Source organism: Bos indicus x Bos taurus, chromosome 19 (genome assembly GCF_003369695.1).
Source record: "Bos indicus x Bos taurus breed Angus x Brahman F1 hybrid chromosome 19, Bos_hybrid_MaternalHap_v2.0, whole genome shotgun sequence".
NCBI classification, from domain to species: domain Eukaryota; kingdom Metazoa; phylum Chordata; class Mammalia; order Artiodactyla; family Bovidae; genus Bos; species Bos indicus x Bos taurus.
This window is the reverse complement of record NC_040094.1, coordinates 55,973,161-56,098,508: the sequence shown is the minus strand read 5'-3', so window position 1 is coordinate 56,098,508 and position 125,348 is coordinate 55,973,161. Positions and strand designations below refer to the sequence as shown.

Below are 125,348 nucleotides of genomic sequence, written 5' to 3'. Positions count from 1 at the left end.
AAAACCTAGGCTTTGGCTGTTTACACTGAGGCTTGCTTTCCTCTGGGAGTTAAGTTCTCAAAATACAAAAAAAAGTTGCCAATTAAAAAAATAAAGTGAGGACATAAGAGAAACTGAATCCTTGGTAGGAATGTAAAATGGTGCTGCCTTTATGGAAAACAGTAACGTAGTTCCTAAAAAAGTCAAACTAGAATCACCGTCTGATCCACCAATTTCATGTTTGGGTATGTACCCCAAAGGATTGAAAACAGACTTGAGGAGGTATTTGTACAGTTATGTAGCAGCATTGTTCACAACGGCCAAAAGGTGAAAACAACCCATGTCCATCAGTAGATGAATGGATAAACAGAGTGTGACCTATACATACAACAGTATGCTGCCTGCTGCTGCAATAGGGGGCTTCCCTGGTGACTCAGCAGTAAAAGAACGGCGACAAAAGGAGAAGGGGGCAGCAGAGGATGAGAAGGTTAGATAGCATCACCAACTCAATGAACTTGAGCAAACTTGGGGAGATACGATCTGCTGGAGGAGGGCTTGGCAACCCACACCAGGATTCTTGCCTGGGAAATCCCATGAACAGAAGAGCCTGGCGGGCTACAGTCCATAGGCTTGCAAAGAGCTGTCTGTACATGACTGAAGCTACAGCACGCACGCATTGGGAGATAGTGGGGGGAGCCAGGCGGCGGCAGTCCATGGGGTTGCAAAGACTCGAACATGACTTAGTGACTGAACAAGAACTGTAACAGGAGCAGAGCCGGTGCCCCAGAGGGTGGGGTCAGGGGTCCTGTTCAGTCAGCTTCGCCAGGGTCTCTGGGCCTTCCAGGCCCTCTGGTCTCAGGCTGGGCAAGTGTTCTGGGGGCCCAGGGAAAGGCTGAGGGCTGGGTCTCAAGAGCTCCAAGGCCCTTCTCATGGCCGCTTGCAGGCCAGGCCCAGGCCTTGAAGCAGCAGCGAAATCTTCCCCTCTCACCATCTCCTAATGGCAGCAGCTAGCTGTCTCCACGGGTCACAGTCCAAGGAGGCCCCAGCAACTGGAATATGTGGACACGGTCATTAAGGTAAGAGCTTCATGGAATTCCCTGCGGGGCCAGTGGTTAGGACTCAGCACATTCACTGTCGTGGCCCAGGTTCAATCCGTGGTTAGGGAACTAAATTGCTGTAAGCCTCAAGGTGTGGCAAAAAAAAAAAAAAAACACTAAAATTGTGCGGCCCTGCATGATATGTTTCAGGCGACCCCAGGACTACTTGTAAATTGGGAGATTTGCTAGCAGGAATCAGGGGTACTCTCAGGGTTTATTACAGTGACCTCGTAAGCCAGGTCATCAGGGACAAAGACCCTGTGGGGAGTCTAGAAGAATCCAGGTACAAGCTTTCTTAGGCTTTCTCTCTCCCTTCCCTGAAGGTCACCCAGAGCTTCCTCTTGCCCCTTTGCCCCTGCATCAAAGATGTAGCAGTATGTGCGATGTTTCTGACCAGGAAAGCCTGCTAGAGACGCACCCAAGGGTTTTACACGGGCTGGTTGCAGGCAGCCTCTGCCTGGCATTTGCCAGGATTTTAGACTTGAGGAGAGAAAGCAGGTGTTTGTTTAGCATAAACCACATTGTTCGGGACTTCCCGGGTGGCGCCGTAATAAAGACTCCATCTGTGATGCGGGAGACTTAGGTGGAATCTCTGGGTTGGGGAGATCTCCTGGAGGAAGAAATGGCAGCCCATTCCAGTATTCTTGCCTGGAGAATTCTGTTGACAGACGAACCTGGTGGTAGTCCATGGGGTTGCAAAGAGTCGGACACAACTGAGCGACTAACACTTTTCACATGTATAATTGAATAACTTTGCTATACAACAGAAACTCACGCAACATTGTAAATCAGCTATATTTCAAAAACATTTTTTTGATTAAAAAAGTTAATTAGGGACTTCCTTGGCGGTCCAGTGGTTAGGAATCCGTGCTCCCACTGCAGATAGCACAGGTTCCATCCCTGGTTGGGGAACTAAGACCCCTCAGGCTGCAAGGTGCAGCCAAAAAAAAAGTTAATGTCTAATTACATAATTAGCCAAGATGTCTCATTAACATAAATACTTGGGCTTGTTTCATTGGTACTTTTGGTTTGGTTTTCAGCAAGTAAAACATGGTTAAACAACTCCTTACAACTCAACTCATACTACTTAAGAAAAAAATTGTATTTTCTAGAAGATAAGGACACATAGTCCATGAAAATGGTCTGACTCTTGAAATTTTGTGTGATTCTTTTGGCTTGTTTCTTTATAAACTTTTTATTTTATTCAATTGTAAAAAGGTAGATTTCTCCCCCAGCCCCACTCCCATTGCTTTTGGAATCTTAGTTCCCTGACCAGGGATTGAACCTGGGCCCCAGTAGTGAAAGCCCTGAGTCCTAATCACTGAACCACCAGGGAATTCCTGACTTTATGTTATTTTCATTTTCAGTTTTTGTTCTTTTAAAGCAGACTTCATTTTTTTGAGCAATTTTGAATTCACAGCAACATGAAGGGAAAGGTTCAGAGATTTTTCTTATCAACGTGCCCCACCAAAGTGGTACATTTATTGCAATTAATGATCCTATATTGACACCTTGTCATCATCCAGAGTCCTTAGCTTCGGGACCTCCCTGGTGGTCCAGTGGCTAAGACTTCAGGCTCCCCATGCAGGGGGCCCAGTTCCATCTCTGGTCAGGGAACTAGATCCCACATGCGCCACTAAGACCTGGCACAGTGAAAAAATAAATATTTTTTTAAAGTCCTTAGTTTACATTAGGATTCACTTCAGTGTTGTACGTTCTGTGAGTTTAGACAAATGTATAATGACTAGTATCCCCCGTTATAGTATCCATCATATAGTGTAGTTTGACCGCCCTAAAATTCCTGAGTTCTTCCTGTTCTTCCCTCCCTCCCCCAGAAACCACTGACTTTTTTTTTTTTTTACTGTGTCTATAGTTTTGCCTTTTCCAGAATGTCATATAGTTGGAATCATACAGTATGTAACCTTTTCCAGATTGGCATCTTACATTTAGTAATACGTATTAAGTTTCCAACATGTCTTTTCATGGCTTGATAGCTCATTTCTTCTTAGCACTGAATACTATTCCATTGTCTGGATTGTTAAAAAACAAGACATCAAGCCCAAATAGAGTGGCTTATGGTAAGTTCCACGTCCCCAAACGGAGACTTAATTTCAGTTTCAGCTCTCCCAGAAATGGAATCTTAAACGAGTCAATCAGGAATTGCCTGACCAATACTAGTTAGGTAATCTGCCTGATATTGACCCCTGCCACCCGCTAAAGAAAAATAAGCTGTCAATAACCGATTTGCTTTTTGGCCTAGTATAACTTCCTTGTTCCTACTTCCTCTTTCTCTCTCTCTTTTTTTTTTGGCTGCGTTGTGCAGCTTGTGGGATCTTAGTTCCCTGACCAGGATCGAACCCGTGCCCTGTGCAGTGAAAATGTGGCATTCTAACCACTGGACCGCCAGGGAATGCCCAAGTCCTTCATTTTGTAAAGCTCCTCAGACCTCCTTTCTATCTGCTAGATTTGCATGCTGCCTGTTTCAAACCGGTGTTTGCTCAAACACTTAAAAATGTTTACATGCTTTGGTTTACCTTTTAACAGGATGTACACAGTTTATTCACTTACCAACTGAAGGACATCTTGGTTGCTTCAGGTTTTGACAAGAATAAAGCTACTCCAACCATGTGTGTGCAGGGTTTTGTGTGGACATACGTTTCAACTGTCTTGGACAAGCACCAGAAGAGCACAATTGCAGCATTGTATTATGGTAAAGAGGACGCTTAGTTTTGCAAGAAACTACCAAACCATCTTCCAAAGCAGTCGTACCGTTTGCCTTCGTCCCAGCAATGAATGAGAGGCTCCTCTTGCTCTGAATCCTCGCCAGCATTTGCTGCTGTCAGTGTTCCAGATTCTGGTCGCTTTCATAGGTGTGCAGTGGGATCTCACTGTTTTCAGTTGGGTCAACAAAAATGGCTTCCCTTGGTGCTCAGATAGTAAAGAATCTATCTGCAATGCAGGAGACCCCAGTCAGGAAGATCCCCTGGAGAAGGAGACAGCAACCCACTGTAGTATTCTTGCCTGGAGAATGCCATGAACAGAGGAACCTGCTGGGCTACAGTCCATGGGGTTGCAAAGAGTCAGATACAACTGCAAAGAGTCAGACACAAACTTTCACTTCTTCACTTTCAACAAAAATCAGTCCATAAGAAAGAAAATGGAAATGTTTATTCAAGCCAAATTTGAGGATTTTATAAAACCCGAGAGAGCATCTCAGAAAGCTCTGAGAATAGTTCTGCCCATTAGAAGTCAAGACACAGGTATATGAGTTCTTTTTTTTTTTCCAGACACAAAGGGCTGTAGTTCAAATGATGTATTAATGACAGCCTACACAATCCAGATCTGAGCATCATCAGATCATGGTGGCTTCCTGTGGCATTTTATAAGATAGAGAAGGAATGTTGTCTTCTAAGGAATTGCCTTGTTGATGCTAGGAGAGTGCTGCTCTTTTGAATTGAGCAAGTACTCCTGCTGCTGGGGGAGGCTTGGTTGATGCCCAATGCAGATGCACAATGCACAGGAGGGGGGAGAGAGGAGGTTCAAGGGCAGAGGAAATTTTTCATGTTTAAATTTTCCTGGTTCTGCCATAAAATATGAATTTTACTTTGCAGTTGCTTTTCCTTGATGACATAAAATGTGGAACATCTTTTTAGGTGCCTGTTTGCCACTTGTATATCTTCACTGGTGAGACGTCTGTTAAATTCCTGTTCTTTTTATATTTTGGATAGTAGTCCTTTATCAGATGTTGAGCTGCATGGTATATGGGATCTTAGTTACCTGACCAGGGATCAAACCTGTGGCCCCCTGCGTAGGAAGTGCAGAGTTTTATCCACTGGACTACCAGGGAAGTCCCTATCAGGTATATCTTTATATTTTCTCCCCGCTCATGGCTTATCTTCTCACTCTCTTGAGAGTTATTTCTTTTTGTTGGTCCACAATACACTAAATTTTAATTACTGGGAAGCACATTTTTGTTGATCTGGTAAGTCAAGAACCTATGTTTCACAGTGGCTTTCAAACTGAGATTGTTTTCAACTTTGTGCACAAATGGTCTGAAGATGCCATCACCTCTTCCCTGGTGCATTTGGTTGTGACTGGTTGGTTTCCTGAACTGCTATTAAATCTAGAAGGTTTGATGTATTTATCGTGAGTAGTTTTGCCCTAACTCTGTGTGAGCTGAGATGGATAATTTTAAGGAAAAACTGACTGCTGTTTTATAGACATCAGATCCACAAGAGGCTCATTTAGGTATTTCTTTCTAACTTCAATTCATTGGTCCTCCTTTCTTATTTTCTTCCCTAAATGTTGTCAAATATATCCCAATTCTTCAGTCTTCTTTGTTTATATTCTAAGTCTGTTTGACTTTTTAAAAAAAATGATTTTATTCTATTTCACATTTTAAAAAGGATCTTTGGGGATAATTGTCACATGAACTGAAAAGCAGTCTTTGGATGAGTCATCCCACAGACCCCGGGAGGGAAGAAGCAGATTTGTTTTTTCTCTACTTATTTTGTGTGGTTACCACTATTTGAACAAAAGAGGAGGTAGCAAATGTTTTCAGTTCACGTGCTGGGGAAGGAGATTATTGGTTAGATGGTGCTTTCAGAGGGAGCTGTGCCGGGGGTCTGGGTTTGATCTCGGCAAGGCAGCAAGACAAAAACTGTAAATGCAGGTACAAAGTTCATTACTAGAGATATAGCACAACAACATGCGGGAGAGCACACAGAAAAAGAGTTTGTTTAGTTAAGATAGAAGCAATGTAGAGATGGACACCCAGAGAGAAGGTGTGGGTGTCCCGCTTAGGGAGGAGGAGCACAGAAAAGTACCAGGCAAGTCATTTTTATAGGGCAGTTCTTCCAGGCCTTTGTTTACCTTTAGCCAATTATCTGGTTTATTTTTCCACACCTGACCTACCCTGGGGCCCATCCCTGGGTGCGCACACACCTATCAGCCAAGATGGTACCCTAAGTGAAGGCTGCTGGGAGGAGCAAGACTCATTATGGCCTGGCGTTATGTCCTGACTTTTGACCCACAAGGAGCCTTTCTGCACATGTGTAGTGTCTCCCTTCTTCCAAAAAGGGGGGAAGTGGAGATCCCTTAATCTTTTACTCAAACAGGGTTTTGCCCCCTCTTTGTCCTTACCACGGCCATTGTCACAAAAGGTGTGCAGGGTCTGGCTACTCACCGCTCAAAAGCCAATAAACAGGCCAGGCTGGTGGAAAGGAAAGTTAGCTTTATTTCAGACCCCGGCAACTGCAAGGGGCGGGGGCGTAGGGGGCAGCGGGGGGGCTGTAGGTGGACGTGTGTCCAAAGGCCAACTCCTCCTCACTGGCAACGAGTGGGGCAAGAGCGTGTCTGGACAGAAGGAGGGGTTACGTGTAGAAACAGCACAGTCAGCTCTGACAGTCACCTTCAAATTGGTCATCGGTGCTCTGACCAGAGTCATCTTGATTGTTTTAGGTACAGTTAATCTTCAGTTCCAGGGTCAGTTTGTTTTCCGTTACTTTGAGGCCAATTCTTGGAATTGTGGCAGTTGTATGTCACGGCTATAGCCTGGTCATCATATAGTTAACTTCTTCCGCCTGGTGAGGGTTTCACTATGAGACAGCTCGCAGGATATGGTTCAGAATAGTATCTATAACCCTTGAGAAGGCACTAAATCCCCTTGACGATGCATAATGACCACATTATTATTATTTGGTTTCCTTTGTTTCTGCACTTCTCAGTTCTCTGATTAAACTTATTCTTTGACTAAAGTTGTCCACAGACAAAAGGCAGACAAGAGACCTGTGGGGGTGGGGTGGGGGGTCAGGCACTGCACGGTCCCGCTCTGTTTCACTATTATCTTGACTGTTGCCACGACTATTACCTTAAGGTATTTACAAGCGACAAAGACTGGCTATCTACCCTGCTTCTGTTGTTATCTCCATTTCGGAGGGCAAAGGGAGGCTGATTGTGAATGCCTTAATGGGGGCCTATCTATCTCTTGTCCCAGGAAATGCAAACAGTTGTTAAGTATCCAGCCTGAAGCCCACGTCTTTGTGCCCCAAGAAAGAGAAACAGGAGGCCAGTTGTAAGTGTCTAACCTGGAGCCCACCGCTCTCCTGCCTCATACTGGGTCTCCTCCTGCAGGAACACCTGTAGCTACGCCTTGGGTGCCTGCTTCTGTGGGGAAATGCCTTGTTTTGTGTCCGAAACTTAAGACTGCAGGTCATCCCTGTGGCAGCAGCAAACTTCTGTTACCCGAAAACCAGGTTTATCTCTTGGTTGTTGAGCCAAAAGACACAAGCAAGCCAAACAGTAGGAGAAGGAAGGATTTATTGTTTGCAACAAGTAAGGAGAACACCAGGGATATTTCCTGAAGCTGTTTTTCTCTGAACAGCAAAATCTGCGAACCTTTCAGCTAAGGGTGCGTGCTATTCATGAAGGGGCTGGAGAATTCAGCCTAGAATTGGGGCAAAAGTCAACAGAGTCCAAGCTTTAGCTGATTGAAGTCACGAGGATCAGAAAAAGGTCAACATCATCATTGCTTAGATTCCTATCAGTCTGGGATCTGATCATATAGTTACCTTCCTCCGCCTGACCGGGGGCCTTAGGTCTTGCAGGATTCAAAGACGCATGTCAGATGGTGATGTATATCCCTTGAGGAGGAACTGGGACTCTGTTTTATGCTGAGCTATTGTTTCCTGACTGCTTTTCCTTTGTCCGTGCATTTCCTCGCTTCCCTAATTAGTAATTTCTTGAATTTGCTCTTTGGAATTCGAGGAGGCCCAGGAGACTAAAGCCTTTTTCTATAAACAAGAAAGGCCTTTGTACCCAGAAGGCCTCATCGGGTCCTGCTCCACTTCCCTTTCACTTAGTGACTGAAAAAAAAAAAAAAAGCACAACCTAAATTTTATTTTTCGTACAACCTAAAAATTGAGAATCATGTTTTATTTGGTGGACAAACCTAGTCAGTGTATTAAAAGGCAGCGATATCCGAAGATTTTAGAACTCTGCCAGGAATCCAGGGCAAAGGCCAGATAGATATATTTTTTATTATACCACAGTAATGCATCGTATTAATAGGATAAAGAACAAAGCTACATGACCATTCACATTGCAGAAAAAGCCCTTGACAAAACCCAACACCATTCATACTTAAAAACAAACAAAAAATAAACACCTCTCATTAAGGTAAGAATAGAGAACTTCGGTATAAATGGAGCATTTATGCACAAGCCCATAGCTAATACATTTGGTGTGAAAAAATGAATGTTCTTTTCCTCAGATCAGGAGAAAAAGAGAGGCAAAAATGTAGGGCTTCCCTGGTGACACAGTGGATAAGAATCCGCCTGCCAATGAAGGGGACACGGGTCGGATCCCTGACCCAAGAAGATCCCACATGCCTTGGAGCAACTAAGCCCTTGCAGCACAAGGACGGAGCTGCGTGCGGCGACAAGAGAGGCCACCACGATGAGAAGCCCACACGCTGCAACTAAGAGGAGCCCCCACTCGCCACAACCGGAGAAAGCCCGAGACAAGCAATAAAGACCTAGCAAAGTCATAAATAAACGAATAAACAAAAAGGCGAAGAATACACTTCTGCAGTAAGACCAAAAAAAAAGTCATCTAGATTGATGAAAAACGAAACTGTCAATCAGTGATGAGTTACTCTTGACTGTAAATACACACACACAAACCTACTAGAACTAATGCGTTACGCAGAGCCCAAGACACAAGCTCAACACCCAGAAATCGATTGTTTCTATATACTAATACTGCTGCTGCTAAGTCGCTTCAGTCGTGTCTGACTCTGTGTGACCCCATAGACGGCAGCCCACAAGGCTCCACCGTCCCTGGGATTCTCCAGGCAAGAACACTGGAGTGGGTTGCCATTTCCTTCTCCAATGCATGAAAGTGAAAAGTGAAAGTGAAGTCGCTCAGTCGTGTCCGACTCTTCGAAACCCCATGGACTGCAGCCTACCAGGCTCCTCCGTCCGTGGGATTTTCCAGGCAAGAGTACTGGAGTGGGGTGCCATTGCCTTCTCCATACTAATACTGAGCAATCTGCAAATAAAATTAATGCATTTCTCATCACAATAGGAATAAAATACTTAGTAATAAATTTAACCCCCAAATGCAATTTTTGTTTTCTGGAAACCACAAAGCGTTGCGGAGAAAAATTAAGGCTGTAAGTAACTGGAGCAAAGTTCCACAGTCATGGATTGGAAGACTCGATATTTTTAAGATGGCAGTTCTCACCTCATTGATGATAAATTCAATGCAATCTCTATCAAAATCCCAGCTAGATTTGTGTGTGTGTGTGTGTGTGTGTGTGTGTGAATCGACAAGTTGACTTTAAAATTTATAGAGAAATGCAAAGGACCTGGAATTGGCAAAACAGATTTTTGGAAAAGAAAAAGCTGGGACTTCCCCTGGTGGTCCACTCAGAAAAACTGCAGTTAGGGTTCAGGCCAGCTCAGCCAAGTTCAGGTGTGGGCCGCATGCTCTCCCTTGAATTCTGTGTGGGTCCGGGGCTGGAGCCACTTCTGTTGTCTGTGCTTTTTTGTTTTGGCCGTGCCTAGTTGCTCAGTCGCTCAGTCGTGTCCGACTCTGCGACCCCATGGACTGCAGCACGCCAGGCTGCCCTGTCCTTCGCCATCTCCTGGGGTTTGCTCAAACTCATATCCAACGAGTCGGTGATGCCATCCAACCATCTCATCCTCTGTCGTCCCCTTCTCCTCCTCCCTTCAATCTTTCCCAGCATCAGGGTCTTTTCCAATGAGCTAGCTCTTTTTCATCAGGTGTCCAAAGTGTTGGAACTTCAGCATCACTCCTTCCAATGAATATTCAGGGTTGATTTCCTTTAGGATGGACTGGTTGGATCTCCTTGCAGTCCAAGGGACTCTCAAGAGTCTTCTCCAGCACCACAGTTCAAAAGCATCAGTTCTTCGGTGGGATCTTATTTCCTGACCAGGGATTGAACCATGTCCCTTGCATTGGAAGCATGGAGTCTTAACCACAGGACTGCCAAGGAATTTCCATTTCTATGCCTCTGGGTGAAAATTATTATCCTCCTGCAGCCTTACCTCTAGAATAAGAATTCACATTTATGTGACCTAATTTTGCAGAGCTCTTTCAAGGACTTCTCTTTTTTAAATGTATTTATTTGCTTGAAAAAGTTTAAATTAATGTATACTTGATTCACAATGTCGTGTTAGTTTCTGCTGTATGGCTAAGTGATTTCGTTATACACATGCATGCATTCTTTTTCATAATCTTCTCCATTTTTTTATCAGTATATTGAATACAGTTCCCTGTGATATACAGTAGGATCTTGTTGCTCATTCATCCTGTATATAATATTTTGCATCTGCTAATCCCAAACTCCCAGTCCTTCCCTTCTCCACCCTCTTCTCTCTTGGCAACCACAAATCTGTTCTCTATATCTCTGAATCTGTTTCTATTTTGTAGATAAGTTCTTTTGTATCATTTTCTTAAATTCCACATGTAAGTGATATCGGTATGGTATTTGTCACTCTCTGTCTGACTTACTTCTCTTAGAACGATAATTTCTAAATCCATCAAGCACTTCTTCATGGAGACTCCCAAGAACTCAGCACAGAAGTTAGGAGAGAGGGGATCAGCATCTAATATTGTGACTCGGATCTGAATTCAGAGAGATGGAGGCTTGCCCAGGAGAGCAGGGAAGTGGCACAGCCAGCTCATAAAAGGCTTCTTACAACTGCACTCGGCCCCACGGCCTCTCAACAGAGCCTTTGCCCAGGTGCTCACTAAATTCTAGTTGGATTAACTAGAATTCTACAAGTTGAATTAAGAACGTATCTGGGACATCCCTGGTGGTCCAGTGGTTAAGGACTCTGTGCTTTCACTGCTGAGGGCCCAGGTTCAATCCCTCATTAGGAAACTAAGATCTCACAAGCTGCAAAGGCACAGAGCATCTTATTCAGTTATTTTGTTGTGGTGGGTCTTAGTTGCAGCATGTGAACTCTTAATTGCGGCATGTGGAATCTAGTTCCCTGACCAGGGATTGAACCTGGGCCCCCTGCTTTGGAAACTTGGAGTCTTAGCCACTGGACCACCCAGGAAGTTCCACAAAAGGTATCTCTTTTTCTTTGATCCGGTCTAAGAGAATTTAGTTACTGAACGCATCAGAGTGGCTTGTTGAATTGCTGCTTTATCAAGACGTGGGGAGTGTCCCATTATGCGGCCAGGGTTTATTGAAGTTCCAATGTTTGGGATATTTATTACCAGGTGAGAAGAGTAGGTTAGGAAGATTTCAGAAACCTCTAGGAGGGAGTAAATTGTTTAAATATCCCAAGTGCATCTGAAATTAAAGCACAGGGCTGAGATGCTCAAGCGGGTAGAGTGGCCTGCGGGTCCCAGCACTTGCTGACTCCAACTCGTTTGTCTTTCTCTCCAATATCCTGCTCCTCCGTGCAGATTTCTCACCACTTGTCTCTCTGTGTTATTGGAAATGGCAAAGCATCCACAGTTAAGCCGATTTAAACCCAGTCGAGCCTGCAAGCATTAACACTTATGCTCGAAAATGGGAAAAGTGACAGAGCCTGTTGCCGAAAGGTCTCACTGCACGCTTTACCAGTGTCGCCAGGGGGAAAGAGATGAAAAATGGCCTTGAGGGGACTGCAGAGTGAATTTCATTCCATGCAAAGAAAAATGAGATTTAAAATATTTTGAGGCAATAAAGTACCTTCAAGTGCCTGCACTGGGCAAATAAGCCAGACTCACAGGTGTTGGGAAAAATCAGAGGAGGGAGCAGGGTCTGTGCCAAGTTGGGGACTTCAGTGCCACAGAGGTTCACTGTGTCTTCCAGTTGTGGGGGGCCTCAGAGTCGCTGGGAGCCTTGACCTCGTGTGTCCCTGTCACCATGGTTTTCAGTCTCCTGGGTGATCTGAAAGCATGTCTTTTTTTTTATTATTATTTTTTCGATGTGGACCATCTTAAAAGTCTTTATTGAATTTGTTGCAATATTGCTTCTATTTTATGGTTTGGTTTTCTTGGCCGTGAGGCTTGGGGGATCTTAGCTCCCCAACTAGGGATCAACCCACACCCTCTGCCCTGGAAGGCGAAGTCTTAACCAGTGGACCACAGGGGAAGTCCCTAATAGACTTAATTTTTAAGAGCAGTCTTAGTTGATTGCAAAATTGCGTGGAAAGTACAGAGATTTCCCATATGCCTTCTGCCTCTACAGATGCACAGCCTTCCCCACTATCAGGATCTCTACCAGAGTGAGACATTTACGAACAAACTCCGACCTTATCCCCCAGAATCCACAGTTTACGCCAGGGGCCGCTCTTGGTGGCTCTGTGAGTTTGGACAAAGGTACCAGGGCATGCATCCAGTACTATCATATCATATAGAGCAGTTTTGCTGAAGTTTACTTTTTAATGCAGATTGCAGACCATGGGGAACACTTTTCATGTCAGGATCAGCTTGGTGCGATTTCCATGCAGCTTCACCCAGCATCTATAACTTTGGTCAGTTATCTATTTTTTAAAAAATATTGATTTGACTGTGCTGGGTCTTAGTTGTGGCGTTCAGGAACTTTAGGTTGCAGCATGCAAACTCTTAGTTGTGGCATGTAGAATCTAGTTCCCTGACCAGGGATCAAACCCCGGGCCCCCTGCATTGTGAGCACGGAGTCTTAGCCACTGGATCATCAGAGACGTCCCTGGTCAGCTGTCTAGTAAATGTACATTGTTTGTTCTGAGGCGGAACAAGTGAGAGACTTGCAGTAGGTCACTGTAAAATCCTCCCAGCTGTATGAAAAATGCTTAAGTCATGCTCACTTATTGAGATAAATTCAGCAACTACCAAGCACCCACTATGGTATGTGTGCTTGTGCTGAGTTGCTTCGATCATGTCCGACTGTTTTTGACCCTATGGACTGTAGCCCGCCAGACTGCTCTGTCCATGGGATTCTCCAGGCAAGAATACTGGAGTGGGTTGCCATGCCCTCCTCCAGGGAATCTTCCTGACCCAGGAATCAAACCTGCATCTCCTGTGTCTCCTGCATTGCAGGTAGATTCTTTACCTACTGAGCCACCAAAAAGCACCCCCGCCCCCGCCCCGCCCCCCACCTACAGTGTATTAATACACCAATACACTATGGTGTATTAAGGAGCAAAAGTCACAGTGCTGCCCTCCTAGAGTGCTCAGTCTACACAGCATCATTTAGAGATCGGGGCACGTGTTAACTACAGACAAGGGGTAAGCCAGGATTTGCCCATGGAATACAACAGAACTTTCTTATGAGAGGATGCACTTGGCTTGCAGGTCCTAGCAGGCCCTACAATAAACCAGTCCGGGCAGAACTCCAGATGCCAGACCATGGGGCAGATGTCCTCTTCCAAACTTCCTTCTGCCCTCCTGGGGTTGATGCTTGCCCCTACGGGTAGGAGAGTAAGAACGACAAAAGGGAAACCCAGGTTCTGGTTCCTGTTGGGGGTCTTTAGGCTGGCCACTGGCACTCCCAGACAGGGTTTTCTCATCTGATAAGGAGGGTTTGGACACAAGGGCCTCTGGGATTTCTATTTGCCAGGACAGATTCTTAAAAAAAAAAAACAAACCCACACAAAATGTATTTATTTATTTGGCTGCTCCAGGTCTTAGTTGCAGCATGCGGGATCTTAAGTTGCGGCAGGTGGCATCTAGTTCTGACCAGGGATTGAACCTAGCCCCCCTGCACTGGGAGTGCAGAGTCTTAGCCACTGGACCACCAGGGAAGTCCCTGCCAGTACAGATTCTGCTTGTCATGAAGATGGGGGCCCTATAAGACCAGGTCCACTTCAGTTTGTTTTCATGTCCTTTGTCAGCCAAATACCCCTAGTCCTTAGCTAGAGCTTCAGGTGAATTCCAAATGCTTGGTCAGAAGTTTCAGCCATGGCCCTGTGGCCCCCTAGTTCTTACTGCTTGCCACATTCATAAGTTCCAGGTGGAATGCATCTCTTTCCAGATAGGGAGTGTGCAGGAATTACTGTGCTGGTTTCAGTCTTGAAGGAAAGAAACCTCAAGGAGATTGTGCTCCTGTCCCCTCGTGCCCTGCAGAGGGCGTCCCGTTCTTGCAAATGCACCCTGGTGGTGGTTGCCTCTTTTCTGTGTGGCTGGAGACCAGACCCGGGATGTGAGAGGACTCGAACCGATGCCGTATAAACCTGGACTCAGCCCTTGAACGAAGCCCCTGCTGCACTGACTCTCCTCTTCGTGCACTTCTCCTCTGAGCCGCGAAGACATCCATCCTTGTCCTGTGGGCTATGCTTTGCATTCTGTGATATTCCTATTTAAGTCCCTGCATTTGCAAACGGTCCCTCTCGTTCATCTCCTCTTTCAAAGGCACTGAGAACTCCATTCATGGAAAATAGAAAAGTTTTCCAGTTATTACTCTTTTGAAAGTGGCTTTGCCTAAAAACATAACATACAAGCTCTAGGAGGAGAGATTCATTTGGCCCTGTTGCCCTTGACCTAAGAAGAAAACGCACAGGAAGACTGCGGAGTAACAATTAAAACCAATACATAAATTCATTTTTAACCAAGCTTTAGAATTCCTAGGAAGTACAGTAGAATAGGAATGTATATAGCCTTGGTGGTGGTGGTTTAGTTGCTAAATCATGTCCAACTCTTTGTGACCCCATGGACTGTAGTCCGCCGGGCTCCTCTCTCCATGGGATTTCCCAGGTAAGAATACTGGAGTGGGTTGCCATTTCTTTCTCCAGGGGATCTACCCCACCCAAGGATTGAACCCAGGTCTCCTGCATTGCAGACAGATTCTTGACTGACTGAGCTTCCATGGAAGCTGTATATGGGTTTAGAACCATTTATCCATAATATCGCTGCTGGCTGCTACAGGGAGGCTTGGGGTCTAAATGGTGGCGCAGAGAAGGGGCCCCAGTGCATCCTCACGGGACTTCCTTACTGTGCAGCAGTCACAGCTGGGGGTGCAGAGGGGAGGGCGGTCGCAGTGCCTTTCCCCAGTCCTCTGTGCTCTCTGTGGTCCCCTGTGCCTTTCTCCATGAGCACCGTACATACCCCTAGGCTGGCTCCAGGGGTCACTTTCCTAATAAGGTTACTTGCACAGGGTTCAAGAAGAGGACAGATATATTTTGGGGGACTGCCATTTGGAGAAGACTCTTGAGAGTCCCTTGGACTGCAAGGAGATCCAACCAGTCCATCCTAAAGGAGATCAGCCCTGGGTATTCTTTGGAAGGAATGATGCCAAAGCTGAAACTCCAGTACTTTGGTCACCTCATGCGAAGAATTGACTTATTGGAAAAGACTCTGATGCTGGGAGGGATTGGGGGCAGGAGGAGAAGGGGACGACAGAGGATGAGATGGCTGGATGGCATCACCAACTTGATGGACATGAGTTTGAGTGAACTCCGGGAGTTGGTGATGAACAGGGAAGCCTGGTGTGCTGCAATTCATGAGGTCACAAAGGGTCGGACATGACTGAGCGACTGAACTGAACTGAACTGAACTGAACCATTTGGAGAGTGTGCATTGGGGTGCAGCTGCAGCTGGGTTTCTGAGCTATCTTCCCTCCCAGGATCCTCTGAAAGGTGGACCACTTCTCTCACACCTGCAGGCTCCCTCTCCACCTACAGCCTCCTTCCTCACCTGGTAAACCACTCCCAGTCTTAAACACAAAACCAACCGAAGATCCTTTTCCTCAAGACCACTCTCCCTGGAACACCATCCATTTTCCTCCGCTCAGAAAGGCGGTCTGTGTCCCTGGTCTCCCACTGGGTTCTGCACCGTCTCAGTCTGGGCCTGCCTCCTGAGGGGCTCCCGTGACCATGACCTTCGCTGCTGGATGGAGCCCCTGGGATTCTCCATCTCTTCACCACATTTCCTGGGTTGGAGGCTTCCTTGCCCTCTGGCCGTGGAAGAGATTCCCACTGGGAATACGTGGACCACCAGGGGTCTGTACTGGGGAGAGTGGCTCTCAGCTTGACCCCTCTCCAGCTACCTGTCGATTTTGAGAAAGGTACCTCTTCTCTGACTTCCCTGGTGGCTCAGACGGTAAAGCATCTGTCTACAATTCAGGAGACCCAGGTTTGATCCCTGGGTCGGGAAGATCCCCTGGAGAAGGAAATGGCAATCCACTCCAGTACTATTGCCTGGAAAATCCCATGGACAGAGGAGCCTGGTAGGCTACAGTCCATGGGGTCGCAAAGAGTCAGACACGACTGAGCGACTTCACCTCTTCTCTGGTCCTTGGGGGCTTCGCGGGCTGTGGAGACTATCGGATTGTGGGGTTCAACATGTGTGCTGTGACTTTTATGGCTAGGGGGTCCTCCCAGGGAAGGGGAGCTGGACTTCCCTTTCCTCTCGACTCTGCTCTTTCGTTGACGTTTATCTGTTTGACTGCATCAGTTCTTCGTTGCAGCACTCAGATCTTTGTTGCTTCATATGGAATCTTTCACTGTGGCCCACAGACTCTGAGGCATGTGGGCATCTTAGTTCCTTGTGTCTCCTGCATTGCAAAGTAGATTCTTAACCCCTGAACCACCAGGGAAGTCCCTTCCGATTCTGCCTTGAGGATGAGACCAGAGGGTGGGGAACGAGGCCCCAGGTTCCCGAAGCCCTGGGGTCTTTTATTCAGCACAGCCTCACCCTTCCCGTGTGACTGAGGTTTCTTCCTGGGAATCTCCAGTGCTGGAGAACCAAGCCCCACGCCCACTGGAGGGCGGGCGCAGCTCTGCTGCTGAAATTCTACGCAGATTAATGAAAACAGGGGAAAGTGTTTCTCCTGAACTATTCTCCAGCTTTCAGAAAGCAAAACAATCAATGCAGGATCTTGTTATGGAATATCAGAGCCTCTTTCTGAGGGGTGGGCACATGCTCCAAGACAGGGGATTTTTTTTTTTTTTTTTCCTTTTGGCCAAACCCTAAGATCCCCCTGGTGGCTCAGATGTTAAAGAATCTGCCTGCCAGTTCAGGAGACATAGGTTCGATCCCTGGCTAGGGAAGATACCCTGGAGCAGGGAATGGTTATCCACTCCGGTATCCTTGCCTGGTAAATCCCATGGACAGAGGAACCTGGTGGGCTACAGTCTATGGGATCACAAAGAGTTGTACACAACTGAGCAGTTAACACTTTCACACTTACTGTCCTCTGACCAGGGGTCGAACCTGGGCCCCCGGCACGGGAAGCTCAGAGTCCTAACCACTGTCCACCAGGGAAGTCTCATCCTAGGGGTTTATTGTTGGGGAGAAGTGGGGCCCCGGATGGCTCTGATTGGCTTCATCTCAGGAAGCCTCAGGGATGCTCCCTGTCTCATCAGATGTGTGGAGTTAGTCCTTAACACCAGAAGAGAAGTGCCTTTCTGGGGCAGGTCTGTAGGGAAACGCCTTAGAAAGTTCCCTCCATGTGGAATGGACAGCCTCGTATTCTTTTTTTTTAAAGACAAGGGTCCTCCTCTAGGGCAGCTTCCCTCAGAAAGACCAAGGACAGAATCTGTATAACCCAATCTTGGACATCCCATCACTTCTGTGCTTTATTAGAAGCAGGTCCCCTGGTGCAGCCCACACTCCAGGGAAGGAGACCCCAGAGGACATGGAGGTGAGGATCACAGGGCCACCATGGAGGCTGCCTGCCTATGGGAATGTATATGTGTCTGGGGGCGTGTGAGTTTGGTTCTGCAGGAGCTATTAACACCCGCAGATTTATAGGTCAGGAGCGTTCTGGCTATCTGAAAGAGATAGGCCTGCTCGGTGGCCCATTAATTTATTTGACTTTATCATATTGTACACTTTGCCAACAACTTGTTTCTGCCTGCGATACAGCGTCCAGTTAAAATTCACAAATTGCAGATTTGTAAAATGGGAGGTTGCAGCATGGATAAGAAAATGCCAGCTCTGAAACATCAGATGAAGCGTTGTTTGCCAACCGTTGTAGGTTTCTAGATGGGAGCTCTGCCTGAAGGATGGGCAGGTGAGACTTCACCCCCAGGGCAACTAAGCCAGACCCTCATGAATGCAACCACAGGATGGTGCTCAGCCTGGAGACGTCAAGGTCCTAGACGGAGGGTTCTCTCCATTGCCAGTGCTGGTAAAAATGACTTGGCGAGGCTCAGCTCTGACCACAGGGGTCAACCCCCCTGAGCTGGCCTAACTGGGAAGGAAACTGGGGGAGGGTGAGCAGGAATAAGGCTACTGTCTTCCCTTTCCTGAACAAAGACATGTTTTAAAGCACCTTAGAATCCCAGGAATTTACAGGGCCCTCAGTCCCATTCTATTCAATTAAAGGGAGCCCTAGAATGACTGGGCTTCCCTGGTGGCTCAGATGGTAAAGAACTCACCTGCAATGCAGGAGATCCGGGTTCGATCCCTGGGTGGGAAGATCCCCTGGAGAAGGGATTGGCTACCCACTCTAGTATTCTTGCCTGGAGAATTCCATAGACAGAAGAGACTAGCAGGCTACAATCTACGGGGTTGCAAAGAGTTGGACATGAGTGAGAGACTAACACTTCCACTAGAATGCTGCTGCTGCTGCTGAGTCGCTTCAGTCGTGTCCGACTCTGTGCGACCCCATAGACCGCAGCCCACCAGGCTCCCCCGTCCCTGGGATTCTCCAGGCAAGAACACTGGAGTGGGTTGCCATTTCCTTCTCCAATGCATGAAAGTGAAAAGTGAAAGGGAAGTCGCTCAGTCGTGTCCGACTCTTAGCGACCCCATGGACTGCAGCCCACCAGGCTCCTCGTCCATGGGATTTTCCAGGCAAGAGTACTGGAGTGGGGTGCCATTGCCTTCACCAAAATGACGACTTTAAAAAATTGTTTATTTGGCTGCACCAGGTCTTAGTTGCGGCATGTGGGATCTAGTTCCCTGACCAGGGATCAAACCCACGCCCCCTGCCTTGGAAGTGCGGAGTCTTAACCAATGGGCTGCCAGGGAAGTCCCTACTTCTGCTTCTTTATCTTTTCCTCCTTCTCCCATGATCTATTGCCCCACTCCCCCTGGCTCTTCTGGGCATGTGATGTGGTAGAAAGTACATGGATGTGGGACAGGACAGACCCTTTGTGATTCTGGCCTCATGACTTGCCAGTGGTCAGACCTCAGTTTTCCCTTCTATAAAGTGAGGACAATATCGCCTATTTTGTGAAACTGTGTGAAAATTCAGTTATTTACACAAAGAGTCTGGCAGAATTACAGACGTGTGAAGTATCAAGCTTCCCCTCCCTTTTCCTACCCCCTAAAACAAAACAAAACAAAACCCTGAACTTCTCTTCTAATATTGAATGCTGATTGTTGATTTGGGCTTATTGTGGAGGAGCATTTCTTTCTTCTTTTTTTTCTAATTTTTAAATGCACTGTGTAGCATGTGGGTTCCTAGTTCCCCGACCAAGGATCAAACTTGTCTCCCCTGCAGTGGAAGCATGGTGTCTTAACCACTAGACTGCCAGGGAAGTCCCTGAAGGGGCATTTCTTTTGTGTGGAAAGTGAGGGACACAGGAAGGTTACGCGTGTGTGTGTGTGTGTGTGTGTGTTGGTGAGGCTGGGAGAGTGGCGCTAGGAGAAGGAAAGGACAGAGCGCTGCTCTGATTTGCATTTCATTCCAGGAATGTCTCCCTGCAAGTGACATGCTAGGGATACAGGACATTGATGAAATCCCCTCCCTGGAATAGCCCTAAGCAGCTTCCCTGGTCCCTTGTGCGGGCACAGTGGCAAAGGAGCCATACAGAGTGTTATGGACTGAGTGTTCCTGTCCCCACACTCACAAGTTGAAGCCTCAATGCCCCTGTGATGATAATGGGAGATGGGATCTTTTCAAAGTAATTAGGGTTAGACAAGGTCACGTGGATGGAGTCCCCATGATGTGATCAGTGTTCTTACAAGCAGAGACATCAGAGCTTGCTCCCTGTCTGTACCCTGTGAAGACACAGCAAGGAGGCGGCTGTCTATAAGCCAGGCAGAGAGCCCTCACCAGACCCCAACCGTGCTGGCACCCTGACCTCGGACTTCCAGCTGCTAGGTCTGTGAGACAATAGATTTCTGTTGTTTAAGCCCCCAAGTCTATGGTGTTTTGTTATGGCGACTGAGCAGAGAGCCTTCCAAATGGCCCCTCTGGGAGCTTCTGCCTTGCCCGGTGGCAGCTGCTATCAGTACTATTACATGGTATCATTTTCTGCTTGAGGCTGGGACCCTTGGATCGACGAGGATGCATCCTTCTTAGGGAGAGGTTGTTGTTCAGCAGAGGTAGGAGGTGAGGAGACACTATTGGGTCATAGTCCCTGACATTTGGTGTTGGTTTAGTCACTAAGTTGTGTCTGACTCTTGCAATCCCATGGGCTGTATAGGCCACTAGGCTCCTCTGTACACGGGATTCTCCAGGCAAAAATACTGGGATGAGTTGCCATTTCCTTCTCCAGGGGATCTTCCCAGACCAGGGATTGAACTCAGGTCCTCTGCGTTGCAGGCAATTCTTTACTGACTAAGCCACCAAGTCCTTTGGCGGCCTCCCAGGATTGGGAGAAAGGCACAAAAGTTGATTAAGACCCAGGGTGAGGTCAGATACAGGAGTCTTTGGGCACTGATTGGATTATGTTCTTTCAGTGGCCACCTGCAGGTTTTGTCCCTGTAGAGTCCTAAAGGCCTCTTGGGGGCTCAGTTACAGAGGATGGCCACTCATCTCGAGGAGAAGTCCTCCCAGCCTGGGGGTGCTGCCCTCATCATTGATCCCTGTGGCTTCAGCAAGGACCCCCAGAGAGTGGTCTGTCTGTCCAGGCTCTGGCCCTGCACCCCAGAGCACTGCCCAGCCCCTGTTATCCTAGGGCCTCAGAAGATCCAGGGGCCAGGCAGCCCCCCAGCCTGCTGAGCCCTGGGGGACATCAATCCCCACCCTCACACAGACACATCAGCACTGCACCTCCCTCAGAGATGTTCCCTTTGTTGCTAAACTTATTTCTGCCTTGTCTGTGTCCAATTATGCTTATTTTCTTCCACCACTTGCCTCTGCGCAGGGGCGGAGAAGGGAACAAAAAAGGGAAACTGATTTGCTCTCATTGTGTCCACAGAATGCACATTTTCTTTGTGAGACTGAAACGTCTGGGAGTCTGAGCTTTGAAAGCTCATCTTAAACGGTCTAATTGTCTGATCTCAGTCCTGGTTTGGCGTCTTGCGTTTGGCATCTCGTGGATTTGAATTGGGAGAGACAGTGGAGGGGGTGCTGGGGGATTGCCTAACGGGTGGATATTTTTAGCAAATCGAAGTTTGCTTTTCTGGGTCAATTCTTTCCTCTCTCATCACCACCTCCCAACCTGTGGCATCCGGTCTTGTCACTTCCCATTGCGTCTAGGACCTGGGGCGAGGCTGCCCCGGTGCTGTTCAGTTACAGGATGGATGGCACAAGTCTGACAGTGTCCCTGGAGAACCCAAACCAGGGGCTCTGCCCAGCCCTGTGCCCAGGGAAGAGGATGCATGTTGATTGAGTCCCTGTTTGTGCCAGAGACTAGGGGACAGGGGCTTCATATAAGTCAGCATTTCTCAAAGTGGGGTCCTCATGAAGCCTGTGAGTTTGTCTTTTTCCTTCTTTTATTTTGATTTATTTATTTATATTTTTGGCTTCCCCAGGTGTTCGTTGCTGGGTGCGGACTTTCTCGAGTTGCGGCAAGCAGGGGCTACTCTTTGTTGCCTCGCCTGGGCTTCTCATTGCAGTGGCTTCTCTTGTTGCGGAGCACAGGCTCTAGGCTCCTGGGCTTCTGTAGTTGCAGCGTGTGGGCTCTGTCCTTGTGGTTCCCGGGCTCTAGAGGACAGGCTCGATAGTTGTGGTGCATGGGCTTAGTTGCCCTGTAGCATGTGGGATCTTATTCCCCAAGCCAGGGATTGAACCTGCGACCCCTCCATTGGCAGGCAGATTCTTCACCACTGGACCACCAGGGAAGTCCTGGAGCTGGAATTCTTGAGCAGGAGAATTTGGCCGGTCACACGGATCGGGAATTGCTGCTCTTGCTTTGGCCTCATTGAGTCAAGTGGGCCCTCTCTGCTCCCTTATTGACGGGGCCCCACCCCACCCAGAGCATCCTTGGGAATACTTCCTGTTGGACCCGGGCGAGTGCCTGGATGGGTCCTTTGGTACCCTTAGGTTTCAAACAAATGCAAATGGAGGGCGCAAATGAAGCTGCTCCTGGGGAGAGGGGCTGAGGGCCCTCATGAGTAGCAGCTGGCGGCCAGCTGGCCCCTGTTAGGAGGGTGGCGGGGAGATTTGGGGTGAGCTCTGACCAGGGTGCAGCCAGGGCCTTCAGGATGGTCTCACCTTGACTCTTGCCCAGTGACTCAGTGGTAAAGAATACGTCTGCAATGCAGGAGACTCAGGAGACACAGATTCTATCCCTGGGTCGGGAAGATCCCTTGGAGGAGGGTATGGCAACCCATTCCAATATCCTTGGCTGGAAAATCCCATGAACCGAGGAACCTGGTGGGCTACAGTCCATGAGATCGCAGAGTCGGAGCCGACTGAAGCGACTGAACACGCACTTACACCTTGGCTCGGGTCTGTCCTGAGCTAAATGTGAGGACCTGGGCTGCTGTCGGCCCACTTCGCTGCCCCCTCCCCTTATTACAGAGCAGCAGCAGCAGCAAACCCACCTCCCTGGGAGCCTCAGCGAAGAACCACCCTAATTATGAGGTGAGAGAGCCTCAGCCCTGCCTTCAATATCTCTAATTATAGCTGAGGCTCCAAGGAGCATTCACACTAATCTGCTCAATGCACACACACTCCCCACCCCTCCCCCACCTCAGTTTCTAACTTTAACCCCTTTGCTTCTGGAGGTGGGGGGGTGGGGCAGTTTTCTGAGCGGGCACCTGTTGGGGACTGAATTGTGCCCCCCTCCCTGTGTTTACATGCTGAAACTGTAGCCTCCAGCACCTCAGGATGGGACTACTGGGAGACTGATCTTTACAGTGATTATATTATATTAAAATGAAGTCATGGGGACTTCCCTGATGGTCCAGTGGTTAGGGCTCCTCTAGTCCACTCCAGGTGGCATGGTTTCCATCCCTGGCCGGGGAACTAAGATTCTGCATGCTGTGTGGTGCAGCCAAAAAATTAAATAAAAATTTAAAAATGATAAAATAAGATGAGGTCATCAGGGTGGGCCCTAACCCACTATGACTGGCATCCTTTATAGGAAGAGGAACTGAGAACATAGATGGACACAGAGGGAAGACCCCCCCCCACTGGCCGAGGGTCCTGCTAGCCAAGGAGAGAGGCCTCAGAAGAAATCAGCTCTGCCCACACCTTGATTTCAAACTTCTAGCCTCCAGAATTGTGAAAAGATAAATATTGGTTAACACCTCACCCTGGGCTTCCCAGGTGGCTCAGTGGGTAAAGAATCTGCCTGCAGTGCAGGAGACACAGGAGATGCAGGTTCGATGCCTGGATTGAGATGATCCCCTGGAGGAGGGCACAGCAACCCACTCCAGTATTCTTGCCTGGAGAATCTCATGGACAGAGGAGCCTGGTGGGCTATGGCTGTCCACAGAGTCGTGAAGAGTTGGATATGCCCGAAGCTACTGAGCACGCATAGCACCCCACCCCACCCCGGCCTTTTGTTTTATAACAGCTCTGGGAGCCTGATCCAGGCCCTAGGAGGGGAGACAACCTTACAGCTAGTGAAGCAGGAAGGGCGTTCCTTCCGTCTGAGGAGGCTCCACAGAGATGTCAGGCTCCAGGCCCCGCCTGTGGTCAGCTGGTCACATAGAGCTGGGCCTTCTCCTCTGGCCTGGCCTCCCAGTCCAGTGACATTGGAGGGAGGGGCTCAGTTATGTATCTCGGTCGGTCTACGCATGCAGGTGTAACATGTGCTCATGAGGACACGTTCCATATACCTGCTCCTCTACGTGTTTGGTGTTGGGTGTGTACAGACGGGAAAGATGGATCAAGTATCAAGACTGAGTGTCAAGACTGAATCCCCCTCCTTCCCATGAAGCATGTAATGTATCCTTTCTTTCTTTTTTTTTTTTTTAAATCAACTTTATTGAAGTATCACCTGCAAAATTCAAATGCATGTTTTAGGTATATCAACAACATACTCACCTTGTCATCAACACTAGAATCAAGATATAGAGACTCCCCCCCCCCCCCCAGCCTTATAGAGGTGTAATTGTTGAATAAAATTTTGATATTTTTAAAGTGTGTGCATGCTAAGTTGCTTTAGTTGTGTCCAACTCTGTGCAACCCTATGGACTGTAGGCCGCCAGGCTCCTCTGTCCATGGGATTCTCCAGGCAAGAATACTGGAGTGGGTAGCCATGCCCTCCTGCATGGGATCTTCCAGATCCTGGGACTCTTGTGTCTCCTGCATCAGCGATGGTTCTTTACCACTAGTGCCACCTGGGAAGCCCTTTTATATGCTACTTCATGGTGATTTGATATACGTATGTGGCTCAGCTGGTAAAGAATCTGCCCTCAATGCAGGAGACCTGGGTTTGATCCCTGGGTTGGGAAGATCCCCTGGAGAAGGGAAAGGCTACTCACTCCAGTATTCTGGCTGGAGAATTCCATAGACTATGCAGTCCATAGAGTTGCAAAGAGTCGGACACGACTGAGCGACTTTCACTTCACTTCACATTGTGAAAGGCTTCCCACCATCGAATTAATTAGTGCATCCATCACCTTACATATTTAATTGTGTGTGTGAGAACACTTGAGTTTTACTTTCTTAGCAGATTTTAACTATACACCACAGTATTATCAGTTATTGTTGCTGTTTACTTGCTAAGTGTGTCCAGCTCTTTTGGGACCCCATGGACTGTAGCCTGCCAGACACCTCTGTCCATGGGATTTTCCAGGCAAGAATACTGGAGTGGGTTGCCATTGCCTTCTCCAGGGGATCTTCCCAACCCAGGGATCAAATCCATGTCTCCTGCATTGGCAGGTGGATTCTTTACCACTGATTATCAGCTCTAATCACAGTGTATTGTGAGATGCTCAGACTTACTGGCCTTCTTCATCTTGTAACTGGAAGTTTGTACTGTTTTTAGCAACCTCTCCCTGTTTTCCCCACCCCTCAGCCCCAGCGGCCACTCTTCCACTCTATTTTTATGAGTTCCTTTTTTTAAGGTTCTGCATATGAGTGATACTATGCAGTACTTGTTTTCTTTCTTTTTTAAAAGAAATATTTAATTATTTGGCTGGACTGAGGCTTAGTTGTGGCATATGGGATCTGATTCCCCGACCAGGGATCAAACTCCAGCCCCCTGTACTGGGAGCACAGGGTTTTAGCCACTGGACCAGCAGTCCCTTTGTGGTTTTCTGTCTGATGTCTTTCACCTAGCACAGTGCCCTCCGGGTTCATCCATGTTGTCACAAATGGCAGGATTTCCTTCTTTTTTGGATTGTTTTTTGGCCATACCGAGTGCCATGTGGGATCTTAATTCCCCGACAAGGGATAGAACCCAGGTCCTCGACAGTGAAAGTATAGAGTCCTAACCGACGGACCATCAGGAATTCCCAGGCTTTCTTTCTTTTTAAAGGCTGAATGATATTCCATTACATATGTATTATTTTCTCTATCCTTCATCTGTCAATGGACACTGAGATTGTTTCCCTGGCCTTGGCTATTGCAAATAAGGCTGCAATGGACATGGCAGTACAGATAATTCCTCCAGATAGTGATTTCATTTCCTTCATGTGTATCTCCAGAAGCGGAATTGCTGGATCCCATGGAAATTTTTACTTTTTCAAGGCACCCCCCGTGCCGTTTCCCATGTGCCTGCACCAGCTTACTTTCCCACCAACAGTGCACGGAAGCTCTTCCTCCACATCCTCACCGGCACTTAGCTCTCGCCTCGCCTTCCTTGCTTTCTTCAGTTTTCCTTTCGGCTGCACTGGTCTTCATTGCTGAGTGTGGGCTTTCTCTAGCTGCAGTGAGCGGGGCTGCTCTTCACTGCGGTGCGCGGGCGTCTCGTCATGGTGGCCTCTCGTTGCAGGGCATGGGCTCTAGGGCACGCGGGCTTCAGTGATTGTGGCTCATGGGCTTGGTTCCTCCGAGGCATGTAGAATCTTCCCAGACCAGGAATCGAGCCCGGGTCTCCAGCACTGGCAAGTGGGTTCTTAGCCACCGTACCACCAGGGAAGTCTGGCTGTTGATTTTTTGATGTTAGCCGTTCTAACAGGTTTCAGGTGGTATCTCACGGCGGTTTTGCTTGGCATTTCCCTGATGGTTAGTGATGTTGAGCTTCTTTTTGTGTCCCTGTTGCCCGTTGGTATGTCTTCTTTGGGAAAATGTCCATTTAGGTCCTTTGCTCATTGTTATTTTATTTCTTATTTTTATTTTTGGCCGAGCCATGGGGCACATGGGATCTTAGTTCCTTGACCAGGGATGGAATCCATGCCTCTTGCAGTGGAAGCATGGAGTTTAACTGCTGGACTGCCAGGGAAGTCCCCCTTTGCGCATTTTAAAATTGGATTATTTGATCTTAATTATGTTGAATTGGCTCATAGTGTGTTTCAGGTCTGCTATATCCTTCTAATTCTCTGTATATTCGTTCTATTAATTTTTGAGAGCTTGATACTGAAATTCCAACTGAAAAATCTTAATTTGTCTACTTGAAAAAATTGTAATATATGGTGGAACTATATGTAACCTTGTTCTGTATTTTCCAAATCTCCTGTAAATGTGTTATCATATTTTCACAGTTTAAAAAATAAAAGAAAAAAAATTTTTTTTTTTTTTTGCTATTGAGTTGTATGAGTTCCTTGTTTTTTTGGTTTTTAACTCCTTAGTGGATACATGGTTTGCAAATATATTCTCCTGTCTCAGAGGGTGCCTTTTCATGTTGTTGCTGATTTCCTTGGCTGTCTAGAAGTTGTTCTATATTTGTAGAAGCTTTTCAGATTGACATCACTCCGCTTGTTTATTTTCTCTTCTGTCCCTTTCGCTTTTGCAGCATGCTGTTTCTAGCAGGATGTCAGAATATCAATCAGTGTCGGGTCAGGGCAGGAGCCGCCGCACTCGGCTCGTGTTTCCTTGGGCATGGCCGTCCCGGGTCATCTGTTCTGTGATGTCAGAGACTGGGGCAGAGTGCTGTGGCGCCGATGGCTGGCTTCCGGCGCCTGCAGGTCTCTGGGCCTCTGAGTCATGCTGTTGCCCCCCCCACCCCCCCAGGTCCCAGTCATGCCCGCCGGCCACGCTCATTGTTAGAGACCTTCAAAAGGTCACTGCCAAGTCGTGATGTCCTAGATACATTGTGGGTCAAGATGAGAAGCAAGGTGAGTCTTCCCCTTGGGAGGGGCACAGCCCAGGGAAGCCACCCTCAGGAGGAGTCATGGGCGCTGGACTGTATTATGGGGAGGAGAGATGGGGGCTGGATGCGGACATGTGCTGTGCTGTGCTTAGCAGCTCAGTTGTGTTTGACTCTTTGCAACCCCATGGACTGTAACCTGCCAGGCTCCTCTGTCCATGGGATTCTCCAATACTGGAATGAGTTGCCACGCCCTCCTCCAGGGGGTCTTCTCGATCCGGGGATTGAACCCAAATCGCAGACAGAGTCTTTACCATTGAGCCATCAGAGAAGCCGGGATGTGGAGATAAGTCACCAGAAAGACGTCCTTTGGGACAGATTGGAATATGCAGGCCTGGAAAAGGGAAGGCCTGGAGACAGCGGCTGCGGTCAGGCCCCCAGGGCCTGGTGTGCCCACTTTACTGTGGGTGGGGAGCAGGATTTCTGCTCTGGGGCGCCCCCATCGTGACCATCCTGGGTGGATTATGCAGACTGTTTAGTCCTTGCCTGACTCCTGGGACGCTGGACAGTTCTCTGAGGGTCTGGCTGCCTACAAGGCCTCTCTGGGCATTGACCCATCTGGACACTGCAACCTTCACCCAAGCCAGCCCCGTGACTATTTTGCCAGAGGGGTTCTAAGTTTTTAGACAATTTGTTGCCAAGGGAACCCATCAATATTGCATAAACTGATTTCTGTTTTGGATGGAGACAGTTTTTATTGGATTTCCACTTAATCCCCATCTTTGTGGTTCCCCTGTGTCGGGGGTTCCAGAGATTGCCCCCACATTTAATGATTCACTAGAAGGACTCACAGGTCTTAACATAGAGTTGTACCCATGACCAAGGCTTATTACAGCAAAAGGACACACAACTGAATCAGCCAGGAGAAAAGACGCAGGTGGAGTCTGGAGAAATCCATGCACAGGCTTCTGATGGCCCCTTCCTCCTATAGGGGTGGGGGTGCAGACCATGCTCCTTCCCCAGCAATAAATGCAGTAATATGTGCGCAGTGTGTCTGCCCATTACAGACTGACCCCCTAGGGTTTTCACTGGGGAATGGTCACAGGGGTGTCCATGCTGAGCAACCATCAAAGTTTCAGAGTCCTCTGAGCATGGCAGATGGTCATCACAAACTACATCATTTGGACAAGCAGGGCGGACACAGTGAACCCGCCTTCTCAGCCAAGGAAGGAAGGGATGGTTCAAGTGCCAAGTGCCCAGAAGCTGGCTCAGACCAACTATTTTTTTTTTTAGAGTAAAATAAATGGGGTTTTTATTCACTCAGTTTTTTTTTTAATTGAAGTGTAGTTGATTTACGATGTTGTGTTAGTTTCAGGTATACAGCAAAGTGATCAGTTCACTCACATATAGCATACATAGAGTCATGAAAGTGAAAAGCGGAAGTGTTAGTCACTCAGTCCGACTCTTTGGGACCCCATGGACTGCCTGCCAGGCTCCTCCGTCCATGGGATTTCCCAGGCAAGAATACTGGAGTGGGTTGCCATTTCCTTCTCCAGAGGATCTTCCCAACCCAGGGAATGAACCTGAGTCTCCTTCTTATCAGGCAGATTCTTTACCACTGAGCCTCCTGGGAAGCCCCCGTCCCTGATGTGAGGATAAGGCTGAGACTAGACAGGTCACACCTGTGGGACAGGTGCCGACAGGTGGGGCTGAGTGCAGCTCAGGAGCAGGGCGGGATTCTCTGAGATGGCTCAACGTGTTCCTGGAAAGTCTCACAAAATGTCTCTGACTTCCATGATGTGAGGGAGAGAGACCAGGAGGGGGCGCACTTCCATGCCCACCCTGCCCCAGGGCAGCTGCAAGAAGGAACGAGCTGAGGGGATGGGGCCCCAAGGAAAGGTGGGGGCCGGGCCTCACATGTGTGCCCTCCAGGGTCCTGTGAGAGACTTCATGCAGAGGTGACAAGCTCCTCTTTCCTCAGTGTCAGCTCACTGGGCCACCGCTTTCTCGAGTATTCCAAACAAGACCCAATTCATTATCATCTTACACATTGATTTGTACATATTAAAAAAAGGGCCCTCAGCTCGGAGAATTGCTGGGCTCTGGGATGACTGATGGCTTTATTAGCTTGCTTCAGTTTTATATTTATCAAATTAAACCAGCAGCCAAGGGGCACTGGCTTAAGATTCTTTCTCAGCAGTTGGAGAAGAGAAGATGGGGGAAGAGACAAGGCTTATGACCCATATTTCAAGAGGAAAGTTTTAAGTACCTACAATAACAGGCTAGAGGCCCTCACAGGGACTTGGTGGGTCACAGGTCTGGGTCAAGGGCTGTCTTCACGCTGGGAATCCTGGGGCTCGGTCCCCATCCTCCACTTCTTCAGTGTTTGCCAATCAGAGCAGCATTTATTTGGTGTCTGGTCCACAGCTTGCTCTGTGCTGTGTCTACAAATATACAAGAGCCTGGAGGAACCAGTGGCCCGGGCTTGAAGACGAAATCTGGGTTCAAATCTTACTAGCTGTGTAGTTGGGAGCAAGCTGTTTATTTCATTTAAAAAATCGAGGTTTCAGTTCAGTTCCATTCAGTCGCTCAGTCGTATCCGACTCTTTGAGACCCCATGAATTGCAGCACACCAGGCCTCCCTGTATGATTCACGTCAAAATCACCCCTTTTGAGTATACGATCCAGAGGGTTTTTAGTATATCCGTAAGACTGCACAACTATGACCATTATCCAGTCTTAGATATTTTTATCACCCTACAAAGAAACCCCTACCCATCAGCAGCCACTCCCATTCCCCTCCCACAAGCCCACAGTAAGCATTAATCTGTGGCATGTGGGATCTTAGTTCCCTGACCGGGAATCAAACTTGAGCTCCCTGCACTGGAAGCCTGAAGTCTTAGCCACTGGATCTCCAGGGAAGTCCTTAATCTACTTTCTGTCTCTATAGATTTTTCTTATGTGACTGGCTTATTTTAACTTAGCTTAGTGTCCTCAAGGTCCAACTCCATTGTGGTGTGTGTCAGAACTTCCCTTTTAAGGCCAAATAATATTCCATGGTATGTATAGACCACATTTTGTTTATCCATTCATCCATTGATGGATGTTTGGGCTGCTTCTTTTAGCAATTGTGAATAACACTAGTCTTTGATATTCTACTTTCAATTCCTTGGGGTATATACCCAGAGATGGAATTGCTGGATCCTGTGGTGATTCTATTTTAATCTTTTGAGGATCATTCCTTCTTAAGGCTGAATAAATAGCATTTCATCACATGGATATGCCACAGTTTATCCATTCATCCATCAACAAGCAAGCTTGAGCTGTCCCCACTCCTTGGCTGTTCTGAATCGCACTGCTATGAAAGTTTGAGTACTGGCTTGTGGGTGTGGCTGTGTGCTCTTGTTTCTCTTGGGAATAGCCCTAGGAATGAAATGACTTCATCCTTTGAGTCTCGGTTGGTTTGTTCCTGAAATCGTAGTTGTGACCTTGCAGGCTTCATATAAATGGATGAGATATATACCTGGTGCAAGGTGGGTGCCCAAGAAATGGAAAATATTAATAAGACAGACAAGAGATCAGCACTTTCTGTGTATCAGGCCCCGTGAGAAGTTCTCAGGTGTAACCTTCACTTTATTTGTTGAACCATTTAAAAAATTGAAGTGTAGTTAACTTACAATGGTGTGATAGTTTCAAGTGTAAAACAAAGTGATTTAGTTATATAGACATACACATGTATGTATATACCAGTGAACCAGTGAAGCTGCTCAGTCGTGTCTCACTCTTTGCAACCCCATGGACTGTAGCCTACCAGGCTCCTCCATTCATGGAATTTTCCAGTCAAGAGTACTGGAGTGGGTTGCCATTTCCTTCTCAAGGGGATCTTCCCAATCCAGGGATCGAACCCAGGTCTCCCACATTATAGGCAGATGCTTTACCGTCTGAGCCACCAGGGAAGCCTGTATACATACGTATATACATGTACATGTACATATACATATATATATATTCTTTTTCAGATTCTTTTTCATTATAGATTATTATAAGATACTGAATACAGTTCCTTGTATTATATAGAACATGCAATTTTTTTTTAATTTTTAAGTTTTGGGCTGTGCTGGGTCTTCATTGCTGTGAGGGCTTTTTCTCTAGTGCAGAGTGGGGGCTACTCTTCGTTGCGGTGCGCGGGCTTCTCGTTGCAGAGAACAGACTCCAGAGGATGAACTTCAGTAGCGGCAGCTCTAGAGCACAGGCTCAATAGTTGTGGTGCACAGGCTTAGTTGCTCCATGGCTTGTGGGATCCTCCCGGACCCGGGATCAAACCCATGTCTCCTGCATTGGCAGGCAGATTCTTTATCACTGAACCACCAGGGAAGCCCAATAGGTGCAATTCTTACTGTAGAGATGAGGAAACTGAAGCTGAGGGTAACTTGCCCAGGATCACAGTTGGGCTGTGAATGCAGACTTGGAGCACAGGCCCCTCTAACTCCAGACTCACACTGTGAATGAGGGGGCAACTCGTGGGATCTTAGTTCCGTGACCAGGCATTGAACCTGGACTATGGTAGTGAAAGTACCAAGTCCTCACGACTGGACTGGACTGCCAAGGAATTCCCAGAACGAGGCAGCTGCGATCTGGGACTGAGCAGACCACCGCCCCCAACCTGCAGACTCTGCTGCCCTTTAGGTGCTCAGACTGCTCTTCAGGTGAGCAGACTCACTGCTTCCCTGAGCTGCCTGTCCCCTTGCGGGCCGGAGCCAGGCCATGCCCATGCTGTGTGCGTCAGTTCAGTCCAGTCGCTCAGTCGTGTCCGACTCTTTGCGACCCCATGAACTGCAGCACGCCAGGCCTCCCTGTCCATCACCAGCTCCCGGAGTTCACCCAAACTCATGTGCATCGAGTCGGTGATGCCATCCAGCCATGTCATCCTCTATCGTCCCCTTCTCCTCCTGCCCCCAACCCCTCCCAGCATCGGAGTCTTTTCCAATGAGTCAGCTCTTCGCATGAGGTGGCCAAAGTATTGGAGTTTCAGCCTCAGCATCAGTCCTTCCAATGAACACCCAGGACTGATCTCCTTCAGGAAGGACTGGTTGGATCTCCTTGCAGTCCAAGGGACTCTCAAGAGTCTTCTCCAACACCATAGTTCAAAAGCATCAATTCTTCGGTGCTCAGCTTTCTTTTCAGTCCAACTCTCACATCCATATATGACCACTGGAAAAACCATAGCCTTGACTAGATGGACCTTTTTTGGCAAAGTAATATCTCTGCTTTTTAATATGCTATCTAGGTTGGTCATAACTTTCCTTCCAAGGAGTAAGCGTCTTTTAATTTCATGGCTGCAGTCACCATCTGCAGTGATTTTGGAGCCCAAAAAAATAAAGTCTGACACTGTTTCCAGTGTTTCCCCATCTATTTCCCATGAAGTGGTGGGACCAGATGCCATGATCTTCGTTTTCTGAATATTGAGCTTTAAGCCAATTTTTTCACTCTCCTCTTTCACTTTCATCAAGAGGCTTTTTAGTTCCTCTTCACTTTCTGCCATAAGGGTGGTGTCATCTGCATATCTGAGACTATTGATATTTCTCCTGGCAATCTTGATTCCAGGTTGTGCATCTTTCAGCCCAGCGTTTCTCATGATGTACTCTGCATTATAAGTGTGCATGCTGCTGCTAAGTCGCTTCACTCGTGCCCGACTCTATGCGACCCCACAGATCGCAGCCCACCAGGCTCCCCTGTCCCTGGGATTCTCCAGGCAAGAACACTGGAGTGGGTTGCCATTTCCTTCTCCAATGCATGAAAGTGAAAAGTGAAAAGTGAAAGTGAAGTCGCTCAGTCGTGTCCGACTCTTCGAAACCCCATGGACTGCAGCCTACCAGGCTCCTCCGTCCATGGGATTTTCCAGGCAAGAGTACTGGAGTGGGTTGCCATTGCCTTCTCTGTAGCCAGGAATAGCACAGGGAGAGGGCTTCTCTGATGAAGAATTCCCTTACAATGCAGGAAACACAGGAGTGGAGGGTTCAATCCCTGGGTCGGGAAGATCCCCTGGAGGAGGGCATGGTAACCCACTCCAGTATTCTTGCCAGGAAAATCCCATGGACAGAGGAGCCTGGTGGGCTACAGTCTATGTGGTCGCAGAGAGTCAGACATGACTGAAGTCACTGAGCATGCATGCAGCACAGGGAGGCTGACCCTGGGGGTGATACTCAGAGTGAGTGGGGACTTGCACAGGGAAACCAGATGGGGAGGGAACTCTTTGGATGGCATGGGAGTGACTATTTCATGAAGGGAAGGGGGCCTGTAAAGTAAAAGTGGGGTACAGAAGGCAAAATGAGAGATGGCTCCAGCTGATCACATGTCAGGGTGGGCTTAGAAACTTCCCTGTCCCTGTACATATTCACTCATTCAAAATTTCTGTGCTGGATGTAGGGACTTTCCTGGCAGCCCAGTGAGTAGTTATGACTCCGAGCTTCCAACGCAGGGGACTTTGGTTAGATCTCTGGTCAGGGAACTAAGATCCCACTTGCTACACTTGGCCAAAACAAAAAACCCTTCTCTACTGGATGTAACTTGTATTAGATACTGTCCAGGACATTTGGGGCACATTGGTGAAACAAAGAGATAAAAAATCCTTCTCCCGGTTGGGAGGAGTGCATCGTTACCCTCCCGCATCTGCCGCCTCCTCACACCTCTCAGGGATCTAGAAAGGGTCACTGCTCTCCCACCACAAGCTGCGGCGTGGAGGCAGAAGCCGAGGAGGACTGATGAAGTGGGGAGGGAGTCACGAGGGGGCGTATACCCCTTGCCGCACTCCCAGGTGTTGAGAGGTCGTTGTCTCTCAAGGGGATGATCTCACGTGGGGTTGGATGCTAGGAGATCTTGCTAAAAGGGGACAGATTCCAAGCTGGTCTGAGACAGAACTTGAAATCCTCTGAGACATGAAATTCTGCATCAGCCTTGCCTGAGCAGAAACCAGAGAGAGGAGCCTTTGGGCAGTTGTTCTTTTGAGATGATCCAGGGGTGTTTGGGGAGCAGAAGGGGAAAACCGAGGCAGCTGGGTGGTTTTCTGTGTCAACAAGCAGCTCTCGGAGGTGGGGAGCTTTATTCCTGGGGGCTGCATTCTCTGAAGGATGCCTGCTCAAGTTAGTCTCCCAGGACCCTGGACCAGGGTTTTGAAAGCAATGAGTGAGCTGGGCTCTGAGGTCTGCCAGGCTTGAATTTGGAAGCTAGATCTGCAGTGAACCCTTGAGCAAGATACTTTACCTCTCTGAACTTCTGTTTCCCCATCAGTGAAGTGGAGTTTATGCATGGCGAGCATCAAGCTTTGCAGTATCTGGCAGTGGTGGCCCTTTTTAGACAGTATGTGGTTATAACAAATAGCCACACATGTAGTGACTGAAACCTACACAGATGTATCATTTTGCTGTTCTGGAGACTGAGTGTCCAAAATGCATCTCGTGGGGCTAAAGTCCAGGTGACAGCAGGGCTGTCTTCTTTCTGGAGGCTCTGGGGAGAATCCATTTCTTTGCCCTTTTCAGCTTCCAGAGGCTACATGCATTCTGTGGCTTGTGGCCTCTTTCTCCATCTTCAAAGTCATCAGTGTCTGGTCGAGTCTTTTTCATGCTGCCTCCTTCTAACATATTTAAGGACCCTTGTGATGACATTAGGCCTACCAGATAATCCAGGATGATCTCCTTATTTTAAGGATCCCTGATTTACAACCTTAATTCCACTTGCAACCTTGATCTCCTTTTGCCATGTAGCATAACACATTCACAGGTTCCTGGGATCTGGATATGGTCATCTTCAGAGACCATGATTCTACTCACCCCAGATAACTGCTCCCGTATTCCTACAGTGACCTGTGATGCATCTGGGGAACCTGTCCAGAAAGAAAAGGGGTCATTTTTTTTTTGGCTATGCCCCATGGCATGCAGGATCTTAGTTCTCTGACCAGGGATTGAATTTGTGCCCCCTGCAGGGAAATCTCAGAGTCTTAACCACTGACTGCCAAAGAAATCCCTTTTCTATTTTTTTTAAAGGGGTTATTTTTTTTTTAATTGCCCTACTAAAGAAGATTTAAATAAAAATAGCCATGTAGCCATGGTAACGGGCTTCCCTGGTGACTCAGATGGTAAAGAATCTGTCTGCAATGCAGGAGCCCTGGGTTCGATCCCTGGGTCAGGAGAAGGAAATGGCAACCCCCTTCAGTATTCTTGCCTGGAGAATCCCATGAACAGAGGAGCCTAGTGGGCTAGAGTCCATGGGGTTGCAAGGTGTTGGAAATGAATGACTAACATTTTCACTTTCACTTTCAGCCATGGTAACAAGATTTAGAATCCCTGAATTATTTCTAGGCACTACTAGGTGCTCAATAAATGGAATCTCACGATCAAGTTAAATGACAAGCTTGCCTTTGTCTCCAGTGCTGGGATGGGGTCCACTTGGGAGGGTCCCCTGTCTAGTCCATCCCAGGCTTCCTTGCCTGTCCATGCACACACACACACACACACACACACACACACACACATGCACAGACATAGATATAGCCGTGAACTTCCCTGAGGAATAAGAAAATAGAATAGCTGTGCTCCCGGCTCCCACAAGCTGTGAGGCAGAATGGCCTTCCGGCATAAATAAAAATAAACCCCAGACGCTGCTTTTCCATCGGAGGATTAACCTAAATGTTGTGAAACAGAAAGCATGAAATATGCATTGGAGCCACAGCTCTCCCCGCGCCTCGGCCACCCTGGCCGGCTCGCGGCTGCTTGTTCCTGCCTGGCAAGGCAGCTGATGATTTGTGCAGGGTGTCGGTAAACGTGTTATGACATTATTAATGCTCTGCTCCCCGGCAAAGGACAATGGCCTATTGCCTCTTAATGTGCTATCTGCAGCGGCAGTCGGAGCACATTAAATGGGGATTTCAGACACCACAAACCTTGCGTTTCTTTCTCTTCTCTTTCCACCCCAGGCCCCTGTGAGCTCCCAGAAGCCACCTGGAAGCCTTGAACAGGTGGGTATGTGGTCAAAGCTGTGATGTCTCTGGAGGCTCCAGGGGGGTCCATGATGGGCCAGGGAAGCCCCCAGGGAGCCCCTAGAGCCACTAGGACTCTTGTCCTTCCTGGGGCAGAACTGTGTCTTTGCTGGGGTTGGGGCCCTGGCCTCAGGGAAGCTGGACTGAGGGGTGGGCAGGGCTGGCAGGCTGCCTGCTCTGCCCTCAGGTGACATCTGCAGGGGGATGCTGACATCAGACCTCCGATGGATCCTATCGTTTTTGTACAATGTTCTAAAATGTTGGGCTTCCTTTGTGGCTCAGCTGGTAAAGAATCTGCCTGCAATGCGGGAGACCTGGGTTTGATCCCTGGGATAGGACGATCCCCTGGAGAAGGGTAAGGCTACCCACTCCAGTATTCTGGCCTGGAGAATTCCACAGACTGAATAGTCCTTTGGGCTCGCAAAGAGTTGGGCATGACTGAGTGACTTTCACTTTCATTTTCACCTAAAATATTGAGGAACTTCTCTGGTGGTCCAGAGGTTGACTTAGCACTTCCAAGACGGAGGCTGGGGTTTGATCCCTGGTTGGGGAACTAAGATCCAGCGTGCCTCTCAGTGTGGCAAAAACAAAAAAACAAAAACTAAAAATATTGATCTACATTTGTAAATGATGTGACTACACAAAAGAAGCCCAGGTTTCTAACCCCCTTGAAATAACGGCCCACAGTCACACAAAGCGATGGTGACACGTCCCTCCTTAGGGACTTCTGTTTTTCTGGTGGTCTCTAATCACTCCAGCCCCTTTCTATTAGGTCCCTGAGGTAGGCTGAACAGTACCCCCTTACCCAGCCCCCATTCATGTTCATCTGGAACCTGAGAAGATAGCCTTATTTGGAAATAAATTCTTTTCAGATGTAAATAGTTAAGATGGGGTCATTCGGGATTACTGTGAACCTGAACCCAATGACTGGGGACCTTCTGATAAGAGGAGAGGGCACAGACACAGAGACAAGGCCAGGCAGGTGCTACTGTCCGACTCATTGTGACCCCATGGACTGCAGCACACCAGGCTTCCCTGTCCATCACCATCTCCCAGAATTTGCTCAAACTCATGTCCACTGAGTCAGTGATGCCATCCAACCATCTCATCCTCTGTCATCCCCTTCAATATTTCCCAGCATCAGTCTTTTCCAATGAGTCAGCTCTTTGCATCAGGTGGCCAAATATTGGAGCTTCAGCTTCAGCATCAGTCCTTCCAATGAATATTCAGACTGATCTCCTTTAGAAGTGACTGGTTTGATCTCCTTGCTAGCCAAGGGACTCTCAAGAGTCTTCTCCAGCTTCACAGTTCAAAAGCATCAATTCTTCAGCTCTCAGTCTTCTTTAAGGTCCAACTCATATCCGTACATGACTACTGGAAAAACCATAGCTTTGACTAGATGGACCTTTGTCAGCAAAGTGATGTCTCTGCTCTTTAATGTGCTGTCTAGGTTTGTCAGAGATTTTCTTTCAAGGAGACAGACAAAGGCAGAGACTGGAGAGATGCAGTTATAGGCCAAGGATGCCAAGGACTCCTGGGTCCTGCCAGAAGCCAGCAGAGGGGCACGTGACAGTCTCTCTCAGGGCTTCTAGAAGGAACTGACTCTACCAACACCTGATTTAGGACTTCTGGCTTCCAGAACTGTCAGAGAATATATTTCTTTCTTTCTTTGGCCACACTGAACACCATTCAGGATCTTAGTTCCCTGACCAGGAATTGAACTTGGGCCTCCTGCAATGCAAGTGCCAAGTCTTGAACCAGTGGACCACAGGGGATTCCTGAGAATAAATATACATGCTTTGAAGCCCCTCAGTCTGTGGTAGACTATTACAGCATCCCTAGGAGACTACATAGCTTCCTTCCCTTCTTTGCATGGCCCTTGTTGTTCAGTCACTAAGTCGTGTCTGACTTTTTGTGACCCCATGGACTGCAGCACATCAGGCTTCCCTGTCCTTCACTATCTCCTGGAGTTTGCTCAAACTCATGTCTATTGAGTTGGTGATGCTATGTAACCATATCATCTTCTGTTGCCCCCTTCTCCTTTTTCCTTCTGTCTTTCCCAGCATCAGGGTCTTTTCCAATGAGTTGACTTTTCACATCAGGTGGTCAAAGTACTGGAGCTTCAGCTTCAGCGTCAGTCCTTCCAATGAATATTCAGGGTTGATTTCCTTTAGGATGGACTGGTTGGATCTCCTTGCTGTCTCCTTGCTGATTAGGGAACCTGTGCTCCCTGCAGTGGAAGTGTGGTGTCTTAACCACTGGACTGCCAGAGAAGGAGTCACACATTTATTTAGGAAGTGACCCCAGGAAAAAGGAGTGGGGGTGAGGCAGGGGAGGAAGGAAGGCACCATGGGGTACATGACAGAGCGGGTTACCACTTCGGGCAGCTGGAACTCAGGGAACCAATGTGGACTTACCTGAGAGGGGGAAGTGGGCATCTATTCCTTGAAGGCTGCTTCTGGGGCAGGAATTCCCTGGCACTTCCACCTAGCCCATGTTTAGGCATATTCCCATGGCCAGGAAGAAAGCCTCAGGCAGCACGGGATGTATTCTCAGCGATGTGCCTGCTGGCATGTAGAGCTGAACACCCGGGGAACAGCCCGAGGTACCAGTGGTGGCGGCTTCAGGTGGACAATAACAAGAAAAGTCATAGCCAACCGGTTGGGAGGGCTCTGAGGTGCCCGGTGACCCCTGTGTGGGGACTCACAAGTTTTCTCCGAAGGTCTGCAGCACGGTGGACAGCAAGCCGAGCCACATACACTGAGCTACGCTGCAGAGGCTGACAAAGGGCACGCAGACTCCGAAAGGAAGAGGCAACAGGGTGGTCTGGCTCCGTGTCCTTCACTGTCTGCCCCCAGCCTCCCTGCCTGGCTCGAGCCTGTAAAGGCAGTGGGTGCTTTCTCACAGCCCATCTTGAAGCCATGTCCAAGAGGGCAAGACCCAGGGTGGGAGGGTACCCTCCGTCACCTTCAGAAATCAGGCTTCTGATTGAGAGAAGGCCACTTCCTCCCATGAGCCACACCAGGCATGACTGTGCCTTGTGGCCTAAAATGCCAACCAAGCGCCCGGAGCTTGCATACAATCTGCAGGACATTTCATGCCTGAGTGTGGCTGTGGCTTTCGCCATGACATTCAAGGCTTCGGTTGTTGCCTGAGTGCACAGCAGACGTAAGGGTCCAGGAACGAAATGATTTAGATCCCTGCCCTCAGAGATCTCCTTGGCCAGCCTGCCGTGATGCCCAAATTTCCTGCCACCATTTGTCATTCTTCCTCACCAAGGCCCGGTCAGCACGTCCTTGTTCAATGCAAATTTGTCACCTAGCTGGAGTTAACACATTAATCCGCCAACACCAATTCATCATCGGCTTTCACAGTAGTGGCGAGCAAGGCGATGAGGTAATGGAACACTGGACAGGTGAATTTCGATGAGGAAGGAGCAGGAAAGGCAGACTGTGAGTCACAGCGGGTGAGAAATGGCCCTGATCGGGGCTGGGGGTGGGCTAGGCAAGCAGCAAGGGGGCGGGGCGTGGGAGGGGAGGAGGCAGGGGCCTGGTTGGACCAGACAAGGACTGGATGGACCAATATAGAGGTTTCCTCTTCTGGAAAGGCCCTCGGGGTCATCCATGTCCTTCTTCACATGGCCTGAGGCCTTGGGCTCTTCCCAGCCTGGGCCTTCCCTGGCTGTGCCTGGCCAAGCTGGTCTGGCAAGTGCCCTTCCTGCCTGAGCATCATCCTCAGATCCAGGCTTGGTTCTTGCTTGGGGTGCTCACAGGGGCCACTGACCCCTCTCTGCAAAGGCAAACACCTCACCTCTCCAGGGTCAAGAAGTGGAGGCAGGGTGGGTGGGGGTGAAGGGAGGACATGCATGCTTCCTGGAGTTGGAAGGAGCTTTAGTGAACCTCACGTGTACCTGCCAAGTCATTTCAGTCGTGTCAGACTCTTTGCAACCCTGTGGATTGTAGCCTGGCTAGGCTCCTCTGACCATGGGATTCTCCAGGCAAGAATACTGGAGTGGGTTGCCATTTCCTCCTCCAGGAGAATCTTCCTGACCCAGGGATCGAATTCGTGTCTCCCGCGGCTCCTGCATTGCAGGTGGATTCTTTACCGCTGAGCCATGTGGTGGGGTGGGGCAGGATAAGGGAAACCGAGGAGTTCCCTTGACTTTCAGGTATCACCCACTGGTTAACGGAAGGTCTGAGACTGGAACCCAAGCCTACAGAGCACCCACCTGCTCCTGTTTCTGGGCTCAGAGAAAGAGCCTCAGTGTCACAGGCCGTGTTCAAAAAAAGGAAGCAAAGGAGACCTGCTGCAGTCTCTGTCCAGAGAGAGCCAAAGGATGGGTGAAGGTTGCAAAGCGAAATCGTGGGTGTGAAGGGGCCGATGCAGAACCCCTGTGGCCGCAGAGGCAGGGGCAGCGACCCGAGGGAGGACCCTGGCACCGGGCATAAGGGGACAACCTCCTCCTAGCGCCGACCTCCTCTGTGCTCTGCAGGATCCTGAAGCAGACCTCGGCCCTCAGAGCTGGTGGCACCCGGCATGCTTCCGAAAGCGGGGCCTAGGGAAGTTGCAGGGCTGGAAGGAGGCTCAGGGACGCCCGCCGCCCGCCTTCCCACCCCGGCGCCCCACCTCGGGCATGGAGAGAGCGCCGCTGGGCCGCGGCCACGAGGTGGCGCCGGCGCGCCGAGGAAGCGTGGCGGCCGCTCCCGGGCCGCCCCAGCCGCTACTCGGCCGCCTCCTCCGAGGAAACAATGCGGCGCCTCCGGGCGTAACGCAGCGCGGGGCTGGACACCGGACACTCGAGCGCGGGCAGCGGAGAGAGCGGGCGGCAGCGCGGGCGCGGGGCGCCCTCGCCGGGGGCCATGGGCGCGGCGCGGTACGCGGCCGGGAAGCGGCACGGCCCGGAGGCGCGGGGGGCCGGGGCGCGGGGCCGGGGCCGCCGCTAGCCGGCACCGAGGGCGCGGGCCCGGGCGGGGATGAGGGCGCCCGCGGCGGGGAGCCCGTCTGCGCGTCGCGGCGCCGTCCCGCCCTGCGAGAGAGCCCGAGCAGGCAGACGCGCGGCCGGCGGTCTGGGGGCGCGCCGCCTCCCGGCCTCCAGAATGTGAAGCGGGGAGGGCGGAGACGCAGAGACGGCCCGGCCAGGCGCCCTCACCGGCCTCCGGCAGCCGCGCCACTACCCGGCCCCTGCCCGCCGAGCCCCCGCCGACCCCGCGGGCCTCGAAGCCGCCGGGCCCCCGCGCCCCCTCCTCGCCTCGCTCGGACCCGGCTTCGGCCCGCAGAGGGTTCGCGGCCAGGACGTAGCCAGAGCCGAGCTCGGGACCGTCCGGCTGGCCTCGCCCTCGGCTTCTAGCCCGGACAAGTTTGAACAATGATCACAGTCAACCCCGATGGGAAGATAATGGTCAGAAGATGCCTGGTCACCCTGAGACCCTTTCGGTAAAGTTCTTTCCCGTTGGCGCTGGGAGGGCTTTTTCTCCAAGGGGGCGCGGGGTAGGTGGGCGAGGTCAGTCTCTGCGAGGGTGCCTGTCCCTAGGGTGACTGTGACTGTCCCAGTAGCAGAGCGGAGCAGTTTGTGCTCTCACCCTTGATGCTGGCCAGCAAGGCTGGGAAAGGCATGGAGCTGGGGTCCTGGTTCGGGTGGGGAGGGTGTGTGATTCTGGAACGTGGACCGAGTATGGTCTAGATTCGGACTCGGGGTGCGAAGGTGGGAAAGGGGGCAGAAATCACCCATGTTGTGGTCCTGGGCTGGGGAAGTTGCCCCAGCCAGGGCGCCCCTTCCCTGCCTCTCCGGTGCTTCCCCACCTCGCGATCGGCCCCACCCCCGCGGCAAAGTTAGCACTTGGAGTGGGGCGGCACCCGGACCCGGCCGGCCCGCCCACCCTCTCAGCCCGAGCCGCCCTCTTTGACCCCGCCTCCTGCTCGCACTCCTTTTCTCTCGGCGGGGTGCGGGCCTCTGTCCCACGGGAGGGCCCCGAGACTGTGGCAAAGACACCCCCCCCCCCCCACCTGGGAATTCGATGCCCGATCGCGGGCCTTGGAGAGGTTGGGGCAGGGGCGGCACTGAAGGGTGGAGGGGTGGCCAGAGCGTGGAGGCAGGATGGAAGACAAGACCGACCTCCTACTCCCATCTGGCGGTCCAGGCCAGGCAGGGCTATGGACTCTGAGGGGCTGGCTGGGCTCTGCGGGTCCCACCCCAGGGACCCCCAGAGCCTGGCGGTTCCCGGGCAGCTGCCGCTCCTCCCAAATGCCGTCGGAGCTGGGCCTGCAGCCAGGGTTGGGGCGCTAAGCGATGAGCGCCTAGCAGAATTAGGGTGTCATCTCGTCCAGGGGCTGGACGGCGGAGGTCGCGACGGAGGGAGCTGCGGGACCGGGGCGGAGAAGGGGGTGGCCTGACTCCGGATGCGGTCACAGGTGGGATTTGGGTGCAGAGGGAGCCTGTGGGGGTGGGAACTGTACAGGCAGAGATGCCTGAAGTTTGGGGTGCTGGAGGGGCCGGATTTGAGCCCCTCCGCTCCAGACCTGAGGCGGAGACAGGGGACCCCTCCTATGCTCCCCACTCCAGATGGGGAGACCGTGGTTCCCACCTCCCCATTGCCTCCACCCCTTGCTCCCACCCCTCACCCCCGGCCTATTGTGCAGAGTTGAAGAGACAGCCTATAGGGCAATAAGGATCAAGCTGGACCTCCAGTGTCCAGAGGATGCAAAAAGACTATAGAACCGGGGGTCTCCAGGGTAGAGCTTTGGGCAGGTGATGGGGCATGTCAAAAGCCCCCACCCCCCTAAAGTTCCCCTGCAAAGCAGGGTGGGAAGCTATCATCTCTGGAAAGGACTTGGTTCCTCCAGGGAAATCCTCAAATTCCTAGCCAACCAGACAGTCCTCAGCCCTGTCTCTCCCACCCAATGTTGGCCTATCCCTCCAGGCCATGGGAAGCCCAGCTGCTGACCCCAGCTTGGCTGGACATTTCGCAGCACGGTTGAAGGTGGTGGCTGACCGCAGCACCACGGACAGCACCAGCTCGCTTAAGCTCCTTTCCCTCTGGAGTCCTGCCCCTGTGGCTCTCTCTGGCTCTTTCCTAGAAACAGGATTCAGAGGTGGGATTGCCTAGGTTCCCCTTCCCTCCCCCTCAGGTTATGTAATTTCACCTCAGGGTAATCCTAGGCTGCCCAGAGACCCGCAGCCACCAGTGAAGTCTTCAAATGCGTTTCACATGGTTGGGGGTGGTGGTGGTGTGTTTACAGCCTCCAACCATATCACTTCTATTTGTTCATCCTCCAGGGCAGACTGCTCTTGTTGGTTTTCCAGAGTCTCTGGCAGGGTCCTTACTCCCTAGTTACTTCTGGAATGTTGCTTGAATAGATACGAGGGTGGACAAAATCATCTTAATTTGAACCTACTGTAAATGGCCCCAGGACTGGGGTCTGGCACAGAGAGATGCAGATGAGGTATTGGGGATTGAGGTTCTGTGCTAAAGGCCTAGGTACCTTCTCATAGGAGGTTTTTGGACCCTGGCAGTCCAGTTCTAAATATGAGTACCCCACAGCTGGGGAAGGGGAGGGAGGGATGGGGAACAAGAAACTTGGAGAGATCCATCCTTGTCCTCAAGCTGGGGGGACAAACTGCTTTTCTCCAGGATCTTCTTGGGTGTGTGACCACCCTCCCCCTACAATGTCCCTCTGACTGCTAGCCTGAGACCAGCCTGGCTTCATCTTGGGGATCCAAGGGCCAGAGCCCCACCCCCAGGCTTGGTGGAATTCAGTGAGGGGTCTCTGGGAGGTGAGGGAGCTGGGGGAAGCTCCCTTTTTCCATCTCTGCTTTGGGGTTCGTTCTGCTCCCCTCTCTGATTTAATCTCTAACGGCTTCCTTTAAATATGGATTGGGAATTTTGTTGTGCTTTTATTTTCTTCCACAATTATGTGTTTTCTTTAATGGACCAAATTTTAATTAAATACTGCTCTGCCAGTTTCAGATAATGAAGATTAAAATGCATAAAGAGATACAAACAAATGTGGGGTTTGAGGATGGGGGTGGAGGTGGGGGGATGGAGGTCTCTGGCGTGACTTGTGGGGTTCCCCATGGTGAGGCTGGCTCCACCAGAAGTGGGGTTCTTCACCCTGACCTGGAGGGAGGCAGCTCCCCTTTCAGCTCTGCCAGCTCGTCAAGTCTTCAAATAGACTCAAGGTCCCAGAACAGCCTCCACCTCTGCTGCCCTAAGGCTGGACTGGCCCAGAATGTAGTATAGAAGCAGCAGGAGCCTGACCAGATGTGAGGGTGGGTTCCCTGCTGGGTGTCCCCTTGGAGATTCCCTAGTGCCACTTGGCATGTAATCAAGTGCTATGTGTTGAAGTATAAACAGTTGTGTTTTGGTCAACTCCCCGGAACACTGTGACAGCACACACTTGTGTGACACTCCTTACACAGGGGTTGACTTACTCTGACCATTCTATGGTGCAAGGTCCCGTGTGCCTGCCTGGTGAAGCTGTGGGTTAGGGAGAGTCTGGACACAGAGGGTGGCCACATGACCCTGCCCTTCTAGACCTTACCATCTGGTAGTAACGGGAGCCTCCCCTCCACCCCTACCCCAACCCTGAACATGACAAGGCTGTGTTTAAGTGAGCTTATGACTGGTTGCGGCAGCAAGGCCTGTGTGCGCAGGAGCTGACCATGTTCCAGGTGATTGATGGGATCCAGGTGGGTTTTGTCTGGACCAATTACTCGCCCTCTAGCGGGCATCAGGTTCTGCTGTCTTCACCTATACCAGTGGTCCTCAAACTTGAGCCTGTATCTGGGTGACCAGGAGAGCCTGTTCAAACACACTGTTTATCCCCCTCCCAGAGTGTGTGATTCCCTAAGCTGGGGACTGGGGCCCAGGAACGAGCATTTCTAATGTGTCCAAGCTGATGCTGATGCTGCTGGCCTGGGGACCACACTGTGAGGACCTCTGCTGTCAGGGGCCAGCTTCTGTCTGGAGGCTAGGAGCTGCCCGACCTCATACCTTGTATGTCTCAGTGTCCTCCGTGGTTTTTCGTGTGTGGCTCATGGTCACTTCTCTGTAGTCCAGCTTTCTTTATCCTGTGTGATGGGAGACCTACTGGCCCGGGAGCTCAGCCCCCTGATCTTTTACTCCTCCATTTATCCATCCCTTCCTCACTCATTCATTTGTAGGAAGCCCTTATGGCATTGGAGTGCATGTGCTGACCTGCCCTATTGCTCTCCGCAGGCTTTTTGTCCTGGGCATTGGCTTCTTCTCTCTCTGCTTCCTGATGACGTCTCTGGGAGGCCAGTTTTCGGCCCGGCGCCCTGGGGACTCGCCCTTCACCATCCGCACAGAAGGTATCTTGGTGGAGAAAGGGATGTAGGGGTTTGGGGTCCTTTGAGCCTCACCCTGCAGGAGTCTTTCTGGGGTTCTGTCTTGTGGGTCTGGCCACCTTGTTGGTGGACGTGTGAATGGTCGGGGCTTTAGCTCTTGACCTGGCTGTACTCATCAGCCTCCTTCTGGCCCAGGTTCCCAGGTTAGGAAGGGCCTTTGAGCCAGGAGCTCCCCGGCATCACAAGGGGCGGCCTGTGTTGCTCCACTGGTGGGGCAGTTTGGGGTCTCTGGATATGACCCCTGTCTCTTTGAGACACATGCTTTCTGCCCCTTTGGCCCAGGCTGCGGCCACAGCACAGGGGAGACTGGCCGTGGGCTCACGTGTCTTATCTCCAAGCTCTGTGGTCCTTCGTCCCTGCCCACGTGATACTTGCAAGGCAGGGGAATGGAGGTTCAGAGCGTGGGCTCTGGGGACCAGATGGGCTTGGTTTGTACCTGGTTCATCACCTACCAGCTGTGTGCCGTTGGCCAGGTCACTTAACTCACTCGTGGAGAAGGAGAGGAGTGACTGTTTTCAGGGGTCAGGTTGGATGAGCTCACGTGGCGCAGGGTGTGACCGGGTGACGGTCTGGGAGACCTCCTCCTGAAGGTGGGTCCTGCCCCTCTCCATCCTGCTCAAGGAAGAATGGAGAGCGGTTCAGAAGGTCCTGCTCGTGTGTCACGGGGGCTCTCCCAGTAACTGTGAGAAGGAGGGACGTAGTGGGGAAACTGAGGCAAGGGGGGTTTCTGGAACTGTTCAGGGGGCTGCTCTGTGGACTCTCCCCTTCCCCCCACTCCCCAGGAAGTCTTTGTCTGACATCCACCTTCTCAAATCCCTAGGCCTCATCTTTCTGACTCCCCTCTTCCCAGTGATGTTGGTAAGCCCTCCAGTAGGACGGGTTGTTGTCTGGGGTGGGTCCTCTAAGGGGCACTTACTCTGCCATCTGGTGTCTCCTCTTTAGATTCATGCCTTCAGTTTAACATGTACTTCTCTAAACTTGCAAAACACTCCCAGCAGGAATTTCACATTTATTAGTCATTCAAACCTGAATGTAAGTGAATCTGTCCCTTCTCTGATTCATGGAGGTCCCTTGGTCTCTTTGAGCCTCCGTCTTCTCCTCCGGTAAACGGGGCTAACAATGCCCACTTCCCCATGATTGCATGAGGGGGCATGAAGATAACATAGATGAAGGGTCTTGAGCAGCTTCTGGCAGAGAGTGTGAGCTCTGCAAACATTTATGGGATGTGCTGAGTCTGAGATGCAGGAGAGGATGTTTAGGGAAGAGGACCAAGGAGGTGCTAGAACCTGGAATCTCTGCGTGGGAGACTCCTGAGGATTGAGATTTGAGGAGGGGCTGAGGCAGTTGTGAAGGTGCCCATGAGGGGTAGCTTGGGGACGGGTGGGGGGAGGTTGAGAGTTGGGGGTGGGGTATAAGGAGCGATGTTCAGGCTACCTGGGGGCCACTGTGGGCAAGGGGGCGTGTCTGTCTGGGCGGGCTACCGCAGGGGGCTTGGGCAAGCTGACCTCTGAAAGGTCAGGGATCCAGGAGGTGGGAATCAGGGGCTGGAGGAGGGGTGTGTGGGTGTGCTCATCTCCCTGACGGTGGCCCCCATCCTGGCAGTGCTCAGAGGACCAGGGCTTGTGAGGGTCTTGCTCTGCTCTGTGCTATGCATTTTTGCCCAGCATGGGGACAAGGGGCCCAGCTCCAACCTAGATCTTGTGTCTAAGGGAAGAGCAGAGCTACCAAGGGGAAAGGACTTGCCCAGGGTCCCTCAGTTAGACTAGAGGCGTGTGTGTGTGTGTGTGTGTGTGTGTGTGTTGCACATGTTTAAACTTTCCATCAGAGTATGTGCTGTGTGTGCTTAGTCGCTTCAGTCATGTCTGACTCTCTGCAGCCCATGGACTGTAGCCTGCCAGGCTCCTCTGTCCATGGGGAGTCTCCAGGCAAGAATACCAGAGTGGGTTGCCATGCCCTCCTCCTGGGAATCTTGCTGACCCAGGGATCGAACCCAGATTTCCCGCACTGCAGGCGGATTTTTTACCGTCCTAGCCACCAGGGAAGCCCTTTTCTATCAGAGTATAGTATTCAGAAACTGAACCTGTCTAGGCACTCAGCAACCTAGATCCAGAGACAGGGCGTCATCCGTCCCCAGAAGCACCCTCAGGCTTCCTTCCACTTTGCACTTCCCCTCGGACGCTGGGACCTGTCGTCTAATAACACAGAGGAGTGTCGCCCTCGGACTTTATGAGGATGGCACCCCCTGGCAGGTGTTCAGTTGCCTGCGCCTTTTTCTCTCCATATTGCGTTTGTAAGCTTCACCCCTCTCCTGGCGTGTGGTTGCTGACACTGCTGCGCAGCATCCATCGTGTGACTACAACACAATGTATTTATCCACTCTGCCCGGGGCGGACCCTGGGCTGTTTCCAGCGTGGGACGTTCCTGAACTGCGCTGCTGTGAACGTTCCAGCATGTGTCTGTGGTGGACACACGTGGGCATTTCTGTCTGGTCCACCTGGGGGTGGAGCTGCAGGTCTCCTCTGTGTTGTGACACCAGTTCTCAGACCCACATGTATCCAAGTCTTTTCACACCTCCCAGGCCCCCTGGGCTGGGAACTTCCTGCCTGGAATATGGAAGGAAAGGCTGAGAGGGGAGCTGGACCAGGACGGGGGCCTCTGGGAACCCCGGGGAGGTGACCCCGGCCCGTTTCCCATCCCAGGTCTCGTTGTTCCTTCTCGTTGTCCCTTCAGTGTCTTCCACGTCCTTGGTTTGAGCTGATTTGCCTGGGGAGACCCGTAGCAGGGACTCGGAAGAGCCCCAGGTTTGCGTTGGGGGTTTAGAATCCCGATCCTGTAAGAGATGCCACCTCAAAGGAGACCCCGGGCTTATGGCGGCCCCGCAGACAACCTAGGAGGTGCCAGCCTGTCTATCCAGGAGCTGCCCGGGGAAGGATGTGTTGGAAGTGGGGGACGGTTGGAAGGGGTCTGGGGAGCGAGGTCATGGTGGGGGTTGGGGGTTAGATAGTGTTTATTCCGAGGATCTGTGCAGGCCCAAGGCAGAACTAGAAGAAGGAAGTCCACTCAGGGTTAGAAAAAAAATAGAAAAAATAACTTAGAAAAGCCCTTCTCTGGTCAATAACACCGCCTGAGCACAAATAGGGAAGTGGCCTGTCTTCTCCTTGCCTGTCAAGCCTGTGAGGGGAGCGCATCCCCACGAGGACCTGACTGGGGGAGGGGCAGGGTGCAGGATTTTCCCTAAAGACAGGGGAGCCTTCCATCGCCTCTCCCTGGGGAGGCTCTGGGTTCCCCTGGGGGCCAGTTCCTATTTTGTGATGAAGTTCTCTAGTTTGGGAAGAGAAGTGTGACAGACATCTCATTCTCTATTCTGCACACTCATCCTCACATGCGGGGAAGCAGGAGGCTGAGCGGAGGAGACTTGGACTCGGGAGGAGGGCTAACCTAATTCCCTCTTGCTGTGGTTGGGCCCTGTTTGGTGGGAGGATTTTTTTTTTTTTTTAATGCTCCCTCTCCAGTCCTCAGGGCTTCCCTTGTGGCTCAGCTGGTAAAGAATCTGCCTGCACTGCAGGAGACCTGGATTTGATCCCTGGGTTGGGAAGATCCCCTGGAGAAGGGAAAGGCTACCCACTCCAGTATTCTGGCCTGGAGAATTCCATGGACTGTATAGTCCATGGGATTACAAACAGTCGGACACAACTGAGCGACTTCACTTCAATATCAGAGGCATAGTGCCCTGCTCCGTAGCTGTCTCTGGCCCAGGATCTCGGTGCTAACGGAGCTTCTCTTCTCAGAAGTGGGTGATGGGTGGGTGTGCCAGGGCCTGCCCTTGTCCCCCACGCTGCCCAGAGCTCCCGTGGCCCCAGCTGGTTTCCTTGGTGGCCGTGTGCAGAGAGACAAATGTACGCCCTTCTCCAGCTGCACAAGCACCAAGTCACGGCTCCCATGTCGAGTGCCTGGGAGGTCTCTTCCATCTGGCGAGGTGGGGGCTCCTTCAGTTTTCAGGAACCAGTGGGAAAGGGTGGGGGTGGGGAGGAGAAAGGGGACAAGGGCGGACAGGAGGGAGAAAGAGCACACATCAGGGAGGGATGGGGCCTCGGTGGGCAGTGAAGCACCCTTGTCGGTAAATGTGAGGCCCCTTTGCATCTCTCAGCATCGCAGCTTTCCTTATTGATATGGAAATACGGAAGGAACATGTGTGACTTCTGAGATGTGTCGCCAGGGACCTCACATTAAATACATTTCAATTTGGCAGATGCTGACAGCAGGGAGGTGACCCGGGGCAAGGCGCGTCGGGAGCCTGCTCTGCCTGCGGTCCCGGCCGGCGGCATCCAGGGAGCACATCGCATGGCAGGGCCTGCCAACCCGACTGACTGTTTGCTTGGCCTGTTTCCCTCCTGGGACCTGCCCCCTGCCTCCTGCAGGGCAGAAGACGTGCTTAGTACCCTGGAGCTCCTTGGGAAGCGATGGGTGGGGAGCTTCTGGAGTCCTGCATCATCTGTAGATGCTCAGAGTAGATGCTCGATGTGCTGGGAGGGTATCCTGGGCTCTTCGTCCAGTCCGATGGAGGTGGCCTTCAGACTCATCCGAGAGGGGACTCTGTCTCCTTCAGTTTCAGTTCAATTCAGTTGCTCAGTCGTGTCCGACTCTTTGCGACCCCATGAATCACAGCACGCCAGGCCTCCCTGTCCATACCAACTCCCGGAGTTCACTCAGACTCACGTCCATCGAGTCAGTGATGCCATCCAGCCATCTCATCCTCTGTCGTCCTCTTCTCCTCCTGCCCCCAATCCCTCCCAGCATCAGAGTCTTTTCCAATGAGTCAACTCTTTGCATGAGGTGGCCAAAGTATTGGAATTTCAGCGCTAGCATCATTCCTTCCAAAGAAATCCCAGGGCTGATCTTCAGAATGGACTGGTTGGATTTCCTTGCAGTCCAAGGGACTCTCAAAAGTCTTCTTAGAGCCAATTTAAAAGCCCTCTGGTCTGGAGTCACTCTGTTGACTTTTTTTTTTGGTGTGGCCATGCTGCGTGGCATGCTGAATCTTAGTTGCCCAAACAAGGATCAAACCCGTGTCCCTTGCAGTGGAAGTACAGAGTCCTAACCACTGGATCACCGAGGAGGTCCCTCTGTTGACAATTTTAAAGCAGGATGTCTTCGTCCTTCATATGAAGGGCAATCCAGAACCCTCAGGTATCTCCAAGGACTCTAGGGGGCTTATGTCTGTCTCCCTGGACACCTCTTGTTCTGATCTGCTTCTATTGAATTATCCTCCTGGATGTCTCCCACATTGACCTATTGGGAAGGACACCCCTTACCCCTAAACTCTCACACATGGTTGGGGGGATTTGGGGATGGGGCTCGGACCACTGCTCAGCACAGTGAGCAGATGATAATTCTCTCTTGGACCCCTGCCTTTCAGAGCCCCCCGAAACCCTTCCCCACAGGTCATCCCTTTGGAAGTGGAGCATTGCTGTCCTGTCCAGCCCCTCTGAGTCATCGTCCTGCCTTCTGCCTGTGTCCCCAGGCCTTGTCCTCGCTCCTGGTCTCCCAGGCTGGGCCAGGAAACTCTAGTCTACCTAGTTGAATATGCAGAGTCATTTTTCTTTCTCTCTGTCTCATTGCTCTGGGCATCAAGACTATGCTCTGGCCCACCCAGGGGTTTAGCAAAACAAAGCACAGCTCTCTCCCTAAGGAGATTCTGCAGGCTTTTGTAGGAACACGTCCTTTCTTTCCCATTACCTCCATTTCTCTGGAGGCAGCTAGGGGAAGAGATGGAATAGGAGTCTCAGCCTCTAGACCCTCGGGTCTCAGTAAGTCAGACCCTCGCATTTTACTGGAGGGGACACTGAGACCCAGAGAAGACAAGTGACCTGTCCCCTCCCCCCACCGTCTGGGAGGATGTGCAGGTCTGGAGTCAAGGCCTCTCCTGGGACCTGGTGCTGCCCCCCAGGCTTGGTCCAGCTCCGTCTGGCTCTTTCGACCCTTGCGGTTATTGGCTCCATCAGCTGTTTCACAGCTTTTGTAATGGGGTGGGGGAGGGGTAGGCATTGTCAGTGAGATCTTGGGAGGGGTGCAGACAGTGAGCTCAGAGGGGAAAGGACACTTGGGATGAGCCTGGAGAGAGGGCAGCGAAGTGACAGGGCAGGTGGCAGGCCTGAGGCGTTGCAGGGAACACCACACGGCCCCAGGGGCTGTGACGTGGCTCGGTATTGCTGTAGTGCTGTGTCTGCAGGTTCCAGCTGCCGCCCAAGCTCTGTGGTCCAGTCGGGCCTGAGTGCACGGCCTCAGATAACAGGCTCTGGCTTGAGAGTGTTCCCAGCCGTGGTCTCACTTTCCAGTTTTCATCTGACTCCTTTGGGGAAGGGGCCACCCCAGCCCCTGGTGTGAGCGATCAGGGCAGCCCAGGGAGGCCAGCCAGCTTGTGCACTGCACAATTCCAGGACATCCACCAGGTAAACCTGAACATGGGTGGCTCCCATGGGCCTGTGCAAAGCAGCTCCAGGTTCAGTCATCTGATGGGCTCCTATTTTTCTAGCTGAAATGATGGAAACTCCCCTCTTGTTTTACTCTGTGCGCAAGCACTGGTTGAGAGTGAGGTATTGCATTTGGATGACAGGCTTGGGTGGGAGGTCTCTGGATGAGAGTACTTTCAAAGAGTCAACTGTCCCCAACTCTGTGGAGTTGAAAGAAAGAAGGAGCTATTTATATCTTGCTTGCAGAGGGACTAACTGATTGAGACCATGAGTGAGCGGGGAGGGGCTGAGTGGTGGGAGAGACCTCACTTTGCTTCATCAAACACTACAGTGAAATTTCCTGATCCTGGTGGAAAAATCCACCCAGTTTTCTGAGAGGGGAAGGTGGGGAGACCGTTAGCTCTTTCAGCTACTCAGGTGGGGAGGGGTGGAGACTGTCTCCTTCCTTCTTTCTGATGCCGTTTTTCCAGCACCCAACCCCTCTTCGTGTCTCTCCTCTGCTCCCCACATCATTCCCCCTTCGTTCATGCTCGCTCTTTTCTCTGGAGCCAGGGACTGAGGCTCTTTGAGTAACCTGCAGCCCCCAGCCCCCCAAGGCCTCCCTTCTAGGCTCATGCCAGCTCAGCAAGCAGGGGAACGCAGCCAGAAGGTGACTTGGTATGAGAAGGCAGCCACAGCCACTGGAATGGGCCTGGCACCAGGGGATACAGGGACAGGCACAATGGAAATGTCACCAGTAGCCTGGGTGACAGCTAGCCTCTCTAGGTCCCCCTTTGGCTCAGTCCCAAGCATGCAACAGAGGAGACTGGCCCCTGCCTGACCCCCTCCCCACTTGACTTCTTGTCTCTGCTTCTGGTTCCCTGTGGCTGGCTGCAGTCCCTCTTGCCTGCATCCTGGCACCTTGAACTTGGGTTGCAGATGAAACCTAACGTTTATTGCCTTGAACTGGGGACACTGAGGCTGAGAATATTACGATGATGCCCTTGGCCGCATGGCCCCTTGAGGGGTTTCTGTCAGAGGCAGGTGAGAGTCCAGGTGTCCACCCCAGCCCCTCTGAGTCCACGGGGCCCTGACCCTGGCTTTCTTGAGGAGCAGATGCTAATGGTGCTCAGCCCTCAAAGAGTCCCGTCACATGCTGGAGCCGACACTGCCATCCCATGGAAAGTACCAGATCATGGCTGTCCCAGGGAGCAGCCCTCAAGCAGTGACTGGCAGGAGGTGGTATATACATGCTTGGTCCCCTTGCCCCCGCAGGGAGAGAACTGTGAGGCTGCTTCTGCACCAGCTGGTTTCCCCAGGGTGATGACATGCCCTCTCTGGTCTGTCTCCCCTTCCCTGGCTCACTTCTCCATAATGACCTGCCCTCAAAACTTTATCTGGGGGGTCTGATCTGGGTATCCCCACCCAAGGTGCCCCCTGACAACCCGACCCCCACCAGCAGCTAGGGAATCCCTGGGAGCATCTGGGTCTCTATGGACCCAGGTCAGTTGGTAACAGAGATTCAGAGCCTGGCCACTAAGGTTTGCAGGCAGCCTTGGTGTGGGCTGTCATGCCTGGAACCGAGTACCAATGAATGGTTTGGAGGGGCCATTTAAAACCTTCACAAAATCTAATTAAAAAGGAAGGTGAGGGCTGCTGTCCCATGCTGACACGTGTGGTGCTAATGATCAGGAATGATTAGATGGGAAATTGTGGAAAGTCTCAGGCTGGTTAACGAGATCTTGGTTGAAGCACCTCATTTTCATTTAATTTGATTCTTCACGAGGTCTCCTGGCCCCTCAACCCTGGAGTTGATCTCTGGGAACCCAAGGGCTGGCTTGAGAGGACACATTCCTGCTGGTCTTCTAGAGTGGGGTTTGGGGGAGTGGCTGGGAAAGGGAGGTGGCCAGGGCCCCCACCCCTTTGAACACAGGCTCACAGCCTCTCTTGTGCATCTGAGTCATGTGAGGAGTAAGCAGAATCAGAGTCTGGGGCCCCAGGCCCTGGAGATCTGAATCAGCAGATCTACACGAGGGCCCAGGAATCTAGACTTCACTTGGGCTGGAGGTTCACCTGTGGCTGGATGGTTGACCATACTTTTAGAAACCCTGATCTACGAGTTCTGTGTGGAACTTGTTGGTGAGGGTCTTTGGGGTTCCTGTCCCACTACTGGGCCTTCCCTGTCATCTCACAGGCTTGAGAGTATGTCTAAAGTTCGATTTTGCCGGAGATGAGAACCGAGGCTCAGAGAGGTTAAAAGATTATCCCAATGTTACACAGCTGGTAGGGAGCAGGGTGAGCCCAGGGCTCTCTGGATCCCTGTCCTGCAGGGGTGGGGGGTGGGGCAGGCTCACTCTCCTGGCTCCTTCTTTTCTTTTTTTTTTAAATTATTTATTTAATTGGAGGATAATTACTTTACAATATTGTGATGGTTTTTGCCATACATCCCTCCTCTTTCTGAGAAGAAGGGAGTGGGGCTGGGGTCTGAGCCACCCCCGACCAGACACCATGTGGTCTCAGGTGGCCTCGGGGCTGCCTGGGCCATGCCTGACTGTGCCCACCTTCTGCCTGCAGTGATGGGTGGGCCGGAGTCCCGTGGTGTCCTCCGCAAGATGAGTGACCTGCTGGAGCTGATGGTGAAGCGCATGGACACGCTGGCCAGGCTGGAGAACAGCAGTGAGCTGCACCGGGCTGCCGGCGAGGGGCGTTTTGCCCTGGACAGGTGAGGGGGACCCAGGAGTGGGAGGGGCTCCTGGAGTGGGGGAGGGGCACCTGGAATCGGGGAGGAGTGGTACCCACTATACCAGGGATGGGGCCCGGGATACCGCCTCAGAGTGCATTTTACACACACACACACACACACACACACACACACACACACAGTACATGCAAAGTGTGTGGTTTTTGCAAATCTTCCCTAAATGGCTTCCCATGGCACATTATCTGTGACAATTTTGAGCTCCGTCCGTATTGACCAGCATGTGTGACTGTGCATGGGATGCAATGACCTCAGTGATCATCTGTCTTCCTCCCATGGACCTGGGCCATCTTTGCAAGAAGAATTGCCGGGTTTATGCATTCTAAACATTCCCCTGCTGAGGCCACAACATGCAGAGTTCCCCTAGGGTTTGTGCGGCAGCCCCACGTGCTTCTGTCTGTCCCTGGGAACCCAGGTGGTGGTCTGAGGTGTGAGGTTCTCCTGATCCCCTGAGAATGAGGGGGCATGAAGCCGGGGCTGGCCCAGCTGGGAGTCCTGGCCCCCAGACTCGGATGTGGAGGAGACGAGGCTGCGACCCCACCCATCCCAGGGGACAAGCTGCACTTGACCTTTTGTTAATAGATACTGGGCTCTCGATGAGCTGGAGCTGTTCAGTGTGTTCTGAAAGTGAAAGCGTGAGTCACTAAGTCGTGTCCGACCCTTGTGACCCCCTGGACTGTAGCCCACCAGGCTCCTCTGTCCATGGGATTCTCCAGGCAAGAATACTGGAGTGGGTTGCTGTTCCCATATCCACCGGAACTTCCCAACCCAGGAGTTGAACCCAGGTCTCCTGCATTGCAGGCAGATTGTTCACCATCTAAGCCACCAGGGAAGCCCCAATATGTTCTAACTGCTGAAAAATTAGTTTGAAACCCACACTTTTACACAATTTGGGAGAAGCTATACCTCAGCCAATGTGATTTGCTAAAAGTGTTCTTCTGCTGCTGAAAAATGTGTTTGAAATCCACACTTTTGGATAATTTGTGGGAAAAGCTATACCTCAGCCAATGTGTGGTACGTAAAAGCCAAAGCCATTTCTGAAGTTTGGTGTTGGGTAAGATCAAAGGTGAGTGCTGGTCCTTAAGGGCTCGCAGCCTGGGGAGCCTGAAGCACAGCCCGCTCCTTTGGTCTGGTGGGGGATCCTCGGCCCCATAGGCCGCCTGGGCTGGACAGTTGGCCCTGGGTCCCTACTTCAGCAGACCTCTGTGATTGCATGTTCTGGGTGACCAGTCAGGCCGGCCAATATCATCATCCCTGGCCTCATGAGGGCTTCCCTGGTGGCTCAGATGGTAAAGAATCCGTCTGCAATGTGGGAAACTTGGGTTTGATCCCTGGGTTGGGAAGATCCCCTGGAGGAAGGCATGGCAACAAGCCCCATGGACCGAGGAGCCTGGCGGGCTACAGTCCATGGAGTTGCAAAGAGTTGGACACGACTGAGTGACTAAGCACAGCACAGTCCTCTTAATGCGTGATACTCACAGCTCACCTTATCGTGTTACCGCCGAGAGCTCGTCAATCCCACAGTGCCTTACGGGGGGCTTTAATCCTATAGAGGAGGAAACGGAGGCACAGAGGTGTTTAGGCACAGCTGCTGAGGAGCTGGGCCTGGCTCAGGGTACAGGTCAGCTGGCCCCACCGGAAGCCCACCTTCTAAATACTGAGCTCTTGGTGGCCATTCACTAAATATGCAGTTTCTTGGGGTCTGTTTTTATCCCTTTGCAAGATTTTTCATATCAATTAGTAATAATTTGCAGCTCGGGAGACACAAATCCTTTGTTAGACCTCTGCTCTGATTTTTTTGTTTTGGGAAATGTAGGCACTAAAATTACATTACTGGACGTAGAGAACAGAGAGGGACACAGCGGGGCGGGTAGGGAGGGGGATGAATTGGGAGACTGGGATTGACATATATACACTATTGATACTGTGTATAAAACAGATAACTAATGAGAACCTCCTGTAAAGCACTGGGAGCTCTAGTCAATACCCTAAATGATCTAAATGGGAAGGAAATCCAAAAAAGAGAAGGGATAACTGGTTGACCTTGTTGTACAGCAGAAACTGACACAACGCTGTAAAGCAACTGTACTCCAAAAAAATTAATTAAAAAATAAATAAAATTACAGTTCTGGAGCCTGGGATTAAACACAGCGGTGGGTGTGAGGAGCTCGCCAGAGTGCCCGGCTCCTGGTGGGAGCTCTTCCCCCTTGGGAAGTCGGGGTCCCTGGTTACATGCTGTGGCTCTCCAGAGACTGAGCATCTGACAGAAGAAACTAGAGATCTCTCTGCTCCTGAAATACGTCTTGGCACCACCGAAGTGCCAGGCACTGCTCCCGGTGCTGGGGACACAGCAATGAGCCTTGTCCCCGTTCCTGCAGGGAAGACAGACAGTAACTGAGAAAAAGAACAAAATGAGATAATGTAGAGATCCTGAGCCAAGCTCTAAGCATGAGAAAGTGGAGGACTGGGAAAGAGGCTATTCAAACAGGGTGGTCTGTCAAGGTGCGTCGGAATGGGTGATATGTGAGCTCAATTCTGAATGAGCGGGAGGAGCCAGCCACGTGAGGAGCTGGGGAGTAGATAATTTGGGGTAGAGGGAACAGCAAGTGCAAAGGCCCTGGGGAAGGAGCAGGCTTGGTGTCTTTTAAAAAAATATTCATTTATTTGGCTGCCCCAGGTCTTAGTTGGTGCATTTGGGACCTTTAGTTGCAGCATATGGGGTCCAGTTCCCTGACCAGGGGTCGAACCCCAGGCCCCTGCATTGGGAGTGAGGAGTCTTAGTCACTGGACCATCAGGGGAGTCCCAAGCTTGGTGTCTTGAAGGAAAGAAACCACAGTGAAGGTCCACCTGGCAGAGCGCAGTGGGGGCTGGGAGAGGGCAGTGGGCAGGTGGCTTAGAGCTTTGTCAGTGATGGCAGGTGGCGTTGGGACCCCATTCTTAGAGCTGAGGGATGTCTCTGGATGAGGGGGGTGTGAGAGGGGCTGGGGCAGAGACAGGTGGCGATGGTTTAGTCACTAAGTCATTTCTGACTCTTTGCGACTCCATGGACTGTAGCCCACCAGGCTCCTCTGTCCATGGATTCTCCAGGCAAGAATGCTGGAGTGGGTTGGCATGCCCTCCTCCAGGGGGCAGAGACGGGAAGTGGAGGCAAAGGTGCTGGGCACCCCTGGACTCCCCCTGGGGTCTGAGGCTGCTGCTTCTCCGTGTGCACAGGGTGGCCCTCTCTGATGCTGCTGTGTCCCCTCTGATTTAGCCCCTCGCCCCGCCTCTCATCCTTTCCACTTTCCCAGCTGCCCCAGCTGTGCTCCCTACTATCCGGGCTACAGATCCACCCTCTGTCCACACTGGTCTGGTCACCAGGGTGAGAGCAGAGGGTCAAGTGTTCCTGGGCTGCCGGGCCTGCCTCCTGGGGCCGGGAATGCTACTGCCAGCACATTCAGTGTCTCTCCGGTTTCTTCCCGTCCCAGCCCGCCCTCCCTCCCCTGCTCTGCCCTTCATCTCCACCCGCTCCAGCTTCATCCCAGGAAATAGCAACAATCCATCATGACCAGCAGAGCCCATCAAACCCCACAGGCAGAGCCATAAATTTCAGGGACACTGTTGCTTCTGGCTTCAGGGAGCGAAGCAGTGGGTGTGTCCAGGGTGCGCAGAGGCTGCCTGCTCACCCTTCCCATGGGCACGAACCCTGCAGTCCTCTCCCCACCCTAACCCCACTCCGGATGGTCCAGCATGGAGCTGGTAGGTGAGAACCCTGTCGCCGCTGTGTTTCCAGCAAACTCTCAGTTATCTGCACTTGGATTTCTCACTTTGCAATTATCTGTGGCTTTAAAAAGAACAACCTCCACTGCCCCGCTTCTGCCCTTTGGAAGCTTCTCGGCTGTGCCTCTCACTCATGGCTGGTATATCCTTAGGGAAAGCAAATTTGCTTTATTCAGCCTAGGAAAACACAATACAGGTTTATTTGCCGATTTATTGCAAATGGCATCGTATTATGTATCCTAAAACCAAAGAGTGATCTCTGAATTTTCTATAAGGCCTCTCTGCAGTGGCAAAGACAGCTGAGACTTGAGGCTGTCTGCGTTCGAGCCAATCTGTATTTGTCGAGTGCCTACTGGGTGCAGGCTCTGGGCTGGGGTGTCAGGAATGGGTGGAGGAAACCCAGAAGACAGAAGTCAGAGTTCTTGTCCTCAAAGAGTGTCAGAACTCCTTAGGAAGAGGGATCCAGCAACCCTTCCCTGTGGAGAAGGGATAGCAGGAAGGAAGATCCATCAGAATTATCGTCTGTGAGTAAGGAGTTGAAGTTTTATTTTTTTTCCCCCAATTTTTTAAAGCTTTATTTAAAAACTCAAAAATGCTCCTGAGGACTTCCCCAGTCATCCAGGGGCTAAGCCTCTGGGTTCCTGAAGCAGGGGGCCCAGGTTCCATCCCTGGTCAGGGAACTAGGTCCCACACGCCACTACTAAAGATCCCTCATACCTTAGTGAAGATCAAGATCAAAGACCCTGTGTGCCACCACTAAGACCCGGCACAGCCAAGTAAATAAGTAAACTAATAATAATAATAAAAAGCTTCTAGACATTCTCGGCCATCTCTGTGCTGGCAGGGCCAGGTGCCAGGAGTATAGCTTCTGTGTGTGGGGGTGGGGTGTAGGACAGGGGACACACTACCAGTTAAGATAACTTGGGGCTCAGTTTTAAAGGACATGCCCCACTTCTCACAGGCCCTGTGCTGGGTCCAGCCTCTGGATTGGCCCCTTCCTAACACGACAGATCTGGGAGTGTGTCTGGCCTCTGGGCTGGGGGAAGCCGGACTGATACGGGGGTGGGGGGAGATGTTGGTGACTGGTTGAGAAAGTCACTCCAGGGCAGGCACCTGTCAAATGTGACATAAATGCTAAGGGTTAAACATCCCTAACAGGGACAAAGGTTCTCAGCATCCCACTGTACGCCATTTGTAAGACAGGCCTCAAAACCAGTGACTCAGAAATTAAAAATAAAAGGAAATGTATCCAGGACACACAAACGGAAAGTGGAGATGGCAATATTTATACCAAACAAAGCAGAATTTGAGGCAAAAGAACATGTAACAGAACAAATAATTCTCCTTCATTATTGATAACAATCCCACACTTAAGGAACTGTTTAACTTATCAAACTGGGAAATATGTTTTAATTATAAGATTTTTATCACTGAGGATGCAGCCAAATAGACACATTACTTTTAAGATACTTCCGAGTCCTACTATTAGGACTTCCCTGGTGGTTCAGTGGTTAAGACTCCGAGCGCTCCCAGTGCAGGGGGCCCGGGATTTGATCCCTGGTCAGGGAAACTAGACCCTACAGGCTGCGGCTAACCATCCTGCCTGCTGCGATTAAGACCTGGCCCAGCCAAATAAATAAAAGAAATAAAAGTAAATATTAAAAAAGAAATCAGTGGGGAAAAGGTCAATACAGTATGGACACGCATGATGGAATAAAATGTAACCACTAAAAATACATTAAAAATACTTAATGGCTGGCAATGTATTTACTCATCATATATAGTGGGATATCAGTGTGTCTTAAATAAACATGAGTGCGTACTAAGTCGCTTCAGTCTTGTCTGACTCTTGCGACCCCGTGGACTATAATTCACCAGGCCCCTCTGTCCATGGGATTCTCCAGGCAAGAATCTGAAGTGGGTTGCCATGCCCTCCTCTAAGGGGTCTTCCCGATCCAGGGATCCGTGTCTCTCACATCTCCTGCATTGGCGGGCGGGCTCTTTACCACTACTGCCACCTTGGGAAGCCCTAAGTAAGACATATGAGATGTTAGAAAAGAAAATCCTCAGGGAAACACTGGGCTCTGGGGTGGGGATGGGGGCTCTGTTCCTCATAGCCTGGCTTTGCCCACCCATGGGGTACCAGTCCCTTCCCCAAGTGATGAAACTACAGTCCAACTCCAGCTCTGTTCCTATCAACAGTGGGAAGACTATCTATCTATCATCTAGCTATCCTATCTTTCTGATACATACGTGTGCATGTATGTGTGTATGTATTTCTCAGGGCAGGAGAGAAGGCGTCCTCTCTGCTGCTAACCAGGGAGGGGCAGGCAGGTCCTTGATCATGTGCTGGGAGCACTCTGATGGCATCAGACCTCCGATGGCAATGAAGAGGGGGGAGCAGAGGAGGAGAGCAGTAAAAAAAATGCAGGGAAGACTGGACACCAGGGATGGGGGTTTCCTATGTTCTGTGTGGTGTGTGTGAGAAGTAGACAGAGAGACAGACACCTGGAGAGAACCCATCTCCTGTTCGCGGCGCTCGTGTTTCTGGCTGTAGCGTTTGTGTCTTGGTACATGTGTCTTCAGGCACCTGTGAATGAGAGTCCCTCTGTTTTAAAAGGGAAGCTATCAGTTTTATAATAAAATAACAACTCCCAGCAAGCACGCTGGCCAGCTGCGCAGAAATCAATATCTCATTAATTGAATGCAACCCTCATAAATCATGGGTGGAACTCAAAATTAAACCTCCTTCCTGCGGCTTCCTGGAGCGCTCATGCTGGGGCCAGGGGACTGAGAACTGGAATCAGTAATGGCCTCATGAGGCTGGAAGGAGGGGGCCAAGGCTCAAGAGGGCCTTCTGGGGGCCTGGCCTGATGGGAGGTGATGCCTGGAGTCGGTGTCCTGGGGGGAATTGGCTACCGGCTGGAGCCAGAGTGCCCTGCTTTGTTCTGGCCTCTGGCCCCTGGCTCTGGATGGTGGAGGGGCAGAGAGTCCTGAGATCAGTGGGTGGCCTGTGGTGTTGGTTGCTTCTTTAGGGGACCCTGGGCCAGTGCTCAGAGGCTGGCCGCACCAGGGTCAGCCTTGGAGGGCAGCTGGCTCCAGGAAGCCACTTATGCCCGAGCATATTTAACCAATAGCAAAATTATATTTTATGACTGCATTGGCATAAAGATGCTTATAGTAACATTACGTATTAAAATCTTTTCCTGACCTACGATTTTGTCCTGATGTTTAGAGGAATGGAAACATTTTTGTGGGCCCCTAAAAGCACTGTGGGCCCTGACAGTGCACCACCCTGGCCTGATGGAGAAGCCAGCCCTGCCACCGCCCCAATCCCACGGTGACAACACTGTCAGTGGTGGGCAGCCGCACACCTTGTCCCCAATCCACACGTCCCCTTCTCTTTTCCACAGAAATTTCCCAGGTCACAGATGTGCTGTGGTTTGAAGTCTCACAACATCTACTTTTGTTGTCATTTAAAAAAAAAAAAACTTCCCAGGGAAAGAAGCCTGATCCTATGTTATTTGAAAATAGAAAGTGCTGTGCAAATGCTAAGTCCAGTATAATAATAGTGACGCCAAGTAATTCTGTTTTGAACAACTTGAACTTGTTAAATCAGACAGATGCCATCTGCGCTGTTTTAAAGCCCAGGCTGGTGATATGTTTTATGCAAAAAAAAAAAAAAAATGCTTATCATATGAAAATTGCTGAATCTCCCCAAAAGTGAAGTACTTTGCTCTGAAGTTAGACTTATGAGACTTCCTCTCAAGGATGGGGTGACTCCTGGAGGTAGGGAGTGAGAGCGTCTCAAGCATTTATTGAGCACTTACTGTATACTGAGCCCTTGACAGTCAATTTCATGTCTAATCCTTGCAGTTCATCACTCTGTGAGGGAGCTAAAATTATTCAGACTTTATATGAGCTAACCCTGGGGCTCAGAGAGGTTAGGTTACTTGCCCAAAGTCACACAGCTCTCCAGTGGAACCAGGATTTGAATCCAGGACCTCTGACTCTGAGGTCCTTTCTCAGTCCAATGCCTGCATGCTAAGTCACTTCAGTTGTGTTTGATTCTTTGTGACCCCATGAACTGTAGCTTGCCAGGCTCCTCTGTCCATGGGATGGATTCTCCAGGCAAAGAATACTGGACTGGGTTGCCATGCCCTCCTCCAGAGGGTCTTCCCGACCCAGGGATGGAACCCGTGTCTCTTACGTCTCCTGCACTGGCAGGAGGGTTCTTTACCACTAGTGCCACCTGGGAAGCCCTCCAATAAGTCTCCGAATAATGTGGACCCAGAAGCACGAGGAGTCAAAGGCTCCCCCTGCCCCATTTGCTCTTCATCTCCCATGAAAGAAGCAGCAGGATAAAGGCTGGGCCTGTGGATATGGTACCTATGAATATGATCTTGTTCAGAAATAGGGTTTTGGTAGATGCAGTCAAATTAAGATGAGGTCATACTGGATCAGGGTGGGCCCTAATCCAGTGCCTGGTGTTCCTTTAAGAAGAGGAAATTTGGACGCACACAGAAGGAGGGAGAGGAAAGACAGAGATTGAGGACCGCTGGCACCCCAGAAGCCAGGACAGGTGTTCCCCCAGAGCCTCCAGGAGGAGCAAGCCTGCCGACACCTTGACTGCAGACTTCTGGTGCCCGGGGTGTGAGGGAAGACATCTGTACTGCTCTAAGCCCCCAGTCTGTGGTCATTCGTTACAGCAGCCACTGAAAGTGAATGAAAGGCAATGCCATTTTCCAGGAGAGTTTGGAGAGCGTGGACTGGGCTGCCTGTGTACGTGTGTGCACACGGGTGTACATGTGTGTGCACAGGTGTGTGTGGAGGGCTCATCTCCCCGCTTCCTGCCGCCTCTGCCTTTTGTCCCCACGCCCTTCCTCTCCTTACAGAAAGTGGAGCAGGGAGGACTTCCCTGGTGGTCCAGTGGTTAAGAATCCGCCTTCCAGGGCTTCCCTGGTGACTCAGTGGTAAAGAATCCACCTGCCAATACAGGAGACACAGGTTGGATCCCTGGTCTGGGAAGATCCCAAGTGCCGCAGAGCAACTAAGCCCAAGCACCACAACTACTGAGCCTGCGCTCTGGAGCCCAGGAACCGCAACTGCTGAATCCCGCACGCCCTAGAGCCCGTGCTCCGCAAGAAGAGAAGCCGCCGCAGGGAGAAGTCCAAGCACACGAGCTATAGAGTAGCCCCACTTGCTGCAACTAGAGGAAAGCCCATGTAGCAATGAAGACCCAACACAGCGCCCCGCCCACCCCCCGCCGGCAAAAAAAGAGTCCGCTTTCCAATGCAGGGGATGTGGGTTTGACTCCTGGCTGGGGAACTAAGAATCCACACGTCAAGGGGCAACTAAGCCCACACACCACAACCGAAGAAGCCAGTGAGGACCCAGCACAGCCAAAGTTTTAAAAAAGGAAAATGGTGGGGGGAGGGTGGCCTAAGGGGGCGGGTGGCCGAGGAGGGGCAGCGCTGTGCCTTTTCTGGTGGGAGGTGGGGTTTGAAAATCCCAGAGGAGCCCAGGTTGGAAAAATCCTCCTTCGTGTAGTTGTTATTATGTGCGGCAAGGAAGACCCAGTCCTTGTAAAGGGATAAATGGAGCTTAAACGTGGCCTGCAAAGCCAGAGGAGGTGGTGAAAATCAAAGGGAATGGAATTACTGTCTTCGGAAAAAAGGAAGCGGCCTTCTGGAGGGGGAGCCCCCAGAGCCCTCCTTGCTGTGAGCCCCACGTGCCAGCCGAGTGGAATCTGTCTCAATAGAAGTTTTTGCTGTGAGATAAATAGTGCAGCTGATGTCTAATAAACTCCTCCGAGAGAGGAGTGGTGATCAACACCAGGGAATAAATTCTCCAGAAATTAAGGCAGTGCCAGTGTTGGTGGTGAGTCGGAGGGCTGTGATGTTTGTGGCAGCGAACTCGTTTAGGGTCCTGGGAGAACTCATTCTTGGGAATCCAGCAATAATTTTACTAGAGGTTTTAATAGTTGGCAAGTCCCCAGGCCACTTTGTGTGGAATTTATTTTGGCAAGATACAGCCCTCCCCCCAGGAGAAAAATAGAGAAAAAGACTCAAGGCGGCCAGCTGAGCCCAGGAAAAGGGCTTCCATCACCTGGGGCTCCCCAAACACCTCCCGTCCAGGCTCTTGAAGGGAATTCCTCTGCCCATGTCAGCCCGAGCGCTGCCCTTGGCCTGGCACTTGCAGATGTGGGTTCTCCCAGAGGTGTGCCAGGTGGGTACGTTGATGGTTAGTTAGCGAGCTCCATCAGCTCAGGCTGAGACAGCAGCGGCTCCATTTCCTGGCCTGACTATCGGTTGCTGCATTTCTGTGCAGCGCAGGCTGGCATTTGGGTGCTGGGGGCCCTGCAGTCCTTTGCGGGAAGGCTGGGCCCCCCTCCCCTTGCCCCCGGGATGGCCATCCCGCAGGCTCACCCTGGCTTCTCCCTCTTAGGCTCCCTGCCGGGCCTGGCCTCATGGAGCGGATCCAGGCCATCGCCCAGAACGTCTCGGACATTGCTGTGAAGGTGGACCAGATCCTGCGCCACAGCCTGCTCCTGCACAGCAAGGGTGGGGGCCGGGGGCGCCTCGCGACCTCCAGGACAGAGTACAGGGTGGTGGGAGTCTGGGGTGGGGCCTGATTTCTCCCCACAGCAGCTCCTCTGGCTCCTGGGGGGTCCTGCCTTGGGTCTCAGTGGGGTGACCCCACCATCCCTGGGTGGCCCCTCCATTCCTCTGATGTGGGGAGCATCAGGCTGGGAAGCCCCCCTCAAAAAGTCGGGAGTACATTCAGATGTGTGCCTGAGGTCTGCCCCTCCAGAGAACTGGTCTTTAAGCATTCAGGCCAGCTCCTCATTGGCCTGAACCGCCTAAGGAGGGTGGGCATGGTGGCAGAGGGGGCAACTCAGGCCCAGGCCACCACTGGCAGGTGGCCTTTCAGGGAAGAAAACTCAGGTCAAGGGCACTATGTGTGCCCACGCTTCCCCTTCCCACCCGCCTTGCGCTTTCTCTGCCGGGCTCCTTCCCGGGCCCAGGTCCTCAGCAAGCTGGCCTTCTCTCTCTGCAGTGTCTGAAGGCCGGCGGGACCAGTGTGACGCACCTAGTGACCCCAAGTTCCCTGACTGCTCAGGGAAGGTGGAGGTGAGGCTTGGGGCTGAGGGGTGGGGGTGGGGTGACCAGGAGAAGCCCCTCCGCAGGGGCTGTGGCCCAGATTAACTCTGGGGTTCTGCTAGCTGCAATATCCACCACCAAGGGGCTCTCTGCCTTCACACTGGCACTGGCTAGCAGAGGCCAGCCCCAGAGGAACTGCTTCTCTGCCTGGCCCACCAACTGAATTTCCCAGAACGGGTCATATTTTGGGGTTTTCAGTACTGTCTTACAGCAGACAAGCTATTAAATATACATATGCCACCCCCAGCAGTCTGATTCAATTTCACACAAGGAGTGGACCTCATTCTCTCTCCGCATCCCTTCTAGCCCAGCTGGACTGAGAGAATCCCTCCCCACTGCCCAGGGTGACCCCCCCAACCCCGGTTGCATGGAGCCTGTCTATCTGGGGAGCCAGCCAGGCATAAAAGCCAGCCCCTCACTGGTGCTGAAATCCCTAAGAGTGGGGGCAGTGGCACTGCAGACCCTTTCTTGGGGACCACGTGGGGGCCACTGTGGATGAGTCCTGCCCTGGCCACAGCCCTGCGACCTGACCTAGGCATCAGCCGAACCCGGCTCTTGGTTGTGGATGGAGAACAAATGATGAGGCCCCGCCAGGCCTGCAGCTGCTGCACCTCCACTGTTTGACCGCGTGTGTCCTGACCTGGCCTCATTCCCGCCGGGTCCTTCTCTTTCTGGGCCTGGGGGGTGGTGGTCCAGTCTGGCCTTCCCTGAGTTTCTCAGTGGCCGAGACACAGGGCTGGGTCCTAGGACCCTGGTCCAGTCTCTCTTCTCTGCTTCTGGCCTTGCTGCACCTTTAGGATGGGCCCCAGGGACCCTCTCCTGGGGGACCTGGGGGTCCCCAAGGACATGCATGCACGGGGGCCCCGGGGGCACATGAGGGACTGGCACTGGCCCCCTGGCGCAGGCTGGCCCTCTCCACAGTGGATGCGCGCCCGCTGGACCTCTGACCCTTGCTACGCCTTCTTCGGGGTGGACGGGACCGAGTGCTCCTTCCTCATCTACCTCAGTGAGGTCGAGTGGTTCTGCCCCCCGCTGCCCTGGAGGAACCAGACGGCCACCCGGAGGGCTCCCAAGCCCCTCCCCAAGGTCCAGGTAGGCATGGGAGGTGGCTGGGTCATGCTTGGGGAGCAGGGGACACTTTGCCCCTGGGTAAGATAAGGCCAGTTGGCTCTGCCTGGTGGGTGGGCTGGTCCTTGCCTGCTAGCCTGTGGGTGCCCATCCCAACTCCTGTGGGATGCTGCGAAGCTGAAACTACTTGAGGGGCAGGCTGGGGCCCTGGAGGCACCTCCCTTAATGGACTGGAATAATAGTAATAATAGCTGTCACTCATTGAAGGCTTCCTGTGTGGCAGACACTTTATTTGTACTTAAATCTCGCAGCAGTCCTTACACAGTCTTATTTAACAGATGACAGATCTGAGGTCTGGAGAGCTGAGTTAACTTCGTTAAGGCATACAGATACTCTGGCTCCGCTGAAAGGCAGCCTGGCTTCTCTGCCCTTGGAGCCCCGGCTCTGACCATGACCTCACTGCCTCCTTGTCAGAGCTGGGATCCTGGGAACAGGTCACAGCTGACCCCCTCCTGAAGGGCCCAGGACCGGTGGCTGACTGAAGCTGGGCTGGGACAGACCGACGCGGCTGGGGAGTGAATGTTGGGGGGATGAGAGCGGGGCTCATGGGAAGAGCTAGGACAGACCCAACCTCACAGGGAAGATACCCTGGGCGGCGGGTGATGGTGGTGATGTAGCTGCTGGCCGGAAGTTAGAGAAGTATGGTCTGGACCCCCCACTCCAGGCAGTTTTCCGGAGCAATCTGTCCCACCTCCTGGAGCTGATGGGCAGCGGGAAGGAATCGCTAATCTTCATGAAGAAACGCACCAAGCGGTTCACAGCCCAGTGGGCACTGGCTGCCCAGCGCCTGGCGCAGAAACTGGGGGGCGTCCGGAGGGACCAGAAGCAGGTACCTCATCCTCCCAGTGTGTTCAAGGAGCTGAGCTTAGTGAGCCCGGGGCCTCAGGCTGCCAAGGGCACCCTGGGTCTACCCTTAAAAGACTTTTATTGTGTTTATTTGAATTTGAGCTGGGGTGGTGCAGCGGCAGAGTCAGGATAGATGCGTGTGTCGGTCGACGCTTTTCAAGTTTGGGGCAGAGTGACACCCTCTCCCCTTTAGGAGTCCTACATTCTGTGGGCGTCTTGTTCTCGTCAGGCAGAAAAGTCGTGTCATTTGCCTGGAATGCTGGGAATAACGTAGCCTGTTTGGGGGAGTTCCTCGGCCCATTGGTTCCTCCATCTGTCTGTCCATCCATCCATCCATGCAATAAATACTTACCTGACTCTCTCATTCACCCTGTTTATTTCTTTCAGAGTCCTTGTCATTTCATGAGTTACCTCTTGTCTGTGTTTACTGTTGTCTGCCTCTTTCATCTGGACCATAAGCGCCTTCAGGGCAGGATGTGACTGTCCTGTTCACCTGTGTCTCCAGCGAGGTCACCCTGCCTCTTGGTCCCTCCGCTGTGCTCTGGTGCCAGAAAGCACAGCCGGGAGGGAGACTGTGCCTTCCGCTGGCCGGGTGTCCCTGGGGGTGGCCGGGCCGGGGGCTGCTGCTCCTCCAAGCTGACCCTCTGTGTCCCCCCACCCCCGACCCCACCAGATCCTCGTCCACATCGGCTTCCTGACCGAGGAGTCTGGGGACGTGTTCAGCCCGCGGGTGCTGAAGGGCGGGCCTCTGGGGGAGATGGTGCAGTGGGCAGACATCCTGGCTGCTCTCTATGTCCTGGGCCACGGCCTCCGGATCACAGTGTCCCTGAAGGAGCTGCAGAGGTGAGTGCGGGGGAGGAAAGGAAGGGGAGCTACTGTCAGATGGCGACATTCCCCATAGCTTTCTCCACCTGCTCAGTCTGCCTCCCACCCTCCTGTCCTCAGCGCTGATCCCCCCCCGTCACTCTGGGGGATGCACCAGGGATTGTATTTGCTCAGTGCTGTTCAAACAGGGTCCTGTTCTCCGTCTTGGACCTAAGGGGAGCCCTGTTGTATGTGCTCAGGGGCTGACAGATACTGGTTTGTGGAACTGAGCCACGTCATCAGATAGGGTCCCCGCTGCTCCCATCCTGGGTGACTTGGTGCAGCCTCAGGGGTCCTCTTCTAGGGCTGTGCTTCTTCGTGGGGGCCAGGAAGACCTGGGGATGGGGGGAGGTCGGCCAGTGCTATCCCTTCCAGTGCTTGCCTTTCCAGGGTCCCTCTGATGCTGTCTGAGGTGGGAGACTGGTGGTTAAGAGGGGATAGGATTGTGTGTGTGTGTATGATTAGGCTCATTTTTAACCACTATATTTGTGGGGCATAGAAATATGTAAGATATTTCTTATTTTATCTGTCAATATTTATTATATGATATTTGATACGTACAAAAATATATGTACCACATGTCACAAAGCACAAGAATGAAGTGATCTATGCTTCTGCCACCCAGCTGCAGAATGAGGATATTACCAGGACTCTTGTGTTCACCTGGGAGTTTCTCTCACCTATCCCTCTGCCCTCAACCCCACCCAGCCCTGGAGGAAACCTGGAACTTGGATTTTGTGTTTATCATTCTTTTGCTTTAAAAAATAAATTTGTTCTTTTGTTGTTGTTTTACAAATTCATGTATCAATAAACAATATATGATTTAGTTTTTATTTTGGTTTAATTTGAGCTTTGTAAAAATTTTACCTACTGATTGTAGCCTCCAAGATTTGTTTTCTTCACTCATTATTAGATTTCCAAGATTCCTCCATGTTGCTGCCTGTAGCTCTATGCCGTTCATGTCACGGCTGTATAATATTCCATTGTGTGAATATACCACGATTATTTATCCATTTTTCCCATCTGTGGACATTTCCCTATGTTTTTACAAGTTATTTAGAATGATACTATCTGTGGTGGACATTTTTTACATGTCACCTGGTATCCCTGGGTCAGAGTTTCTCTTGGGTAAAGACTGAGTTTTTTCTTTGGTATAGACTTAGGGGCACAATTGCTGGGACTTAGGGTGTCTAAAAAGTCAGCCTGACAAGAAACTGCCAGTTGTTTCCCTGAGTGACTGCACCAGTCGAGTCCTTCCATGCTCCAGGTTCCCCGGGGGCTGCATTCTTCCCCACACTTGGTGTTACTGGGCTTTCTCACTGGGGGTGTTGAGTGGTATCGTGGTATCTTGTTACGGTCTTAACTCTCATTCCTTGACAACTGACAAGGCTGAGCAGTTAGTCATATGCTCGGCTCTCCTTATTTCCTCTTGATGACATGCCCATTCATGTCATTTGTCACTTATCTGCTTTCCTGTTTATCTTTTCCTTATTGAGTTGTAGGAGCTCTTTATATATTATAGGTATAAATCCTGTGTAAGATATATGTGTTTGAAAATCTCCCAATCTAATTTGTGGCTTGTCTTTGTGATTTCTTTATGTCTTTTTTTTAAGGAACGGAAGGTCTTAATTTTAATATATTCAAAGTTATCAAAACATTTTCTCTCTGGCCTGAGATTCTGTGCTTGGTGAATTTCTATTCCTTTCACTGGCATTGAAATGAGACTGTCCTAATTTGTCTCAGGGTCTAACTAAGGAGACTTCCCAAGTGGCTCACTGGTTAAGAAACTACCTGGCAATGCAGGAGACACAAGAGATGCAGGTTTGATCCCTGGGTTGGGAAGATCCCCTGGAGGAGGAAATGGCAACCTACTCCAGTATTCTTGCCTGAAAAATCCCATGGACAGAGGAGCTTGAAGGGCTGCCGTCCATGGGGTCACAAAGAGTTGGACACAGCTGAATGACTAAGCACATAACTAAGGAAGGCCCCCAAACTGTTTGCCTGCAAATTGACTTTTCTTCATCAGCCCATGAACTTACTCTCAGGTGGTTTTAAAATGTAATTCCTGTCTAGAGCCTGACCACCACCTGGATGGTCTGTCAGTTCTAGATCTCTCTCTCTCTTTTCCTTTTTTAATGGGCATTTTGTCCTGACCACAAATGCTGATGCTCTGTAGCAGAGAAGTGTTGGATAGAGAAGGATACTGGCAAGGACCAAGCCATCGACAATACTTGGTCAACAGGGCCCAGGGAGCACTGGCATTGGGCAGCCACTCAGAGTGAGTGACTCAGAGTCTGCCAGTGACTCAGGTTGTCAGAGAGAGTCAGGGGAGAAGGAGGCTGAGACTTGGGTGTGCTGTGAGGCTACCAAAGGACCTAGTAGTTTGAAGGTTTTCATCACCGTGGCTTGAAATTCATCCCTCTAGAATCATCCTTTTAAGTTGATGTGCTTGTCTCCAGTAGGCTTAGGAAAGATGGAAAGTGTCTTCAGAGAGGAACAGCACGTGTAAGTGTGGATGTGGAAGACGGTCTGCTTTGTAGGGGGAGAAGGTGACAGGGCCTGGCGAAGGGGCTGCATGGTTATGGCAGCATTTGGAAACACATCCCAGCTCAGGAGCAGCGAGTTCTGGGGGAGGAGGTGCCACTTGGAAACAGCAGCTCCGCCCCATCTGGTTGAATCACCTGAGTGGGAATGAGCTAGGTTGGGAGCTGTCCCGGAGGCTGGTGCTGAACTGTCAAACTAGCTACCCAGGGCTGGGAGGAGGAACCAGCGGCACGTCTCCCATGCTGGCCCTCACCCTGTGGCATTTTGTTGTCAGACAAGCTGTTTCCATTGTGCGGGCCACTTCAGAGCTGGGTGTGCCCTCTTGCTGCCCGCCAGCACGCATTGCTGCGCACCGCGCTGTGCCCGCCCCTGCTCCCTCTGAACAGAGAGCTGGGGAGACGCATCTACACTGTGGAGCAGAACTGCAGAAGCCACTGACATTTGCAAATAATGAAAAGAGGCTTCTCTTCCTGGCCTCAGATCTTCCTACAGGAAACTCAGATGGGACGAGGGAAGAGGAGGAGGAAAGAGAAAAGGGACCTGAGGTGCAGGAAGTCAGAGAAATCTCAGACAACTTAGGATGGCACAGCCAGTGCTGTGGGAAGCCAGACCTGCCTCAGGCAGAGCAGTAAACAAGGCTTTGGGGACCCTTGTCCCCAGGTCACCAGAGACCCCAAGATGCAGTGGGAAGAATCCTGGGGTTGGGGACTGTCCAGAGCATGCATCTCAGGTGCTGCCTCACACAAGTCCCCTGCAAGTGTGAAGCATCCTTCTATCAACACCTGCTCCAGCTCTAGGTTAGATGAATTCATGTTTATCAGCATTAGCTGGACTCCTCCCTTCTGACTGTGCATCTTCTGGGGCCAGAGAGGTGAGAACTTCCTTTCCTAACTGCTCCCTCAGGGAATGGGAAGGCTCCCTGCATTTGTGACAGCCCAACATCACACTTAGAGCACCATCTTTGCGTGAGAGAGCAGCTATTTGACAAGTCTCCCTAAGAAGCAGGAATTTAAAAACATTGTATTCATTTATTTTATTATTTAGTTTTGGCTGTGCTGGGTCTTCGTTGCTGCATGTGGGCTTTCTCTAGTTGCAGCGAGCAGGGGCTGCTCTCTCGTTGCAGTGTGTGGGCTTCTCATCGTGGCAGTCTTTCTTGTTGTGGATCATGGGCTCTAGGGTGCCCAGGCTGCAATCACTGTGGCATGTGGGCTCAGTAGTTGTGACACAGGCTCTAGAGCACAGGCTCAGTAGTCCTGGCTCATGGGCTTAGTTGCTCTGTGGTATGTGGGTTCTTCCCAGGCCAGGGATTGAGCACGTGTCTTCTGCCCTGGCACATGGCTTCTTTACCACTGAGCCACCAGGGAAGCCCAAGAGGCAGGACTTTTAACTCAGTTGTTCTGTTCAGCCCCTGCTGGGATGTCTCCTCTTCCAACCTCGACCCTGGGTCCTTACCTTCCCAGAGTACTTCCTCCTCCTCTGGCCACTCACTGGGCCCCACTGGAGCTGAGCCTGTGATCAGTGAAGTTGCTGATGTCCATTCCAGGGCCAGAGCAGTAAAGATGGGGGTCACTGCACTTGGGCAGTCCTGAAAGTGAGGCTCTTGTGAAATACACCTGAAATACACCCCTGCTGCCATTTCCTTCACTGCACACGTGCACCCTCATGCGTGCACGCATGTCCTTGTTCACAACCACATATGTACACCCTTGTATGTATGTGCACCCCTGAGTGAAGGTGCATGCCTCCACAGACTTGCACGCACACACCCTTGCACATGGACATACACATACATATGATATTGAGCCCATGGCACACTTGTGCATATCCATGCACACAGGTAACCCCCATGCACACACACACCCCCCACAGAGGATCTGTATTTTCCATATCCACCAATGTGTCACCCATGCAGATCTGAAACTCCCTGGAGCAGGAGCTCTAGAGAGAGGTCACCCCATCTCCACTTTGCAGTTTGTTAAGCAGGCAGGCCCGAGGAGGTGCCCAGACAGCTCTGCCCTGGGCTCCCTGTGGGGTGTAGGTGCCACAAAGGCTCTTGCTCAAATGGGGCAGAATTGTGTAAACAGCTTGGCCACCCGAGGGAACAGTCTCAGGAAAGTTTTTTCTAAATCCGATACCAGGTACAATTTAAGACAACTTATAGAATAAAAATTAAAAAAAGAAAATCTCCTTCCCCAGGAGACATAGTACAGTTATGTCTATAAAATTGACAGCCTCTGCTGTGTTGAAATTCATTTCAGGTAGGAATTCGTAACCCTAGCTGTAGTGGAACTGCCTTGGAAACTTATCGGCCTTCGGGCGTCTTGGTGTCTCTGATTTAATTGGTCTGGGGTGGGGCCGAGTTATCAAGGTTTCAAAGCTCCCCCGGGTGATCTATGATCTAATGATCAGTGATGGTTGGGAATTAGAAAAGTTGAGGATGTGGTTTTTGACATCGCATCCCCCACCTCCCAGTCTGTTTAGCAGGATAGCTGTGCGGTTAGGATACTGCAGTGTGTGAATGGTTACCGAGGAACAGGCCTAGGGTAGGGGCTCAGCGCCCTAGAGAATTTGTGAAAAGATGTGTGAATTCCTCCTGAGCCTGCCTTTGCACACTTTAAAGCACCCGTGTTACCCCTTGGCTGCAGGGCAGGGGCCGAGTGGAGGAGGCAGGCCAAGGAGGTAACCCCCAGAGGTGGCCGGGGAGTAGGGCCTCTTGTGCCCCTCCGGGGACATTGTGTGAACCTGCTGACATGGAATGTATTGGGTTGGCCAAACAGTTCCTTGGGGGTTTTCCGTAGCATCATATGGAAAATCCCAAATCAACTTTTTGGCCAGCCCAATACTTCATGCCACGCCCTCTCTTGGATGTACTTTTTCCTGGTGACATTTGCTGGTTGGGCCTAGCCTATGAGCTCCCCAAACTCATTCTCTGCCGGAACCACCCGAATACATGCAGGCCTTTCCTTGACTGGACGCTAACATACAGAGGTGATTCAGTTTGCTAGAGTTGCTGTAACGAAGTTCCACAGGTTGGGAGGTTTAAACAACTGAAGCGGGTGGTCTCCTGCTTCTGGATGCTGGAAGTCTGAGATCATGGTGTTGGTAGGGTTGATTGGTTCGGAGGCTTCTGTTGGTTGTCAGTGATCTTTGGTGTTTGCTGGCTTGTGGAAACATCAGCTGCGTCTTTGCCTTCTTCTGCACGTGGCATTCTCTCTGTGCATGTGTCTGGGTTCAGTGTTCCCCTTCGTATAAGGACACCAGTCGTATGAGATCAGGACCTACTAATGACCTCATTTCAACTTGGTCACCTTTGTAAGAATCCTACCTCCAAATAAGGTCCCATTCTGAGGTTCTGGGGTTAGGACTCCAACATATGTTTGGTGGGGGGACAACAAGCCAAGCTGTAACAATTTGGTGACTGTTTGAGCCTAGAAAGGGGTCACAGGCAGAGAGATCACTGAATACCGGCATGGTGCTGCTGTGGGTTCCGTGGGAGGTGGGATCATCCGCGGTCCCGTCTCCCAGCCTGGCGGAGCCATGCTACGCAAGAGGCACCAGGGTCTTGTGAAAATAGATCAGCAGGATGTGCAGATAACCCGAATTCTGAGAGTCGCGGCTGGGCTCCTGCCACAGAAACGTCTCCCCGGGCCGGCGAAACGCCACGCGTGGGGAAGGCAGCAGGATGGGGATGCTGCCCGTACATTTGTCGTAGTTTATTCACAGATGTTCACGGCAGATGTCTTGGTCACTGACTTGACAACGAGGCTGGACAGACGAACCGCTTTTCTCTGCTCCTCGTGTTTTGGTGTTTTAATTAACCGACGCACTGGCATGATGTTTGGGGCAGTGCACGGCATCCACATCTGGTTTTGCTTCTGCAAGATGTTTCCGGGGTGACGGCGGTGGCGCCAGCGGCGCGTGAGGACAACAGGCTCTGATCAGACTGCAGCTCAGGGATGTCAGGCAGTCCTGCCCGTGCCCTGCACATGCAGCGGGAGGAGACACGAAGCCAGAGCCCCCGTTGGCTGCATCTGAGACGTCCCCAGGGATGTCTGGATCCATGGTGGGCATTTTAAAATGAAGCCTTTCCCCTTCCTGCCTGCCCAGGATCGGCTGTGCTCATCCATTTTATTTGCATAATTTCAAGCATCATTAATAGTACATGGCATGAGGAAAAATGACTGAGCTCTTCCTCCCTCCATGAGTGAAATTGGGTTTAGTAGAAAATTAGTTGACTTAACTGGCAAATGATGAAAGCTTGAGAGGAGAATGTTTAAATAAGGAGGGTAAGGAGGGGAGACTCTTAGACGTCAAGAACCGGCCCTGGTGGAAATTGGTCTCTTGGCCTTTCTGTTTGTTCAATGTTTGTTCAAGGGAAATTCTGGGGAGGGTCCCTGGAGAATGACGAAGGCAGGGACTGCATCCTGTCCTTTGTACTCAGCCCAGCTTGACCAAGCTGTAGCCAGTAAACCCTCTAAGCTGCCAGTCCCAGCAGGCCTCAGGGTTGTTTTTGTTTTTTAATATTTATTTATTTGGCTGCACTGGATCTTGGTTGCAGCACACTAACTTAGTTGTAGCATGTGGGATCTAGTTCCCCGACCAGGAATCGAACCTGGGCACCCTGCATTGGGAGCTCAGAGTCTTAGCCACTGGACCACCAGGGAAGTCCCTGTCAGTTCAGTTCAGTCACTCAGTCGTGTCATGACTCCATGGACTGCAGCATGCCAGGCTTCCCTGTCCATTACCAACTCCCAGAGCTTACTCAAACTCATGTCCATCAAGTTGGTGATGCCATCCAACCACCTCATCCTCTGTTGTCCCCTTCTCTTCCCGCTTTCAATCTTTCCTAGCATCAGAGTCTTTTCCAAGGAGTCAGTTCTTTGCTGTTTGTATTGGAGTTTCAGCTTCAGCATCAGTCCTTCCAGTGCATATTCAGGACTGATTTGCTTTAGGAAGTCCCTGTGAGCATGTTTAAATGCTGGTGTGAAGGAGCCAGAAAAGGGAGTGGTGGAAGCTCCAGGAGGAAAGATTTTATCATGGGTGACCCCCAGGAGGAAGGGGAAGAGAGCAGGATGTAGTGGGGCTGCCAATGGGGTTACAGGATGGGGCCTTCCCATCGATGCTTTTTATTTTATCTTTTAGAACATTCTCTTGTTTTGGCTGCTCTGGGTCTGTGTTGCTGCATGTGGGCTTTCCATGGTTGCAACCAGCAGGGGCTATTCTCTGGTTGCGGAGCTGGGGCTTCTCATTTCAGTGGCTTCTCTTGTTGCACAGCATGGGCTCTAGTACGCGCGGGCTTCCGTGGTTGCAGCATGTGGGCTCAGGAGCCGCAGGGCTCAGGCTTCAGTAGTTGAGGCTCACTGGCTTAGTTGGTCCGCCAGCTACTGGAATCTTCCCAGAGCAGGGATTGAACCCATGTCCCCTGCACTGGCAAGTGGATTCTTACTACTGTGTCACAAAGAACTCCTTATTTTATCTTTGATGTAGGAGGAATGAGCATCTTCTGGGAGTGAGGTGGAGGGGGCAGGAGGTGTAAGGAGAGTGGACGAGACTGGAACAGCCCGAAGGCTGCCCTGGACTTCGAATGTGTTAACCCTTCCCCAAAACCCTTGAGCCAAATATGGCAGAAATCTGATGATTTGACGAGGCTGGGAAGTGGCAGTGCAGATATTCATCATGTCATCGTACTATTTTCTATAACTTTCTGGATGCTTGAAATATTTGATTGTTCAATCAGAACAGGGGAGGAAGAGCCATGTCCAGCTTCTGCTTGGCACTTAGCAGACCCTGTACACAGAGGTTCTTTCTCCCCCACCTCTTCCTAGAGGAGGCATAAGAGGCAAATGGCTAATTTACAATAAAACACTCCTTCCCCTCTCCCTTCTGTTTGTTTTTAGCCACATCACGTGGCTTGTGGGATCTTAGCTCCCAGACCAGGGATCAAACTGTGCCCCCCGCACTGAAAGTTAGGAATCCTAACTACTGGATCCAAGAGAATTCCTGCCTCTCCCTTCTTTTGCCTTCCTTCTCGTCCAAGGAGGCCTTTTAATCTGTGTAGTGGGATCATGTTCAGCACAGCTAGATACCACAGAAGGTGGGAGACGTCTGCTGCTGGAGGCCCAAAGTCTCCCTGGTCCCCAGCCTTCATCCTTCCCAGGGATCCAGGAGAGATGATTCCCTGCTCCTCCCACTCCATGCTGCTCCGAGCCTCAAAGAGTGGGAGTCTGTTTCTTGCTAATCGAGGCCCCTCCCTAAGTCTTGACCTCACGGATGCAGTGGCCAAGGTGCCTTTTCCAGCTCTGGTCTGGTCCACATTGGGACTGGGAGGTTGCAAAGGAAGATCGATTTAAAAGAAATCACAGGCTCTCAGGAAAGGTTCATGCAACCCAGTGGGTTGGGGAGAGCTTGGGGGGAGTCAGAGAAGAAAGGAAGAGGAGGGCTGGCTTCTGCAGGCTTTTGAAGGAAAAGTAAGGAGGTGGGGTTTGTTCTGGGGGTGGGGAGGAACGCATCAGTACACCTTCAAACCTCAGGAGCCATGGGTTCTCATAAAGGAAGGGGGGCATCCTGAGCAGGAGAAGGTCTTGTCCCATGGCAGCAGGAGAGGAGGGAGGCAGATGGTGGGATGAACTTCCTGGAGACTGACATGCCCCCCACGGGAGGGATAAAACTCTGCTGCTCCCAGCTCAGGTCGGGGTGCTGGTAGAAGACAGAATGGTCTGAATAACCCCTAGCGCTCCTTCTAACTTCCCCAAAATAGTCAGAGGGCTCTGGTAAAGAGAAGACTTTCTTGGAACCAGGCTGTTCTTTCCTGGGTGTTCTGGAATGGACTCAGATCCCCACATGATTCATGGCTGGCACCTCAGGGCTGTGTCTTTAACCCACATCCCCCACAGGACTTGTTCCAGCATGGCTGAGAGCAGCGTCTCACCCTATCTTTGTTTCCTCTATGGGTTGGTTTTCCACGAATGTCTGTGGGCTCCCCAGGTAGCGGTGGTGGTAAAGAACCTGCCTGCCAAGGCATGAGATGCAGGTTCAATCCCTGGGTCAGGAAGATCCCCTGGAGGAGGGTATGGCAACCCACTCCAGTATTCTTGCCTGGAGAATCCCGTGGACAGAGGAGCCTGGCCGGCTACGGTCCATAGAGTCGCAAAGAGTCGGACACGACTGAGGCGACTTAGCCATGCAGCACGCATAGAAGAGCAAAAGCGCCTAGGATGTGAGAATCCCCAGAAAAACTGAAAACCAACATCCCAAGGGCAGGCCCCACCCGAGAGCGAAGAGGCGGCCCCTCTGGGACCAGCCTGGCCATCAGGAGCCAGAATAGACCTCGGTGATCCAAACCTGCGCCTGGGCCCAAGAGCCACCTTCAAGGAAAGGCTGGCTTGGCGAGAGGAGCCTGGATTCCTGCTCAGCACTTACGTGCATGGTTACATAAATGGGAAGGAGGCAGGGGACAGCCAGAGGGATGCGTTCCTGGCACTGCAGCCCCCCGGGAGCTGGAGGAATGAGTCTGTGGTTTCAGCCACCTCTCCTGGGAGTGGCAGCCCTATTCTTAGCCCTGAGTTTGCTTACTAGGAAGGACTGCTGGGGAAGAAATGTTGGCTTTGGACCACAGGCCTGATGCACGCTGCCCAGTTCCCTTTCAGCATCTTCCCACCTGTACTTCCTTTGGGCTTTGGCTAAAGCATGGCTGGAGTCAGCTCCGATCTGCTTTTCCTTTGAATTCCTGCTTCCTCTGAGCCCTGACTCCACTGGGGACCTGGCCATTCCCTTTAGCTGTCATCCCTGACACTCTGAGGACACTGTCTTGTCAGGAGATGGAAGCTGTGGGTGGACCCATCATGAGGGCATCATAAGGCTGCTTTTGTCGGGCTCAGGAAGGTCAGCCCATGCTGGGCAAGAGAGGAAAACCTGCAGGAGAATTTAATTCCTTCCTCGTTAGTGATGCTAACCTGCCTTCCACAGCAGCTCGTTAGATGCCCAGTTAACTGTCTACATTTGCTTCTTTGTGTTCCTTCTGTTCTGGGGAAGGGGCGGCAGGTGCTTTAACAATGGACCTTGGGAGAGCAACAAGGTCGATGCCGTAGTGCTCGGGGGATGGGCACTGGATGGCATCAGAGGGCTAGCGGACCCCGGAGGAGACAGAGGTCCCGGGTTGCCCAGCCAGGTGCTCCCAGTAATGAGATGGATCCAGGGAAGCTGAAGTTACCCTGTTCTCTTAGCTCTTGAAGGCAAAGATCTTTGAGCACTTCGTAAGATGCTTTTTAATTAGGTCCTTCCCACACAGAGAAGACAGACAGGGAGAGAGAATAGTCTGTTCCAGAATTTGAGCGCTACCTGGAGAGCTTATTTCCAGCCACAGACCAAGTACAGGGAGACATAAACCCGAAGAATTTTTAGCCTTGGAGGGACCATGAAGATTTGCCCGCGTATCACAGAATGGAAGTGGAGGTGCACTCCGGAGCACTGCTACGTCTGTGCAAGGCAACCCAGCAAATTCGTGCTGGAGCTCATGCCCAGGGATCCTCTTCACTGTTAGAACTTGGCACTTTCTTTCTTTTTTTGGTACATGGGAAGAAACAATATAAATTCAAAACTTACAGATAAGGGTTAGCTCTCTCACTCATCTCTTTTAAAAATTTATATGCACAGAACTCAGCCTTTTGATTCCGAGCTGAGAGTTTTTTTTTTCTTCTATTGGGCATGGGTTGTATTTTTTCTTCTCCACCTTGTTGCATCCTACCTTTTGATCTTTTTTCTTTTTAAAAATATTTATTTATTTGACTGCACTGGGTCTTAGTTTTGACACTTGGACTCTCTGATCTTCATTGAGGCATGTGGGTTTCTGTCCCCTGACCAGGGATTAAGCCCTGTCCCCTGCATTGGGAGCGTGGAGTCTTAACCACTGGACCACCAGAGAAGTCCCACCATCTTTTGATCTTTTGGCCAAGAGAGTGGCTAATACATCCTGCTCCGCCTATTTGCTGACCCTCTCCATTGTTGGGGGGGGCTTCCCTGGTGGCTCAGTTGGTAAAGAATCTATCTGCTACGCAGGAGACATGAGTTGGATTCCTGGGTCAGGAAGATCCCTTGGAAAAGGAAATGACAACCCACTCCAGTATTCTTGCCTGGGAAATCCCATGGACAGAGGAGCCTGGGGGGCTACAGTTCATGGGATTGCCAAGAGTCGAAAACAACTAAGCGACTAACACTTCCTTCCATTGTGGGGGGCCCTGTAGAAGATGGGGCAGGCGTGCCTCTGGGAGGGAGAGTGCTGGGCGTGTGTTTGTGGGGCTGTACATGGACATTGTGAGTGTGGATAATCTGGTTTTGGGTTTTTATAAAACTTTTAGTAAAATACGTATAAAGTTTACCCATCTTAACCACGTGCAGTTGAGTGACATTAGATACATTCACACAGTTGTACAACCGTCACCACCATCCACCTCCAGAGCTCTTTCATCTTCCCAGACTGAAACTGTCCCCAGAAAACCCTGACTCCCCGTCACCCCTACCCCCCGCCCCCGGTTGGCTTTCATAGACGGATTAGTCTGGGTTGGGAACATGGACCAGATGACTGGGTGACCAGTATAAGGACCATGTCCCTAGATCACCCCTCCCCCATCCCCTTCGTCTGCATTGAGACTCCCACGCAGGTGGCCTGGGGACATTTGGAAGTTCATTGCAACTGCCTAGTTTAGCAATTCCACGGAAACTTCCCAAGGCTGGGGGTGGTCGTGGGCAGGCGGACGGGGGCTACTAGGTGGGTGCATCTGAAGTCCCTTCATGCTGAGATGCTGCTTGTCCCCGTCTCAGCAGTGCCGTGGGGGTGCGGTGGCTTCCCGAGCCCCTCCAGAAGCAGCTCTGGGTAAGAGTCAGAAGAGAAATGAACTTGAGGTTGGAATTATGGGACCATCTGGACAGGGGCCTTTTGAGGAGTCAGCGGGTAAGGTGGAATTGTACAACTGAGCCTCCCTGGCACCTTTGGCTGAAGGCTTGTCAGGAGAGTGTTTTTCAATTCATGTCGCTGCTCCAACCAACCACTTAGCGTAAAATTGCCCATAAAAGTAAACTTAAATTACAAGTGATAAAACCATAGCCCCTCTCCCCTCGACTGACCCTCTCAGCTCTTCTCTGGACAAGCTCAGACTCCTCCTGATGAGAATAACGAAGAAACTGCAGACGCACTTCCAGTGCACTCACTGTAAATTGAAAATCTTTGTTTTCTGTGGCTGTGGGGGCGGTGGGGCTCCTTGTTAACTCCCCCTGTGAAGGGGACCTGCTGTCTCGGCTGATTTGTCTCTCCTCCTCTTCTTCCTGCCATGATGTCCTTTGGGGACCCGTGGGGCCACTTGTGTCCAGTACAGACCAGGAGGTCTTGGTAAACTGTGGAGATGCCCACATGAGCCCTGGGCTCCTCTCGCTCACCCATCCCTTCTCTCCTAACATGCTTTTCTTGATATTTTCAACCTTTAAAACAGTTCTTTCTCGGGGGGAGGTGGGGTGGTTCACCGGGTTCATTGCTTTGTTAATTCATTCATGAACCTGATACTTATTGGGTCAGATCCTGTCCCAGCTCTGTGCTTTCAAAGGTAATCTAGCCCTACCCTGGGGGGGCCCAAGTTGTCAGGAGGTGACTCAGGGCAGTGCAGAAGGATGGTAGAGAGGGCAGTGGGATGCCAGGGCAGGGGTATCAAAGGAGAAGGGCATCTCACTCTGTCCAGTGGTCCAAGGAAGGCTTCCTGGAGGAGGAAAGTGAAAGTCACTCAGTCCTGTCTGACTCTTTGCAACCCCATGGACTATACAGTCCATGGAATCTCCAGGCCAGAATACTGGAGTGGGCAGCCTTTCCGTTCTCCAGGGGATCTTCCCAACCCAGGAATCAAACCAGGGTCTCCTGCATTGCAGGCAGATTCTTTACCAGCTGAGCTACCAGGGAAGCCCTCCTGGAGGAGGAGGCAAGGTTTGCGTCAAGGAGCAGGAGGTAAGAAGGCTGTGAAAAGGATCAGATGCAACCAGGGGTGACTGACCAGGTTGACACTGTGGAAAGATCTTTCCATAAAAGAGTCAGGCAAGACTAGAGGGAGGCAGAAGAGAAATGAAATGATTTCAAGATTCTAGCTGAAACACGACTGGGGCCTTAGATGAGGGGTGTGTATGTGTTGGGGTGGGAGTCAGGAGTTTCCAGACTTGGCAATTCAGAAGGTGAAACTTATGACTGAAGTCATAACAATCAGTGGAACTTTCAGTCTCCTTGCCTCACTCGGTCTTATCAGGAACCTGGTGAGGTAGGCATTTTTTGTCTTTTTCCAATGAAAAAAATGAAACTCCTAGAGGCTATGATTCCTCCAAGGTTAGCAGCAAAACTAGGCCTGGGGCCAGTCTCCACTGGTAGCCTGCAGCTTCAATTTCGGGATGTTACCGTGGACTGATGACACACCGCTGTATTGTCTGATGCCCAGTGAGCCTGGGGAGAAAGGAGAGCTCGGCCGGTGGGAGTGTGGGTGCTGGAGCCTACTGCCTGGGTTCCAACCGCAGCTCTCCTCCTCCCTGGCTCTGTGATCCTGTTTCTTAATCTGTAAAGAGGGGAGCAGGTTAGGAATGGGTCTGCTCTCATAGGGTAGTTGTCCAGATGAAAGGGATTGATGAGTTAATGAGTTGAAAGCGTGTGGAATGGTGCCTGTGTTCAGAATGGTAGCCACGAAGGTGACGGAGATGATGACAGAGGCCCCGGAACATCAGTGTGGCGTCATCTTCCCAGGAGAGGACCCTGACTTGTCCATCGGGCCTCCCAGTGGCCCTGGTGTCTGGGGCTGGGGCTAGGGTCAGGGTCGAGGCAACCAAAGGGACCCCCCCATAACTTTGTGGTACTACTCATGGCTACAGAGGGACATGTTGCCTGGTAACCAGCCAGAAAGGCAGCGTGGGGAAATCATGTGACTGGTGCAGGTAGCAGCAACTAGACCCACCTACGGTTTATATTTTCAGAATCGTCTTCATTTTTCCCAGACCCAGATTCCATGAGGGAGGAGCAGCCACCCCCTTCCTCAGTTCTGCAAGAGGCATCTTTCTATTTGAAAGACTGTCTTTCTATTTGAGGTTCTCAGTTGAGTGGAGGCAGTGGGGAGGGGGACCAGGGTCTGTCCTAAACCCAGAGCTTCTATAACCCAGGACAACAATGATGCTCCATCTGACTGGAGGAGTTTGGGGGTGTGTGTGTGAGAGACAGCTATCCTTGAAAGAAAACAAGATTCCCACAGAGTAGAATATAAAACCTGCCTGACACTGAAAAATACCGCCAGACATTTCATAAAGTCTCCAGGTTATGGGAGCTGCTTCCTGTGATAGTGCCAGACCTCTGAGGTCTAGACTTTCTGAGTACTTCAACAAAAACGCTGAAGAGGCGGGCCCTGCCTTAGAAGTCCTGGCTTTGAGAATCCTGCCTATGGCCGTCTGGGGGATCACTGGAGATTGGATGGGTGGGGAGTAGGGGAGCTTGGCCAGTTTTAAGTTTAAAGATAAACTACTGTGCAAAATAGTTGAGTATTATCTATTAAATTTAACAATTACTCCTGGATAAATACCTGAGAGCTTCAGAATTTTTATTTCTGATTATATACCCCCCAAAATTCTTGCACATTTACATCAAGAGGTGTATGTATAAGGATATTTATATTGACAGTGGGCAACAGGAGCAAAAATCAGGAAACAATCTGTCTGCCTTTCCACTGAATGAATAAACTATGGCATATTCACACACACACAAGAGAAATGGGGAGAAAACAGTTATAAGATTTTTGCACTTCCCTCTCCCCACTTAGCAGCAAAGGTTCTCACACTTGGGGCGCTAGTGTAGGGAAGCTGAGTGAGGCTGGGGTACACTGGCTGGTGGGGAGCAGTACAGAGAAATCGCCCTCTGTCTTGCTGCCCTTCTCTGCTGGCACAGGCCACCTGATGCCTTGATCCTCGTCTCCCAAAGCTTCCCTTGACATCGTTCCATCACGGCTTTGTCATCAGGTTGTCATAAACATCGCTGAAAAGGCTGCGTTAGGGCAGTTTGCTCTGGGGAACGGTGCATTCAGAGCCTCTGTTGGTGTGTTGCTGAGTGTGAGCAGGAGAGTGCAGAGACATCCAGGTGCTGGTTTTCTGCCTGCTTGAATTGTCTCAAGGAGCCTGGGATGTGACCCAGGGAACAGATGATAATCCTGGCCCCTTTGCCGGGTGGATCCCTGCAGGGACTCACTGGGAGGGAGGTCTCGCAGATGCCTTCCAGCATCTGGACCACGAATCCAAGGGAGGCAGGAATCAGGGGGAGGTGAGAGGTTGCTGGGGGCCCCCAAAAAGGAGGGCTTCCCTGGGGGGCAACACTACTCCCTGCCAGACTCAGCCACTCAATACAGACTTACTGAGTCACTGATCTAAAAACCCCATCATCCTTGTAGGGGGAGTGTAGGCAGGCTTAGCAGGGGCTCCTGGAGGGTGGGCAGGGGTGAGCAGGACAAAGTTCATGCTGGCACTGTGGGGGCCAGGCAGGGGCCTCTAAGCTTGTCTCCAGGGAGGTGGACCTGGGAGAAGGGAGGCCATGTCCTCCAGGCTCCAGTGTGATGACCCAGAGACTCCAAACTGGGTCACCAGAGGCAGCCCTGTCCCAGAGGAAAACGTGCGAGTAAGTGACCCAGCAGTCAGGGTCCCCCGTGGGCCAGGGCTGGGCTTCTCTGTGGCCAGCAGAGCAGGATTGTATCTCCTGGGACTTGGGGTTGGGGGCCCTTCGGCTCCAAACAAATGCTGAAGCTGTGCTGAGGACCTTTACTGGTGTACATGGCACTCTGTGAATGAACGTCCACACCCCTCTGGGTGGACACAGCTCTGTGGAGATCAGGTTTGTGCAAATTAACAGAAGGTTCTCTTCCTTCTGGCAGGTAGCCCAGGCCAGGTGCAGGCTTGGCAAGGTAGCCCAGGCTGGATTTCAGTCCCATTTACCCCTCGCTGGAGCCTCTTGTGCAGTGAAAAACCTATGCAACTGTGCATGGAGGCCCTGTTGGCTTCCTCTCCAAGAGTCTGCCAGGATTCACGCACTGACCTCCCTTTCCTTTACAGTGTTCCCCCCTCCCCATTTTATTCTGGCCTGTAGGAACCAGGGCGAGGTCCAGATCCCCCACACACAAGGCTGGATGGGAAAGTGGGTCTGTGGGTCCCTCTTAGGGCTCAGACTCTGAAGGGTTCTTCTCTCAGTAACTTAGGGGTGCCGCCAGGCCGGGGGAACTGCCCGCTCACCATGCCCCTGCCATTCGACCTCATCTACACCGACTACCACGGCCTGCAGCAGATGAAGCAGCACATGGGACTCTCCTTCAGGAAGTACCGGTGAGAGGGCAGCGGGAGGGTGGTGACTGCCCACTGGTCCCCAAGGCAGGGGTTACACTGCCCGGGTTCCAGGGCAGAGCGAAGGCTCACCTCCCACTCCCCAACCCCCACCTTCCTTCCCAGACAGCTCTGCCTCCTGGCTTCGGCTGACTCGGATGACAATTAATAAACCACAGCCAGGTGATCCAGGGCCTCTCTGCTGCTGGGCAGGCTAGAGGGTGGAGGGGATGAGGTCAGAGCTGACCCCGTTGGAGAGGGCAGAGGAACAGCAGGGAGTGGTGGAGGGAACATGGCACAGGGCCGGGCATGAGCCCTGTGTGTGAGGACCCAGCAGCCCCCTCCCCACCCGCTCCTCCACCCAGCCCCATCTTGGGCGGGAGGAAGGCCAGTGCCATCGCTTCATCTCTCTGCAGCCAGCAGGATATGGGGTTTAATTTAGCACAGAGAGCCCTGCTATTTATTACGTGTGCTCCAGTCTCATTGACTATCCCACATGATTTTATTAGGAAAAAAAGTGACAGGCAGCGTTATTGCTTTTATTATTAATGCGTGTTCTCCATGCACTCGGGGCCTCCTCCTCCCAATCCTGCCCCTTCTCTGGGGTGGGGAGGAGTGCTGACCTCAGCAGTCCGGACACTTCTGGGTCACCTGGAAGGACTCTGGGTGGGGGAGCGCCTTGGAGGGGCGTCTGAGACTCAGCAGTTTTCTTTAGGTGCCCGTTCCCGGGGTGGCCGAGATGCAGGGAGAGGTTCTGGGCTCTGGCCTCAGGGTGGGACAGAGCCCCCACCAGCTGGGAGGCCCACCCGCAGTGGCCATTCTTGCAGAGGAGACTCTGAGGCACACGGTAGCTGGTTCCCTGGGGCCCTTCTCTTCTGCTTCTCAGTCCAGAGAGGCCAGGCACTTCCTGGGGGCGGCAGGTTCCTGGGCAGAGGGGCTGTGGACTCCCTGCTCACGGAAGTGCAATTGTGCTGGTGAATCCTGGGCAGTGGGGAGGGACCGCATTCCAGGAAGGGCCTCCCTTTCTAGGCTCCCTTGGGGCAGCTGTAAAAACTAACAGTTTCTGAGTTAGTGGTCCATGGTTCAGGTAAGACTTGGAGATGGTTCGGCAGTTGTTATCCCCCTTTGATCGATGGGAAAGCTGACCCAGAGAGGTTAAGGCACTTGCCTGTGGTCACGCAACCAGCTAGTGTCTGAGCCCAAGCCCTGACCACACATTGCACTACCCTGACCAGCCAGCTTCGGGTTCCAGAGCCCATGGCTGGGGCCACCCCAGCCCAGGGAGACACCGGGAGATTGGTGACCTGGGTTCCTGGGGGGTGGGGTGGGGGCAGGTGCCGCATCCGGGTCATCGACACCTTTGGGACCGAACCTGCGTACAACCACGAAGAATACGCCACGCTGCATGGCTACCGGACCAACTGGGGCTACTGGAACCTCAACCCCAAGCAGTTCATGACCATGTTCCGTGAGTGTCCAGCCGCCCCATGGAGTGGGGCGGGATGGGTGGGGCCTCTCCCAGGGGTGGGGAGGAGGCAGGTCCCGTTCTGTCCTCTCCTTTCTTCCTTTTGGGGTCTGTGTGAGGACAGAGATGCATCCAACCATCGGCCTTGGCTAAGAAAGCCTCGATCCCCTCTCAGCAAAGGTGTGAACCACAGAGCCTCTGGTGGTGTGTGCGTGGGGAAGGGTGGCCTGGGGTGGGGGTGGGGCGGTGTGGTGACCTTCTCAACACTTGGAGGATGCAGTCTTTGTCCTCCTGGAGCATAGGTTGCTCTCAGAGAGTAGCTGAGCACAGGGTTCCGGACCAAACAGGATTCTGTGGCCTTCCAGAGACATTCCAAAGTGATGGAGACCTAATGAGTGGTGAGGGGCAGCACAGTGAGGCTTTCTAAGCAGAGGAAACAGATGTAGTGAAGATGGACATGGAAAGAATGGAAGGTTCTGGAAATGCAAGTGTTCCAGGAGGCTCCAACACTGGGGATGATGAGAAGTCAGGCTGTGGGTGGGGGCTGGAGCTGCTTCAGGCAAGGGAGGCCATTTGAGCTGAGCTTTCAAGATTTTTTAATGAGACTTTAAAATGTGTACACACTGACCTCCCCTCTTCCATGCAGCATGCTGAAAATAATTTAACCTTTTCTTGACAACTCAGGGTCAATGCTCTATCTCTCTGGCATGAAGCCTGCCCTGCAGGGCCGGCAGAGGTGTGCAGAGCCTTGTCCCCTGCCAAGGGGCCCCTTGTCCTGTCACTGTGTGATGTGGCGCTTTTTCTCCTAGATGGGAGGCTGTCAGCTGTCACTTTTAATCGTTGTTAGGCTATCTGCCTGCCGTGGCATCTTGCATGTCTAATTGGCGGCTCTTTGAAGGCTGTGGGTCAGAAAGTCAGACAAGCATCCTCATCAGGATTGTCTCTAAGTTAAGAGTGACTTTGGTTCCAAGCAGGGTCCTGAGGAATTTGCTTATAAGTAAAGTAGCTGATTTTTACTCAGCCCGTCAAGTGACTGCATCCCTTCTGCGTGTTTAGTGACTTCTTTTGTGTTACTGTTTAGGTTCTAGGCTGCATTAGAGGAAGATGAGATTTTTGAATAATACACGAGCTTGATTTGGAGAAGGAAATGGCAACCCACTCCAGTATTCTTGCCTGGGAAATCCCATGGTTAAAGGAGTCTGGCAGGCTGCGGTCCATGAGGTCACAAGAGGCAGACGTTACTGAGCGACCAAACCACCACCAATGGCTTGACTGGGAAGGTGGGAAGTTTCCTTGGAACCCAGATGAGGAAACTGAGGCCCAGAGAGGTGGAATGTCCTGTCTGAAGTCACATGGTTCTGTGGGTGCCAGACTCCCTCCCCGGGCCCATTGCAGGGTTGTATGAGGCTTCTCCATGAGAAGAGTCCTAACAGGTCATCAGGTGGCAATGTGCTCCCAGCCAAGAGATCGGAGTGGGCTGGGTGGGTAGTGGTGGCGATGCTCTGGACTATGGCAACAGCATATGTGACAGCAGAGAGGGAAAACACAGGATCCGGGAGCAGAGAGGTGGGTCTTTAGCAAAGAGTCCCACGTTTACATTGGATATGGTAATTTGAGAGTCACTGTAGGTTCCTGCGCTAGGGAACGTCATGAAGACTTGTTGCTGTTGTTGTCATGCCACGTAGCTTATGCTTTGCTCGCGGGATCTTAGTTCCCCAACCAGGGCAAACTCCTACTCATCCTCCAAAACCCCATGTCAAATGTCTCTTCTTTTTGCCAACACTTTCACTAATCACCTTATCTATTCCAGGCAGAATGTGTTTATAACTCTTAAACCTAATTCTGTTAAAGCATATATTGAAATATGAGTTATTTGCTTATACATTTATTTCCACTGATAGATTAGGAAACACTCAAACAGGAGCCACTGACTGATTTAGCTTTATTTCCCTGGAGCCTATTGAGGTCTTCAGAAAATGTTAATTGATTGAATAAATTAAAGAAAGAGAACGAAACACAAACTTGCCTGTCTTAATGATATCCTAAGTCCAGAAAGGAATTCATGAGCAGACCTCTTTCCACATCTAGCTGGTTGATTTATCCAAAGAGCAACTGGGAGGCTGGCTGCCTCTCCCCACCTTGCCCTGCCCCCAGGAGCTCTTTTTCATGGTCCCTGTTATTTTAATTGGTTGCAATACTTCCCTGTCCCATGTCTACTAGTTTAGCTAATTTTTCTAAATCTGTCACTTCTTGTGGAGTTGGCGGAATGAGATTTTCTTAAAAATGGGAGAAAATGGCGAGCAGGAGAGAGGCCTGGTTGCAGCCCCAGCTGGAGCCAGAGAGTAGGTACAGAGGCAGGGGTGGGGCTAGGTAGGGAAACTGAGTCAGGGAGAAGAGTCTGTCTGCCCTCCTGGGGCTTCTCCCCGGCCTGGGCAGAGCCTCCTGAGACAGGAGAGCTTCCTGAGCTCTGAGCATCACAGAAACAACTCCTGGCCTCCAGCCCCTCCCTATCCCCCACCCCCACCGCCACCCCCAAGCCTCTGAAACCCTAGTGTGTGCTTAGCAGCTCAGTCATACCTGACTCTTTGCAACCCCATGGACAACAGAGACTGGCGGGCTACAGTCCATGGGGATTCTCCAGGCAAGAATACTAGAGAGAGTTGCCATGCCCTCCTCCAGGGGATCTTCCCCAACCCAGGGATTGAACCCAGGTCTCCCGCATTGTAGGTGGATTCTTTACCATCTGAGCCACCAGGGAAGCCCAAGAATATTGGAGTGGGTAGCCTATCCTTTCTCTAGGGGATCTTCCTGATCCAGGGATCAAACCGGGGTCTCCTGCGTTGCAAGTGGATTATTTACCAGCTGAGCCACCAGGGAAGCCCAGAGGGGAGATCATTTTGTTTTGCAGCCAGCAAAGACTTGTCCTTACAATGGTCAGATTTTCACACTCAAGAATCCATGAGCTTTCTGGATAGAAAACCACCACCTCTTCTAAGATGCACCAGATACTGATTAAGAATTTTGTGGGTATTGAGGGGGTTGGGTGGACATACCATGTCACATCTACACATTTGATTAAAGTATACATCCCAGGACTCCCCTGGCAGTCCAGCGGTTAAGACTCCGTGGTTCCATGGCAGGGTGCGCGGCTTAGATCCCTGGTGGGGGAACCAAGATTACACACGCCAGGTGGCACCACCAAAAGGGGAAAAAAAAAAAAAAAAAAGTATATCCCGATTACAGAAATGCTAAAATATGAAAAACGTGCATCTGAAATGAAGAAACGGGGTGTTTGGCCTCAGGGTTGTTCTGGGAAATCAAGGGCATATGGCTGCTGCCAACCTATTTCCCACATGCAACCTCTCCCACCAGGAAGGTAGAGTAGGTGTAATTGGGTTCCATAGGCATTCTGCTCGAGGTCCTTTGCATGGAAAGGAGAGACCCTGTTCCTTGCAGATGGATGGCGCCTGTGCCCACTCCTTTAGCCGGCCGCGGCAGACGAGCTAATCATGCCTGGAGCCTGGCCGAGGAACTGGAGACGCAGCTGAAACGCACATCCTGACCCTGGTGCTCTGGGTTCTGGGAAGTGAGTCAGGGTGCGAATCCGCGCTTTGCCGGAGACCTAAGGACGGCAGACAGGCCCTCAAAGGGAGGGCACTCAGACCCCAGAGAAGGCTCTTGGGAGGAGAGGAGGTGACGTGCGAGTGGGGCCCTGGAGCGGAATACGGTTTTCTTATCGTGGAAATGGGCGGTGGGCGCTTAAGCGAAGGGCAGGGCAGAAGTTTGCAGGTGTGAACGCGGAGATGGGTCCGCGCATGCGTGAACCAGCCGGGCCAGGAGCTCCCAGGGGCCGGGGACACAGACAGCTCCCTCCCTCTTAGATTCCGACAGTAACAGACGAACAAATCACTATGTACTGTCGTGTCTGATCAGTGAGTTCTGGGGCAAAAGATATAGCAGGGAAAGGAGACGGAGAGGGGCTGGGGTCAGGAAAGACCTCTCAGCAGAGCCCTGTGAGCACAGATCTGCATGGAAAGAGAGAGGGGAGGGGGTGAGAGATGCCGCGGAAGGGGGCCAGGGCCCTGATGGATGGATGCTCTCCCCACCGCCCAACCCAAATCGCACCCCTTACCTCCTACCCCCTTCCATTTCCCTGCCAAACGGGTGTCCCCTCCAGTGGGGCCAGTCTGGGTAGACCAGGGCATGCCCCTTCCTGACCTCGTGGTCTGGCTGCAGCTCACACCCCGGACAACTCCTTCATGGGCTTCGTGTCCGAGGAGCTCAATGAGACAGAGAAGCAGCTCATCAAAGATGGCAAGGCCAGCAAGATGGCAGTGGTGTACGGCAAGGAGGCGAGTATCTGGAAGGTGAGACCTGCCGGCCCCCAGACCCCATCACCAACTCTCGGCCCCCAGGAAGCTCCCAACCCCCAGCCCTGGAAGGTGGAAACGGCCCCCACTAGTGGTCAAAAAGAAATGCCATTGGAAATACCGGCCAGGGACTCCTGCCTCACTCCCCTCCCTGCCTCCCTCCCCTCCCTGCCTCCACTCTTTGCAACAAATTCAAACGGCTTCATCCCCCGCCCTTGCTCGGGTGGATCCACAAACACTCTAACTCACCAAAGGGGTTTAGGCTACATGTGGGGATTCTGGGGGGTGGGAGGCAGGGGAGAAATAAGAGAGGACTAGGGATTGGACCCCAGCTTAAGGGCAAAGTCCCTCCAAGAAGCACCATCTGTGTGGGACGTTACCGCTCACCTGGCCACTGACCTGTTCTCTCTCCTCTTTTCTCTCTGCCCCCCTGGCAACGAGGCAGCTCCAGGTATGGTGACTACCGCGTGTTCCTTCCACGTCCTGCCGCTCCCTGCGCTCCAGAGGGTCTCCCCGGGGGATGCTCCCAAGTTGGGCTTTCTGGGCTTGGTAGCACTGTAGATGACCAGACCAAGGTGGGAGAAGGGTGATGGGGACATCGGGGTCTCAGGTGGGCTCTTTCTGGGCCCTGGAAGTCAGGGTCCAGCTCGGTGTGGAACAGGGCAGCTCCTAGGATGGACAGTTGACCTAAGGCAGGTGACATGAGGTTAAAGGTTAATAATAAAGATGCCCATCATGGGAACCATCGGGCAGCCACCATACTCCGTGTCGAGCTGTCACATGACCATCTTAATGAATGATTCTCACGCTGTATGGATTAGGTCCAGCTGTCAAAGAAAAGCCCTAACCATGACTGAGACAAGAGGGAAGTGTGTCCTCTTTCCTGTTGACAAGCCCTGGAGCTGTCAGTGTTGGGTTGACCCCTGGGGCTCTTCTCCCCTGGTTGACTCGCTGCATTTAGTTGCCATCTGCAGTCTTGCTTCGTGGTTTAAGATGACCACAGATTGCAGTCATTACATCTGCCCTTCAGCAGGTGGTGCTGGGTCGGGGGCTTTGGAGGAGGAAGAGGAGGAAGGCCAGGTTTAGCATATCTCCTGAAGGTTACACACAGCTCTGCGCCATATGGCCCCGTGGCTAGGTCTCAGTCCCAAGGCCAAAGCCAGAGTTAGGCGACACTGGAAGTAGATGTGCTCTAGCCATGTGTGCCCAGCTTAGCCCTGGAGTTCTGTGACTGAGTAAGGGGGAGGAATTAAGGGACATCTCGTGATCTGTGCCAAGACAACCCTCTGAGGTCGCAGCCATGGTTAATACTCATCCAGCCAGAGCTTACTGTTGCCAGGTACTCACATTATTTTCTCACTTGCCCATCAACTGTGAGGTTAGTGTGACCAACTAGTTAAGTGGGCGGGGCTGGGATTAGAACCCACATCTAAGTCTAGGGCCAAGACTTTTAATAGCCTCCTTTTTTTATGATGCCTTGGATGATGGCAGAGAGAAGCTCTGCAGGCTGGACTAAGGGTCCAAGACCTGGCTGAGATGTCAGTGGCCACCATGGAGTGTGGGGACAGAAGCAAGGGGCCATTTTCATATGATGCCAGACAAGCTGGCTGCCAGGATGCCTGGGGCATTGGGCAAGGGAGTGAGCACAGACAGTGTCTGCTTGTGCCAGAGAACACTGTTCAGAGACTGCCCCAAGAGAATGAGAGGTCATGAGATCTGGGAAGAGAACGGTTTTATCTCAGGCTCAGGAGCTTCTGGGATAGCCAGGAGCAATGCTGTACAGCAAGAGACCTCAAAGAAGCTTCTTCCAAAAAAAGATATCTGTGCTCTGGTCTTTGTGACCAAAGGCAGGCAGAGGCGGCCGGGTGAAGAAAGGAATGACAGCAGCATCCTGGGACAGATGCCATCCGGAGTTCAGGGGACCAGGTGGCAGAGGCGGAGGAGGAAGGAGAAGGCGCGGTTGTCACATCCTTAGGGGCGCGGCAGCCGGGATCAGGGCGAGGGTTTGATGACTTTTGTGTCGAGGAGGTTTGTCTTATCCTGGGTCCCTAGAGCTGGAGGCTAAGGCTTAGATACTGCTATTTTATGAGAGTCTGTCCCAGGGACTGGGAGTGAGAGGATGGGTAAAAGACTGCTTATCCAGGTGCAGGCCAATCCAGCCTTGCTGCTGGAGGAATCATTCCGGACATCAGAAGTGCCACGTGGGGGACCTAAGCTCGGCTTTTCAAACTGCAACTTGGCTTTGTTTTGTTTTTGTTTTGTTTTTCCTCCTTAGGTTTACTGAGGTATAATTGACAAGGAGAAATTGTGTGTATTTAAGGTGTACAACATGATGGCTTGCTATACATATACATTGTCAAATGAGTACCACCATCAAGCTGCTTTACACGTCCATCACCTTATATGCTGTGTGTCTGTGTGGTGAGAACACTTAAGGTCGACTCTCTGGGAAAATTTCAAGTGTACAGTACAGTTTGAGTAACCGTAGTCACCAGGCCGGTCGTTAAATCCCTGGATTTATTCATCTTGTAACTGAAAGTTTGTCCGCTTTGACCCCCATGATCCCGTTTCCCCCACCCCCAGCCCCTGACACTAACCATTCTACTGTTTCTATGAGATTGACTCTCTTCAAGAGATTAGTGAGATCCTACAGTTGCTCTTTTTCTGAGTCTTAATTAGCCTTTCTAAATGAAGTGGAATAGCAGAGCAACAAGAGAATAAAAGGATATCAGAGGACTTTATATGTATCAAGGGTAACTACTGTTTTGTAAAACTTTACATTTACACACATAAATACTCACATATGTATATATATATTATTAGGTGAGAAAAAGTTGGTGAACAGTGCATGTGACATGAACCCATCTGTGCATGTATGTGTGTGGTTTAAAGAAAATGTATATCCGCTTATCGTGCATAAAAGATCTGAGGAAGGCACAGGAGAAACCGTTAACAACAGCTGCTCTGGTGATGGGGTCAGAAAGTTGAACAGGGGCCTTAGAGACATTTTCTTCACACCTTACATCCTTGATGTGATATTTTTCTGGGGGCATGAGTCAATTTATAATAAGTAATCCTTTCTACATTTGGTGTGATGACTGATATTATTTGACTCTGAATCTACTATTTTATTAGTTGGTTTCTTTTTTCTTTTCTGTTTTTTAAAAATTTACATATTTATTTACTTATTTTTGGCTGTTTCTTTGTTCCTTCGCAAGGGTTTTCTCTAGTTGCAGCAGGCAGGCTTGGTTGCCCTGGGGCACATGGAATTTTCCCGGACCCGGGATCGAACCCGTGTCTCCTGCTTTGGCAGGCATATTCTTAACCACTGAACCACCAGGGAAGTCCTCTTTTTCTTTTTCTCAGCCGTTCCATGTTTTCCCCCCTCACTTCTTGCCTTCTTTTACATTGATGTACTTTTTAAAATCCACCTTTCTTTAGCTAATTATGTTCTCATATTCTTTAGGTTCTGATTTTCTTAATGTTTTTGTATTCTTTAGGCTACTGTAAAGGTTATAACATACATCCTTGACTTATCAAAGCCTAATATAAGTCAATACTTTAAAGCTTTTATGGGGTTGTAAAAGAATCTTTAAATGTTTTATTTCTATTCTCCCCAGCTGATATACTCTTATGGTATTTTAATACTGTCCAAATATTGTATACCACACAATATATTAGTATTACAGTTGTTTCATAAAGTCAGTGTTTATTTACATTTACTCACATCTGTCCTTTTTATTGATTTGTGTTCCTTTCTACGTCGCTGAGATTCCATTTAGGATCATTGTCCTTCTCTAGAAGGAAACACCCTAGTCTGGGTTTGCTGTTTTTGATTTTTCTAAAAATGTCTTGGTGGTTATGTTCATCGTGTACAAATTCTAGCTTGTCCTCTGCCCTCTGTCATTCTGCTAAGTCAGTGTGGGTCTTATTGTTCCTTTAAAGGTGATTTGTGTGCGTGTGTTTTCCTTTGCTTGCTTTTGAGGCTTCTATTTATTTGGTTTTCAGTAGTTTCACTAAAAGAAGCCTCCGTGGTTTTCATTGTTTGTTTTGTTTTTTATCCTGCATGGAGTTTGTAGATCTTCTTGGCTCTGTAGTTTGGACTTTCACTAATTTTAGAAAATTCTCAGCTACCATTTCTTTAAATATAGCTTCTGCCCCAATGTCTCTCCTCTTTAAAAAAAAATTTGACCAATCTGCACAGCTTGTGGGATGTTAGTTCCCCGACCAGGGATTGAAACCCATTCCGTGCATTAGAAGTCAGAGTCTTAACCGCTGGACCACCAGGGAAGTCCCTGTGATCCGTTTTGAATTAACTTTTATATATGATATGAAGTACGGATTGAAGTACTTTTTCCCCTTTCCTTAAAAAAAATGTTTTTTTAATTTGTATTTTCTTCCCCTTCCCTTTCCTTTTTTTTTTTTTTTTTTGCATATGGATATCGAGTGATCCGTGACCATTTGTTGAAAAGACTGTCCCTTCCTCCACTGAAATGTCTTTGCGTCTTTGTCAGAAATCAATTGACCCCACATGTGTGGGTCTATTTCTGGACTCTCTCTTCTGTTCTATTGATCTATCTGTCTAACTAGATGCCAGCATCACAGTCTTGATTACTGTAGCTCTGTAATAAGTCTCGAGATCAGATAAGTCTGCTCACTTTCTTTGTCTTTTTCAAAGTTATTTTGTCGGTTCTACGTCCTTGCATTTCCAACATTTCCAAATGAGTTTTAGAATTAGCTTGTCAATTTCTATAAAAATGCCTGCTGGGATTTTGATTGGGATTTCGTTGGTTCCTTTTTTTTTTTTTTTTTTCTTTTTGAGTTAGGGGTGGTTCTGGAAAGTAAATATGAAAAATTGTAGAAATAATTTGAGGTCAAGAATAATGTTCTCTTCTTCCAGAGAGGATTTTCTTTTATTCTTGGCTTAGAACTGATTTTGCAATCCCAGATCGTCTTTTTTTTTTTTTTAATTTTTTGGCCATGCTTAATGGCATATGGGATCTTAGTTCCCCAATCAAGGATTGAACCTACACCCCCTGCACTGGAAGAGTGGATTCTTAACCACTGGACCACCAGGGACGTCCCCTAGATCACCTTAATCAGTGATAGTGATTGAGACCATTTTAAAAGAATTTAGCCTCTGTTAAGAGTGTTTCTCGGAGAAGGCAATGGCACTCCACTCCAGCACTCTTGCCTGGAAAATCCCATGGACGGAGGAGCCTGGTAGGCTGCAGTCCATGGGGTCGCGAAGAGTCGGACACGACTGAGCGACTTCCCTTTCACTTTTCACTTTCTGCATTGGAGAAGGAAATGGCAACCCACTCCAGTGTTCTTGCCTGGAGAATCCCAGGGACAGTGGAGCCTGGTGAGCTGCCGTCTATGGGGTCTCAGAGAGTCCGACACGACTGAAGCGACTTAGCAGCAGCAGCAGCAGCAAGAGTGTTTCTAGTTCTGGTCCACCCTTTCATCCGTGATGTAATTCCTCAGAATTCCAACCCAAAGGGTAGTTTCCATCAACGCTTCCTATCTTTAGCAGGCCTTGAACTTAGACTTTCCTCTCCCAGGTCTGCTCCGCTGCCTGGATCCTGCCCTTGGAATCAGCGGGTGGGCCCCCCAGGAGGAAAACCAAACCCGACACTGGACTCAACAATCTCTTTTCTTCTTTCCCCCAGGTCTTGGCCTCAAATTTTTTCATTCTTTGTTAGATTTTCAGGGCCATCATAGGTGTTTTCCCTGTATTTCCTGATCATTCTCAGAGACAGGGCTGATCTGCATTACCCAATGTGGAAGGCCTCTTTGTAAAAAATTTATGCACTTTGAGTTTCAAAATGTGAATTGTTAATTATTTTAATATTTGTTGATAACATTCTTCAAGAGCTGTGGTTTATAAACTAAATCTGGGCTGGAGCTTCTGGTGGTCTGACTTCATGCTGGCTGGTAGGACATGGGGAACCATGGGTTCTTTTCCTCTGACCCACTGATCTTCTGGGAACCAACACTCCCTGAAAAGAGCTCCAAGCCCTACCCTGATTCATGATCTTGTAGCTACTTTCCCTTCAACTTATCCCTTCCTTTCTTCTGCAAGCCTCAAAAAAAAAAAAAAAAAAAAAACTAAAAAATAGAACCCAGCAGCCAATCCCATGCTTATTTCTACTGAGATCCTACACTGACTGCAGCTCCCAGCTCAGAGCCTGAGCCGTAGGGTCAGATGGGCACCCAGGCGCTGAGGTGTGATCTACTCGCCCATGCTGCACACCACTGCAGAGGTCATCAGGGTTCAGAGGAGGCCAAGTAGCTCCATTTGTTGTTCAGTCACTAAGTGTGTCCGACTCTTTGTGACCCCATGAACTGCAGCACGCCAGGCTCCCCTGTCCTTACTGTCTCCTGCTCAAACTCATGTCCATTGAGTTGATGATGCCATCCAACCATCTCATCCTCTGTTGTCCCCTTCTCCTCCTGCCCTCAATCTTTCCCAGTATCAGTATCTTTTCCAGTGAATCAGCTCTTCTCATCAGGTGGCCAAAGTATCAGAGCTTCAGCTTCAGCATCAGTCCTTCCAGTGAATATTCAAGGTTGATTTCCTTTTGGATTGACTGGTTTGATCTCCTTGCTGTTCCAGGGCTCTCAAGGGTCTTCTCCAGCACTATAATTCAAAAGCATCAGTTTTCCGGTGCTTAGCCTTCTTTATGGTCCAACTCTCACATCCAAACACAACTACTGGAAAAGCCATAGCTTTGACAATACAAACTTTTGGATGCAATTGGATGTTGGTTTCTATGGGAGACGTTTGGAAGACAACAGGTCCGTGGCTAAACAGGCCTAGGGCCCCTGGTCTAGTCCAACCTTTGCAACTCACAGATAAAGGAATTGAGGTCCAGAGAGGAGAGGGGGCGTCTTCAAGGTCACACAGCTGATTAGGGACCAACCTGAAACTGGCCCATGTTTTCTGATTTCCCGACCAGTGATGTCTCTTCAGTGGGCTCTGCCATCTGTGGTCAGAGCAAGGCCCCCATCTCCTCCTCCTCCTCTTCCAGGGGAAGGAGAAGTTCTTGAGCATTTTGAACAAGTACATGGAGATCCACGGCACCGTGTACTACGAGAGCCAGCGGCCCCCCGAAGTCCCGGCCTTTGTGAAGAACCACGGCCTCTTGCCGCAGCCTGAGTTCCAGCAGCTGCTGCGCAAGGCCAAAGTGAGCCCCACCCCCTCCTCCATCCTCACCCCAGCCCGGCCATAGACGCCCAGGAGGCTGCCCATTCATGCTTGCCACATCTGCCACTGTCGCTCATGCCCCCTTCTACGTGTGGACATGCCCCAGCATGCTCTGCTGCCCTGAACCTCGTGTCCAGGCCTCCTACGTGCTGGTCGGAGCCAAGATTAGAGATAGAGCTACCCATCAGGGAAAGGGAGCTGGATGGGGTTCAGTGATGGGAAAAAGAGTTGGGCTTCCCGCCTGCTGCCCCGTAACACCAGTCCAGCCGACTTCTGGGTCAGGCATGGATTTCAGAGCCACTGAGTGGGTAGAAAGACAGGCCAGGGGCAAAAGGAGGAGGAGCAGCCAGGCTAGAGTTCCATCTGACTGCTTCTGGAAGTTCCTGAACTGTGTCCTTGGAGCATGATCCTGCTGTGGGCCCTGAAGTGTCAGCTGAACCTGAAGGGTCTCTTTCCAGCTGCTAGGTCCTTTCCTAATCTGACCATAGCTCCTTTCTTTAGGCATCTTGGGTATGTGTGGTGTGTATGTATTGGGGTAGAAAGAGGATACCTTTGTGCAGTGAGCAACCCAAACAACCTTACGTGGCAACCCGATTCAGAATCACTTATATCATCTTCCAGGGGCCAACCCTATGAGCACTCCTCTAGTGCAAGTCAGGTGCTGAATGAATGTCTTTTGGGTGAGTGAGTAAAGGTCCTTTGAGGTCAACTGTAGGAGTGGCCTGAAGCCTTGTAAGCTTGGGAACCCTTGCTGTTTCTTTTCCTCTCCAAGGCATAGTCTTTGGAGCAGGAAGAGGCCATTGATATTACCTAATTAGACCTCCTCACTTCACGATGGCCAAGGCACACAGCTGGCCTGTGCTCTCTACTGCCCCAGTTGCCTCCTGTGAATGTCCTGACCCCAACCGCACCCCCAGCTTCTCGGGGCTCCTGGGCTGTGATACCCAACCTTCCCTGATCATCATGCCACCTTGGTTCTGCAGCTCTTCATAGGGTTTGGCTTTCCCTATGAGGGCCCTGCCCCGCTGGAGGCCATCGCCAACGGCTGTGTCTTCCTGCAGTCCCGGTTCAGCCCGCCCCACAGCTCCCTCAACCACGAGTTCTTCCGGGGCAAGCCCACCTCCAGAGAGGTGAGTGGGAAGGGCCTGAGCCCACATCCAGGGGCTCTGAGATGGGACCCCAAAGTTCCTGGAAGGAGAAGCATGAAGCCTGGGGTGAAGGAGAGATGGCCCAGATGGGTGGGGGCACCTCCCCTTCACCCAGCCCAGCTTGGCAGCACAGGGAGAAGCCGCCTGTCTCTGTGCCCTGGGTAGGTATTCTCCCAGCATCCCTATGCAGAGAACTTCATTGGCAAGCCCCACGTGTGGACCGTTGACTACAACAACTCAGAGGAGTTTGAAGCAGCCATCCAAGCCATCATGACAACCCAGGTGAGGCTCGGATCCAGTCAGGACCGCCAATATCCTATACTTTGGGTCTTTGCTATAATTGGAAAAAGATGCTCCTCTTGGTGAATTCAGACTTGCAGGCCTGGATTGGCAAATTTGCGCAGGGGCCCCACTCACCAACTTGGATGTGTGTGTGTTTGTCGAGGAAGTGGAGGCGGAAATATGCTTTTGTGCAGTGGGCAGCCTACACAACCTTACATGGCAGCCCTGGATCCGGAATCACTTATTGAGTGTCTTAGGAGGCCAGGTCCTGTTAGCACAAGTTAGGTGCAGGGTGGTTTCCAGGATGAATGTGTGAAGGTTCTTTGGACTCTTGCTGTCTCTGTGGCCTTGGGCAGCACATCTCAGGGCCCACAGATCATCTGGGATCTTGTTAAAAGCACAGGTTCAGATTCAGCAGGTTGGGTGGGGCTGAAGCCCTGCCTTTCAAACCAGATCTGTGGTGTTGGTGGTGGCACCACCTTTGGGTAGCAAGTGGGTGGAGCATTTGTGTTTCCTCCAGCAAGTAAGTGTTGGTGTGTGTGCGGGGGATGCACTTGTGTATGGGAGGGGCAGGGAGGGGCTTGTGCAGCTCGCCTCCTCTGCTGGCACCTTTGGCATCTGAGAGCCCCCTGTGTGCTCTCATGGTCCCTGTATATAGAGAGGAGGTCAGACTGTGTGAACGGGGTGGGGGTGGGGGCTTTCTGCTCGCCACAGGCCCTCTGGACCCACTTCTTGCAGTAGCTCAGACTGCAGGCTGAGCCAAAATAACCACTCCTGCTGGGTCCTCTTCCCTGCCCAATACCCTGTTGTTCGTTCATTGCGTGTGCCGTCCCTGGAGGGATGTGCGGCTCAGGGTAAGCTTGTGGCAGAGTCAGAGAGCATGTGGAGCAGGGGCTCTACAAGGGAGAGCCATGCCCAGGAGGACGCCCAGCTGCCCGGGGAGCTGGGGGCCCTGCTAGGCTCGGGACAGAGGCCAGCAGGCATAGATCCCCCTATGGTCTTAAATGCTTAGCTCTGGGTCCAGAGTTCTGCCTGGTTGTCCTGACTATAGGCAGGTTTGTGTTTGTTTGTTTGTTTGCTTTTTCCTTTTTGGGGGGGGCCACACCATGTGGCTTGTGGGATCTTAGTTCCCTAAACAAGAATTGAATCCCATGTCCTAACCATTGGACTGCCAGGTTGGCATTTTTTTAACACCCTCCTGCATCCCATGGATCAGTCCCCTCCCACTCAGCCCTCTCCCCACTTAGCCCACCCTCTCAGCAAATGGCCCCAGAGAGTCCCTGCCTCCCGCACCTGCTCCCTGCCTCTACCCACTACACCCTCGTCCTTCCCTCCTGAGCGGCTGTGATTGTTTCTTTAGAGAAGGTGCCCAGGAAACTGCCATGTTACAGCCTAGGTACACCTCCAGTTGTAGCGGACGTGGCCAGGTTGACCTGGAAGTGGCTGAACTTCGGGACCCTCCCTCAGTGGTGCGGGGAGAGCCCTCTGCCCCTTCTGAAGCATCCACTTAAGCAAATCCTCCTCTGTGGGGAGCTCCTCCAAGTCACAGACTGAGACTGGGTTCTTCCAGGAGCTGACCCCAGACAGGGATTTGACGACAAGTAGTTTATTTGGGGGGTGATCCCAAGAAGGAAGGTTCTAGAGGGACAGTGAGTCAGGGTGTGTTATGGAGCTTACCCCTGCCTGCAGGCACCCGGTGTCCAATGCTAGCGGGGACCTCTGAGAGGTGGGGTACTCAGATCCCGAATTGTCCTACCTGAGAAATGAGGAAATCGAGGTGTTCCTCCCCCAGCTCCATCCATCGCTGGATGGATGAGGGGTGGGGGAGGGGGTCAGCTCTCAACACTGGGCTGAAGAGGTACCTCCATGGAAGGTATGGGGGAGGGTGCTGTGGGATGCTATCCTGGAGGAAACCACCACCCCCTTCCCGTTCCCTCTGCCCACCCCTTGCCAAAGCAGTCATCCGAGGCTTCCACCTGGAGGTGGGGACAGAGGCAGGGGTGAGAGGGGGACCTCCGAAGGCTTTTGTCCACCTCCAGGCCACAGGCCTGGCCCCACCTCCAGGATCCCTCCCTCGAGAGAAACTCAGTGAGATCCCAGCCCTGTGGAGATGGTGTTCCCAGCTGCAGACCTAAAAATGGGGTGGGGGTGGTCTGTGCGTGTGAGCCCGTTCATCTATTCACACATTATTTCTGGTTGGACACACAAGAAACTGATAACGTGGCTGCCCCCGGGCGGGGTCTGGGCATCTGGGGTCAGAGGAAAACTTCCTTTGCCTTGTTTTCTCTTGATTTTTTAAAAACATGAACATCTGTTTAATTGTGTTAATTAGTTAATTAAAAATCACAAGAACGTAAGGGTCCGGGAACTAAGGTATTGCAGATTCACCAGGCTGACTCTTGCAGCTGGACTCCAAACCAGCCCCAGGCCCCTCTGCTTTTAACCACCCCCACTCCTACCCCACCTCCCAGTTAGCCTGGAAGGTGTTTAAAAGGCAGACTCTTGGGCCTGTCCCCGGCTTCTGATTTCAAAGGACAGGTGTGGCTTGGAGTCTGCGTTTTACTTTTTTTTTTTTAATTTATTTTAATTGGAGGCTAATTACTTTACAATATTGTGGTAGTTTTTGCCATTCATTGACATGAATCAGCCACGGGTGTACATGTGTCCCCCATCCTGAACCCCCCTCCTACCTCCCTCCCCATCCCACCTCTCTGGGTTGTCCCAGAGCACCAGCTTTGAGTGCCCTGTTTCCTGCATCGAACTTGGACTGGAGTCTGCGTTCTAAACAAGCCCCCTGGGTAAATCTGATCATCCTAGTTTAAAAAACAGAGATAGCTGGCAGGAGCTCAGAGAGCGAATGAGGGCCGCCATCAGGGGACACAGCTTCTTCTTCGAGTCGTGGGCCTTTTGCGGGGAGAGGGAAGGGGAGGGGCCGAGAGGGACCTGAGGCATCAGCCCGGCGGCCCCCACCCTTTGCCTGCCACCACCCCCGCAACAGGCAGCGAGGAGGCTCCAGGTGGGGGCTCTTTTCAGGCCTCTCAGCCTCGCTGGGTTTGCCCTTCAAGCATCTCTCTGTCCAGGGTGAGGCCATTCGAGGTGAGGGGAGGGAGAGGAGGGACAGGGAGGTGGGGGGAGGGACGCCCGCTTTCTCCCCGCCCGCCGTTCTCATTATCACAGGCCGGTAATTCCAGCAGGACCAGCACCTGCCATTCTGTGAGACGGATCACTGTGCACACCTGTAATTAGACCTAATGGGGGTAATTTCCAGGCAGGCTGGCTCGTCCGGTGGGAGATTCACGGCAGGTGGGACGTGGCTGCTCTGAAATGTCCCCTCATTCAGGGGGTGCACGGCTTTGAATCACCGCGTGATAGGCTTCAAACCACGAGGGGGATAACTCGGTGGCTGCTGCTAGAGCAGGCAGTGACATTTGGAGGGGAAGTCTCTTCTCCGGGGGGTTTATTTATAACCAGGACTTGAAGCCTTGTACCCGAGGCAACTGGGGACCTGCTCGAGCAGCAGCTGGCGGCTGGGGCCTCGGGGGCCTCGGGGGCCAGCAGCTCGGGCTGGGACTGACCGTGCAGAGCTCAGGGCTGAAAAGCTGTGCTGGTCGATGGACTGTGAAGGATGTGGCTGGGTGTGGACCCGGGGAATTCTCTGGGACCCCGGAACTGCCCCTGGATTAAGGACACCGGCTCACAGTGCAGGTGAAGTGAGGACTGGGGCAAGGTCAGATGGGAGGGGTCTTGTCTTGAGACTCGGTCCTGGTGGCGGCTGCCGCTTCTCAAGACCCTCCTCAGCTTGATGTCAGGCATATCCCCCTGGCCAGAGGGCTCAGGATGGGCCTGCAGCCCCTCGAGGTGGGGTCTCCTGGAGGCAGGATTGGGCTCTGACTCCACCCACCTCTGATGATGAGGAAGGGCGGGTGCAGGGGAGTGTGGCCTCGAGCAGACCTGCAGGATTTCACTACCAGGGCTGAAGCTACCTGATTCCTGGTGCTGCTGGCTGGAAAATGGCATTAACAGGAGGTGGGCTGGCTGGGTGTGGTGCCCACACACACACACACACACACACACACACACACACGTGGGGAGTTGGGCATGGGTGTTGAAGGCTAAAACATCTTTCTCTGAGTCTGAGATGGACTGTCTCCCATGTCAGCCTGATCTTGCCTCCTGCCCACCTGGCCGATCTTTCCTCCAGGCTGGCTGTGTGCTGGGCCCCCGGGGGGTTGGTGTGAACAGGGCAGGGGTGGCCAGGCAGGAAAAGTGGAGGAGAGGTGCGGGTCCCCACTCCCAGGAGGCAGGTCCCTCATCACTTCCTCCCTTTGTTCCCTTCACTGCTCGGGCCCCAGCTGCCTAATCCATCTGCTCCCATCAGCCCCAGTGTGCGCTGCTCTGTAACTTTGATATTTAGACGGACGGTGTGTGGCCTCTGTTTGGGGCACCTAGTTCATAGAGCTCCCAGGTGCCTGATCTGGGCAGGAAGCTTCACAAATGTGATCTCATTCCATCAGGCTGAGAGATGCTCTGGGTTCCTTTGCATGAACCTTCCGCATCTTGGGCAGGACACAGGCAGAGCCGGGATGCTTTTCCATTCTACGACTACTTCCCCAGTGACGACTGGGTACCAGGCAGTGGGTGAGGCATCAGGGATTCAATGGTGAACAAGTCATGGTCCCAGAGTGCATGGGGCTCCTAACCTGAGGGAGACAAGGGACACATCAGAAATGATAACACAGGAGCCAGTTCTACACTGGGGAGGTCTGGGGTGAGGGCCAAGGAAAGTGGTCTTTTAACAGGAGTTAAACAGGAGGTGTTACTCTGGGTCTGCTTCCTGGAGGAGGTGACATCTAAGCTATGCTGTGCTTGATCACTGTCGTGTCTGACTCTTGGTGACCCCATGGCCTGTAGCCCCCCAGGCTCCTCTGTCTGTGGGGATTCTCCAGGCAAGAATACTGAAGTGGGTTGCCATGCCCTCCTTCAGGGGACCTTCCCAACCCAGGGATCGAACCCAGGTCTCCCGCATTGTGGGCAGATTCTTTACTAACTGAGCCACCAGGGAAGCCCAAGAATACTGGAGTGGGTAGCCTATCCCTTCTCCAGGGGAACTTTTTGACCCAAGAATCAAACTGGGGTCTCCTGTGTTGTAGGCGGATTCTATACCAGCTGAACTGAGCGACTAGGGAAGCAAAGAATACTAGCGAAGGTTGCCATTTCCTCCTCCAGATGAATTTCCTGACCCAGGGATTGAACTCATGTCTCCTGTCAGTGGATTCTTTACCCATGAGCCACCTGGGAAGGGGAAGATGAATCCAGGGTTTGGCTCGGAAAGAGCAGACATCACAGCCCAAGTGGAGATAGAACAATGAGCTTTAGGGAAAGAGGGAAAACTTGGTATAGCTGGAAAGGAGCCAAGGAGAGATGAGCTGTCCTGAGCCCCTGGGGGCCACTGTGGGGGGCATTGGGGAGCAGGGCATCTGAGTGGATGGAGTGGTCGGCTAGCTGGGTGCAGGATGCCTGAGCCCCCAGATCTCTGCTCCCAGAGCCAAGTGGCCAGGTCTGGGGAGCCCCAGGGTTTCTCCTGACCCATGTGTCTGCCTGTCTCTCCCACAGGTGGACCCCTACCTGCCCTACGAGTACACGTGTGAGGGGATGCTGGAGCGAATCCACGCCTACATCCAGCACCAGGTGTGTGGGTCCCCCACTCTCGGTCTCTGGGGTGGGGCGGCTCCAGAGTCTGAGGACCCACCTCTGCCCGGGGTGCAGGGTGCTTTAGCACCCCCGTCTTTCTCCAGCCTGTTTCCTTCCCTGCGGAGGGTGGAGATGGACTGTTGAGGGGCCAGCAGTACTGCTCAGAGACCAGGCCTGGAGCGCCCCTCTCCTGAACCCCCAGCTCTCGCATCCAAGCCTCCATATCATAGCACAGAAATGCAAAGTCTCTTATTTTTCATTTTATTATAAAGCTGCTTAAAAGTTTGGTAGCAAGTGAGGGGGAAGTCGGGAGTAGGTTGAGTCGGCGGGAGAGAGGTGCCCCATTTTTCCTCCAAACTCTGCTTTCCTCCCGGTAGGACTTTTGTGCAGCCCCAGGTCCTGCCCCACCTGGGACCCGAGCCCCGCAGAGCCCCTTCATCCTGGCTCCCAACGCCACCCACCTTGAATGGGCCCGCAATGCCAGCTTGGCCCCGGGGGCCTGGCCTCCAGCGCACTCCCTCCGGGCCTGGCTGGCTGCTGCGGGGAGGGCCTGCACGGACGCCTGCCTGGACCACGGGCTGATCTGTGAGCCCTCTTTCTTCCCTTTCCTCAACAGCCAGGACGCCTTCCAGAAGTGAGTGAGCCCCCTGCCTGACCCGGCCCAGCTGACCTCACCTGTAGCCCCTCACTCCCTTGACTGCCTTGCCCCCTGGCCTGCCAGCAAGGGTGAGGGGGACTCAGTGCTTCCCAGAGAGGAAGGATCTGGAAGGGACCTTCCAGGCAGGTTTCCACATTGCAGCTCTACACCCCTGCCCAGGCTGTCTGGGCATCTTCTAGGTCCAGGCTGCAGAAACTGCCCGATTTCTCCTGATGCATCAGCCTGTGGCCCTGCCCTCCTGCCCACTGTCAGGAGCTGCCCACCCCAGCGTTTATCCCAGCGCCTCCTAGAAACATCCCTGGGTCCAGAATGGGTGGGCCAGGGTGGGGGGAATGGGCAGTGCCCACTGAGTGACCGCCTCCGGTGGTGCCCACCCAGGCTGCAGGTGCCCTGCGACGGCATTGAGTCAGAGATGAACCACCTGTACCCGGCCTTTGCCCAGCCCGGCCAGGAGTGCTTCCTGCAGAAGGAACCTCTGCTCTTCAGCTGTGCCGGCTCCAGCACGAAATATCGGCGGCTCTGCCCCTGCCGAGACTTCCGCAAGGGCCAGGTGGCCTTGTGCCAGGACTGTCTGTGAGGGTGACCGCCCGGCTGGCCCTCCCCACTGCAGGAGAAAGCACCAGCAGATTCCGAGCTCCAGTGACCCTCCATCCCTTCGACGCCCCCGAACTGAAGCCTTCTTCCTTGACTGGGACGTGGGCAGGGCAGATTGGTGTGTAGGTCTAGGGAGGGGGGAGACTCTGCCAAGCACCTGGTGCCCACCCCAGGCAGGCTCCTCATGCTCCTCCCAGGGGCGCATGGCAGCACAGTGGCCAAACAGCTGGGGGTTGGTACAAGGGTCCCACTGAGTGGCCCAGGAGCAGGTGGTCAGAGGTCCCTTGCTCTGTGCAAGACCAGATCTGAGCCAGATGGAGAGAGGGCCCTTGTCCTTCTTGGGACCAGGAGGGGCCCTCTGGGTATACGACAGAGGAAGCGGGGTGATACTTGCTCGATGGCCCATTGAACGGTCCACAGAGTGGGGAGTGATGTGTGAGGGGTCAACCTTGTCCCTCTGGAGCTGTTTGCAATGTGGGCAGAAAGGGTGGGGGGCCTGAGGGAAGGCCAGGCTGGGGGACCCTGTTGAGGCCTCCTATTAGCTTTCCCAAATTCCCTCTCCCTTCCACCCTTGGGGACTATGGTCGGAGGCTGCAGGGACCACCTGGACCTTGGGTTGAATTGTCTCCCTTTTGCTTGTTCCAACTCTCTTCACTTTGGGCATTTCCTGAAACCTCCCCCAGCATGACTGCGACTCCAGACCGTGGACTTGCTTCCAAAGCCTCAGGCCCTGCCCCACCCCCAGGCATCTTTCGCAGGCTTGGGATGGACCTTCAGCCCCACCCACAGCACACCTGGCCTATTTCCTGGCTCCCCAGGCCTGCTACCCCCTGTGCCCTCCCACCCCATCAGTGCTGCATCTGCGTCCCTACCTCCAGCTTCCTCCAGCCTCACACCTCCTCTGGATCCAGCTGTCCGTCCATCTTTGTGTGGCATGCCTTCCCCTTCAGCCTGAGCCCAGAGCCCTGCTTGAGGAAAAAGACCAGGACTTCAGACACACTGCCACCCAACCCCAGTTGGTTTTTAATCCCACTCCCTTTCTGGCAACCTGCCCCACCCACCTAGGCCTGCCCCTCCACCCTTTTGGGGAGGCAGCCACAGGACCGTGAGTCCAGAGAGGGGGGACTAGCCCCGCTGTGGGCCTGAGGCTGGACCCCTCCCATCAGAGAGCCCTCTCGGTCGGGGTGGCCCCTGTGGCCACAGAAACTCAGTAGTCACCAAGGACCTGACCTGTCGGGGGAAAGCAATAGAGATACTCTTTTGTCTCTCTTTTTTTAAAGATTTATTTCTTGAAATAATAAATATTTTATTGGGATGTGAGGTGCAGAGGAGGAGTTGTGCTATTTCTCATCTTTTTCCTGGGATGCCCAGGCCTGGAGGAGGAGTGGGGTGTGAACACCCAGGGTTGGGGGCAGATATCTGGGGCCCGTGGGCCCCTCTTCCACATTGTCACTTCATCTACAAGGTTGGTGCTATGTCAGGTTGCTCAGAGGAAATCCCTGCAGGTGTCAGAAGTCCATGGGCCCTTCTGACCACCCCAACACTGTGACTTTAGGGACCCTGCTTGACCAGCAGGCTGTACCCGGTTCTGCCCACCTGGGTCTGGCCTCTGCTGGCTGTGCTTGCTGTGAGGTCAAAGGACAGAAATGCATTTTTATGAGAATCTCTGAGCTGGATCGTGATAAGATGACTGACTAGGGGAGGGAGGTCAGGACAGCAGAGGAAAAAGATGAGTTCATCTCCCAATGAACACATCAAAAATACATGTACACATGGAACAATTCTCACAGAAAACCAGCTGAAAGCTGGCAGAAGATCCTTCACAACCAAAGCTGCAAGAAAGAACCCCATGTAACTGGGTAGGACAGGGGGAAAAAAAAAGCAGGATGGAATCTGCACCCCTGGGAGGGAGCTGTGAAAAAGGAAAGGGTCCCTCATTCTGGGAACCCCCTTTGCCATTTGGGAGGCCTGCTGGGCAGACAGGGAGCTGGAATGGCCTGGTGTTTGCTCAAGAGGACTGTGCAGGTACTGCCTTGCTGCCAGGCAAGGCAGAGGGAGACCAGCACTGACAGCTGTCACATCGCTGTACTTCCCAGCCTGAAACACGCTCCTGCCAGTATGTACAGGGTGTGCAGTAGATGGGGTTTCAGCTGACGGACCCAGGGAGAAGGCTCGTTTTAGCTGTGCAGAAACAGCCCAAAGGGCCTAGAATGTCGTCTAGGCCACCTCTGTTAACGCGTATAAGATGGGCCATGAGTCTGCCACAGGACCCTCCGCTGTCAGTTGGCTCAGGCAGCGCATGGCTACAGTGGCCATGGGCTTTGTGAGAGTATACACTGCAGGGGCAGGGCTGACATCTGAGCCAGTTATCAGTGTTCCCTCAGCAGAGGCGAGTCCAGGGTGGGTCCAGCAGCAGCAGACTTTGTTGGTACGCACACTGGGTGGTGGCGTCACAGAATTGCATGTCCCCTGTTGACAGCCCCTGGGGAGGAATACACAAGGGTTTCTTTCCCAGCAGGAGCACTCCACTCCTGCCTACCTCACACTGAAGCTTAAAGCCAGATCTGGGGTTTTTTACTCCAACGACTGGGGAGCAGACCCTGCCCCCAACAGGGCTGTGAAAACCACAGAGCAAAGAGGCTGCCCTACCCAACATCCAGTGTAGGCTCTGGTCTCCCCAACACCAAACACACTCCCCATCAAGAGGACAATGGCCAGCACACCCTGAGGAAAGACATAGCAGGCACCCACACCAAAAACAGCCCTCACACCAAAAACATTGGATTCACACAGTTTACACAGGGTCACCAGAGAGCAAAAACATACAAAAGAATCACCAAAAACTAGAAAGAAAGAACTCAAGCCCAGTACAAGAGAAAACCATCAGGACACTAAAGAAAAAGAATAAAGAAGAACTATGAAATCAACTAGAAAACAAGGTTTAAAATGGCAACAAATACACACTTGTCGATAACTATTTTAAATGTCAATGGACTAAATGCTCTCAAAAGACATAACATGGGGACTTCCCTGGTGGGCCAGTGGTTAAGAATCTGCCTGCCAGGGCAGGGAACACGGGTTTGATCCCTGATATAGGAAGATCCCGCACGCTGCAAGGCAACTGAGCCTGTGCAGCAACTACTGAGCCCGAGCATCAAAACCACTGAAGTCCTTATGCCCTAGAGCCTGCGTTCTGCAAGAAGAGAAGCCACCGCAGTGAGAAGCCTCCACACCACAATGAAGACCGGGCCCTGCAAGCAGCAACAAAGACCCAGCACAACCATAAATAAATAACTTTTTTCCTGTTCAAGTGCTCATGGAATATTCTCTAGGATAGGCCACAAGGTATAACACAAAATAAGCCTCAACAAATTTAAGAGAATAGGAATTATTTCAAGCATCTTTTCTGACCACAATTGTATGAAACTGGAAATCAACCACTGAAAGAAAAAGGAGAGAGAAAAAGATTACATGGAGACTAAGCAACATGCTACTAAAAAATAATGGGCTGACGATGAAATCAAAGAGGAAATCAGAAAATACTTGGAGACAAATGACAATGGAAACAAAAATCTATGGGAGGCAACTAAAGGAGTTCTAAGAGGGGCTTTCATAGAGATACAGGCCTCCCTCAAGAAACAAGAAAAATCTCAAATAAACAACCTAATCTACCACCTAAAAGAACTTAGAAAAAGAAGAACAAAAACCCCAAAGTCAGCAGAATGAAGGAAATGATAAAGATTAGAGAGTAAATAAATGAAATAGAGATTTTCAAAAAAGCAAACAGAAGATCAGTTCAGTTCAGTTGCTCAGTTGTGTCCAGCTCTTTGCGACCCCATGAACTGCAGCACGCCAGGTCTCCCACACCAACTCCCGGAGTCCACCCAAACCCATATCCATTGAGTCAGTGATGCCATCTAGCCATCTCATCCTCTGTCGTCCCCTTCTCCTCCTGCCTTCAATCTTTCCCAGCATCAGGGTCTTTTCAAATGAGTCAGTTCTTCGCATCAGGTGGCCAAAGTACTGGAGTTTCAGCTTCAACATCAGTCCTTCCAATGAACACCCAGGACTGATCTCCTTTAGGATGGATTGTTTGGATCTCCTTGCATTCCAAGGGACTCTCAAGAGTCTTCTCCAACACCACAGTTCAAAAGCATCAATTCTTTGGCGCTCAGCTTTCTTCACAGTCCAACTCTCACATCCATACATGACTACTGGAAAAACCATAGCCTTGACTAGACGGACAGAAGATCAATAAGGTTTTTATGAAAGGATAAAAAAAATCGATGACGTTCTAGCCAGGTTCAGCAACAAGAAAACAGAGAGGACCCAAATAAACAAAATAAGAAATGAAAGAGGAGAAATGACAACTGATCTTGCAGAAATAAAATCATAAGAAAACACTATAAACATTTATATGTCAACAAATTGGACAACCTAGAAGAAATGGGCAAGTTTCTAAAAACGTACAGCCTGACAAAATTAAGTCAAGAAGAAACAGATAATTTGAACAGACCGACCTCTAGAAGTGAAATAGAATCTGTAATTTAATAAAACAAAAAAATCCCTGTAAACAAAAGTCCAGGACCAGATGCTTTCACTGGAGAATTCTAAAAAACATACAAAGAACTTACACCAATCCTCAAACTATTCCAAAAGACTGATGAGGAGGGAACACTCCCAAAGTCATTCTATGAAACCACCATCACCCTAATACCAAAACCAGACAAAAACACTAGAAAAGAAAATTATAGGCCAATATCTTTGATGGATATAGGTGCAAAACTCCTCGACAAAATATTAGCAAATGAATCCAACGATATATAAAAAGGATCCCACACCATGATCAAGTGGGCTTCATTCGAGTTGCAAGGATGATTCAACATACACAAATGTGATATACCACATCAACAAGATACAAAATCCACAGTCATCTCATTAGATGTGGTGTATATGATGTCACTTACATGTGTTTAAAAATAATAAAAATTAATTTGTTTACAAAATTGAAAGAGACAAAGAAAACAAATTTACGGTTACCAACGGGGAAAGAGAAATTAGGGGAGAGAGAAATTAGGAAGATGAAGTTAACAGATACACACTGCTACCCAGATGGTACTAGTGGTAAAGAATTGCCTGCCCATAAAGGAGACACAGGTTTGATCCCTGGGTTGGGAAGATCCCCTGGAGGAGGGCATGGCAACCCACTCCAGTCTTCTTAGAGACCCCCACAGACAGAAGAGCCTGGTGGGCTATGGTTCATAGGGTCACAAAGAGCAGACATGACTAAAGCAACTTAGCATGCACACATACATAAAATAGATAATAAGGATTTACTGTACAGCACAGAGATGACAACATCTTGTCATAATCTGTAATAGAAAAGAATCTTAAATATACATAACTGAATCATTTGGCTGTACACTTGAAACTAATATAGTATTGTAAATGAGCTAGACTTCAATTTAGAAAAAAAGACCGATATTTCCTGGGCATTTATTGTGCTTCAGACACCATGCTGAGGGTTTGGAATACAATTTGTCATTTTATGTCCTTGGCCATCCTGTTAGGTAGGCACCAGTTATCCCCCAGCTGAAGCTCCAAAACTGGCCACCTGATGCAAAGAGCTGACTTAATGGAAAAGACCCTGATGCGGGGAAAGATTGAAGGCAGGAAGAGAAGGGGACAACAGAGAATGAGATGGTTGGATCACATCACTGACTCAGTGGACATGGTTTGAGCAAGCTCTGGGAGTTGGTGATGGACAGGGAAGCCTGGCGTGCTGCAGTCCATGGGGTCGCAGAGGTAGACATGACTGTGCGACTGAAGTGAACTGAATTATCCCCCATTTGACAGTTGAGAAGACTGAGGCAACAGAGAGTTTAAGTAACTTGCCCAAGGTCACACAGCTTGTAAGCAGTGAGATGGACACAATTTACCTTAAAGTGAGGATCAAATGACCCAATAGAGGGATAGCCCAGCATCGTGCCCAAGTCACAGGATGTATTCATGTTTTTGCATAATTCTATGTTTGAGATGCTCCCCTAGTTCTCAACAGGGACAATGAGCTCCCCAGACGCCAACCGGCACTGTCTGGAGATGTTTGACAGTCACAACTGGGCTGGGGGAGTGGCCTGCTACCAGAAATCAGTGGGGAGAGGACAGACATGTGTGTTAGCCTCCTGCAGTGCACAGGACAGGCCCCAGCAACGAACCATCGGCCTGGGACGTCAGCAGAACCAAGGTAAGAAACCCTGTTCTAGGCCAGTGGTTCTCAAACTCTGGCAGCATCAGAGTCCTCTGACTCTGAGCTTATTAAAGCCCAGGCTGCTCTCACCCTACCGAGTTTCTGATTCAATCTGTCTGGGGTAGGGCTTGAGAACTTGACCAAGATAATGGCCACACGTTGCAAACCACTGGTCTAGACCAACTGGGTTGCTGTTTAGTGTCCCACTCTTTGTGACCCCATGGACTGTGAGCCCGCCAGGCTCCTCTGTCTGTGGGATTTCCCAGCCAAGAATACTGGAGTAGGGTAGGTGTTTTACTCATTATTAATAGGGTCTTAGTTGCAATCCCCTGATAACATAGGATGTGGAGCATCTTTTCATATGCTTACTGGCCATCAGTATATATCTTCTTGGTGAGGTGTCTGATCAGGTCTCTTGCCCATTTCTAAACCCTAGTTGCTTTCTTATTGTTAAGTTTTGTAAGTTTTGAGAGTTTTTTGTATGGGAGCCTAGATTTGAATTCTCTTAAAATCTTAATGTGAGGTGGAAGGTGAAGCTGGAAGGGCAGGTGAGTGGCAGGAGAAAGAAGCCAGGCCCTGGGAAGAAACTACAACCCCAATATAAGGCCAGATGCTAGTTTTAAGGGGGCCCTTTCTCCCTAAAACCGAAGCTGGCCACCCTTTGCTTCACCCCACCCCTGTTGAAACAGGCACGGAGTGGCCACAGGCGTGGTGAAGCCCCATCCCAGTCCTCTGTGGGGAGTGTTAGCCATCTTCACATGCAGGATGCACTCAGACTAATTAAACCAAAATCTCTGGGTGATGGGCAGGCCTGAGAACCTCCTTTGGTGTTTCTAATATGCATCCAACATGAACCACGGGCCTCCCCATCATGCCTGGATGGCTCCGCTCTGCTCCCTCAACCTTCAGCTTTGTTCTCAGAGTCTGGGCTAGGTTGAGGGTGCTGGAGGAGGCCTCATTTAAAGGCTTACACCCCCTCCGCCTCCACCCCCTGCAGTCTCCAGACCCAGAGCAGCTCCTCCCTACAGAACAGGGCTCGGAAGGCTGCCAAGCCTCAGAATGAGGAGGGAAGAGACTGGGTCCAGCCTGGGCTTGGGGCCAAGAGCGCACACAGGCCTCAGCTGGCTCCCAGACTGAATCCTGAGTTCAAGGACAGGAGGGAGAGTCAGGGAGGCTACTGACCAGTGTGCTTGCCAAGAACCGGGGAGGTGGGAGGGCTGCCAAGGGGCCAGGGTCTCCTCTGGTCTCTGCAGAGGGCTGGGAGGCACTCCTGACTCCCGTTTCTCCTCCTGGTCATCAGGGACCCTCTAACCTGGGACTGGGCCTGGCGAATTTGCCTCCCCTGTGCCCTGGCACCATAGCCGCACCCCCTCTCTTTGGCTGACTCAAAGTCCCCCCACCCCAGAACCCCACAGGTTCCTCCTGAATTGTCTGGGGAGATGAGCCCAGGGCAGGGTAAAGTCTCAGGAGAAAAAGGTCCACATTTCAACTTCTTTCTGCCCCATGGTCATACTGTTTCCTCCAGCATCTTGTCTAGTTAACCTTTAAAGTGGTCACAACATTTCCTTAAGTGGAGGTGGGGGGGCGGGGGATTGTGTCAGGACTGTGCTAGGGAGAGGCCCCTTCTGCTCCCCCCAGGCTCCACCTGTACAGCCCCCTGTCCCCCAGCTTGGAAGGGGAAATGGGGGTGACAGCCCCGGTTCCAGCTCTTACAGGAGCCAAGTCAGACCCGGGCTGGCTTCAGGACACCCAACCTGCTGCCACGGGGCTCACCTTGTTTTACTCCTGTTTCCTCCTGTGTGATCCGAGGAAAATGATCCCAGCACACAGGGGAGTTGAGGATGAAAGGAGGTGAGGCAGGTAAGACCCAGGATGCGACGAGTGAGATGAGGTGGGTGTTGAGTAAGTGGGCTGTGAAGGCTGAGGGCTGCCTCCAGGTACCTGGCCGGTGAGATCAGTCAGGCTCATGAGAGCAGCACCCAGCCCACAGCTGAACCACATATTCGACCTCCACCTGGAGGGCCTTCTCTGCACCAAGGTTGCTGGAGAAGGGGGTGGGGGGTGATGCTGTCCTTGGGCAGAAGGAGATGGATGGTGTCACGATTGAATAGCACGCTCCTCCCCACCCCAGATGTATCAAAGTCCAACCCCGGTGCCTGTGAATGTTATCTGGAAAGTCTTCATAGATGTAATTAAGATGAGGTTGTATCGGATTAGGATGGGCCCAGAGTTCTTAGGAAACAGGGAAATTTGGACACATACACACAGGGGAGAAGACCACCTGGAGACGGAGCAGAGATTAGAGCGACGTAGCTACAAAGCACGGAACGCCGAGCATGCGTGCAACACAGGAAGCTGGGACAGGCAGGGAAGTTTCTCCCCAGAGCCTTTGGAAGGAGCGTGGCCCTGCCAACACCTTCTTCAGCTCAGCCTTCTAACCTCCAGAACTGTGAGGGAAAAAATTTCTGCTGTTTTAAGCCATGCAGTTTGTGATAATTGACTACAGCAACTGTAGGAAACTAATACACAAGGGGGCAGATTGCTGCTGCTTTTAAAGATAATAACAGGAGCGAGAGGTTACCGGCCCAGAGGCTGGAGCCGAATGCCCTCGGTCACAAGCGGGATGGCTCCCTGGCCAGGCTGTCGGCCCCAGAACACAGCCCAGTCCATCTTTTCTCATAAAAGCGTGGTGCTGACTCGGTAAAAGCTCTCAAAGGAGAAACAACGCTGGTGCCCAGGCAGGCTGTGGATCATGCTGGTTCTCCCCCCACAGACCCCCAAACGTGGGCTCTCAGGGCACCTGGGAGCGTCATCCAGGCACATCCAGCGGGAGGGGCGCGGTCCCTCGAGCCCGACTTCCAGATCAACTCTGCTCAATCGTCTCCCTCTGACTCTGCTAAATATAGCCCACGCTCAACTTCTGTGCTTATTTGAATATGGGGCTCTGGAGACGAGTGATTCTGGAGAAAATTGCAGCTGGGGGGCTGGGCCGTGTGGGGGCTCCTTGGACCCAGGCGAGACAAACCCAGGATGCTTGATACCCTTGCCCTAATCCCTGCCTCGGACCTCCGGAAGCCCTCTCTTGGCCACCAGTTCTGGGGTCCTCAGAAGGTGGGGATGGAGGGTGGATAGAGACTGTGAATGCGTCTTGTCTAAAGTTGGCGTCCTCATTTTCCATCTTGTTCCCTATCACTCATTCATTCAACAAACGTTGGCAACCAGCCTAAGTGCTTGGTGCGGCATTTGACCCAAGAGATACACGTTCTCCTATCTAGTGCCCGTGTCTTGGGCACAAGCACCCAAGGCCTGGGGAATGGGACTCACCGGGCTTCCTGCACCTGATGATGCTTGGTTTTCATCCGTTCTGGAAAGTGCTCGGCCAGCATCTCCTCATATTTCACCTCTTCCAGGAAAATAGACCAGCCTCCTCCTCATCTCCTTGCCCTGGGACAGGTAATTTCTTTTGAAGCTGTGGGCCTTAAGAGGTTGCTTTTCTCTACCTCAAACCACAGGCCACGCCTCCGGCTTCCAGGGAGGGGTCGATACCCAAGCCTCTCGGTGCAGGGCTTGGAAACGCCCCTTGGCCTCATAGACTTAAAGTCTGTACGTTTCCGCTGACCACCTGGGAGTCTTCATATCCAGCTTCATTTGGGCCACACCACCCTGAGGAAGGGGCAGGTTCCGTCTTTCTTGCAACCTCAGCTGTGCCTTCACCTGGACATTGCCTTTTGTGATGGTTTATTTTCTGAAAAGAAAACTTTCCAGTTACTTAGGCTGAAGTAGAACTAAGTTGGTAACCTCCCCAAGGGCATTTATATTTCAAGAGTGGCTTTTCTTATGAGACAGAACAAAGAACTTGGGCTTTGGAATCAGATACCCCCTGGGCTCAAACCCCTTTGATGCTCACCACTATGGCAACCTGGACAGGCCGCTTCTCTGAGCTTTAGGAGCATCGTCTAGTTAACTGTGGACAAAACATATTGGGATTAGTTTCCCACAGCTGCTGTAACAGATGACCACAAATTTAGAGGCATAAAACACCACCAATGTATCAGTTTACAATTCTGGAGGTCAAAGTTGAAGATGGGTCTCATGGCTAAAATCAAGGTGTCAGCAAGGCTGTGTCCCTTCTAAAGATTCTGGGAAAGAGCCTGTCCTGCCTTTTCCTCCTTCTGGAGGTTGCCTGCGTTCCTTGGTTCGTGGCCCCTCTACATCCTCAAAGCTGTCAATGGCTGGTCAAATCCTTGTCACATCTCATCACTTGGACACTGACCCTCCTGCCCCTCTTGTGGTTCCATTGTGCCCTTGTGGATTATCCAGGACAATCTCCCTGACTTTGACTCCTGATTAGCAACCTTAATTCCATCTGCAACCGTAATTCTCCCGTCTTCTCCCTTGCCAGAGTTCTCCAGAGAGGCAGATGTGTATGTATGTATATATGCAGGGTAGGTACATATATCAAGAGATTTATTTTAAGACATTGGCTATGATAATGGAGACTGGATAGTACAAAGTCTGAAGTGGACCACCTGGCTGGAGACCCAGGGAAGAGCTGATGTTGCAGTTCAAGCCTGAAGGCAGAATTTTCTCCTAGGGGAGCTCAGTCTTTTGTCCTATTCAGGCTTTCAAATGGGTAAGGCCTACCTATTTTATGAAGGGCAATCTGCTTTATTCAAAGTCCATCTGCTTAAATGTTAATCTCATCCCAAAACCCTCACGGAAACATCCAGAGTATGTTTAACCACATATCTGAGCACTGGGGCCCTGTGAAGTTGACACACAAAATTAATCAACACATGATGTAACATATTTATAGGTTCTGGGGATTAGAACATGGACATCTTTGGTGGGCTGGGGGCATTATGCTGGTGACCACAACTATCTCTGTATTAACTAGGTTTCTCCAGAGAAGCAGAACCAATAGGAGATATCTATCTATCTACAAAATGAAGGTGGGCAGCACTCATGATGTCCAGCCAGCAAGCTGGAGACCCAGGAGGGCTGATAGTGTAATTCAAGTCTGAGTCCAAAAGCCTAAAGAATCAGGTGAGCCAATAGTGTAAGCTCCAGTCCAAAAATCAGCAGGCTTAAGACCCAGAAGAACCAGTGTTTCAGTTTCAGTACAAAGGTGAGAAATGGTCAATATCCCAGCTCAAGACAGTCAGGCCTTATTCATGGAAGGGTCAGCCTTTTTGTCCTATTCGGGTCCTCAACTGATTAGACAAGGCCCACTGACACTGGAGAGGGCAATCTGCTTATTGGCCTACTCACTCAAATGCCAATCTCATCCAGAAACACCCTCAGAGACACACCAAGGATAACATTTGACCAAATATCTGGGCACACGTGGCATAGTCAAGCTGACACATGAAATTAACTAAGCATCACGCCTCCTTGCAGAGAAGTTTTGAATCCTATCGTATATACTGGGGGGCTAGCGGGGCTGGTTCCTACTGGCTCGCAGAAATGGTTTTTAAATTTTTAGCAGTTTTACAAGCCAAGTATCACATAGTTGGTGTCTTGAAACTGGCTGTGGTGGGAGTGTTTACGCCTTGGAAATTGGCACATGCTACAAATTAGGGCTTTTTATGTCTTATCTGCATGTCATTTATGAAAAATGGGTTCTTGCCACATGTAAGGTACCTCAGTCACTGTTCAGTAAGTGATAATTCTCTTCTCTTTCCCCCTCTGCTAAAGTCCTGATTATCCCATGGAGGGGCTCCCCGGAAGGATGTCTCATGGGGTGGAAGGGGTGTCTTTGCCAGTGCGGCCCTCCCCCTTCCCCCTGCTTTCTTTCCTCCTGAAATCTGCACGTCATGGCTCCGGCTTCATTCAGGCTACTCCCACTCCCCCAGGCCCAGGCAGGCAGCTGCCCAGAGCCCCACTCATCCCAGGGTTTGACAGCTGACTTATGGTGGACTGAGCAGGACCCTGCCTCCTGCCTTGCCACTGCTTAAGAAAATAATAACTAATGAAGAAACTGTGTATTGAGAACTGTTTACCACAAAAAGCCTCAGGGTACATTGTGCTCAAGCATAGTTAAAAGTGGCATCTTTTAAACTTTGATTTGCCATGGAGAGCTGGCTCAGATGCCCCATTCCTCTCTCTGATCCCAACTTTGCAGATGGGGCCTGGAAAGGTGCGAGCAAGGGGCCTGGTCATGGGGATAAAGGTGCAGCCAGAAAGCATGGGAGGGGCCCAGGGAGGGAGGGAGGGGGCACCTCAGAGATTAGAGTGGGCCCTCAAGTCTGAGAGAGCTGGTGCAGCTGTGGCCACCAGTACAGAGGGAAGCAGATGGCCTAGAAGCAGGTGGCTACCCTCCAGGAAGGGGCAAGACACAGCCACTGGTACCAGTTCTGGGCCACGTGGTCTCTGTGCCAACTGAGCCCAAAGTTGAGATTTCTACTTCTTAGACCCAATACCCTGCTCTCCTTCCCCTGCCAGCAATTGTGATTTGCTCGTTCATTCAGGAAGTGTTTGTTGAGCATCTACTATGTGCTGAATCTATGTAGGGAATCTGTCCACAAATGCTTGTTCCCACTGAGCTGATACTTCAGCTGGTGGAAGCTAGACAATAGACAAAACTAAAAAATTACAGCAAGGAGAGGGAGTGTGAAGGTGGCTATTGATTTATAAGAGGGTACTTACAGAGATGGCATTTGGCCAGGAAGCCAGAGGAAGTGAGCTTTTCAAAAGGAACAGCACCCCAGGCAGAGGGAACAGGCTGTGCAATGGCCCTGAGGCAGGAAGGGGCAAGGGGGGGGGCGGAAAGAGGCGCAGGTGGAGCAAATACAGGAACGGGGACAGTGGTGATCAGACCCCTTTCTACACTGAGTCCTAAACTCCCGTTCCGTACCAGAGCTAGACCCTCGAGGTACTGTGGTCAACCCCCAAATGGAGAGGCATTTAAATTACAGTGAAAAATGTAGCAGCAGAACCGTAAGCTACCAAGGCTTGTGATGATCAGCCAGGTGAGGCTTGAACAAGCTGAACTTGAACAAGGACAGGTGGTGGAGCCTAGAGAACCCTCCCCTCTGCACCTCCCACCTCTCCAGGGGCCTCCAAGGTGGACCCGGGAGGTAGCTTCTCCTGGGAACTGCTTCACACTCAGCCTTCCATCTCTCTCCAACTGGGTCCTCTCCTGGCTTCCCTGGATACATCAGCCTTAATCTTTTCCTGTTGAGACCCCCTTGGGAAAACCCCCTCCAAGAGCCTGTGAGTCACTGCTGACTCTGGATAATAATTGTGTCCTTCCCCTTCTCCTGGGGAAAGAATGGTATTAACAGGACACATCAGGATGCCAGGGCTCCTCCCAGAGATCAGCGGTCACGTGAACATGACCATCTGCATTTGCCCTGCTCACTTGCTCTTTATGTTTCTCTAAAATCCGAGATGTTCATCCCTCTGTATCCCAACTAAGGCTAATGGGAACTGCATTGAGGTGACACTGAGGACCCCTAATTCCTGCCCAGAGTGGGAGAAGTCGTAGTAAAAGGGACAAGAAGGGTGTCCACGCCTGCTAGAGTTGTCACATGGCTGTCCCCAAAGGGGATCATGCTGAGGACTGCAGACCAAACTCTCTGCTTTCTGCTTCCCCATCATCACTAAACATGCTCCAGGGCCCAGGATGGTGCCCATGCTTTAAGAATTCTGCCTTTGGGAGAAGGCTGGAGGCAGGTCACATCGAGTTGTGAGGTGGGCTGGCATCAGATAGGAAAGAAAGGAAAAGCAAAACTTTTTCAGGCCAGGTCCTCAGTCCCTTGGTGTTCTGCGATTTCCATTTCATTTTTGATGAAAGAAACAAAATTGGTTCCAGCCCAGAAAGTAAGGAGAATCATCCCTAATTTTGGAAGCTTCTATTACAGCTGGCTTGATCTTTGGGGTCCTTGTTTCCTTCCATCCATCTGTTAATTAAAAAAAGACGTCCGGGTGCGCTGCCTGAGCCCGGCACTGGGTTTTAAGCCCTCCAGACAGAGCTTTGTTCCCTCTGTCCCTGGAGAAGAAGGACTTGCTCGAATGTTTCTGACTCCAGTGGAATTACAATTATAAACAGCACACACACTGCAATTCAGGTTTAGGTTGAAAGTATTAGTTTTCTGGTTTCAATTATTCAATAGAAATTAATGAAAATGCAAAAGGCATCTCAAAGGAGCTGCTCTCACCAGCAGGGGGATGTGTGTGGGCACAGGAAAGTGGCATAAAGTGGAGTCAAGGCAAGTGCGGTGAAACCAAAGGCCAAGGACTCAAGCACTTACCCCCAACCCTATCAGCCTAGGAGCTTCCCCAAGGTGGGGTGCCTCCTGCACCAACCCAAGACTTGGAGTTGGCGCCTTCAAGGACTGATGCTGAACCTCCAATACTTTGGCCACCTGATGCAAAGAGCTGACTCATTAGAAAAGGCCCTGATGCTGGGAAAGACTGAGGGCAGGAAGAGAAGAGGGCAACAGGATGAGATGGTTGGATAGCATCACCAACTCAATAGACATGAGTTTGAGCAAACTCAGGGAGATAGTGAAGGACAGGGAAGCCTGATGTGCTGCAGTCCATGAGATCGCAGAGTTGGACAGGACTTAGCAACTGAACAAGAACAGTGGGGAATACGTTGGCTCCATCTGTACCAGATGTTGGAGAGACAGATAAGACACAACCCTGATCTCAGGGAGCTCACAGCCCATCAGGGAGAGGGACTGGTGACTCCCCCATCCCATCACTGTGGCATCAGAGTTGCAGCCACGATGCTATGGCAACACAGGGGGTGGGGGTAGCTCAGTTGGCTGGGGATAGTTGGGAGGTGGGGAAAGAAAAAGCTCCCTGGAGGCAGTGACTCCTGGCAGAATTCCAGAACTCAGAAAACCCGGCTTTGAACAAAGGCACCATTCTGGGCTCCCGGTGACCATTTGCGACAGGTTAATTTCCCTTGTGGCATGTCTAATTTGTCCTTCTTGTAAAAGAACCCAACTTCAAAGAGCTCTTTCTTCTTTCCCACCCCCAAAAGAATAAGGTGGGGTGGGCTTGAGTCCAGATGACTGAATTACTGGGGGTGGACAGTTCTGGGGTTTTCAGAATGGGGACACTAGCTACCCTGGGATGCAGCTTCCCCAGGAAGGAAGTAGATCAGAGCTTTGAGGGTGGATGATTCTGATGGTGGGGAAACCTGTGTCCCAGGTCCATGAGGACCCCTACCAGGTGACAGGTCTTCAGTAGTGATGGTGCACAGATATAGAGATGGATCTAAAGAGCTCTGGCCTCGGGAACCCTGGCAAAGAATCCCAATCCCAAACTCACCTCCAGGGACTATCAGTATCTTGGAAGAGAAGCATCTCCATGGGGATCACACAGGGATGAAGATGGGGGCTTCCCCATTCCTGTGGGATCTCTGAGAGGGTCAGTTCAGTTTTCAATCGCTCAGTCATGTCCGACTCTTTGTGACCCCATGAATCGCAGCATGCCAGGCCTGTCCATCACCAACTCCAGGAGTTCACTCAAACTCACGTCCATCGAGTCAGTGATGCCATCCAGCCATCTCATCCTCTGTTGTCCCCTTCTCCTCCTGCCCCCAATCCCTCCCAGCATCAGAGTCTTTGCCAATGAGTCAACTCTTCCCATGAGGTGGCCAAAGTACTGGAGTTTCAGCTTTAGCATCATTCCTTCCAAAGAACACCCAGGACTGATCTCCTTCAGGAAGGACTGGTTGGATCTCCTTGCAGTCCAAGGGACTCTCAAGAGTCTTCTCCAACACCATAGTTCAAAAGCATCAATTCTTCGGCGCTCAGCTTTCTTCACAGTCCAACTCTCACATCCATACATGACTACTGGAAAAACCATAGCCTTGCCTAGACGGACCTTTGTTGGCAAAGTAATGTCTCTGCTTTTGAATATGCTATCTAGGTTGGTCATAACTTTCCTTCCAAGGAGTAAGCATCTTATAATTTCATGGCTGCAGTCACCATCTGCAGTGATTTTGGAGCCCAGAAAAATAAAGTCTGACACTGTTTGCACTGTTTCCCCATCTATTTCCCATGAAGTGATGGGACCAGATGCCATGATCTTCGTTTTCTGAATGTTGAGCTTTAAGTCAGCTTTTTCACTCTCCTTTTTCACTTTCATCAAGAGGCTTTTTAGTTCCTCTTCACTTTCTGCCATAAGGGTGGTGTCATTTGCATATCTGAGGTTATTGATATTTCTCCCGGCAATCTTGATTCCAGCTTGTGCTTCTTCCAGCCCAGCATTTCTCATGATGTATTCTGCATATAAGTTAAATAAGCAGGGTGACAATATATAGCCTTGACGTACTCCTTTTCCTATTTGGAACCAGTCTGTCGTTCCATGTCCAGTTCTAACTGTTGCTTCCTGACCTGCATATAGGTTTCTCAAGAGGCAGGTCAGGTGATCTAGTATTCCCATCTCTTTCAGAATTTTCCACAGTTTATTGTGATCCACACAGTCAAAGGCTTTGGCATAGTCAATAAAGCAGAAATAAATGTTTTTCTGGAACTCTCTTGCTTTTTTGGTGATCCAGCGGATGTTGACAATTTGATCTTTTGGTTCCTCTGCCTTTTTAAAAACCAGCTTGAACATTTGGAAGTTCACGGTTCACGTATTGCTGAAGCCTGGCTTGGAGAATTTTGAGTATTACTTTACTAGCGTGTGAGATGAGTGCAAATGAGGGGCACAAATTTCTTGCCTCTCTCAGAAGCAGGATTTTAGAATAAGATTTAACTGAACTTAGCCAAGTGTGATCTATTTCAAGAGAATGAGAAGACAAGTCACAGACTGCTGTTGCTGCTGCTGCTAAGTCACTTCAGTTGTGTCCGACTCTGTGCGACCCTGTAGATGGCAGCCCACCAGGCTCCCCCGTCCCTGGGATTCTCCAGGCAAGAACACTGGAGTGGGGTGCCATTTCCTCCTCCAATGCATGAAAGTGAAAAGTGAAAGTGAAGTTGCTCAGTCATGTCTGACTCCTAGCGACCCCATGGATTGCAGCCTACCAGGCTCGTCCGTCCACGGGATTTTCCAGGCAAGAGTACTGGAGTGGGGTGCCATTGCCTTCTCCGAGTCACAGACTAGGAGAAAATATTTACCAAAGGACGCATCTGATAAACGACTGTGATCCAAGATATGCAAAGAACTCTTAAAATTCAACGATAAGAAAATGAACCCCAGAAAGTCTGCTCACTCTCCTTGCTCTGTTAGTTCCTCTCTTATGGACCCTTTGGTTTCAAGATTTCCATTTAAAGTTTTCCTATGTTTACTGACAGGTGACCTCCAGGAGCTGTCTGCTGCTGGGGAAGGAGGCCACACACATGGTAATTAGTGATGTGAATGGACTTTTAAGGGTGTTCAAGCAGAGAAGGGCCCGAATTTAAAGGACAGGAAGGACTCCATGTGCTGTGCCGGGATGGGCAGGTGGGAGCTCCGAAGTACCTAAGCATCAGGGAACACCAGGATTACCTACTCAACAAGGCAAAAGGACATAGCGGGAGAGAGTCCGGACTTTGAAGAGAGCAGACTTTGAATTTGTTTGAATCCCACAAATTACTCACCTCCTGTGTGCCTCATTGTCCCCTCATGGAAACATGGATTTTCCATGGCACCCATGCCCTGGGGTGGTTGAGTGGATGCTGGTATTTTTCTGGAGGTGCAGTGACTGAGCATATTGCTCTTGTGGTGTCAAAACCCCGATTTCCTTGGGAGCAAAGCCACTCTCTCCTTTGGCGGCATATGACCCAAGGCAGATCAACAGAGACGCCCATCCTCCCCGAGGACCTTATCTCCAAGAGTGACACAGAGCTGACACAGGTGTTGTCAGGCATGGGGCTGGAGCCACTCTGGTTCCCATCCTCCCCGGCCTGGCTCTCCAGCCTCCTGACAGCTTCTGAGAAGCTCCCAAGGCAGTAAGTTTCTGATTCTGCTTAAACCAGTCAGGATTAGCTATCGTGTATAATCAGTGAGTATCAGCTGATAGTAATTACCACTGATGGAGGGTACAAGGCATCAGGCACTGTGGTTACTTGGAGACTCAATATCCAAAAGCTATGGCCAGACTGTATATAAAAATAGAACTCTGACTCACAGCCTGCAGCAACCAGCCCAGGAAACCAAACCACTATTTACAGTAACCAGTCCAGAAAG

The 125,348-nt window shown here is 51.2% G+C and overlaps 1 protein-coding gene across 5 annotated transcripts; it reads left to right on the top strand.

Moving 5' to 3' along the window:
- The first annotated feature begins 27,228 nt into the window (after nucleotides 1-27,228).
- Nucleotides 27,229-108,295, top strand: MGAT5B (alpha-1,6-mannosylglycoprotein 6-beta-N-acetylglucosaminyltransferase B). Of its 5 annotated transcripts, XM_027518550.1 has the most exons (19): nucleotides 27,229-27,311; nucleotides 36,252-36,293; nucleotides 45,530-45,642; nucleotides 54,702-54,849; nucleotides 65,093-65,208; nucleotides 65,705-65,778; nucleotides 66,730-66,900; nucleotides 67,601-67,765; nucleotides 68,456-68,625; nucleotides 85,423-85,554; nucleotides 86,886-87,019; nucleotides 91,253-91,383; nucleotides 91,832-91,837; nucleotides 98,421-98,576; nucleotides 99,580-99,726; nucleotides 99,910-100,026; nucleotides 105,640-105,714; nucleotides 106,095-106,351; nucleotides 106,754-108,295. In XM_027518550.1, the coding sequence occupies exons 3-19, from the start codon at nucleotides 45,573-45,575 to the stop codon at nucleotides 106,950-106,952; spliced, it is 2,268 nt and encodes a 755-aa protein (XP_027374351.1). In that variant the 5' UTR covers nucleotides 27,229-27,311; nucleotides 36,252-36,293; nucleotides 45,530-45,572; the 3' UTR covers nucleotides 106,953-108,295. The 5 variants fall into 5 exon arrangements, with proteins under 5 accessions (XP_027374351.1, XP_027374355.1, XP_027374350.1 ...); XM_027518548.1 differs by lacking the exons at nucleotides 27,229-27,311; nucleotides 36,252-36,293 and adding an exon at nucleotides 41,285-41,747; XM_027518549.1 differs by lacking the exons at nucleotides 27,229-27,311; nucleotides 36,252-36,293; nucleotides 91,832-91,837 and adding an exon at nucleotides 41,284-41,747.
- Nucleotides 108,296-125,348: the final 17,053 nt, after the last annotated feature.

Coding starts and splice junctions, on each gene's coding strand:
- MGAT5B (XM_027518548.1), top strand. CDS start 41,680: ATGATCACAGTCAACCCCGATGGGAAGATAATGGTCAGAAGATGCCTG. Junction 65,209..65,704: donor CCTGCTCCTGCACAGCAAGG/GTGGGGGCCGGG, acceptor CTCTCTCTGCAG/TGTCTGAAGGCCGGCGGGAC. Junction 106,352..106,753: donor AGCCAGGACGCCTTCCAGAA/GTGAGTGAGCCC, acceptor GTGCCCACCCAG/GCTGCAGGTGCCCTGCGACG.